This window comes from Heterodontus francisci, chromosome 19 (genome assembly GCF_036365525.1).
Source record: "Heterodontus francisci isolate sHetFra1 chromosome 19, sHetFra1.hap1, whole genome shotgun sequence".
NCBI lineage: Eukaryota > Metazoa > Chordata > Chondrichthyes > Heterodontiformes > Heterodontidae > Heterodontus > Heterodontus francisci.
The window spans coordinates 20,970,707-21,081,188 of record NC_090389.1 but is presented as its reverse complement, the minus strand read 5'-3'; the positions used below and the strand labels follow the sequence as shown (position 1 = coordinate 21,081,188).

Below are 110,482 nucleotides of genomic sequence, written 5' to 3'. Positions count from 1 at the left end.
CTGCACCCCTTCCTATGTCAGGGTTTCTACTTCTACTTTTGGAGTGTGTGTAAATCTCACTAAGGACAGCACTCCTCAGACCTTTCTCTCCAATGTTTCCCTGCATGTTAACTTTATATTCAAATACAAAAGGACAGAGAATTAGTTAGACCTGGAAAGGTAAGAAACTTGACCTGTAGTTCCCCCAATGACCCTATTGAGAGACAGACTTGCATCCTCAGCCTGTGCGGAGTGGGAGAGCAGGTTGGGTAAGGGAAGAGAGTGAAGCTTGAGGGAGGATCTTCTGTCACTACAGCCTGCCTCGTGAGTCCGTGTTTGTTTAAGTGTGGGAGAGAGGGAGAGAGGGAAGCCTGTGTTTCATGAAGTCATGTGGAGAGAGAAAAACAAAGGATGAAAGGGAAAGGAAGATGGAGAAAATGGAAATGCCAAAGGAAAAATCTGAAGTGAGACTTAGGCCCGATTGTAACTGGGGGTGTGGGGTGAGTATGGGGCTGGCGGCCCGAGTATTAGACTCTCCCCAGCTCTCTGATACAGGCCCTGGGCCATATAAACTCCCAGGCCTCATTTAAATAAGTTCACCCAATCCCAGTGTTAATGATGTCAGGCCAGGTGGGAGCATGTGAGCAGGGCAGGACTCATAGGAACCATACTCGGCATAGTTAAGTTGAAGGTGGTGGGCACTGTGTTATAATGAAGAGATCCCGGGTAGCCCAGGGCTGGGAGGCCCAAGGATTGTTTCCTGTACCTGGAGCAGCATTCCTGTCTTTATCCCCATCTCCTATATTTATATATCTTATTAACAAGAGTGTTGAAAGAAAATGAAAAAAAGAATGTTTTTGAACACGCCTGTTGTTTTTCCCTTGGTTGCTCACACCAGTGTCGAGGGGGTTAACCTTTAAGACTCCAGGACGATCCAGCAGGGCTGGCAGCCCATCTGTACTGACCAACCTCACACAAATGGACTCAGTGAGTGTGGGTTTCTGCTTGTGCCCTCACTAGCCCACGATTTTCTGACCAATTGCGGGCAACAAACTGCGGGTTTGTGAGCGCTGAAATGGAACTCCACCTCCCCAATCTAATTTCCTGGCATTTCAAAAAATTTACCTGTCGATTTTTTCAAAAAAAAATGTTGCAAAATTAGCCAGAACACAGCATTTTTAATATAAGATTTAAACGGTTTCTGGGGCATATCCTCAGGCTGGACTAGGAATCTGGGTGCCCATGTACACAGCACTTGGGGGAAGGGGGAGACTGACAAATGGGTACAATTTTAAACTTGTCCCCGATTCATACATATGAAGACAAGAACAGCCCAATATCGCTACCTGCTGATATACAAAGCATTAACAGGCCAAGTGTGGAAGAAAGAAAGGAGAACTTGCATAGAACCTTTCGTGCCCTATGGATGTCCCAAAGGCATTACAGCCAATTAAATACTTTTGAAGTGTAGTCACTATTGCAATGTACGAAACACAGCAGCTAATTGGTGCACAGCAAGGTCCCACACATAGCAATGGAATAATGACACCTGTTGAGGAATAACTATTGGCCAGGACAACAGCAAGAACGCCCCTGCTCATCTTCAAAATAGTGCCACCCAATCTTTTACACCTGCCTAGGAAGATAGGCAGGGCCTGGATTTAACATCTCATCTGAAAGACAGCTCCTCCAACAATGCAGCATTACCTCAGTTTTTTTTATATTTGTTCATGGGATGTGGGCGTTGCTGGCTAGGCGAGCATTTATTGCCCATCCCTAATTGCCCTTGAGAAGGTGGTGGTGAGCTGCCTACTTGAACCGCTGCAGTCCTTGTGAGGTAGGTACACCCATAGTGGAAGGTAGTTCCAGGATTTTGACCCAGTGACAGTGAAGGAACCGCGATATAGTTCCAAGTCAGGATGGTATGCAACTTGGAGGGGAACTTGCAGGTGGTGGTGTTCCCATACATCTGCTGCCCTTGTGCTTCTAGGTGGTAGAGGTCGCGGGTTTGGAAGGTGCTGTTGAAGGAGCCTTGGTGAGTTGCTGCAGTGCATCTTGTAGATGGTACACACTGCTGCCACTGTGCATCAGTGATGAAGGAAGTGAAGGTTGAAAGTGGTGGATTGGGTGCCAATCAAGCAGGCTGCTTTGTCCTGAATGGTGTCTAGCTTCTTGTGTTGTTGGAGCTGTACACATCCAGGCAAGTGGAAAGTATTCCTTCACACACCTGACTTGTGCCTTGTAGGTGGTGGACAGGCTCTGGGAGTCAGGAGGTGACTTACTTGCCAAAGAATTCCCAGCTCTGACCTGGTCTTGTACTACAGTATTTATGTGGCTGCTCCAGTTCAATTTCTGGTCAGTGTTCCACTGCAGTGTCAGCCTCAATTTTGTGCTCAAGTCTCTGGAGCCAGAGGTGCTGGTACTGTGGTATACAGTCGGGAGGGAGTTGCCCTGGGAGTCCTCAACATCGACTCCGGACCCCATGAAGTCTCATGACATCAGGTCAAACATGGGCAAGGAAATTTTCTGTTAATTACCAGCTACCACCCTCCCTCGGCTGATGAATCAGTGCTTTTCCATGTTGAACACCAATTGGAAGAAGCAATAAGGGTAGCAAGAGCATAGAATGTACTCTGGGTGAGAAACGGCATTGTCCATCACCAAGAGTGGTTCAGTAGCACCACTACTGACCGAGCTGGCCAAGTCCTAAAGGACATAGCTGCTAGACTGGATCTGCAACAGTTGGTGAGGGAATCAACAAGAGGGAAAAACATACTTGACCTTGTCCTCACCAATCTACCTGTTGCAGGTGCATCTGTCCATGACAGTATTGGTCGGAGTGACTCCGCACAGTCCTTGTGGAGACAAAGTCCCATCTTCACACTGAGGGTACCCACCATCATGTTGTGTGGCACTACCACCGTGCTAAATGGGGCATATTTTGAACCGATCTAGTAACTCAAAATTGGGCATCCATGAGGCACTCTGGGCCATCAGCAGCAGCAGAATTGTATTCAAACTCAATTGTAACCTCATGGCCCAGCATATCCTCCACTCTACCATTACCATCAAGCCGAGGGACCAACCGTGGTTCAATGAAGAGTGCAGGAGGGCATGCCAGGAGTAGCACCTGGCAGATCCAAAAATGAGGTGTCAGCCTGGTGAAGCTACAACACAGGACTACTTGCATGCCGAACAGTGGAAGCAACATGCAATAGACAGGGCGAAGTGATCCCACAATTATCAGATCAGATCTAAGCTCTGCAATCCTGCCACATCCAGTCGTGAATGGTAGTGAACAATTAAACAACTGACAGGAGGAGGAGGCTCCACAAATATTCTCATCCTCAACAATGGGGGAGTCCAGCACATCAGTGCAAAAGACAAGGCTGAAGCATTTGCATCTCTTCAGCTAGAAGTGCCGAGTGGATGATCCATCTCGGCCTCCCCTGAGGTCCCAGCATCACAGACGCCAGTCTTCAGACAATCTGATTCACTCCATGTGGTACCAAGAAAAGGCTGAAGGCACTGGATACTGCAAAGGCTATGGGCCCTGACAACATACCAGTAATAGTGCTGAAGACTTGTGCTCCAGCACAAACCGTACCCCTAGCCAAGCTGGTCCAGTACAGCTACAACACTGGCACCTACCCACCAATGTGGAAAATTGCCCAGATATGTCCTGTGCACAAAAAGCAGGACAAATACAACCCGGCCAATCACTGCCCTATCAGTCTACTCATGATCATCAGCAAAGAGATGGAAGGGTCGTTGAAAGTGCTATCAAGCGGCACTTGCTCAGCAATAACCTGCTCACTGACGCTCAATTTGGGTCCGCCAGGGCCACTCAGCTCCTGCTCTCATTACAGCCTTGGTCCAAACACAGACATAAGAGCTGAACACTCGAGATGAGCTGCGAGTGACTGCCCTTGACATCTAGGCAGCATTTGATCGAGTATGGCATCAAGGAGCCCTAGCAACATTGGAGTCAATGGGAATCGGGGGAAAACTCTCTGCTGTTTGGAATCATACCTAGCACAAAAGAAGATGGTTGTGGTTATTGGAGGTCAATCATCCCAGTCCAAGGACATCACTGCAGGAGTTCCTCAGGGTTGTGTCCTAGGCCCAACCATCTTCAGCTGTTTCATCAATGACCTTCCTTCAATCATAAGGTCAGAAGTGGGGATGTTCGCTGATGATTGCACAATGTTCAGCACCATTTGCGACTCCTCAGAAATTGAAGCAGCCCACATGCAGCAAAATCTGGACAACATTCAGACTTGGACTGATAAGTGGCAAATAACATTCACACCACACAAGTGCCAGGCAATGACCATCTCAAACAAAAGAGAATCTAATCATCTCCTCTTGATGTTCAATGGCATTACCATTGCTGAATCACTATCAACATCCTGGAGTTACCATTGACCAGAAACTGAACTGCACCAGCCACATAAATGCTGTGGCTCCAAGAGAAGGTCAGAGGCTGGGAATCCTGCGGCGTGTAACTCAGCTCCTGTCTCCCCAATGCTTGTCCACCATCTACAAGGCACAAGTCAGGAGTGTGATGGAATACTCTCCACTTGCCTGGATGGGTGCAGCTCCAACAAAACTCAAGAAGCCCCACACCACGCAGGACAAAGCAGCCTGCTTGATTGGAAACGCATCCACTACCTTCAACATTCATTTCCTCCACCACTGACACACTGTGGCAGCAGTGTGTATTATCTGCAAGATGCGCTGCAGCAACGCACCAAGTCTCCTTCGACCGCACCTTTCAAACCCGTGACCTCTACCACCTAGAAGGACAAGGGCGGCAAATGTATGGGAACACCACCACCTGCATGTTCCCCTCCAGGCTGCACACCATCCTGACCTGGAACTATATCACCATTCCTACACTATCGCTGGATCAAGATCCTGTAACTCTCATGCTAACAGCACTGTGGGTGTACCTACACCACACCGACTACAGCGGTTCAAGAAGGCAGCTTATCACCACCTTCTCAAGGGCAATTAGGGATGGGCAATAAATGCTGGCCTAGCCAGCAATGCCCACATCCTACAAACGAATAAAAAAAACTAAAACCTCTTGACCCTGATGGAAGAATAGTGCCTGACTTACAACCGCTATCCAGACCTCTACACAGCTCATTGTCTTCTTGGAGATGAGGCCCAAGGCCTCACCATTCAGGCACAGGGATCATTTTCTATGTTCTGTCTAAGAATGGGCATGCCAAATTTCTTGGCCATGGTGTGTCATTTACAATTTCAAGGTTTGATACAGTGAACACTAGACTTTTAACCATACAGACTGCAGATTGAAACTGCACACTGCTGTCCCCATCAAATGCTCCCAGCCATTAATATCACTCTCCACTTTAATGTTGCTGTCAGCTTTAGTTTGGTGGGTAGCACACTTGCTTTTGAGTTAGAAGGTTGTGGGTTCAAGGCTTTTTCTGAGTACAATAACCTAGGCTGATACTCCAGTGCAGTACTGAGGGAGTGCTGCAGTGTAGCATGGTGTGGTTTTCCCATTGAAATGTTAAACTGAAGCTGGGACTGCCCAGGTAAAAGATCCCATTGTGCTATTTTGAACAAGAGCAGGGGCGTTCTCTCCGGTGTCCTGGCCAACATTTATCCCTCAACCAACATCACAAAAACAGGTTAACTGTTCATTTATCACATTGCTGTTTGTGGGAGCTTGATGTGCAAAATTGGCTGCTGCGTTTCCTACTTTACAACAGTGGCTACACATTAAAAGATCTTCGTTGGCTGTTAAGCACTTTGGGACGTCCTGGGTGGTGGAAGGTGCTAGATAAATGCAAGTCTTTCTGTTTGCTCTTCCGGCCAATAGTCCCATGCTCCACACCCCATTGCCTGAGCGCTCCTGGGACCTAGGCCCTCCACCTCCCATGCTCCCACACTCAGGTTTCAATGCTCCCAAATCCAAGTTCCTCACTCCTTCCTAGGATAAAACTCCCTATCCTTGCTCTTTTGCATGCAACAGGCCAAGACCCTGTCCTCCTGATTTCTCCTTGCCCCCACCCCACTCCCAGACCCCCTCCCACTCCCCAGGCATCCCGGCCCTCCAGTCATTTCCCACTGCAGTACCTCGGGCTACCTCACCCTTCCCACTTCCAGTGCCCACCACAGATCTGCTACATCTTGGTTCCCATCTTCCTGTATACCCTGGAGACATATAGATGAGAGGAAAGACACAGCAAGAGTGAGGAAGGAGTAAAGGCAGCTGAAGACAGTGATACAAATATCACAATAGGAAAAGTGAGTAAGAGATATAGAGAGAGAAGAGTGTAAGGACAAAGGGAGGACAAAGGGAGCAGCACAGAAAGTGTTTTGCAGAGTGAAAAGGAACTGGGTAAATTTCTTCAGTTGCCTCTTTCTTATTTCTTCAGGCTTTCACTGTCCATTTTGCAGGAAGATACAATTTCAAAATAACTGGGTTTTCATTCACTGAAAACAGGTCCAGAGGCCAGTTTCCCAACCAACTGAAAATCCAAAATCATTATTCTGATCAGTCAGGTCTTTTCCCAGAGGTGCTGCCACAGACACATCAACTGGTCAATGACCCCTGGAGCCAATCACACCTGGATGAATAAACATATGGATGCCACACCACAGTAAGGGTTAATAACCTGTGTGGGTTACAGACAGTGTCAGCTGTAACACACATTGAAGGTCATGTGCGGAGCTATAAATACAATTATACTGAAATATTTCTGCCACACTATGACACTAATGTTAGACACACTAGTCCAGATAGCGGCCCATTGTTATACTGTTGACAATTCTTTTTTCCAGCAGCATTGAGTTGCAACTGCTCTTCGTACATAGGATGAAACCATGATATCATGGGGACCACATCTTGGGCAACTGCTTTGAGTGCCAGTAATGCAATAACTCCTTATAATTCATCTTCTTTATTGTTGCTGGCTTCCTAACTGGCCTGTTAGATCAGACAAGGGTCTGCCAGTCTCCACAACAGGGTGCGAAATGAGCACTGAACTCTTGTGTTTGTAGTTTCACATCCTTTACCTGGAGAACAGTGGGAAGTAATAAAAAGGATTTGCAGGTTGATAAACTGTGACATGAACACTCCTTCCCATATGGCAGGAGGCTTCCACAACCCATACAATGAGGGGAGAGGGGTCACCCACACCTACCACACATAAGTATCCCGCTAGATCTCAACCCAGAAATCAGAGCTGGAGTTTCAGTATCCAGCTACTAGGACTGTCTGGAGCAGGGTTCAAAATCCTGGACCTTCTGGCTCAGAGGTGGGAATGGTACCACTAAGCCAATGAACTGAACAGATTTAAATCACAAGATAGATAAAGATGCAGAAAGACATTCAACCCACCGAAGCTCATCCATCTAGAAAGAATCTCTTCTGCCTCCTTTGCAGAATTGAAGTCCACTATATATTAGTCTTCCTTGAATTAAGATTGCAGGAGCCCTGTGTTGAATCTGATTTCTATAGAACTTAAACCAGACTTAACAAATAAACCCTGGGAGCTGGTTCATGAGCACAATTCCTGGTTCCTAGAACTCAAACACCGAACAATATAAAAGGCCCTTAACTGTTTCTTAAATGGTTCCACGTGTTTTGATTCCATCACCGAATTCAGGAATCCATTCCAAATGTTGATCAGTCTTTGTGCGAAAATCTTCCTGACATCAGTCCTAAATTTAATTTTCACTAGCTTGAACCTACATCCCTTGTTCTTCTGCCACAGTTGATTTGGGACTACTATCCCCTCTTGGACTGGTTTAGATTGAAGTACATTCTAGATTTACCTCTTCAATGCCATTTACTATTTTTTATACCTCTTTTAATCATCTCCTACTGAGGCTGAATAACTCACGTTTTTCTACTTTACCTTTGTAACTCAGTAGTCTGATGCTAGGTCTTACACAGTCTTCAGGGCTGATGTCTTCCCCTTGTTTTCTGCTGACCAAAACATACTCACAATTTGCTCTGACAAAGACTCTGCTGTACAGTTTGCCTTCTCTTTGCCTTGTCGCAAGGACATGTTACCGTCCAGTTTACTAAAACCCGTGGCTTATTTTCAAGTTTGTCCTCAGTTAGCTCAAGACCATCAATAGATGTTTTTTTGCATTCTCGCCACTTTAGTTTGGACAGTGCATGAGTGCTGACTATGCACCAGCCATCCGCAGCTACACTGTTGTCCTTATGGCAGAATCATTGAATCTAAGGGATCCAAAGCACAGATCTTAACAATCTTAACAAGAGCCTTGAGGATAAAGAAAGGAAGAGCTTACTGTTATATATCATCTTATCACATTCTGAACAGTAATAGTAGTTTTTTTTGAAGTTCAGTTATTATTGTTAAGTAGGCGAATGCTGTAGCCAATTGCACACAGCAAGGCCTCACCGACAGCAAAAGAGCTCAATGACCGCTAATCGCTTTTGGCAGCATTGAGTGAGAAATGAATATTGGCCAGGATACTGAGAGCACTAGGAGCTTTCAATAATGAATCATGTAAGATTAGGGCTCATGGGATTGGGAATAATACATTGGCTTGGATTGAGAATTGGTTAACGAACAGAAAATAGAGTGGAGGAATAAACAGGACATTTTCGGGTTGTAACTAGTGAGGTACTGTAAGGATCTGTAAGCAAGGTTAGACTCAAACCAAAGAAGCTGCATCATTCCAAGCAGAAGGGCCGCCTGCACATCAACACTAGCAGAATTTCTTATCCACAGCTGTTACATAAGTTTCTAAATTCACTTGAAAAAGTCCTTCAAAACACTCCTACAGGGGATGCAGAGACCAAGTGGGCCCACATCAGAGATGCCATCTATGACTCAGCAATGACCACCTATGGCAACCGTGTGAAGCAGAATGCAGACTGGTTTCAATCTCACTTTGAAGAGCTAAGCGCATTGTACTGTTGAAATACAAGAAAGCCCCCAGTGAGTTAACATCCGTAGCACTTAAAGCAGCCGGAAGCGCGACACAAGGAACAGCCAGGCGCTGCGCAAATGACTACTGGCAACATCTATGCAGTCGTATTCAGCTGGCCTCCAACACTGGAAACATCAGAAGAATGTATGATGGCATTAAGAGAGCTTTTGGGCCAACCATCAAGTAGATCGCTCCCCTCAAATCTAAATCAGGGGGCACAATCACTGACCAACGCAAGCAAATGGACTGCTGGGTGGAGCACTACCTAGAACTGTACTCCAGGGAAAATGTTGTCACTGAGACCGCCCTCAATGCAGCCCAGCCTCTACCAGTCATGGATGAGCTGGACGTACAGCCAACAAAATCGGAACTCAGTGATGCCATTGATTCTCTAGCCAGCGGAAAAGCCCTTGGGAAGGACGGCATTACCCCTGAAATAATCAAGAGTGCCAAGCCTCCTATACTTTCAGCACTCTACGAACTGCTTTGCCTGAGCTGGGATGAGGAAGCAGTACCACAGGGCATGCGTGATGCCAATATCATCACCCTCTATAAGAACAAGGGTGACCGCGGTGACTGCAACAACTACCGTGGAATCTCCCTGCTCAGCATAGTGGGGAAAGTCTTCGCTCAAGTCACTTTAAACAGGCTCCAGAAGTTGGATGAGCGTATCTACCCTGAGGCACAGTGTGGCTTTCGAGCAGAGAAATCCACCATTGACATGCTGTTCTCCCTTCGCCAGCTACAGGAGAAATGCCGCGAACAACAGATGCCCCTCTGCGTTGCTTGCATTGATCTCACCAAAGCCTTTGACCTCGTCAGCAGACGTGGTCTTTTCAGACTACTAGAAAAGATTGGATGTCCACCAAAGCTACTAAGTATCATCACCTCATTCCATGACAATATGAAAGGCACAATTCAGCATAGCGGTGCCTCATCAGACCCCTTTCCTATCCTGAGTGGTGTAAAACAGGGCTATGTTCTCGCACCTACGCTGTTTGGGATCTTCTTCTCCCTGCTGCTCTCACATGCGTTCAAGTCAACAGAAGAAGGAATTTTCCTCCACACAAGATCAGGTTGCAGATTGTTCAACCTTGCCCGTCTAAGAGCGAAGACCAAAGTCCTCATCAGGGAACCCCTCTTTGCTGACGATGCTGCTTTAACATCCCACACAGAAGAGTGTCTGCAGAGACTCATCGACAGGATTGCGGCTGCCTGCAACGAATTTGGCCTAACCATCAGCCTCAAGAAAACGAACATCATGGGACAGGACGTCAGAAATGCTCCATCCATCAATATCGGCGACCACGCTCTGGAAGTGGTTCAAGAGTTCAACTACCTAGGCTCTACTATCACCAGCAACCTGTCTCTTGTTGCAGAAATCAACAAGCGCATGGGAAAGGCTTCCACTGCTATGTCCAGACTGGCCAAGAGTGTGTTGGAAAATGGCGCACTGACACGGAACACAAAAGTCCAAGTGTATCAAGCCTGTGTCCTCAGTACCTTGCTCTATGGCAGTGAGGCCTGGACAATGTATGTCAGCCAAGGGCGACGTCTCAATTCATTCCATCTTCGCTGCCTCCGGAGAATCCTTGGCATCAGGTGGCAGGACCGTATCTCCAACACAGAAGTCCTCGAGGCGGCCAACATCCCCAGCATTTCCACCCTACTGAGTCAGCGGCATTTGAGATGGCTTGGCCATGTGAGCCACATGGAAGATGGCAGGATCCCCAAGGACGCATTGTACAGCAAGCTCGTCACTGGTATCAGACCCACCAGCCGCCCATGTCTCCGTTTTAAAGACGTCTGCAAACGCGACATGAAGTCCTGTGACATTGACCACAAGTCGTGGGAGTCAGTTGCCAGTGATCGCCAGAGCTGGCGGGCAGCAATAAAGGCGGGGCTAAAGAGTGGCAAGTCGAAGAGACTTAGCAGTTGGCAGGAAAAAAGACAGAAGCGCAAGGGGAGAGCCAACTGTGTAACAGCCCCAATAACCAATTTTATCTGCAAACCTGTGGAAGGGTCTGTCACTCTAGAATTGACCTTTATAGCCACTCCAGGCGCTGCTTCACAAACCACTGACCACCTCCAGGCCCTTACCCATTGTCTCTCGAGACAAGGAGGCCAAAGAAGAAGAGAAGAACTATAAGGATCTGTGCTTGGGCCTCAGCTATTCACAATCCATTTCAATTACTTAGATGAGCGGACCGAGTGTAATGTATCCAAGTTTGCTGACGATACAAAGCTAGGTGAGACAATAAGCTGTGAGGAGGATGCAAAGAGTCTGCACACGGATATAGACAGGGTCAAATAAGTGGTTAAGAAGGTTTGAAATGGATTATAATGTGGGGAAATGTGAAATGATCCACTTTGGTGGGAAGAATAGAAAAGTAGAATATTTTTTTAAAAGTGACGGACTAGTGAATGTTGTTGGTATACAGAGGGATTTGGGTGTCCGTGTACACGAATCACAGAAAGTTAACATGCAGGTACAGCAAGCAATTAGGAAGGCAAATGTTAGCCTTTATTTCAAGGAGGTTAGAGTATTATAGTAAGCATGTCTTGTTGTAATTATATTGGGCTTTGGTGAGACCTGGAGTACAACGTATAGTTTTGGTCTCCTTACCTGAGGAAAGATATGCTTGCCCTAGAGGGGATGCAGCGAAGGTTCACTAGACTGATTCCTGGGATGAGAGGGTTGTCCTCTGAGGACAGATTGAGTAGACTAGGCCTATATTCCCTAGAATTTAGAAGAATAAGAGGTGATCTCATTGAAATGTATAAAATTCTTAGCAGGCTTGACAAGGTAGATTCTGGAAGGATGTTTCCCCTGGCTGGAGAACCTAGAACTACTGGTCAAAGACTAAGGATAAGTGGTCGGCTATTTATGACTGAGATGAGGAAAAATATTTCATTCAGAGTGTTGTGAAATTTGGAAATTCTCCACTGTAGAGGGCAGTGCATGCTCAAGCATTGAGTTACTTGATTGACTGAGATCGATAGATCTTTGGACCCTAAGACAATCAATAGATATGGGGATAAGGCGGGAAAATGGAGCTGATGTAGAAGATTAGCCATCGTCTTATTGAATGGTGGAGAAGGCTCAACGGGCTGCGTGGCCTTAACTAACAGGCGGGGTGGGAGGGTTTGGGTAAAGGGAAATTTAGCAATCCAAAGAGAGAGGTCAGGGCATCGGAGCAGGATAGTGATATGGGTAAATGCCAACAGAATGGGACAGGAAGGGACAGAGAGTTTGACAAAAATTGTACATCGGCAAATAAGGTCATTGCAGGGAATAGAGGTAAAAAAAATGAAATTGAAGTTCCTTTATCTGAATGCACAAAGCATCTGTAATAAGATAGATGAGCTACTGGCACGAATAGAGATAAATGATCTAGATCTGACTGCCATTATCGAGACATAGTTACAAGGAGTTCAAGGTTGGGAAATGAATATTCCAGGGTACACAATATTTCGGCAAGACAGACAGAATTGCAAAAGAGGAGGGGTAGCTCTGATGGTAAAGGATGACATAAGGACATGAATAAGAAGGGCACTAAAATAAAAGCAAAATACTGCGGATGCTGGAAATCTGAAATAAAAACAAGAAATGCTGGAACCAGTCAGCAGGTCTGGCAGCATCTGTGGAAAGAGAAGCAGAGTTAACGTTTCGGGTCAGTGACCCTTCTTCTTCAGCATCAAGAAGGGTCACTGACCCGAAACGTTAACTCTGCTTCTCTTTCCACAGATGCTGCCAGACCTGCTGAATGGTTCCAGCATTTCTTGTTTTTATTTTATGAATAAGAAGGGATCTGGCCTCAGGAGATCATGAAGTAGAATCTGTTTAGGTGGAAATCAGGAATAGCAGGAGTCAGAAAACACTGGTGGGAGCAGTTTACAGGCCCCCTAATAGTAGTTATATTATTGGACAGAACATTAAATGAGAAATTATTGGAGTGTAAAAAAGGTAATGAATTAATTGTGGGGGACTTCAATCTGCATAGAGACTGGGACAATCAAATTGGCAACAGTGGTCTAGAAGATGAGTTTGTAGAATGTTTTCAGGACAGTTTCTTGGAGCAATAGGTTGTAGAACCGACTAGGGAATAAAGCTATCTTCGATCTCGTATTATGTAATGAAGCAGGGTTAATAAGCAATGTCGTAGTAAAAGATCCACTGGGAAATAGTGATCATAATACCACTGAACTTCATGTTAAGTTTGAAAGTGACACATTTCAATCACAAACAAGAATCCTAAATTAAACAAAGCCAATTACAAAGGTATGAGGGGAGATTTGGTTAAGGTTAATTGGGTAAATAGACTGGAAGGTATGGTGATAAATGAACAGTGGGAAACATTATAAGAAACAATTCAAAGGATTCAACAAAAGTACATTCCGTGCAAAAACAAAAACTCGTCAAGAAAGACCCAGCCATGTCTCACTCAGGAAGTTAAGGATAGTACTAGACTAAAAGAAGAGGCTTACAATGTTGCAAAAAAATAGTACCAAGTCTGAGGATTGGGAGTTTTTTAGAAACCAGCAAAGGGCCACCAAAAAGTTGATAAAAAGGGAAAAAATAGAATATGAGAGTAAACTAGCCAGCAATATAAAAACAGATTGTAAGAGATTTTATAAGTACATGAAAAGGAAGAGAGTAGCTAAAGTAGACGTTGGTCCCTTAGAAGCAGAGGCAGGAGAAATCATCATGGGGAATAAGGAAATGGCAGAGGCATTGAAAAAATATTTTGTGTCTGTCTTCACAGTCGAAGATGCAAGTTCCATACCAGAAATAGACAGTAACCGAGGGGCTAAGGAGAGTGAGGAAATTAAGGATATTGATATCAGCAGAGAAAAAGTATTGGAGAAACTTGAGGGACTAAAATCTGACAAGTTCCCCAGGACCAGATGGCCTACACCCTAGGGTTGTAAAAGAGACAGCTGCAGAGATAGTGGCTGCGCTGGCTATGATTTTCCAGAATTCCTCAGATTCAGGAATGGTCCCGCCAGATTGGAAGTTAGCAAATGTTACGCCACTTTTCAAGAAGGAGGTAGAGGGAAAGCAGGGAACTACAGGCCAGTTAGCCTAACATCAGTTGTTGGGAAGGTGCTGGAAACTATTCTTAAAGAAGTCTTAACATTGTCCTTGGAAAAGCATAAAATGATTGGAACAAGTCCACATGGTTTTACTAAAGGGAGATCCTGTTTGACAAATTTATTAGAGTTTTTTGAGGATGTAACTAGTAGAGTAGATAAAGGGGAACCAGTAGATGTAGTATACCTGGATTTCCAAAAGGCATTCGAAAAGGTGCCATATAAAAAATTAACAGGCAAGATAAGGGCTCATGGTGTTGGGGGCAATATATTAGCACGGCTAGAGAATTGGTTAACAGACAGGAAGCAGAGAGTGGGCATAAATGGGGCATTTTCAAGTTGGCAGGTAGTGAATAGTGGGGTTTTACAAGGATCTGGGGCCTCAGCTATTTACACTGTATATTAATGACTTGGATGAAGTGACAGAGAGTATTGTATCTAAAGAGTAGTCAAAGCAAGGCTAGGGTAGATTAGGGACCAAAGTAAATGAATTTCTTGGTGGAGGCAGAGGGTATGGCTGAGGTACTAAATGAGTACCATGCATCAGCCTTCATGAAAGAAGGGGGTACTGCCAATATGCTACAGTAAAGAAGGAGAAAGAGAAATTGGATGGGATAAAAATAGCTCAACAAGGGGTACTTAAAAACTTGGCAGTTCTCAAAGACGAAAAGTGATATGGTCTGGATAGGATGCCTCCTAGGTTCCTGAGGGAAGTAAAGTGGAAATTGCAGAGGCACTGGCCATAATCTTCGAATCCTCCTTAGATACAGGAGTAGTGACAGAGGACTGGAGGATTGCAAATGTTCCACCCTTATTCAAAAAAGAGAAGGATAAACGTGGCAAATTCAGGCCAATCAGCTTAACGTCAGTGGTGGAAAACCTTTAGAGACAATAATCCAGGACAAATTAATTGGCATTTGGAAAATGGATTAAGAAATGAAAATCAGCACAGATTTGTTAAAGGCAATAAAAACAAGAAATGCTGGAAATACTCAGCAGGTCTGGCAGCATCTGTGGGGAGAGAAGGAGAGTTAACGTTTCAGGTCGGTGACCCTTCTTCGGAACGGTTACCTGCTGAGTATTTCCAGCATTTCTTATTTTTATTTCAGATTTCCAGTATCCACCGTATTTTGCTTTTATTTTTGTTAAAGGCAAATTGTGTTTGACTAACTTGATTGAATTATTTGATGAAGTATTGGAAAGGTTGATGAGTGTAGCACGGTTAATGTTATGTATGTGGATTTTCAAAAGGTGTTTAATAAAGTACCACATAATAGACCTGTTACCAAAAATGAAGCCCGTTGGATTAAAGGGCAGTGACTATATGGATATGAATTTGGCTAAAGGACAGAAAGCAGAGAGTAGAGGTGAATGGCTGTTTTTCAGACAGGAGGGCAGTGTGCAGTAATGTTCCCCAGGGGTCAGTGTTGGGACCACTGTTCATTTTGATATATATTAATCATAGAATCATAGAAAGGTTACAGCACCAGAGGAGGCCATTTGGCCCATCAAGCCCATGCTGGCTCTCTGCAAGAGCAATTTAGCTAGTCCCACTCTCCTGCCCTTTCCCCATAGCCCTGCAAATGTTTTCCCTTCAAGTGCTTATCCAATTCCCTTTTGAAAGCCCTGATTGAATCTGCCTCCACCACACTCTCAGGCAGTGCTTTCCGAATTCTAAGCACACACAGCGTAAAAAAAAATTTCCTCATGTCGCCTTTGGCTCTTTTGCTAATCACTTGAAATCAATGTCCTCTGGTTCTCAACCCTTGTTCCAATGGGAACAGTTTCTCTCTATCTACTCTGTCCAGACTCGACATAATTTTGAACACTTCTATCAAATCTCCTCTCAATCTTCTCTTCTCTAAGGAGAACTCCCCCAGCTTTTTCAATCTATCCATATAACTGAATTCCCTCGTCCATGGAGCCATTCTCGTAAATCTTTTCTGCACCTTCTTCCCTTTCTAAAGTGCAGGGCCCAGAACTGGACACCAGCTCCATGGCGACAGGCTTGCAGCCAGGGTCCAATAAAATGATGGGGGACTGCTTCGGAGCAGATCCACGATATCTTCCCACCGCCAGGCAAATTTCCCAGTGGCGGTTGGGCAGCGGGATCGGGAATGTACAGGATGGCGGCAGGCAGGGAATTGAGGCTGTTAAGCAGCCAATTGAGAACAATTTTGCAGTGCTTTCTAAATTTTCCATGGGGTGCATGGGTTCCACAGCGTGTCAATGGCTCACCTGCTCAAAGGCAAGAGCTCAGCGGCAGATGAGTGTTGGCTGGAAGTGGCAGCCATTGAGTACAGCTGCGTTGTCCAGCAGGTAGGCTGAGGTTCAGATATGCAAAGATTTGTACATTTGGAGGGATTGCAGAGTGTGAGGCCATAGCAGAGAGAAAGCATTGAGCGCAGACAGCATGAGGGGATTGAGAGGCATTGAGCTGTGAAGGCTTCAAATCTCAATGGGTGCTCTACATTCTGAGTTTGACTCCTCCACATGGAGCTGGGCTGTAGGGGCCAGAGGAGCACCAGCATCATGAAGCTGCAATGGGACGTGGACAAAGAGATAGGGGCAATAAGGCAGGCTAATGTTCGCAGAAGGCACTACCCAGCTGAAAGGATTTACAGACAAAGGCCTAGCTTTATGGAGATGACGGAGCACCAGCGTCTCCGAAGACTGTGTCTGTCCAGGCAGGTGTTAGTGGGCCTGTGTCAAATGCTGGAGGAGGGGTTCAGGCCACTGGGATGTGGTGGCCACCCATTGACTGTGGCAGTGAAGGTTACCGTGGCGCTCAAATTTTCACTTCAGGTTCTTTCCCGGGATCGACTGGAGACATCTGTGGGATCTTCCAGTCAGCAGCCCATCACTGCATCAAGCAGGTGACAGATACCATGTACCAGAGGTCAGGACAATACATCAAATACCACACTGGTCAGGCCATGCAGGCCAAGAGGACAATAGGATTCGAGGTCATTGCTGGATTCCCTCAGGTACAGGGGGTAATTAGTTGCCTGCATGTGGCCATCAAGACTCCCACCAACCAGCCAAGCACCTTCATGAACAGGAAAGGGTTTCACTCGCTGAATGTTCAAATAGTTTGTGACCACTGCAAAAGGACCCTGCAGGTGTATGCACGGTTTCTGTGAAGCTGCTATGACTTATACATCCTGAAACAGTCCCAGGTCATTCAGCTGTTCAGGCCACCCAAACACCTTTGTGGATGGATCCTGGTGACAAGGGCGTTAGACATGGCTATTTACACATCTGCAAAACCCCAGCTCAAAGCCAGAGGATGCTTACAACCACTGCCATGTGACTACAAGGCAACCATCGAATGGGCCACTGGCCTCCTGAAAATGAAATTCAGATACCTAGATAGATCTGGAGAGCCCTGCAATACACCCCATCAAGGGTCTCACATATCGTGGTGGTATGCTGCACTCTGCATAGCCTGGTACTCCAGAGGGGAGTTGCATTGGAGACAGACAAGTACAATGAGCGTAAGGAGGAGGAGGGTGAGGTGCAGTCGCTTTGAGACCAGGAGGCCAATGGAAATCCACCTGCGGGTCCGATGCCAACATCAAAGACACATGATTCACTCATCAAGGGATATGGGGATAGTACGGGAAAATGGTGCTGAGGTAGAAGATCAGCCTTGATCTAGTTGAATGGCAGAGCAGGCTCAAGGGGCCGAATGGCCTACTCCTGCTCCTATTTCCTGTGCTCCTATGTTCATATGCACGTGTTTCTCCTGGATTTCCATTAAATGCTCTTGAAAACGATTCACTCTTCTCCCTGAGGTAGTTTTGATGGTTTTTCATTCAGCACCCTTACCATCTCACTGACACCAGCATTACATAATTCCAAGGACTACGTTCACCATTGGCCCTCATTCTGTGCACACCTTTTCATATCCTCCATCTCAAGGGCTCAAAATCTGGTAATGGCCCACTGGTGCAGAAATGAACAGATGATCCATTAAAATATGCATTACAAGAACTTAAGTTGCACAAAGCTCTAATGCTGTGGCATTCATCAAATAAATATCACCCAGCGAGACCCCCAGTGCTCCTAGGTGCTTTTACGTGAATGCTGCCGGGTGCTCCTAGGTTGTGCTTTCCTAGTGCCCGCAGTTGATATGGAGCCAGGCTGCTGCCCTTTCTGCTCCAGTAGATGAGATGACTGTGGTGGACAGCCTCTGACTGTCTGAGCCGAGCCGTAGAGGGACCCGACACATTTGGGACCACCTGCATCTGTACAGGGGCCACCTCTGTCATTGGGACTGCATACAACATTCATGTCACCATTACAGGGGCCGAGGATCTGCTGTAAACATAAGGAGTACCTTGAGAAGAGCCCCCGTAGGCTGCTGCCCCTCGACCCTTTCAAAGCCAATCTGCCCTCCCCTGCTTACCTGGAGTGGTTCAGCACTGTGCAACAGGTGCATGTGTCTCAGTGCCATCTCACCTACCCATCACTCAACACAGCTCATAGATGAGGCCATACTGTAGAGGCTGGCGCACACCTCCTGTATCCACTCGGTGGTACACTGCATGTAGCTCTCCATGAGGGTCGTCACTCTCTCAATGGGGGAGGCCATGCGCTCACACACCAGAGAAATGATGCCACTCATGGCATGGATGGAGTTCACCATCATGAGTACATGGGAGTGAACAGCCTCTGGAAACTCTCACTGATGTCCACATATTTTACGCCGCTGCTCCAGCATCTGTCACTTTGTTGGTGACTCCCAGGGCTTGCCATCTGCGGCAAGTTGGACCTTTCCTCAATCCTCTGATGGGGAGTGACTGCAGCTGTCACTGCCTCCGTTACCTGCTTGTCCGTGTCTGTGTGGTGTTCACCAGCTGGTGCCACCGTTTCTAAACGCATGTTAATGCCCACCGACGTGAGACTATCTGCAGTGACGAAGGGTGCGCTGGTATGATGTGACCCTGTCTCCTCAGACCATGGATCCTCCTCTGGGGTCTAATTTGGTCCTAGAGCTGTCATCAGTCCCTCATCCGCTACTGGACCTGCGGGACAGACAAGCGTGATGTTAAAGAATTGCGATTTCAACTAACTCCTGCTGTCTGTCTTTGATCTGGAGCTTCCTGTGTTCATCAAGGCCCACACAGGTGCCATAACTAATACTTATCAGGTTTGATGCCCGTATCAATTGCTTAACTCACTCTCTATGGGCAACAAACCCACCTCGCCCTCAGCAACAGTCTGACCTGCTGCAACCCATCCTCCCTCCATTGCTTCCTCCTTCATCAGCATCACTACAGTAATAATGGACACACCACCTCCAATTCGTCTCCACTCTCTAGCATGGTGAGCGTGCTTCTCCTGCAACCACAGACATACACAATGTCATGCTTGTCTCATTGCCCATCTGTGCTTGTCAGTCTGTGCCACATTCCATATCCATCATTGCCCCACTGGGAGGCCTGCTGCACTCAGCCATTCAGCCTTGTCAATGCAGTGATCACCTCTGACTGACCATGGGCCTCTGGTGAGAGGCAATTGTGCAGCTCAATATGGACGCTGATCCCTGTTTATGCCTGATGCCTTGGTCGGCCACTTCGCCTCTCATGCCACTTATGACATGCAGGGCTGCGGGTTTGCAATTATGAATGCCACTTGCCTTGCCAGACCACACCGGGTCATTGAATGCTTCCGGCACAACACCTAAGTTTGTGCGAAAATCCGACGGCTGCTGACTTAACTTCTCATCCTCGTGTTTCAATCATGTCATGGCCTCCCCCTCCCTTTCTTTGCCCTCGTTCAACCCTACAATACTCACCCCTTGAAGTTTCTGCTCATTTGGCTTTGGCCTCGTGCAACCACCTCTCCTCCCCCCACTCTTACCCCACCTATTGGCAGCTGTGCCTGCAGTCCCTGAAGCCCTATGCTCTGGAATTCACTCTTAAACCCCTCAGCCTCTCCACTCTCCTCTCCATTTTTAAGACCCTCCTTCAATCCCATCTCTTTGATCCAAGCTTTTCGTTACCTCTCTCAATTTTTTTTATTCATTCATGGGATGTGGGCGTCGCTGGCTAGGCAAGCATTTATTGACCATCCTTAATTGCCCTTGAGCAGGTGGTGGTGAGCTGCCTTCTTGAACCACTGCAGTCCATGTGAGGTAGGTACACCCACAGTGCTGCTTGGAAGGGAGTTCCAGGACTTTGACCGAGTGACAGTGAAGGAACGGCGATATAGTTCCAAGTCTGGATGGTGTGTGGCTTGGAGGGAAACTTGCAGGTGGTGGTGTTCCCATACATTTTCTGCCCTTGCCCTTCTAGGTGATAGAGGTCACGGGTTTGCTGTCTAAGGAGCCTTGGTGCGTTGCTGCAGTGCATCTTGTAGATGGTACACACTGCTGCCACTGTGCGTCAGTGGTGGAAGGAGTGAATATTTGTACATGAGGTGCCAATGAAGCAGGCTGCTTTGTCATGGATGGTGTCAAGTTTTTTGCATGTTGTTTGAGCTGCATCCATCCAGGCAAGTGGAGAGTATTCCAACACACTCCTGACTTGTGCCTTGTAGATGGTGGACAGGCTCTCTCAATATATCTCCTTCTTTGGTGCAGTGTACATATTTTTGAGTAATCCTCTGTGAAATGCCTTGGGATGTTTTTCTACATCAAAGTCACAAAAAGATGCTGTTGTTGTTCATGCAAAGTGCCTTAATACAACATGGTGTACTTGGCTAAAAGCGGAGCTTTCATTTTAAAGACTTATTATTTGAACTGCATAATCAATTCAATTTTTACACAGGTTGGGGGCAGGCAAAGGGGATTATCAAACTAAGCATAGTTGCAGATGCTAAACATAGCAACATTACATTTTTGCAGTACTATACCAGTAAGAGAATATGTTGAGAAGTTAGAGCCCTAGAGTATTACAACTGGGCTGAAATGGAGGATAACTATATACCAAATGAGTACTTCCTCAAATTATTCAGTGGCATGTCTTCCACAATCGGAATGAACCTAAGCAGAATTCGCAACTTTAGCATAAATGAGATCGAGGTCCTGAACCAGCTACAAGAGCTCAGAACAAATAAATCCCCAGGGAGGTTTGATATTTATCCCTAAATGAGACAAGGAAAGAGATTTGTGAAGTGTCAACTTATCATGAAGAGGTTGGCGGAGGCCCTGCTAGACTGGAACCTTGCTAATGTGGAACCAATTTTCAAAAAAGATGGCAAGTCAGAGGGAGACGGCCGAGTAAAGACCACCTCTCCTTCCAATTTAACCCATATTCACCTAACTTTGTAGGTATTAGCCAAGTATACACAAACTCCAGCTCCCTACTTCTTCTGCCACCTCTTTGGATGCTGCAGCATTGCCAGATTACCCTATGCTGCAACTATGCTTCAAACGCCCTGTTGCCAGTGGGAATCCTGCTGTAAGCCTGCTCTGCATGGCTATTCATAAAGTGATAAGAGAACAGAAGGAGGCCAATTGGCCCATCGTGCCTGTGCTGACTCTTTGAAAAGAGCTGTTCAATTATCTATACTGCTACTGTCCCATTTATTCCATGGGCTCTAACTTTGCTGACAAGCCTTTTATGTGGCTCTTTATCAAATGCCTTTTGGAAGTCCATATATACCACATTAACCACATTACCCTCATCAACTCCCTCCCATTACCTCATCAGAAAATTCAAGCAAGTTAGTTAAACATGAATTTCCCTTAATAAATATGTGCTGGCTTTCCTTAACTAATCCACATTTGTCCAAATGACTATTAATTTTGCACTGAATTATCATTTCTAAAAGCTTTCCCACCAGCGAGGTTAAACTGACTGGCCTGTAGTTACTGAGCTGGTCTTTACACCCTTTTGTGAACAAGGCTGCAACATTTGCAATTCTCCAGTCCTCCGGCACCACACCTTTATCTAAGGAGGCTTGGAAGATTATGTCCAGTGCCTCTGCAATTTCCACATTTAATTCTCTAAGTATCCTTGGATGCTTCTCATCCAGTTCTTGTGACTTATCAACTTTAAGTACAGCCAGCCAATCTAATACTCCTCTTTATCAATTTTTAGCGCATCCAGTGTCTCAACTACCTCCTCTTTCACTATCTTCGGCAGCATCTTCTTCCTTGGAAAGGACAGATGAAAAGTATTTGTTTAGTACCTGAGCCATGCCCTCTGCCTCCATGCGTAAATCCCCTTTTAGGCCACTAATCGGCCCCACTCCTCCTTTTACTATTTATCTGCCTCTCTAAGATTTTTGGATTCCCTTTTATGTTAGCCGCGAGTCTCTTCTCCTACTTTCTCTTTGCTTCTCTTTATACAACTAGAATTGTATTCCCTGGAATTAGTAGATTAATGGGTGATTTGATTGTTTCAAGAGTCATAGAGTGATTAACAGTATAGAAGGAAGCCATTCAGCTCATCGAGTCCATGCTAGCTCTCCATGGAGCTATCCAGTCAGTCTCACTCCCCCGCTCTATTCCCGTAGCCCGTTCCTTCAAGTGGCCATACAGTTTCCTTTTGAAATAATTGATTGTCTCCGCTTCCACCGCCCTTGTAGGCAGTCAGTTCCAAGTCATTACCACCTACTGCATAAAAAAGTTCTTCCTCATATTCCCACTGCATCTCTTGCCCAGAACCTTCAATCTGTGGCCCCTAGTCTTTGTACCATCAGTTAATGTGAAGCTTTTCCTTGTCTAACTTATCAAAGCCTGTCATAATCTTGCACACTTCTATGAAATCTCCCCTCAATCTCCTTTGTTCCGAGGAGAACAAACCCAGCTTTTCCAACCTAACCTTGTAACAAAAATCTCCCATTCCTGGAACCATTCTGGTAAATCTCCTCTGCACCCTCTCAAGAACCCTCACATCTTTCCTAAATTGTAGTGACCAGAACTTCACAATACCCCAGTTGAGGCCTAACCAGGTCTTCATAAAGCTTTTTACTCAATGCCTCTATTTATGAAGCCCAAGATCCCATATGCTTTACTCACCACACTCTTGACATATCCTGCCACCTTCAAAGATATTAATAGGAACTGATAGGGAAGATAGAGAGAAACTATTTCTCTTAGTTGGGAGTCTAAGACTGGGGAACATGGTCTAAAAATTAGAGCCCAACCTTTCAGAAGTGGTATTAGCAAACACTTCGACATGCAACGGGTAGTTGAAGTTTGGAACTCTCTACCCTAACTGACAGTTGATGCTTGGTAAATTGTGAATTTTTAAGTCTCAGATTGATAGATTTTTGTTAAACAAAGGCTTTAAGGGATATGAGGAAAAGGCAGGTATAAGGAGTTAGGGGACAGATCAGCCATGACCTCACCGAATTGTGAAACTGGCTCAAGGAGCTAAATGGCCTACTCCTGTTCCTATGTTCCCAGTGGCACATCACTAGGATTATTTCATCACCATGATGGGTTCATAGTTCATTTGGGTTTATGGTATAATGAATTATGGGCCATTCACACACAGGAACAGCATTGATAAAGTATTTGTTTCACTATACTATACACTGTGCTATTACCAAAGCACCCATCCTGGATCATTTTTCAGTGCAGCAAGGCAGCATGTACTCCTGTACTGTGTTACATGAACTCAGTTGAGATGGTCATGAGGGGCATTATAATTCATCTCAGTGTCTCTCCGTTTCAGAGATATAGGAGAACATCAAACTTGGCCCGCACCCTTGCTCACTATCCAATGACCCCTGCTGGAAAGGGCATGTTTTTATATCTAACCCATGCTGTACCTGCCTTTGGAATGTTTGTTGAGACAGTGTATGTAATGAGAAGCTTTTTATGTTGTCTGATGCAACATAAATGAGATGCATGGAGTTCAGTTGATTGAAGCTCTCAAACTGGTTTATTAACAGCTAATAAGTATACACAGTGCAGAGCTAACTATTTACATGACTTGCCTCTAGACCTGGTTCTGTGACTCTGTACTGTCTTCCTTTAAAAAAATTCTCTGTTTTTTTTAGATTGGCTGCTTTAAGTGACAGAAGCAAGTGTTTTGCAGTGCTTGTCTGTTTATCTAGATTCTAACCTCTAGTTTGTTTGTATGCACAGCTGTGCTATAGGCATTTCAGGTGCTTTTTCCAGAGTTTGTTTGTGCAGCCATTCAATAGGCAAATCTTCACGCTTGAGTGGTTTTCATGGGTTTTTTAAAAACTCTGACTGAGTGAAAGCTCTTCAGTGTTAGAGTGATTTAATGGGTTCTTTTTATAGCTCTAGCTGCGAGCTGCGTGAATGGAGGATTCCCACGCTTTTCACTGTCGGATGCCTCCTGTAATGGCAGGGACCTGATCAGTGTGGGGGAGCCTTTGAAAACAATCGATCAGCCTGAGATAGGGAATGAGTTTTCCCTGTTTTTTCTTTTACTGAGCCTTTTAAAAAAATCAACTTTGCAATCACCTCAAAGCCTTTTTTTAACTGGGGTTCCTGTACCGACAGCACACTGACTCACCCGCCCACAGTGATTGATTTGCAGCCTGTTGTTCAGCTCAGTCCTCTACTGCTGGAGCTGAGCTTTTTTTTCTTCTTAACACTGTTTGTACCAGTGTTTCTTTTAACTTTCTCTCCTTTCGTTGTAGGTAGTTTTTAAAGCTGTTTTCTTGGATCTTGTCTTCTCATCACAGCTGCCACCATGTGATGAGAAACTTGTTATGTTGTCTGATGTAACATAAATGAGATGCATGAAGTTCAGCTGATTGAAGATCTTAAACAGGTTTATCAACAGCTAACAAGAATATACAGTGCAGAGCTAACTATTTACATGACTTGCCTCTAGGTGTTACAGTAGCACAGTGACATTGGCATGTAGTCACATGACTGCATCCTCGTACTCAGCTCATTAGCATACTAAGATCTTAAAGGGACATCACTCTTAAAGGCAATCACATAGTAGTGTAGAAGTATCTTTATTCTGTCTTCTTAAACCCCTCTCCTCTGTCTCCACCACCCTCACCTCCAAAAATAAGTGTGTGGAGCTCATGGACCTCTTTGTCACTAAGATCGAGACCATCCGATCAGCTGCCTCTGCCTCATTCCTCCTTTCCACTAGCCCACTGGACCAAACTTCATCTAAAGCTCTCCATTGCCCTAGTCCTGAACTCGCATTTTTCTCTCGTTTTTCTCCTATCTTCTCTCAGGTCCTCTCCAAGCTCCTCTTGTCCATGAGACCCACCTCCTGCTCCCTTCACCCTATTAGAACATAAGAAATAGGAGCAGGAGTAGGCCATTCAGCCCCTCAAGCCATTCAATAGATCATGGCTGATCTGTCCCAGGCCTCAACTCTCTTCCAGGCCTGCTCCGCATACCCCTCGACTCCCCAAGATTTCAAAAATCTATTTACCTCTTCCTTAAATACATTTAGTGACCTAACCTCCACAACTATCTGAGGTAGAGAATTCCAGAGATTCACCATCCTCTGAGAGAAGAAATTCTTTCGCATCTCAGTTTTAAATGTGTGCCCCCTTATTCTGTAACTATGTCCCCTAGTTTGAGATTCCCCCACCAGTGGAAACATATTCTCAACATCTACCCTGTCAAGCCCCCTTAAAATCTTACATGTTTCAATAAGATCACCTCTCATTCTTCTAAACTCCAATGAATAAAGGCCTAACCTGTTTAGCCGTTCTTGATAAGACAACTCCTTCATCCCAGGAATCAGCCTAGTGAACCTTTTCTGAACTGCCTCCAATGCTAGTATATCCTTCCTTAAATACGTGGACCAAAACTGTACACAGTACTCCAACTGTGGCCTCACCAACACCCTGTACAGTTGTAACAAGACTTACTTATTTTTAAACTCTAACCCCCTAGCAATAAAGGCAAAAATTCCATTTGCCTTCCAAATTACTTGCTGCACCTGCATGCTAACTTTTTATATTTCATGTACAAGAACACCCAGATCCCTCTGTACTGCAGTATTTTGTAGCCTTTCTCCATCTAAATAATAATCTGCTTTTTTATTCTTCCTACCAAAGTGGATTAACTCATACTTTCGCACATTGAACTCCATCTGCCATGTTTTTGCCCACTCACTTAACCTATCTATATCCCTTTGCAGATTCTTTCTGTCCTCATCACACCATGCCTTCCCACCTATTTTTGCATCGTCAGCAAATTTGGATACACTACACTCTGTCCCTTCCTCCAAGTCATTAATATAGATAATAAATAGTTGAGGCCCTAGGACCAATGCTTGTGGCACCCCACTAGTTACGGCTTTCTAACCTGAAAAAGATCCATTGATCCCGACTCCCTTCTGTGTGTTAGCCAATCCTCAATCCATGCCAACACATTACTCCCAATACCCTGAGCTCTTATTTTGTGCAATAACCTTTTATGTGATACCTTATCGAACGCCTTCTGAAAATCCAAATACACTATATCTACCAGTTCCCCTTTATCCACTCTGCTTGTTATATCCTCAAAGAACTCTAACAAATTTGTCAAATATGATTTCTGTTTCATAAAACCATGTTTGATTGCATTATGTTTTTCTAAATGTCCTGCTATTTCTTCTTTAATAATGGACTCTAGCATTTTCCCAATGACTGATGTTAAGCTAACTGGTCTATAGTTTCCTGCTTTCTGTCTCCCTCCTCCCTTGAATAGGGGTGTCACATTAGCAGTTTTCCAATCCGCTGGTACCCGACCGGAATCCAGTGAGTTTTGGTATATTATGACCAATGCCTCCACTATCTCTGCAGCTACTTCTTTTAAAACCCTTGATGCAGGCCATCAGGTCCTGGTGACTTGTCTGCCTTTAGTCCCATCAGTTTGTCCAGCACCTTTTCCCTCATGATAGAGATTGTTACAAGTTCTTCCCTCCCATTTACACCTTGCTCATCTATTATTGTCAGGACGTTTATAGTGTCCTACACCGTGAAGACCAATGCAAAATATTGGTTTAAATTATCTGCCATTTCCCTATTATTAATTCCCCAGTCTCATCCTCTAAGGGTCCCACACTTACTTTAGCTACTCTCTTCCTTTTTATATACCTGTAGAAGCTCTTACTTTTGTTTTTATATTTCTTGCCAATTTGCTCTCATAATTAATTTTATCCCTCTTTATTGGTTTTTTAGTCATCTGCTATTGGTTTCTAAAAAATTCCTAATCCTCTGGCCTACCATTAGCTTTCGTCACTTTGTGCGCCTTTGTTTTTGATTTGATACTTTCCTTAACTTCCTTTGTTATCCACAGGTGGTTCATCGTTCCCTTCGAGTCCTTCCTTCTGACCAGAATAAATGTTTGCTGAGTGTTATGAAATATCTGCTTAAAAGTCTGCCACTGCTCATCTACTGACTTTCCCTGTGGTCTATTTTCCCAGCCCGCTTTAGACAACTCTTTCTTCATACCTCTGTAATTACTCTTGTTTAAGTTGAAGACCCAAGTTTGACACCCAAGTTGCTCATCCTCAAACTGAATTTGAAATTCTACCATGTTCCCTCTTTCCTGCTGACCACTCAACTTCCCCTCCTGGTCCCTATGTTAGCCAATATTTTAAATGATTCTCTGTCTTCAGGTTTTGTCCCTCTCTCCTTTAAATCTGCCATCATCGCCCCCTCCTCAAAAAAAAAACAACCCTTAACCCAACTGTCCTTGCAAACTACCCACCCCATCTCCAACCTCCCTTTCGTCTCCAAAGCCCTTGAGCGTGTTGTCAACTCCCAAATCCATTCCCATCTTTCCCAGAACTCCATCTTTGAATCCCTCCAATCAGGTTTTTTCCCCTGCCACAGTACCAAAACAGCTTTTATCAAAGTCACTGATGACATTCCATGTGACTGTGAAAAAGATAAACCTTCACTCCTCATCCTTCTCGACCTGTAGTCTTTGACATGGTTGACCACACCATCCTCCTCCAATACCTCTCCACTATCGTCCAGCTGGGTGGGACTGCTCTCACCTGGTTCCATTCTCATCTCTCTAATCGTGTCCAGAGTTTCACTTGCAATGGCTTCTCTTCCTGCTCCTGTGTCCCCCAAGGATCTATCCTTGGCCCTCTCCTATTTCTCATCTGCATGCTGCCCTCAACAACATCATCCAAAAGTATAGGGTTAATTTTCATATGCATGCTGATGACACCCAACTCTACCTCACCACCACCTCTCACAACTCCTCCACTGTTGCTAAATTATCAGACTGCTTATCCAACATCCAGTACTGGACACAAGAACACAAGAAATAGGAGCAGGAGGAGACCATATGGCCTATTCAATACAATCATGGCTGATCTGAGGCTTCAACTCCACTTTCCCGCCCGCTCACTTGATTCCCTAAGAGACCAAAAATCTGTCTAGACCAGCCTTAAATCTATTCAACGTGAAGCATCCACAACGCTCTGGCATAAAAAATTCCAAAGATTCACAACCCTTTGAGTGAAATAATTTCTCCTCATCTCAGTTCTAAATGAGTGGCCCCTTATCCTGAGACTGTGCCCCCGTGTTTTAGATTCCCTGACCAGCGGAAACAATCTCTCAGCTTCTACCCTATCCAGCCCCTTCAGAATCTTGTATGTTTCAAAGAGATTGCCTCTCATTCTTCGAAACTACAGAGAATATAGGCCCAATTTAGTCAGCCTCTCATCATAGGACAACCCCTTATCCCAGGGACCAATTTAGTGAACCTTTGCTGTACCGCCTCCAATGCAAGTATATCCTTTCTAAAATGTGGAGACCAAAACTGCACACGGTATTCCAGATGTGGTCTCACCAAAACCCTATACAATTGTAGCAAGAATTCCTGATTCTTGTACTCCAATCCCCTTGCAACAAAGGCTAATAGGTCATGGTCCTTTCTAATAGCTTGCTGTACCAGCATGCTAATTTGCTGTGCTCCTTGTACAAGTGCACCCAAGTCTCTTTGAACATCAACTTAAACTTTTGCACCTTTTAAAAAAATTCTGCTTTTCTATTCTTACTATCAAAGTGAATAACTTCACACTTCCCTACTTTATACTCCATCTGCCATCTTGTTGCCCATTCACTTAATCTGTCTATGTCTCTTTGCAGCCTCTCTGTGTCCTCCCCACAGCTTACTTTTCCACCTACTTTTGTATCATCAGCAAACTTAGTTACATTACTCTCTGTCACTTAATCTAAATCAGCTGAGACCCCAGCACTGATCCTTGTGGCACTCCACTATTTACTACCTGCCAACTTGAAAATGCCCCATTTATGCCCACCTATTGATTCCTGTCCGTTAACCAACCCTCTATCCATGTTAATGTATCACCCCTAGTTCATGAGCTCTTATCTTGTCTATTAACCTTTTGTGTGGCACCTTATCGAATGCCTTTTGGAAATTCTGGTATACTCCATCTACTGGTTCCCCTCTATCTACCCTACTAGTTATAAATTCAAAAAACTCTAATAAATTTGTCAAACAGGGTTTCCCCTTAGTAAAACCATGTTGATTTGTTCTAATCATACTGTGCTTTTCTACGTGCATTGTTAAGACATCCTTAAAAATAGATTCCAGCAATTTCCCAATGACTGTTGCTGGGCTAACTGGCCTGTAGCTCCCTGTTTTCTCTCGCTCTCCTTTCTTGAAAATTGGTGTAACATTTGCCACCTTCCAATCTGACGGGACCATTCTCGAAGCTAAGGAATTTTGGAAAATCATAGCTAGCACATCCACTATCTCTGCGGCTATCTTTTTTTATAGCCCTAGGGTGTAGGCCAGCAGGTCCCAGGGATTTGTCAGATTTTAGTCCCTTAAGTTTCTCCAATACTGTTTCTCTGCTGATATCAATTTCCTTAATTTCCTCACTCTTTTTAGCCCCTAGGTAACTGCCAATTTCTGGTATGAAACTTGTGTCTTCTTCTTTGAAGACAGACACAAAATATTTGTTCAATGCCTCTGCCATTTCCTCATTCTCCATGATAATTTCTCCTGTCTCTGCTTCTAAGGGACCAACTTTAGCAACTCTCTTCCTTTTTATATACCTACAAAAGCTCTTGCAATCTGTTTTTAGATGACTGGCTAGTTTACTCTCATTCTATTTTTTCCTTTTTTTAAATCAACTTTTCTGGTGGCCTTTTGTTGGTTTCTAAAACGCTCCCAATCCTTAGACTTGCTACTCGTTTTTGCAACATTGTAAGCCTCGTCTTTTAATTTAAAACTATCCTTAACTTCATGATTGAGCCACAGATGGGTCTTTCTTGCTGAGTTTTTGTTTTTCAATGGCATGTATTTTTGTTGAACATTTTGAATTGTTTCTTTAAAGATATCCACTCTTCATTTACTGCCATACCTTTTTGTCTATTTACCCAATTTCCCTTAGCCAGTTCTCCCCTCATATCTACGGAATTGGCTTTGTTTAAGATTCTTGTTTGTGATTGGAGTATGTCACTTTCAAACTTAACAAGGAATTCAATGGTATTATGATCACTATTTCCCAGTGGATCTTTTACTATGATATTACTAATTAACGCGGCTTCATTACACAATACTAGGTCTAAGATAGCTTTATCCCTAGTTGGCTCCACAATATATTGCTCCAAGAAACTGTCCTGAAAACATTCTACAAACTCATCTTCTAGACTACTCTTGCCAATTTCATTGTCCCAGTCAATACGAAGATTAACGTCCCCCACAATTATTGCATTGCCTTGTTACAAGCCCCAATAATTTCTTGTTTAATGCTCTGTCCAATGGTATAACTACTGTTCGGGCATCTATAAACTACTCCCATCAGTGTTTTCTGATTCTTGCTATTCCTAATTTCCACCCATACCGATTCTACTTCACGATCTTCTGAGGCCAGATCCTTTCTCACTAATGCCCTTATGTCATCCTTTACTATCAGGACTACCCCTCTGTCTTTGCCATTCTGTCTCGCCGAAATATTGTGTGCCCCAGAATATTTATTTCCCAACCTTGATCACCTTGTAACCATGTCTCTGTAATGGCAATTAGACCAAAATCATTTACCTCTATTTGTGCCACTGATTTATCTAGCTTATTGCAGATGCTTCCTGCGTTCAGGTAAAGAACCTGTAATTTCTTTTTTTGCCTCTATTCCCTTCAATGACCTTATTCGCTGATGTACAATTTTTGTTAAACTCTCTGTACCTTCCTGTCCCATTCTGCATGTCTTTACCCACAATGCTATACTGTTTCGATGCCTCGACCTTTCTCTTTGGATTTCTAAATCACCCCTCACCCGAACCCTTCCCCCACCCCCGTTAGTTTATGACCTCTAGCCTTATCTGCTGGTGCACTCTTAAGTTTGTACGCTCTGTCCCTTCCTGCCACACTCTGAGTATCATTACCCTTATTGCTTTCTTGCTCTTGCCTTCTCCTCTCTCTTTAAATTGTCACATCTTCCCTCACTTGATCCCTTGCTCCCACCATTTAATTTAAAGGCCTCTCTACAGACCTAGTTATATGACTCACCAGAACACTGGTCCTAGCACAGTTCAGGTGAAGACCATCCTAAAGGACAGCTCCCACTTTCCCCAGTACTGGTGCCAGTGCCCATGAATCGAAACCCAATCCTCCCACACCAATCTTTGAGCAAGGCATTTAACTCTCTAATCTTATTCATCCTATGTCTGAGCAGAAATTTCTTCTAGTTAAATATTGGGAAAACTGAAGCCATTGTTTTTGGGCCCCACTCCAAACTCTGTGCCCTAGGTAATGACTGCATCCCTCTCCTTGGCAACAGTCTGAGATTAAACCAGTCTGTTTGCAAACTTGGTGTCATATTCGACCCCGAGATGCGCTTCCAACCACATATTCATGCCATCACTAAGACCTCCTATGTACACCTCCGTAACATCAATCGACTTTGTCCCTGTCTCAGCTCAACTGCTGCTGAAACACTTATTTAAGCCTTCATTCCTTCTATACTTCCTGGCTGGTCTCCCACATTCTACATTCTGTAAACTTGAGGTCATCCAAAACTCTGTTGCCCGTGTCTTAACTCGCACCAAGTCACGTTCACCTATCACCCCTGTGCTCATGGCCCTACAATGGCTTCCAGTCAAGCAACGTCTTGATATTAAAATTCTCATTCTTGTTTTCAAATCCCTCCAGGGCATTGCCCCTCCCTACCTCTGTATTTTCCTCCAGCCTCACAACCCTCTGAGATATCTGCACTCATCTTACGCTGGCCTCTTAAGCATCCCTGATTTTAATTATTTTTTATTCGTTCAGGAGATGTGGGCATCACTGGCTAGGCCAGCATTTATTACCCATCCCTAATTGCCCTTGAGAAGGTGGTGGTGAGCTGCCTTCTTGAACCACTGCAGTCTTTGGGGTGTAGGTACACCCACAGTACTGTTTGGAGGTGAGTTCCAGGATTTTGACCCAGCAACATTGAAGGAAGGACTATAGAGTTCCAAATCATGATGGTGTGTGGTTTGGAGGTGGTGGAGTTCCAGACATTCTTTGCAAACACACACTCTAGATGCAGATAGATGGCAATCTCCTCCCCACTGCAGCCTCGAGGACAGCGTGCAGTGATACTGAGATGTTGGGTGTGCATGAAGGATCTGACAGGAAGCCAAGCTATATCTTGATGCTTTTCTGAAAGTTCTGGCAATGACTGCTGAATGACATTGACAGTCTGCTCGGGGAACCAGCGAAGATGTTACATGCAGACCACTGCCTGAGTGACATGTGGTGCAATTTAATAGACAAGAGTAATCATTGTGGTGAATGAAGCTGGCTTTACTGATTCTGAGGTGGAAGTCTTGGAGCTCTCATTCTCACTTCACAAGCTTGATAAGGGTCAGTGGGGGGGGGGAGGGGGGGGGCGGGATGTGCGGTGAATGGAGGTGCAGCTCCAATTTCCACTGCAAACAACTAGAAATATGTGCGCCACATCCTCTGTATTGCATTGTAAACGTGAGTAATGTTCACACCTTTGTGCTATGTGGCTATGTGTATCAATGAGGGTCTGGGTGTGAGAATCTATGCCCACAAGCAACAGAGTGTTAGTGTCAGCAAATGAGTTGGGGCAAGATTTGCGCCAAACAAAGTCGATTTACTCAGCAAACAGTCTATTTAGAAACAGTCTCGAGGAAACAGAAGAAAAAGAACTCATGACTGAAATTACAGCAAGGTCTCCTGATAAAAGCAGAGAAATTTCTCCAGCAAAATGCAAATAATAATACATAATACAATACATACATAATACAAAAATACATGCGTAAAATCAATCGCAGTCTCTCCCAGCAGTGCAGCCTCCAGGCGTGATTGATGGGCGAATTACTCAATCGTCCCTATTCTGGCCAGAAACAGTGGTGTCACTGTATTCAGCCTTTATTTTTTTCAGTGCCCACGAGCAGTGCTGTTTGTTGTAAAATTGTTGTGGTATTGTAATGTAAACTGTACATCAGATTGCAGACTATTAGCTCACTCCTGGGTGTCCATTATTGTAAATATAAACCATTCAAAATCTCTACCTTGTTCCCAGGTATCCATGATTCTATGCATGAACTATCCGAGACCCTCAACAACTTGTATTTATATAAAAGCAAAATACTGCAGATGCTGGAAATCTGAAATAAAAACAAGAAATGCTGGAAATACTCAGCAGGTCTGGCAGCATCTGTGGAGAGAGAAGCAGAGTTAACATTTCAGGTCAGTGACCCTTCATCAGAACTCACCTTTATATAGCTTCTTTAAAGTAGAAAAATATCCCAAGGTGCTTCAGAGAGGCGTGAGGATCAAATACAAATGACAGATGTACTGCCTGATAGGATGGTGGATACAGGTTCAAAAAGAAATTGGATAAACACTTGAATGACAAAAAATAGCAGTGACCTGGGGAAAGAAGGGGTGCGGAGTGGCCTTCTAATGTGCTTTATCATTCAGTGATTCTATTATATATTAGGAAGAATGACCAAAAAGGTTGGTCAAAGAGGTGGATTTTGAGGATGATTTTAAAGGAGAGGGAAGTGAAGAGATGGAAGGGTTCAGAAAGGGAATTCCAGTGTGTGGAGTGTAACCAGCTGAAGGCATGGCTGCCAAAGGTGGGGAAAAAGGAAGACTGTTCCCTTTAAAGAAAAGAAGATTGAGAGGAGATTTGACAGAGGTGTTCAAAATCATGGTGGGTCTGGACAAAGTAGATATGGAGAAACGGTCCCTATTGCAGTAGGATCCAAAACCAGAGGACACCAATTTTATGTGATTGGCAAAAGAAGCAATGGTGACATGAGGAAAAACCTTTCTACACAGTGAGTGATTAGAATCTGGAATGCACTGCTTGAGAGTGTGGTGGAGGGAGATTCAATTGTGGCCTTCACAATGGAATTAGATAATTATCCAAACAGAAAGGATTTGCAGGGCTATGGGGAAAGGGCAGGGGAGTGGGACTAGCTGAGGACCAGAGAGCTGGCATGGACATGATGGGACAAATGCCTCCTTCTGTGCTGTAATCATTCTATGATACTATAATTCTAAGGGGGGGGTGAACAAATGTCCAATTGTAGAGCTGGAGGGATTACAGAGATGGGAGAGGTGAGGCCTTGGAGCGATTTAAACACAAAGAAGAGAATTCTAAATTGTATTTCAACCTGTAACTCACTATCGGGTATCTATTATTCTAAATATAAGCCATCCGAACACTTTGATTAGAATTCAGACCCTAACATGTTCTCAACTATTCATTATTCTCCAATAAAAAATCTGAACCCCTCAATTAGGTTATGGACTATAACTTGGCTCCGATATCCAGTATTCATTATACCCACCTTGAGGACCATCTCCAGCTGTTACCCTTTGGCCCATCGTGCCTGTGCGGACTTTTTGAAAGAGCTATCCAAATACTCCCACTCCTCTGCTCTTTGCCCATAGCCCTGCACAATTCTCCTCTTCAATTATATATCCAATTCCTTTTTGAAAGGTCTTACTGATTCTCCTTCCAACAACCTTTCAGGCACCACATTCCAGATCATAATAACTTGCTGCATAAAAAGTCTCATTTCCTTCTGGATTTTTTGCCAATTATCTTCGACCTGTGTCCTCTGGTTACTGACGATCCTGCCAGTGTAAACAATTCCTGGCCTGTCACCTTCAAAGGATTGTGTATGTGAACCCCCAGATCTCGCTGTTCAAATACACCGAAAAACATTGTACAATTTAAGTTACATGGCCTCTCCTCATTTTTCTTTCCAAAAGGTATCACTTCAGACTTCTCTGCGTTAAATTTCATCTGCCATCCCATTTCACTAGCCTATGTCCTCCTGATGTCTGTTACTATCCTCCTCACTCTTTATTACATTTGCAAGCTTTCAGTCATCTGCAAACTTTGAAATTATGCGTGTTTACCCAAGTCCAGGTAATCAATATATATCAAACAGAACAGTGGCCCTGACACCAACATCTGGGGGATATCTCTGTATACTTTCTTCCGGTCAGAAAAACAACCGTTCACTACTACTCTCTGCTTTCTATTGAGAAGCATTTAACCCTGAATATTCTGCATTTCAACATAAAATTGATGGTACAACAATTTAACCACAGAAGTGACAAAGAGCTTATTTGGTTCTGTGGTTTTCTTCCTTTTTAAAAACCCCATTATCTTCAAATCTTTCTGCCGAATACTCCGGATATTAAGTCTAATATAGATACATGTTATATTATTGAATATTAAGTAATATGTCATAAATGATCTGCTTTCCTTTTTACTTGACAGGCAGCTTGATGTTAATCCTTGATCGTGTGCAACTCAAAGGTCCCTCAGAAAGCAAATCATGTTTTTAAAACAATAGAAATAAAGTTCAGGATGAAGATCATCAGATTTTAAGTTACAGCCCAAAAGGAATATGACAGAAGCAAATTTGTTGCTGATATACATAAGGTTGTAAAAAACAAAAAGCCCTCAGCATTATTATTGCGTGCCTCCCCCTTGCATCATCGATTTGCACACATGCTTACTTTGCCTGTTTAACATCCTTAAAAATAAGATGTGGAAGAGTCACCTCAGTGGCTCTGTCAATTTATCCAACAAATAACAGCCCCTTAAATTCGCAGAACTCCCTTGCTCTTTTTCAAAATAGTGCTGTGAGATCTTTTGCACCCATCTGAGAGGGCTTCGGATTAATGTCTCAGTGTCTTGACCAATATTGATCCTTCAGCCAACACCTAAAAGAAAGCTTATCTGGTCGTTGATCTTATTGCTGTTTGTGGGAGATTGCTGCGTGCAAATTCACTGTCACACTTCCTACATTACAACAGTGACTGCACTTCGACCGGGGTACGTCATTGGCTGTATGACGCTTTGGGATGTCCTGAGATTATGAAAGGCGCTATATAAATGCCAGTTTTTTTCTTTTTTTTCAAACCAACAGCTTCAGTATTTGATCTTGTCAACAGCCCAGGCTGGTTCTGTGATGACAACCATCGACAAGCCCACAATACTCTTCACCTGAGTTTCTTCAGGTGGGGGGAGGGGGTGTGGGGTGGGGGGAAATCGGGCGTTTTTGTCACTTCTGATTGCTATCTGTTGCCTCCAGTTGGGAGAGCGATGCAGATTCCTCCGTCCCACAAAAAGACTTCAGGCAGGCGGCCTCACCATTTTCCCCTACAGGCGGGGACCTGGTCCATTGAGAAGGCAGGGCCGCATTAGTATTTGGCCTGCTGGCAGGAAGATAGGCACCCCAGGGCACAGAGCTGGCCTCCAGACTGCCAGCCTGTGTCTTGCCACAATATTGGGACAGCTTGGCCAGCCTTCAGGCTGCAAGAGGGCAAGTCTGTGGGTGGGGGTGAGGGGTTTGATCTTGGGATGAGAGGGATTGTCAACGGCTCAGGCTGGTTCTGTGGAGCCCAGAGGTCCATTCCTGTTGCTCTTGACCCCCAAAATAAACACAGGCTTACCTGTCAGCACCTCTTCAGCTGATAGTGGGTGGAATGTGCCTAGCACGGGCTCTGCCCACTGCTGTCATAAAATGGTGAACGGGGTGTTAAGTTTGCCATAGGATCCTGATTTATTTTTTAAAGGGGCCTCTCACCTGGCTCTTCCGAGCACTCCAACCACTCAGTGATGGGCCCGAGGGATGATTAGCACTGGCATGGCAACAGCAGGAACAGGGCGGTAAGTCATTACCCACCTTTCTCAGAGCGCTGGCGCCAGGCGGGTCCTCTCGGATCAATCATGATCTCACTGAATGATGTAACAAGCTCAAGGGGCTAAGTGGTCTCCTCCTGTTCATTTCAGTATCTCTGCCAGTGTGTGGAGATCTGGCGAGGGCTGGGTCAGGCGAGGTTGCAATGCCTCCTGCGTTCAAATAGCCTGCCAACATTCTGCCCACATGGGGAATGGCCACTTGGGTGAGGGCACTAAGTGGCTTTGAAGTACAAGCAAGACCATCAGTGGGTAACAGGATGGAAGAGTTGGAGTTTAACTTTGTTAATCATTAACCAGCAGGGTTTGAATACAGGGCCGGTGATGTAGGTTAATGATAAATAAAGTCACTTCCGTTGTAATAGTGCGGCTTTTATACAGGCAATACACAAGATAAATCAAGAGAGCGGATGAGCCTCCCCTGAATATTTAATTCCAATTGTGAAAGGCTGTTCAGAGAAAGGAAGGAGGGATCTAGCAAAGGACTAGTGAAGCGAGGAAACGAAACTAACTGGGAGCCTGGAGGGCAGAGTGAAACTGACCGGTGGCTTGGCACGGTGCGGACATCACTGGACACAGACAGCGACAGGCTACCAGCCAGCGAAGTCCTAAACTATGGAGAAACAAGCACTGCTCAGGTAAAAAAAATCAAATCATAAGCAGCATGAATCCTCCCCTTGTGTTAACAGAGCCATGGCTACGTGAAACATTAAACCTGGCTTCTTGTGGTTATTTTTGTTGGAAGTCTTGTCACCCACGATTGCAACTAGCAACCCGAATAAACTACGGGAGTCCGACCTTCTCCAAAGTTTATTGAGGCGGGCAGATATTACTACATTGGAGGAGCCCCGGCCTTTCCAGGGCCACATGCAACAGGTCGCAGTGGCAGTGCTTTGAAAGTCTGAACCCCTGGCGTTAGTTCGGCGACCAGCTTCTGCCACCGCCTACATCGGGTGAAGTTGGTCTGCATTGCTCTGGAATCTGCAGGAATTGAAAATCAATCTCTGGGAAACTGCTGCGAGCAACCAGGAAGGAAAAATCCTACAGCCATTAAAAAATAGTTTATTAGATTTCTTTGAGCACTCCTGCTTTATTGGTTAAAAAATGGGAGGGGGGGGGGGGTTGCTGTTTGACTGGCAGTGAAGAATTATCCAATTGGATAATGAAGTCTCTTTGCTTCCTGATTAGTGTGGGAAGGTGGGGCACTGTGAGGATCAATGTGTCCACTGACCAGGAGCGTGGGGGTGGACAGTTTTCAGGCATGAGGTCGTGTGATAAATTCACCAAGAATACCTCCAACCAGGATTGGGAACCAAAACACAGAGGCTTTTATTCTGCTTGTGTTGGTGGGGCCTCAGAAATAACATTTCAGACCAGTAGACTATGTCCCATACCATAATCATGTATGTTTCTAAATCTAATAACCTCTATCCTGTTTGCTGACTGGAACTTTTCCAGTCTTGTTATGAATAAGAATATCAGAAAATAGAGCAGGATATATGGCCCGTCAAGCCTGCTCCGCCATTTAATAGGATCATGGCTGATCTTTGGCTTCAACTTCACTTTCCCACCCACTCCCCCTATCCCTTGATTCCCTGAGAGACCAAATATCTATCTATCCCAGCCTTAAATATATTCAATGATGGAGCATCCACAATTCTCTGAGGTAGGGAATTCCAAAGATTCACAATCCTTTGAGTGAAGACAGTCCTAAATGATCGACCCCTTATCCTGAAACTGTGCCCCCATGTTCAAGATCCCCCAGCCAGGGGAAACAACCTCTCAGTGTCTACCCTGTCAAGCTACTTCAGAATCTTGTATGTATCTTGTATGTCACTCTAACACCAGAGAGTATAGACCCAATTGACTCAGTGTCTCATCATAGGACGGCCCTCTCTTCCCAGGAACCCATCTAGTGAACCTTTGCTGTATCACCTCCACAGCATGTATATCCTTCCTTAAATATGGACAGCAAAACTATGCACAGTACTGCAGTTGTGGTCTCACCAAATCCCAAAGCTGACTTCCTGATTCTTGTACTCCAATCCCCTTGCAATAAAGGCCAACATGCCATTTGCCTTCCCAATTGCTTGCTGCACCTGCATACTAACTTTCTGTGTTTCTTGTATGAGTACACCCAAGTCTCTCTGAACATCAACATTTAGCAGTTTCAGGCCTTTAAAAAAATCCACTTTTCTATTCTTACTACCAAAGTGAATAACCTCACACTTCTCCACATTATACTCCATCTGCCACCATGCTTGCCATTCACTTAACCTGCCTGCATCTCTTTGCAGCCTCTTTATGTCCTCCTCACAGCTTGCAGTCCCACCTAGCTTTGTATCGTCAGCAAAGTTGGACATATTACTCTTGGTCTCATTGTCTAAGTCAGTAATATTGATTATCAATAGCTGAGGCCCCTGATTGTTGTGGCACTCCACTAGTTACAGCCTGCCAACTTGCCCCATTTATCCCTATTCTCTGCTTCCTGTCTGTTAACCAATCCTCCATTCATGCTAATATATTTCCCCCAACTGCCTGAGTCCTTATCTTGCATATTAAACTTTTGTTTGGTACCTTATCGAATGCCTTTTGGAAATCCAGGTATACTACACCTACCGGTTCCCCTTTATCCACCTACTAGTTACCACCTCAAAAACTCTAATAAATTTGTCAAACACATTTAGTAAAACCATGTTGACTCTGTCTAATCATACTATGATTTTCTAAGTGCATTGTTAAGATTTCCTTAATAATAGATTTCAGAATTTTCCCAATGACTGATGTCAGGCTAACTGTCCTGTAGTTCCCTGTTTTCTGTCTCCCTCCTTTCTTGAATAGCAGTGTTACATTTGCTAACTTCCAATCCACTGGGACTCTTCTAGAATCTAGAGAATTTTGGAAATCATATCTAGTGCATCCACTATCTCTGCAGCTACCTTCATTAGAACCCTAGATGTAGGCCATCAGGTCCTGGAGATTTGTCAGTTTTTAGTCCCTTAAGTTTCTCCAATACATTTTCTCTGCTGATATTAAGTAATATCATGTTGACGATTGGTAGCGCTCTCACCTGAGTCAGTAGCTTGAGAGTTCAGGTTCCACTTTAGAAACTTGCGCACATATTCCAAACATACTCCAGCGCAGCACTGAGAGAGTGCTGTACTATCAGCGGTGCTGTTTATCGGGTGAGACATTAAACCATAGCTCTATCTACCTTCTATGGGGACCTATGAGATTCTGTGGCACTATCTGAAGAAGAGCAAGGAAATTTTTCCTGGTGTCCTGGCCAACATTTATGCGAAAACTGACTATCTGGTTATGCATCTCATTGTTGTTTGTGGGAGCTTGCTGCACTAAATTACAACAGTTGTTATACTTCAAGAGTTCTTCATTGCCTGTGACCCACCTTGAAACATAGAAAATTTATGGCACAGAAGAATGCCTTTCGGCCTGTCATGTACAGACATGTACATGACAGGCCGTGCCAGCCGCAAAAGAGCAATCCAGCTTAATTCCACTTTCTAGCCTTTGGGCTGTAGCCCTGTAGGTTACAACACTTCAACTGCATATCCAAGTATCTTTAAGTGTGATTAGGGTTTCTGCCTCTGCCACCCTTTCAAGGCAGTAAGTTCCAGACTCCCACCATCCTCTATCAGTGGAAATAATTCTCCTCAACTCCCTTTTACTCCTTTAGATTTTAGATTTAGAGATACAGCACTGAAACAGGCCCTTCGGCCACCGAGTCTGTGCCGACCATTAACCACCCATTTATACTAATCCTACGCTAATCCCATATTCCTATCACATCCTCACCCGTCCCTATATTCTCCTACCACCTACCTATACTCGGGGCAATTTATAATGGCCAATTTAACTATCAACCTGCAAGTCTTTTGGCTGTGGGAGGAAACCGGAGCACCCGGAGGAAACCCACGCAGACACAGGGAGAACTTACAAACTCCACACAGGCAGTGCCCAGAATTGAACCAGGGTCACTGAAAGAATTTTTCCCTTTTGGCAAAAGAGGAGAGTAAGATGTACAACAATGCAATAACATTGAGACAGGGCAAACATATGTCAAATATACAAGTACTTTTTCTTCTCTCCATAACTAGAACACAAGAATTAGAAACCAAAGGCAGATTAAAATAAATTTATTTCATCAGTAGGCTAACAATGAGCTTCCTGAGAATATAATTGGAGCACTTAAAATGATTAATGCACCATCAAAATTATAAATGAATGCAAAGATAGACAACATTAAGAAACAGAATAGAGAAGCAGGCTTGCAATTTCCCACCCAGTGAGCTCATTCTGGCCAATCGATCTAGAGCAGACCAGGTGGATGTGAGGCACTTCACCAGAAAGGACTGGAAGGGATCTTATTGAAGCATAGAAGATGCTGAGGGGGCTTGAAAGGGTAGATGCTGGGAGGGCTTAAGTAAGTGGCTGCCACTGACAAAATGCAGCCTCAGATCCTGCTGCCTCCACTAAATCCAGCCCCCAGTGACTGATGAGAGAAAGGTACTGCTAAAATGAAAACACATCAAGAATTAAGTTATCAAGGCCACAAGGTGGTGTTCAGACAAGCAAATATACATCAAAATAAATTAATCCCAAAGACACCTGTAATGGAGCACAGTACATGGAAATCAAAATCAGTCATACGGTAATAATAAAAAATAATAATTCAACTAGTATTATCTTATAATTCAATGCAAAATGAAATTTCATCTGTTGCTGTTCATTTCTATCCTTAACCACCCTTGCTTTTTTTTATTAAAATGGTTTAAAGACAGTTATATTTTCTCGGTAGGGGGCAGAACCATATTGGTGAAAATGTTACAAAAATCTGCATCGTGTTTCTGCAGATATTTACATAATCTAGTTACGTAATTATACAGCTGTTTCATAATCCAGAACAAAAGTAAAAACTGAAATTGAAGAGCCTTGGCAATGACTGTTTATTGATCTGAGATTGGCTGAAAGAGAGGTTAAAAATGCAACAGGTGGAGTAACTGTGAAATAATTCACCACGAGCTTAGATAACGTGCAACTGGTGACACAGTTCACCACAGCCGTAATACAACAGACCAAAGCGTGGCAAAGCTCATGCCTGGCATCTTCTGCCTGTTGATTTTCAGATCTCAGCCCCGCCACCATTAGGGAAGCAGCAAGCGGAAACCAGATGCTTCCTGACTCAAAGTGAACAGCAAAGAGTCACACAGGCCTCGTATCAAACAATTCAGCCTTTACACAGCAACATTAGCAGAGAGCTGTCAATTATTTTCAATCTATGTCCCCTGGTTATTGACCTCTCTGCGAACAGAAATAGGTCCTTCCTATCCACCCTATCTAGGCCCCTCACAATTTTATACACCTAAATTAAATTTTCCCTCAGCCTCCTCTGTTCCAAAGAAAACAACCCCAGCCTATCCAATCTTTCGTTACAGCTAAAATTCTCCATTCCTGGCAACATCCTCGTAAATCTTCTCTGTATCCTCTCTATTGCAATCACATCCTTCCTGTAATGTGATGATCAGGACTGTATGCAATACTCTAGCTGTGGCCTAACCTGTGTTTTATATAGTTCCAGCATAACCTCCCTGCTCTTATATTCTTTATCTTGGCTAATAAAGGAAAGTATCCCATATGCCTTCCTAACCACCTTACCGACCTGTTCTGCTAATTTTAGGGATCTGTGGCTATGCACTCCAAAGTCCCTCTGTTCCCCTACACTTCTCAGAATCCTACCATTTATTGTGTATTCCCTTGTCTTCTTTGCCCTCCCTAAATACATTACCTCACACTTCTCCAGATTGAATTCGTTTGGCCACTTTATTGCCCACCTGACGAGTCCACTGCTACAGTTTTTTTCCTCATTATAAAACACATGACCAATTTTTGTATCATCTGCAAACTTCTTAATCATGCCCCCTACATTTAAGTCTAAATCATTAACACATACCACAAACAGCAAGGGATCCAGTACTGAGCTCTGCAGAACCCCACAGGAAACAACCTTGCAGTCACAAAAACACCCGTCAACCATAACCCTGCCACTGAACTAATTTTGGATCCCATTTGCCACTTGCCCTTGGATCCTATGGGCTTTTAACTTTCTCACCAGTTTGCCATGTGGGACCTTGTCAAAAACCTTGCTGAGATCCATGTAGACCATATCAAACACACTACCCTCATCGATCCTCCTTGTTACCTCCGCAAAAAGACACAACTTTCCTTTAACAAATCCATGCTAACTGTCCTTGATTAATCCATGCTTCTCTAAATGATGATTTGCACTGTCCCTCTGAATTTTTTCAATAATTTGCCCACCACCGTGGTTAGACTGATTGGCCTGTAATTGCTTGGGCTATTCATGCTTCCCTTTTTCAATAATAGTACAGCATTAGCAGTCCTCTGGCACCAAGCCTGTCGCCAGAGAGGATTGGAAAATGATAGTCAGAGCCTCAGTTATTTCCTATCTTGTTTCTCTTTGCAGCCTGGGATACATTTCATCCAGGCCTGGTGATTTATCAACTTTCAAAGATCCTAAACGCTTTCATATTTCCTCGCTCACTATGTTTATCCCATCCAATTTTTAACACTCCTCCTCCTTAACTATAATGTCTGATCGTTCCCTCTTTTGTGAAGACAGACGCTCAGTATTCAGTAAGAACCATTCCCACGTCTTCTGCCTTCAAGCACAAGTTACCTTTTGGGTTTCTAATCAGCCCTACCCTGTCCTTAGTTGTCTTCTTGCTCTTCATTTATTTCTAAAACATCTTTGGTCTTTCTTTGATTTTACTTGCTAATATTTTTTCATGTCTTCTCTTTGCTTTCCTAATTTCCTTTTTAATTTCACCCCCGCACTTTCTACACTCCTCTAGGCTTTCTGCAGTATTAAGCTCTTGGTATCTGATGTAAGCTTCCCTTCTTTGCCTTATCCCATTCTGTGTGGTCTTTGACATCTAGTGGCGGTCCAGATTTATGAAGCCTACCTTTTTTCTCTTGGGAACCTATTTGTTCTGAACCCTCTTTAGCTCCTCCTTGAATACCTCCCCCTTCTCTGACACTGACTTCCCTTCAAGTAGCTGCTTCCAGTGCCCTTTTGCCAAATTACATCACACCTTAGTAAAACTGGCCCATCCCCAATTTAAAACTTTTACTCTTGGTCTACCTTTATCCTTTTCCATAACCACTCTAAATTTAATTGAATTATGATCACTACCACTAAAATGCTCTCCCACTGATACACCTTCCACCTGCCCAGATGCAATCCCTAAAGCTAAGTCCAGAACTGCCCCTTCTATTGTTGGGTTTGCTACGTACTGGGTAAAAAAGTCTCCTGAATGCATTTTAAAAATTCTGTTTTCTCTATACCTTTTACGTTGATTTTATCCTAATTAATATTAGAGCAGTTGAAATCCCTTACTGTTACTGCCTGATAGTTTCTGCACTGCTCAGCAATTTGCCTAAACATTGGCTCTTTTATTTTCCCTTGACTGTTTAGGGTCTATAGTCACTCACAGAAGCATGATTACCCCTTTTTGATCCTCAGTTCAATCCATATGACCTCATTTGATGATCCTTCTAGCATAGAAGTTACAAGTTAATCCCTTTTTTGTTTCGGAGGACCGGGGACTGCTGGGTAGGGGAAAACTATTTATTTGGGCAGTGGCAGTACCCGAGACACTACACGTGCAGTGTCTCCCACCCACCCTCCTCCTCTAACCAAAAAAAAAGGACTCTAGGGTGTTGATAAGGTAAGCTTTTTATTTAAAACTTCAGTCCGTCGGATTGCTAAGCGAACAAGTTTTGACTTTTTTTTTTTTTCGATTGGTTTTTCAGTAGATTTATTGGGAATCTAGAATAGTGGGAATGGAGGTAAAGGCAGTTGTATGTTCCTCCTGCAGAATGTGGGAGGTAGGGGTCGCCAAGAGTGTCCCTGCTGACTGCATCTGCGGGAAGTGCACCCAACTCCAGCTCCTCGCAGACCGCGTTAGGGAACTGGAGCTGGAGCTGGATGAACTTCGGATCATTCGGGAGGCGGAGGGGATTATTGACAGGAGTTATAGGGAGGCAGTCACACCTCAGGTAAAAGAAGTAGGTAGATGGGTTACCGTCAGGGGAAGGAAAGGGAACCAGCAGGCAGTGCAGGGATCCCCTGTGGCCGTTTCCCTCAACAACAGGTATACCGTTTTGGATACTGTTGGGGGGGACGACTTACCAGGGGTAAGCAATGGGGTGCAGGTCTCTGGCACAGAGTCTGTCCCTGTTGCTCAGAAGGGAAAAGGGAAGAGGAGCAGAGCATTAGTCATTGGGGACTCCATAGTTAGGGGAACAGATAGGAGGTTCTGTGGGAACGAGAGAGACTCACGGTTGGTGTGTTGCCTCCCAGGTGCCAGGGTACGTGATGTCTCCGATCGTGTTTTTGGGATCCTTAAGGGGGAGGGGGAGCACCCCCAAGTCGTGGTCCACATAGGCACCAACGACATAGGTAGGAAGAGAGATGGGGATTTAAGGCAGAAATTCAGGGAGCTAGGGTGGAAGCTTAGAGCGAGAACAACCAGAGTTGTTATCTCTGGGTTGTTGCCTGTGCCACGTGCTAGCGAAGAGAGGAATAGGGAGAGAGAGGAGTTGAACACGTGGCTGCAGGGATGGTGTAGGAGGGAGGGTTTTGGTTTCCTGGATAATTGGGGCTCTTTCTGGGGTAGGTGGGACCTCTACAAACAGGATGGTCTTCACCTGAACCAGAGGGGTACCAATATCCTGGGGGGGAGATTTGTTAGTGCTCTTCGGGGGGGTTTAAACTAAATCAGCAGGGGAATGGGAACCTAAATTGCAGTGCCAGTGTACAGGCTGTTGAGAGTAGTGAGGTAGGGGATAAGGTTACAGGGACGCAAGAGGGCACTGGCAAGCAAGAACTTGGTTTAAAGTGTGTCTACTTCAACGCCAGGAGCATCCGGAATAAGGTGGGTGAGCTTGCAGCATGGGTTGGTACCTGGGATCCTGATGTTGTGGCCATTTCGGAGACATGGGTAGAGCAGGGGCAGGAATGGATGTTGCAGGTTCCGGGATTTAGATGTTTCAGAAAGAACAGAGAAGAGGGTAAAAGAGGGGGGGGTGTGGCATTGTTAATCAAGGAAAGTATTACAGCGGCAGAAAGGACGTTTGAGGACTCGTCTACTGAGGTAGTATGGGCCGAGGTTAGAAACAGGAGAGGAGAGGTCACCCTGTTGGGAGTTTTCTATAGACCTCCGAATAGTTCCAGAGATGTAGAGGAAAGGATAGCGAAGATGATTCTCGACAGGAGCGAGAGTAACAGGGTAGTGGTTATGGGGGACTTTAACTTTCCAAATATTGACTGGAAATACTATAGTTCGAGTACTTTAGATGGGTCTGTTTTTGTCCAGTGTGTGCAGGAGGGTTTTCTGACACAGTATGTGGACAGGCCAACCAGGGGCGATGCCACATTGGATTTGGTACTGGGTAATGAACCCGGCCAGGTGTTCGATTTAGATGTAGGTGAGCACTTTGGCGATAGTGATCACAATTCGGTTAGGTTTACCTTAGCGATGGGCAGGGACAGGTATATACCGCAGGGCAAGAATTATAGCTGGGGGAAAGGAAATTATGACGCGATTAGGCAAGATTTAGGATGTGTAGGATGGGGAAGGAAACTGCAGGGGATGGGCACAAACGAAATGTGGAGCTTATTCAAGGAGCAGCTAATGCGTGTCCTTGATAAGTATGTACCTGTCAGGCAGGGAGGAAGTTGTCGAGCAAGGGAGCCGTGGTTTACTCAAGAAGTTGAAGCGCTTGTCAAGAGGAAGAGGGCGGCTTATGTTAGGATGAGACGTGAAGGCTCAGTTAGGGCGCTTGAGAGTTACAAGCTAGCCAGGAAGGATCTAAAGGGAGGGCTAAGAAGAGCAAGGAGAGGACACGAGAAGTCATTGGCGGATAGGATCAAAGAAAACCCTAAGGCTTTCTATAGGTATATCAGGAATAAACGAATGATAAGAGTTAGAACAGGGCCAATCAAGGATAGTAGTGGGAAGTTGTGTGCGGAATCAGAGGAGATAGGGGAAGCGTTAAATGAATATTTTTCGTCAGTATTTACAGTAGAGAAAGAAAATGTTGCCGAGGAGATTACTGAGATACAGCCTACTAGGCTAGATGGGATTGAGATTCACAAGGAGGAGGTGTTAGCAATTTTGGAAAGAGTGAAAATAGATAAGTCCCCTGGGCCAGATGGGATTTATCCTAGGATTCTCTGGGAAGCCAGGGAGGAGATTGCAGAGCCGTTGTTGTTGATCTTCAAGTCGTCATTGTCGACAGGAGTAGTGCCGGAGGACTGGAGGATAGCAAATGTTGTCCCCTTGTTCAAGAAGGGGAGTAGAGACAGCCCTGGTAATTATAGACCTGTGAGCCTTACTTCGGTTGTGGGTAAAATGTTGGAAAAGGTTATAAGAGACAGGATTTATAATCATCTTGAAAAGAATAAGTTCATTTGCGATAGTCAGCACGGTTTTGTGAAAGGTAGGTCGTGCCTCACAAACCTTATTGAGTTTTTCGAGAAGGTGACCAAACAGGTGGATGAGGGTAAAGCCGTGGATGTGGTGTATATGGATTTCAGTAAGGCGTTTGATAAGGTTCCCCACGGTAGGCTATTGCAGAAAATATGCAAGTATGGGGTTGAAGGTGATTTAGAGCTTTGGATCAGAAATTGGCTAGCTGAAAGAAGACAGAGGGTGGTGGTTGATGGCAAATGTTCATCCTGGAGTTTAGTTACTAGTGGTGTACCGCAAGGTTCTGTTTTGGGGCCACTGCTGTTTGTCATTTTTATAAACGACCTGGATGAGGGTGTAGAAGGGTGGGTTAGTAAATTTGCGGATGACACGAAGGTCGGTGGAGTTGTGGATAGTGTCGAAGGGTGTTGTAGGGTACAGAGGGACATAGATAGGCTGCAGAGCTGGGCTGAGAGATGGCAAATGGAGTTTAATGCGGAGAAGTGTGAGGTGATTCACTTTGGAAGGAGTAACAGCAATGCAGAGTACTGGGCTAATGGGAAGATTCTTGGTAGTGTAGATGAGCAGAGAGATCTTGGTATCCAGGTACATAAATCCCTGAAAGTTGCTACCCAGGTTAATAGGGCTGTTAAGAAGGCATATGGTGTGTTAGCCTTTATTAGTAGGGGGATCGAGTTTCAGAGCCACGGGGTCATGATGCAGCTGTACAAAACTCTGGTGAGGCCGCACCTGGAGTATTGCGTGCAGTTCTGGTCACCGCATTATAGGAAGGATGTCGAAGCTTTGGAAAGGGTGCAGAGGAGATTTACTAGGATGTTGCCTGGTATGGAAGGAAGGTCTTACGAGGAAAGGCTGAGGGACTTGGGGTTGTTTTCGTTAGAGAGAAGGAGGAGGAGAGGTGACTTAATAGAGACATACAAGATAATCAGAGGGTTAGATAGGGTGGATAGTGAGAGTCTTTTTCCTCGGATGAGGATGGCAAACACGAGGGGACATAGCTTTAAGTTGACGGGTGAAAGATATAGGACAGATGTCAGAGGTAGTTTCTTTACGCAGAGAGTAGTAGGGGCGTGGAACGCCCTGCCTGCAACAGTAGTAGACTCGCCAACTTTAAGGGCATTTAAGTGGTCATTGGATAGACATATGGATGTAAATGGAATAGTGTAGGTCAGATGATCGGCGCAACATCGAGGGCCGAAGGGCCTGTACTGCGCTGTAATATTCTAAATTCTAAATAGCATCCCTCCTCAAAGCTGCAATCAATATTGAGACCAATATTGCGGGTCAGTGTGTACAGATGTTTTCTCAAAGTTTTTTGAAATGCTAAATTGTCTCCATCTGTCCGTGTAAATGCTCATGTGTGTTTTGCTGACTATGTCTCTCTCATTCTGTCTTTGTTTTCTGTGTGTGTCTCTGTTTCTATGTGTGCGTGTGAGTGTGTCTTTTTCCTGTCTCTTTCTTTCTGTCTGATTTACATGCATACAGAAACTAACAACTTCCCCTGAATGCCCAAATATGACTGGTGCCAAGTGATTTAAAAAAAAAATAAACCTCACCACATGAGCAGCTGCACATCACTTTGGTAACAAATAAAGAGTAAACATTTTCGAATAGAACTATGGTGTACAGGTAGGTGAAGCACCATAAATTTTTACAGCGCAGAAGGAGGCTGTTCAGCCCATCATCCTTGTGCCTGCTCTTTGAAACAGCTTCCCAAATTAGTCCCACACCCAGCATTTTCCCCATAATCATGCAAATTAGTGCTCTTCAAGAACATGTCCAGTTGCCTTTTGAAAGTCCTTATGGAATCTGCCTCCATCATACTTTCAGGTAGTGCATTCCAGATCATAACAGCCCTCTGTATGAAAAGAAATTGTCCTCATTTCCCCTCGAGTTATTTTGCCAATTATTTAAAATTTTTGACCTTTGGCACTAACCCAATTGCCAGAGGAAAGAGTTTTTTTCATTTGTTCATGGGATGTGGGCGTCGCTGGCTAGGCCTGCATTTATTGCCCATCCTAATTGCCCCTGTGAAGGTGGTGGTAAGCTGCCTTCTTGAACTGTTGCTGTCCTTGGGGTGTAGGTACACCAACAGTGCTGTTAGGGAGGGAGTTCTAGGATTTTGACCCAGTGACAGTGAAGGAACGCGATATAGTTCGAAGTCAGGATGGTGTGTAGCTTGGGGGGGAATTTGCAGGTGGTGGTGTTCCCACGCATCTGCTGCCCTTGGCCTTCTATGTCTTAGAGGTCGTGGGTTTGGAAGGTGCTGTCGAAGGAGCCTTGGTGAGTTGCTACAGTGCATCTTGTAGATGGTACACACTGCTGCCACTGTGCGTCGCTGATGGAGGGAGTGAATGTTGAAGGTCGTGGATGGGGTGCCGATCAAGAGGGCTGCTTTGGCCCTCCTTGCTCTGTCAAAACCCTTCATAGTTTTGAATACTTCTATTAGTACTCCCCTTAACCTTCTCTGCTCTAAGGAGAACAATACCAGCTTCTGCAGTCTCTCCACATAACTGAACTCCCTCATCCCTAACATCTCTCGCGTAAGCCTCCTCTATAGCCTCTCCAAGGCCTTGGCATCCTTACTAAAGTGTGGTGCCCAGCATTATACACAATATTCCAACTGACCAGTGATTTATAAAGGTTTAGTATGATTCTTTGTTTCTGTATTCAAAGCCTCTTTTTACAAAGCCAAGCATGTGCTTTCTTAACTGCCTTATCAGCTTGCCCTGCCACTTTCAAAGATTTGTGACTCTACACCCCCAGATCCCTCTGCTGTTAAACCTCCCTCAAAATAGTACCATTTAGATTGTACTATCTGTCCCTGTTGTTCCTCCCAAAGTGCATCACTTCACATTAAACTGCATTAAACTACATCTGCCACATATCTGCCCATTTACCAGTCTCCTGGTGTCCTCCTGGTGTCTACTATTAACCTCCTCACTATTTATTACAATGCTAAATATTTAATCATATGCAAATTTCATTATTGTACTTCCTATACCCAAGTCCAGGTCATTTATATATAACAAGAATAGCAATGTCCCTGATACCGAACCCTGGGAAATCTCATTACATATTTCTCTCCAGTCAGAAAAACATCTGTTCACCACTACTTTCTGCCTCCTATCCCTTAGCCAGTTATGTAACCAAGTTACCATCATACTTTTAATGCCATGAACTTTTGTTTTCCAAATAAGTATGTTACATGGTACTTTATCAAATGCCTTTTGGAATTCTACTGCATTATGTTCAGCAGCCCTTGCTGTTACTTCATCAAAGAATCAATCAGGTTAGTCAGATACATTTGAACAAATCCAAGTTGGCTCTCCCTTATTAACACATACTTCTCCAAGTAAGAATTCATTTTGTCCTTGCAATAGTCTTTAGTAGTTTTCCCACTAACATTAGACTGACTGGCTTGTAGTTACCAGGTTTATTACACTCCCCTTTTTTGAACAGGAGTGTAACATTTGCAATCCTCTAGCCCTCTGGCAGCACTTTGATATCTAAGTAGGACTGAAAGATTGTGGTCAGAGCTTCTGCTATCTCCACCCTTGCTTCCCTCAGCGACTTAGGGTGCATTCCATCTGGACCGGGAGACTTGTTAACTTTGAGTGATGCTAATCTGTTAAGTACCTTGTTTCTATTTTTATCCTATCCAATATCTACTGCAACATTAACTTCATCCTCTTCTTTAGTGAAGACAGATGCAAAGCACTCATTCAGTACCTCAGTCATGCCTTCTGCCTCCACAAGAGGATTTCCTTTTTTGTCCCTAAATGCCCTGCCATTCCTCTAACTACCCTTTTATTTTTGTTTGTTTATAAACGACTTTTGTGTTCTCTTTTATGTTACCGCTGATCTTTTTTAATACTCTCTCTTTCCTCTTCTTATATCCCTTTTCAACTTCCCCCTGCATTCTCTGGATTCTACCTTTTTTTTACTGTATTCTGTTCCTGGTATTTGACATAAATGCCCTTTGGGTATTTTATTTTAACCTCTATTTCCAGCATTGGATGCCCTATCTTTCTTCCTTATGGGATTATGCTTGGTTTGTACTCGAAGTATCTCCCATTTTGAAGGCTTGCCATTGCTGATTTACTGGTTTCTTGGGCAATCTTTGTTTCCAGCCTACCTGTGCTAGATCCCTTCCTGAATCACTAAAATCGCCTCTTTTCCAGTTGGGTATTTTCATTTTTGATTTTTCTTTGTCCCTTTCTGTAGCGACTTTAAACTTAATTATATTATGATCACTATTGGCGGTTGTTTTCCCACTACAACATACTCCACTTGAACTACTTCATTCCCCAGAACTAAATCCAACACTGCTTGCTTCCTCATTGGGCTAGAAACATAGTAATTAAGGAAGTTCTATTGTACACATTTTAGGAATTCTTCACCCTCCTTGCCCTTTATTCTTTTCCCCCAGTCTGTTAGGATGATTGAAATCCTCTACTATTACTATTAATTTTACCTTTCTCTGAAATTTGTTTATGGATTTGCTTCTCCATCTCCTTCTCACTGCCTAAATTTCCAACTTTACTTTTGATGCTCTTAACTATAAATTGCGCTCCTTAGTACTTCCCTCTTGGCCCAACAGAAGAATTCCTGGATCCAAATTCTTCTTCGTGACAATCTTGAGACTTCCACCAAATCTCTCCTCCTCCTCTTCAGGGGGTAAAGTCCCAGGGTACCCAATTTTTCCACATAATAATTTTTTAAAAGCTACAGGTGCAGGATGTGTAGGATTTCTGGGAGGGTGAGTCCAATTACTTACCTCTCTTCTGTGGCCTTCCGCGTGCCCTGGTGACCTTGGAAAGAGAGGACGCGGTGTCCCACGGTACACTTGAAGCCTTCTGTGACCAGCAGACACCACTGGATATGGGATGTCTTATTGAAGGACAAAATAGTACTGCAATGTAATATTTCAGTTTTGTGCGGGCCAGTGTTAGTGACACTCTGCTCTCTGGCAGGGTGTGGATGCACAAAAGGCCAGAGTCAGAGGAATGGAGAATTCAGAGGAGAGGGTTGTAGGGCTGGAGCAAGTCCCAGAAGTAGTGGTGTGGGGTAGTGGGGGAGGGGAGCGGGTGAGGTCATGAAGAGGCCAGTCCTCTTTCACGCTTTTTCATTTCAAAGCTTTTTATTGTTATCTCCTATCCTCACTTCTTCTACCTAAACTTGTGACCTTACATTTATCCGCATTGAATTACATTGTCCAGGGTCTCTTTGGATTATCACACTTCTCCCCTCTCCCAGTGCCACTCCCACACTCCCAGTCCTCTGTCTCTTTCTCTTGCTCCTGATATATTTAAAGAATACCCTGTTACTGTAATTTGCATTTTCTGCCTCTCATGCTCCCTCTTTGTGCCACTTATCAATTTCTTCTTATGCTTCTGCTTCATGTTAAAGCTCTTCCTATCCTCTTCCTTCCTTGTGCATTGCCAAGTTTTATACACATTATCTTGATCTTTACTATCTCCCCATGACTTTCAATTTTATCCATGTTAGATTTGCTCTCCTGGAAATTCCTCATAAAGCATAGTACTGGGCCACACCAGGTCAGACAGGTCCCAACATATATAGGGAAAAAAGGAAATACTTGCATTTATATTGCACCATGAATGACCTCAGGACATCCTAAAGCTCTTTACAGACAATAAAGTGCTTTTGAAGTGTTTTCGCTGTTGTAATGTCGGAAACAGAGCAGCCAATTTGCACACAGCAAGCTCCCACAAACAGCAATATTATAATGACCAGGTAAACTGTCATGTTGGTTGAGGTTTAAATGTTGGCTAGGCCACTGAGGAGAACTCTCCTGCTCTTCTTTTAAAAGCATTGTGGGATCCACCTTACATATCTCATCTGAAAGACAATACCTCTGATAATGCAACACTCCCTCAGGACTTCACTGGAGTTTCAGCCTGGAATATGTGCTCAAGTCTCAGGAGTGGGACTTGAACTCATAACATTGTGGCTCAGAGCAGGGTGTGCTACCACTGAGCCACAACTGGCTTCTAAATATGGAATACAGCAAGGGTATGTTAACAGGTAAAGATCCCGACTACCATCCCATCAAACACATGCAGGTTAGATGGAGCACAGGTTAGATGCCAGGTCAAAATCCCCGCATATTGCCCTGACAATGTACATTACTCCCATGTGCAGAAGAACCTGCCCCCAGGCACATCTGAGTGACATTTCTACCTCTCACGCTAGGCACCTTCGTAACCTTCCTGAGTAAGCTTCTGCTGTATCCTCAGTGGTTGCTGTGTGCTTCCCGCATCTAAGACATTAAACCGAGGCTCCATCTGCCCTCTCAGGTGCTCACAAAAGATCCTTTGGCACTGCAGAGTACTTGCAGCAAAGAAACAGGCCACTTAGCTCAGCAGGTCCAAGTCAGTGTTTATGCTTCATATGCACCCCTCCTCCTATTCTTTAGATCATCTAATCCCATCCCTTCTATTCCTTTCTCCCTTATGTGCTCATTTAGCTTCCCCTTAAATGCAGTATTTGAAGAAGAACAAGGCAGGTTTCCCCAGTGTCCTGGCCAATATTTATCCCTCAACCAACATCACCTAAACATGGTATCTGGTCATTTATTTCATTCCTGTTCATGGGATCTTGCTGTGTGTAAATTTGCTGCTGAGTTTCCTACATTACAGCAGCAAAGCACTTTGGGACATCCCGAGGTCATAAAAGGCACTAAATAAATGCAAGTACCTTTGTCTTCTTTTAAGTTCCCTGTGACAGCAATTGTGTTTTGAGAGAATGTACTTTGCGTAAAAGGGTCTGGTTTGATTTGGGTGACCCCAGTATGTCCAAACCCAGCTGATATGCATCTGATGTGGACAAGTGCATTAATCTCTTTCGATTCACACTGATCAATTCCTGTATTTTTGTTTCAGTGATACTTGGCCTGAACAGCATTATGGATCCATGCCCCCTGATCCTTTACCGGCATCTACAGCTGCAGGTAAAGTCTAGGTCTGAGTTCAATGGAAGTATTAAAGGGCCACTGCTCCTGGCAAGTGGTGCTCACTGAAAGCACATCTGTGGAGACTGTGGGCACGCCGTGGGTAATTTCCTGTGAATGCCACTCTCTGCTGGGAATCCCTGATCATGCAATTAACCCTTAATGTGATCTTCAGGACGGGATACAAGGAAATTCACAGGAAAGGTTTAGTTATTTTAACCAGTTTAGTGTGGAACCTGATCTATTTTAAACCCATTTTTGAGGAGCATCATCTTCAAGGAATGGCCACAAAGGTGTGACAGATAAAAATGTTGCGTTCTGGGAGAATTAAGATATATTGGGGCATTATAGAGGGAGCTTTACCTAGCACCTACACTACAACAACAACTTACATTTATATAGCACCTTTAAGGCAGTAAAGCATCCCAAGGCACTTCACAGGAGCCTTATCAAACAAAATTTGACAAGAGGCCAGAGCTGGAGGAGCACAGAATTTTCACTGAGTACTAATTTCTCCATTGATGTGAGAAGAGCCATCCTATCCTCTGTTTGTACTCAAATGGAATAAGGGTTGGCAAGTGTAGCTCTCCCTAGGTTTGAGGGGGGGAGGGGAGAGAACTGGCCAGCCCTAACTCGCCTGATGGCTAACCAGTGCCCCCAGTGCATGTTGGATGACGGCTGGATCAGGCTCAGCTGTGATACCCAGACCTTCTCCCTCCCTCATGGTTGAATTGCCCAGCAAGTTCACTGATAAGTCTCAGATGTGAATAATAGCTGCTCAGAAGAGGTCCCAATGAGTCACCGGTATGGGTGAAACCTAGGAGGAGTCGATGTCTTCGGGGGAAGGGAAAGTGAGGCTAGTAAACAGTTCTGAGTTATGGTGAAGTTGTACCCTACATCGGGTGTGCCCGAATCAGCTTCACCAACACTGTTAGCTGCAAATTCTTCTCTTGACCTTTAATCACCATAAGTTTTAAGAGGTTGGATGGGGGAAAGGAATGGTTACACATGTCGCCCTGTTTAAAAGTAATCATTATCTCCGTGCTATTGGAACAGAAATGGGAATGATGGGCAGTACAGGAGGAACTTAAACAAGGCAGACTTGTAGATTTGTTTCATCAAGTTGCCCAAGTCCCTTGCACTAAAGCTAACGATTTGACAGAAATTTGCAGTTGCAATGTGCATGCAAATGAGGTGGTGATTTTCTAAAGCGCCTCTGACCTTTGGTACATAGATTTCACATAGAATAAAATACAGCAGCCTATTCGAAGCCTGCTGCTAAACCACAGTGTCTGGGCTTAAAACAATCTCGAATGCTGTGTCTAATTGACAGGTTTTGTCTGAGACGATACTTGTATGACCTCTCAGTCTTGCTTTGTGAAGTACTTTTTCTGGCTGAAGTTTGCCTTTTAAAAAGGAAGAGGAATTACTAAGATGTGGAGGGAGTCCTCTTGCTTGTTAAAGTCAGGAATAAGGAGATGAGTGTTCCTAGAGGCAAATGCTCATCAGGAATTGAAGTCTTTGGAGATAACCTACTCCCAGCTACGTGCTGGGCTTTGCAGTACATCAATGGTTTAACTCAAGCTTGTAAAAAATTGTTGTTAAATGAGAACAAAAAGAGGAACTGGTGAAGTTGCGTAAAAGGATATAGAGAAGATGAGCAGAAAGAAGAGTTTCCCTTTATTGTGGTCACATTTCTGGTACAGTCAACTGTTGAGCCGTCATGTGATGAGGAAATGCATCCCTTCGCAATCTCCTGTAGCAAACAGCTTCCATGGAAACTGTGCCCTGGATATTAAAGGGAAGGGCTAATTCCACAATCTGGCTCTCCCTTGGGGAGCCCTTGCTCCTGAGGGCCATGGGTCAGGGATAGGATATGATATATATGATATAAGGACTGACGGCTTATCCCCACGTTGTTTCCAACAATGCTCAGCGCCAGCCACTAGGAGGCAGGCATGGGTGAACGTGTGACGCCATTATATTTTTCCTTCTGCTCTCCCTAACGGGAGCTTGAGGCCTCTGCTGGGTTTTTCTTCATTCATGACAAGATTGCCATTTATTGCCCATCCCTTTGTTGGATACAACTGAGCTGCTTGTTGGGTCACTCAAGACAATTAAGAGTCCACCATGTTGAAGTGAGACTGAGTCACATAGAGGCCAGACCGGGTGAGGATAACAGATTTACTTTCCTAAAGGACATTAGTGAACCAATTGGGTTTTTACAACAATCCAACAGCATCCCAGTCACTTTTACTGATGTCAGCCCCTATTTTATTTCCAGTTTTTTTATAAGCTGGATTCAAACGGCCATGGTGGGGTTTGAACTTGCTTTCTCTGGATGAATAGTCCAGGCCTCTGGATTGTTGCCGATTGTGACTTGGGTTGAGACTTTATCAGAAGGACCACCATAGACACAATCCTACGCCTGCCATTTCAGTGTGCATTGTTGTGAGCCAGGAACTGTGCCATCTTAAATTTAAGAGTAAAGTAAAAATGTTTCAATTGTCATTCAGCCATCCAGTGCTCAGAACTACAGAGGGTCACCAGCTCAAATCCTCTGCTGTTTGGTAGCCCGCATGGGGATATAATGACACAGAGGGCTGAATTTTCCCAAGGTGTCAGGAACCCAACAGCAGGACCATTTCCAGGCCCTGAGCCTGCGCGTTTTGGTCGCACATCCGCCAGCTTAATTTTACAGGTGGCGGCCAATTAATAGGTCGCCAATGCACTTGCTGTCCAATTAGGGATGATGGGCGCACCCAGACACAGGAGGGCCAATTGGAGGGGCTGAAGGGAGGGCCGGCTGGCAGCACCCCCTGGGAAAGGTGAGCGCTGCTCAGACTGACGGAGAGGAGAAGGGACCACAAGATAGAGGTGCTCACATAAAGGTCCAAATGGCATCTTACAAATAGCAGCCAGAACCATCTCGGTGATCAGTGTGCAGGGGAAACAGCTCCAAGTACCTGCATTTGTGCTACATACAACTTTTCTGCTTCTTTATACATGAACCTGCAAGATCACATGATGACGCTCTGACCTCCCACTATGAAGCTGCCTCCAATGCGTTGCCAGGCTCCTGACACAGCGGGAGGCCCGTGTAACACTGGCAAACTTGCCTTCCTACCAGAAAATTGCTGGTAATTGAGGCTTTAACAACCTTAATTGGGTACCCGCTGTGAACATGTGGATAGCCATTGTCGCTGGGAGCCTTTCTCCAAGAAAAGGCCATAGCGGCAAGAGCACGTCAGGGAGCTGACTTGGCATGCGTCGTTCTGAATTTCCGCGTTCCCACCCCAGCCTCAGAAGCCGCTTCCACAGTGCTGGGAAAATTCCACCCAAGTCCCTGGGCCAAACAATCACATTCCAAATTAATATCAGGCCTTTGACTAGTGCAGAGAAAGTTGTGCAAAAAGCCCCTTGGGTGTTTTTAACAAGTGTAAAAGCACAGCATTGATGTTGCAAGGTCTATTAAGAGATTCCACAAGTGGGTGACTCAGACACAAGGGAAAAAGGAATATGCTGATAGGATTAGATGACGAGGGGTGGGAGGAGGCTCCTGTGGAACAGAAACATTGGCGTCGACAAGTTGGGTTGAATGACCCGTTTCTGTGCTATACATTCTACATAATTCTATGAAGCGAGTGGCGATGCTGAAAGATAATGGTAAATTTTAAAGGGCTAGAGCATCTCTTTAATGATTGGTCAAGTTTGCGTCACGAAGGCGGTAGCTACAGTGCAAGCTGTTCAATGAAGTGATTAATGAAAGCAAATGCCAACTTCTTCTTTGCAGCTTTCCCTGTAGCCCCTCAGGATGAGGAATGGGCATCAGCACCACCAGCTGATATGCTGGATGACGTGGTTGGGTATGAAGGGACCACAGCAGATGGCGGTAAGTAAGAGGGATCAGTTCAGAGAGATTGTTGGCTAAATCAGAATGTAACAGCTTACTTACCACTGCGGACATGGCCCTTTATAAACAAAGATGGTTCGAGCTAGGGAATCGCATGGCTTTGCTCAAGGTTCGGATCCCGAATCCATATTTGCACAGCAACTTTCCTGTTGGTGCTGGTTGGAAACCACCTTTTGCACTGACGCTGAGGTTGTGGATTAAATGGGCCCAGAAACTGCACAGACATCAGTGACAGGACCTGAATCAGCAATAATCAGCTGAGTAATTGATAGCAGTATTGCCCATTTGCATTGAACAGGGGAAGAAAGAAAGACTTGCATTTCTATAGTGGCTTATTTTGCACACCTGAAGATCCTACACTCAGCACTGGGAGGAATGCACAACTTGTGTGTGCTGGTGTTTGGTTAAGGGGAGAATGTTGGCCAAGACACCATGAAAGCTCCCTGCTCTTCTTCAAATAGTGCCATGGGATCTTTTATCCCCACACGAGGCAATGGAATAGGCTGACAGGACCTCTTTAGCATTGCATCTGACATACGGCATCTCTGACAATGCAGCACTCCCTTAGTACTGCACTGGAATGTCTGCCTAGGTGTGTGGCCACGCCCAGAGTGGGGCTTCTGACTCAGGCCATCAGCTGTGCCAAGCTGATATTCTGTGCCTAAATATATAATGAAATTGGGGCATCAATGTGCCTTTCACTTTAACATACAATCAAAATGGATAGAATCAAAATGGAGTAATGCTCCTTCCATTTTTCCCATCCTTCTCCTCCTCTTCTGAAGTCAGTGAGTCCTTGCTGCAGTGCTGGTGGTCCCTCCAGTACCTTGCCCAAGTGGCTATTCCTCAGGTGTGCCTGTTGCTGAGTGTCACCCCAGGCTCTTTGTCTGTGGCAAGCATCACAGCTAACCCAATCCTTTTTGTACCTAAATGTGCACATGTGCACACTTCCCAATAGGAGTAACTGGATATCGATCAGGAATGGGAACCCTGTCACCTTCTTTATATCCTCTCGGTACAGAATCCATTGAATCTAATTTTAGTGCCCCAACTGGGATGAACACAGAGTAGCAATCAAACTTGGGATTTTCCCAATCTGTGTGACTCAACACTCACTGTCTCAACCAGCTAAACTACCAGTGGGTGGTGGGGTGGCAGCAAGGCAGTGGGGGGACCTCAAGATGAATATCTGGATCCTCCAACTAACAACCTAATCCAAATGGCCTGCTTATTATTCACAGAGGGAAGCTTTGTTGTCCCGCCGAGTTCTGTAGCAGAAGGAGCATGGAGTAATGATCCTCAGCCACAGAGACCGTGGAGGTAAGATCCTAAATCCCAATAGTTACAGTCAATTTTGCAGCATTTGAATCCCATTTCTAGCCCTGCACCCTGCGATCTTGCAGGGGTTTAGAAGCCTGAAGCTCTTGGGTTAACTGATGAAAGAAAGCAGCAGCAAAATGTTGGCCCATTCACAGGGATATCAGCAAATTGAAGTCACAAGCAACTCAAACCACTGTCTGATTCACCTAGCGGGCAAGCCAGCGAATGAGAGCATGGGGAAATGCCCGTGGTTCTTATCCGTTCCATCCCTCCCGGGCTTTCATTGGCGGGCTTGTGGGCATGCTGATAAACTTCAGAATGAATTGCTTTCGTATCCTTTCTCATGTCAGAAGCAAGGTTAGAACAATGCACTGGGTCTCTGCTTTGCTAAGTGTCATCAGCAGCAGCAGGTTGGCGAGGAGTAAGAAACAATTTGCATTTACGTCGCACCTTTCATGTTCTCGGGTCATCCCACAGACACTAAATTACTTTTGAAATTTAGTCACTGTTGTTATGGAGGCAAATGCAGCAGCCAGTTTGTGCACAGTAAGCGTCCGCAAACAGGAAATGTCCAGATAATCTGTTTGTAGTCACATTGGTTGAGGGATAAATGTTGACCAGATCAGCCAGACCCTGCTCTTCTTCAAATAGTGCCATAAGATTTTTCTTTTACATCTACCTGAAAGAGTAAGTGGTGCCTCGGTTTAATAGCTCTTCCAAAAGACAGCACCGCTGACAGAGCAGCACTCCCTCTGTATTGCACGGGAGTGACAGTCTGGATTCTATGCTCCAGTCTCTGGGGTGGGATTCTGACTTGGAGGCAGTTTCTACAGTTGATTCTACAGTTACAAGCAGTTGTTTAGAGTCCTGCCGTTAAAACTTGTTTCACTTACATTTTTAACAAGTTGAGAGTGAATCCCTCAAGCCTTTTTTTAATCTTTGTTAATTCTGACTTTGGGCTTCTGGTATTATTTATTTATATTTTGCAACCTGTCTCTATTTAAATCTCTATTTAAATTTAAACACAGAAGTCAATTTGCAAACGTCAAAGTTCCACATCAGCAATGAAATAAATGACCAGATCATCTGTTTTTCGGTGTTGGTTGAGTGATAAATGTTGGCCGAGACACCAGGGAGAACTCCCCTGATCTTCTTTGAAGAACATTGTGGGAACTTTTATGTCCACCTGAGAGAGCAAACGGGCCCTCGGTTTAACAATTCAGCTGAAAGAATGCACCTCCAGCAATGCAGCACACCCTCAATACTGCACTGGAAAGACAGCCTAGATTACATGCTCTAAACTCTGGAATGGGTCTTGAATCCACAACTTTCTGATACCAAAGTGAAAGTATTAAGGCAAATACCAAACACTGAATAACAGTGCAGAAGAGATTTACTAGAATGCTTCCTGGGTTGGGGGATTTTAGTTACACAGGAACAGCTGCATTTGTTTTCCTTAGAACAATGGAGATTGAGGGGAGATTTAATAGAAGTGTACAAGATTATGACAGGCTTAGATAATTTAGACAAGGAAAAACTGTTCCCATTAACTAATGGTACAAAGACTCGGAGACACATGTTGAAAGTTTTGGGCAAAAGATGCATAAATATGAGGAAGCAATTTTTTATGCAGTGGGTAGGAATGACCTGGAACTCGCTGCCCATAAGGGTGGTGGAAGCGGAGACGATCACAGAATCATTACAGTGCAGAAGGAAGCCATTTGGCCCATCGTGTCTGCACCAGCTCTCCGAAAGAACAATTCCCTCAATTCCATTTCCCTGCCTTCTCCTGCACGTTCTTCCTTTTCATATAACTGTCTAATTCCCTTTTGAATGCTTCAATTGAACCTGCCTCCACCACGTTCCAGACATTAAACACTCATTGCGTGAGAAGGTTTTTCCTCATGTCACTTTTGCTTCTCTTACCAAATACTTTAAATCTGTGCCCTCTCATTCTCGATCCTTTCACGAGTGGGAACAGTTTCTCTCTATCTACTCTGTCCAGACCCCTCATGATTTTGAATACCTCTATCAAATCACCTCTCAGCCTTCTCTTCTCCAAGGAAACAGTCCTAACTTCTCCAGTTTATCTTCATAACTGAAATTCCTCATGCCTGGAACCATTCTCATGAATCTCTTCTGTACTCTCTCCAATGCCCTCACGTTTTTCCTAAAGTGTGGTGCCCAGAACTGGATGTAATACTCTACCTGAGGCCAAACTAGTGTCTTACACAAGTTTAACACAACTTCCTTGCTCTTGTACTCTATGCCCCTATTGATAAAGCCCAGGGTACTGTATGCTTTATTAACCACTCTCTCAACCTGTTCTGCCACCTTCAATGACTTATGCACATATACACCTAGGTACCTCTGCCCCTGCACTTTAGAATTGCACCCTTTATTCTATATTGTCTCTTCATGTTCTTCCTACCAAAATGAATCACTTCACATTTCTCTGCATTGAACTTCATCTGCCACCTGTCTGCCCATTCCACCAACTTGTCTATGTCCTTTTGAAGTTCTACACTATCCTCCTCACAGTTCACAATGTTTCCAAGTTTCGTATCATCTGCAAACTTTGAAATTGTGCCATGTACACCAATGTCTAGATTATTAATATATATCAGGAAAAGCAAGGGTCCCAAAAATGATCCCTGGGGAACTCCACTACAAACCTTCCTCCAGCCCAAAAAACATCCATTAACCACTACTCTTGGTTTCCTGTCACTCAGCCAATTTTGTATCCATGTTGCTACTGTCCCTTTTATTCCATGAGCTACAAGTTTGCTCACAAGTCTGTTGTGTGGCACTGTATCAAATGCCTTTTGAAAGTCCATGTACACCACATCAACAGCATTACCCTCATCAACCCTCTCTGTTACCTCCTCAAAAACCATCTAGTTAGTTAAACATGATTTTCCCTTAAGAAATCCATGCTGGCTTTCCTTAACTAACTCACATTTGTCCATGTGACTACTGATTTAGTCCGGAATTATTTTTTCTAAAAGTTTTCCCACCACCAAAGTTAAACTGACTGGCCTGTAGTTGCTGGGCTTATCTTTAAACCCTTTTTTGAACAAGGGTGTAACATTTGTAATTCTCCAGTCCTCTGGCACCACCCCCGAGTCTAAGGAAGACTGAAAAATTATGGCCATTGCCTCTGTGATTTCCACCTTCACTTCCCTCAGTATCTTGGGAAGCATCTCATCTGGTCCTGGTACTTTATCCACTTTAAGCACAGACAGCCTATCCAGTACTTCCTCTTTATCAATTTTAAACCCCTGTAGAGTATGACTTACCTCCTCTTTCAACATTGCCTGGGTTTGCATCTTCTTCCTTGGTAAAGGCGGATGCAAAGTATTCATTTAATACTTCAGCTATGCCCTCTGCCTCCATGTGTAAATGTGTAAATCATTGATTTCAAGAGGAAGTTGGATGGTCTCCTGAGAGAATAGACTTGCAGGGTTATGGGGATTGAGCTGGGGAGTAGGACTGACTGCATAGCTCCTTGAAGAGCTAGCATAGACTCTATGGATGGAATGGCCCTCTTCTGTACTGTAAATGACTCTATGACTCTAATTCAGCAGTGACTGTCGCTGAATTTAAAATTGGGCAACACACTTTCTTACCCTGGAAATTGACCTCAATCTTTTTGTTATAACATTGACAGTAAGTTGTGGCCCAAAGTACAGTAACTGGGCTCAGCACTAGGTCTGTGATGAGCTACGAGTTCTGACAGGAGGGAGCAAGAACAGTGCAAAGTAACAATTCAGCATTCCAAAATAAAAAGAACTGTGGACTGTGTATCTAGAGTCATAGAGTTCTACAGCACAGAAACAGGCCTTTCTGCTGAGAGGTCATGTAATACATTGGGAAGGAGCTAGGGGCTCAGTCTGGACACTTGCAGTAATCTACCCACCAAAAACTGGTGACTGGTAGGGAAGTCCCTACCTCCTCAGCAGAAAGGCCAAAAGAATGAAGAGTACACAGTTCTTTTTATTTTGGAATGCTGAATTGTTACTGTGCACTGTTCTTGCTCTAGTGCTGAGCCCAGTTACTGTACTTTGGACCATGAACTTAGTGCCAATGTTATAACAAAAAGATTCAGGTTAATTGCCAGGGTAAGAAAGTGTGTTGCCCAATTTCTGAGGAATAACAGTGCCGGAGATCCACAGATAAAAGTGTGTAATCAACAGGAGACAGAGAGAGAGAGAGCCTGTGGGGAAACAATGCCAGAAATTCATAGATAAAACCAGGAAATCAACAGGACAGAGCAAACCAGAGGGAAAACAATGCTGGAAATGTACCAATAAAAGCAGGGAATCAATGGGTGACAGAAAGGGAGAGAGAGAAGGCACAAGACTGTGGGGAAAGACTATCAGAGATTCATAGATAAAACCAGGGAATCAGCAGGAGAAAGAGAGAGCGAGCATGAGAGAAAACAATGCCAGATATTTACAGATAAAAGCAGGGAGTCAGCAGAAGACAGAGAGAGCACTGGGAGAACAAATCAGCAAAAAAAAAATCAAGGAGTGACGCCACAGGACAGCAGGTAGGTTATTGGCTGTTCAGAGAGTCTGGCAGTGAGGAGCACATAACTGAACTCCTTCAAGGACAGAGCAGCAGAGCACAGTGAGTGAGAGCGTCAAGAAACAGAGTTAAAAAATAAACAAAAAGTATCGTCAGCACGAGCGGGTTAAGTATAACAGTAAATGAATTAATAATCATGGAATTAGCACAGAGCAAGTCGAGAGCCATTAATTAAAATTAATATTTTAAACAAGGTACTAACTAGATTCTAAAAGAGGGAATAGAGATTTTTTTTAGATCATGGATGGGCAGCTGAGACCTGCTGTTTGCAATTCTTGCACCATGTGGGAACTTAGAGAAGGTTGATGAAGAGAATATGATGGATGTTGTCTATATGGATTTTAAGAAAGCGTTTGACAAAGTACCACATAAAAGGCTGGTTATCAAAATTGAGACTCATGGAATAGGAAGGTCAGTGACAGCTTAGATAAAAGATTGGCTGAAGGACAGAAAAGTGAGTTGTGGTAAATGGTTGTTTTTCAGACTGGAGGATGGTAGACAGTGGTGTTCCTCAAGATACTAGGACCACTGTTTTTTATATATATATAGATATAAATGACTTGGATATTGGAATACCGAGTAAAACTTAGAGGTGTGGCAGTGAGGATGATACCAGTCGAGTGCAACAGGACATAGATAGGCTAGCAGAATGCATAGACACAAGTGACAGATGGAATTTAATACAGAAAAACATGAGGAGGTGATGCATTTTGGCAGAAGGGATAGGGAGAGGCAATATAGACTAAAGAGCATAGTTCTAAAGGAACTGAGGGACCTGGAGGTTCATGTGTATAGATCTTTGATGGTGGCGGATCATATTGAGAGCGTAGTTAGCAAAGCATACGGGATCTTGGACTTCATACATAGAGGTATTGAGTACAAAAGCAGGGAAGTTATGCTGAACCTTTATAAAGCTCTGGTTAGGCCACAACTAGAGTTTTGTGTCCAGTTCTGGTCACCACACTTTAGGAAAGGATGTGAGGGTCCTTGAGAGGGTGCAAAGGAGATTTACCAGAATGGTTCCAGGGATAAGGGATTTTAGCTGCAAGGTTAGGTTGGAGAAGCTGGGGTTGTTCTCCTTGGAGCAAAGGAGATTGAAGGGAGAATAGATAGAGGTGTACAAGATTATGACAGGTTTGGATAAGGTAGACAAAGAAAAGCTGTTTCAGTCAGTTGATGGTACCAGGACTGGGGACGCAGAATTGAGGTTTTGGGTAAGAGATGCAGGGGGGACATTAGGATGAATGTTTTTACGCAGCGAGTGGTAATGACCTGTAACTCGCTCAAGGGCAGTGGAAGCAGGGACAATGAATGTTTTCAAAATGAAATTGGTTGGGCACTTGAGGGAAATAAACTTGCAGGCTGCAGGGAAATGGGTCTGACTAAATTGCTGTACTGAGAGGGGGTATGGACTGAATGGGCCGAATGTCCTCTTTCGCTGCTGTAATGAATCTATGACTCATTGCAAAATCATTCAGCACTGCCACAGTGAAGTGTGTTTCCACATTTTCTAATGCTCCACTATATCTGCTCCTGCTCTTATTTTTTAACTTCAAGAAATATAAAATAAATTGATGCTGGGCATAGATTTCTTTATTTAAAGGGTAAGAAATGTTTGGAATAATCAACCAAGGGAGGTAACGGCAGCATAAAACATTAGGAACAGGAGTAGGCCACTCAGTCCCTTGAGTCTGCTCTGCCATTCAATTAGATCTTGGCTGATCTGTATCTTATCTCCATCCATCTGCTTGGTTATGTAACCCATAATACCTTACCTAACAAAAATCTATCAATCTCCGTTTTGAGATTTTCAATTGTGCCTCCACCAGCCTCAACAGTTTATTTGTGGGGGAGAGCTCCAGATTTCCACAACCTTTTTTGTGAAGAAGTGCTTTCTGACATCACCTCTGAATGGCCGAGCTTTAATAATGTTATACCCCTTTGATCTAGATTCCTGCACCAGAGGAAATAGCTTCTCTTTGTCTAAGCTATCAACTCCCTTGATCATTAGACTGTTTTTGGATACTGTAATGGGAGAGTTAGGGTCCAGGAGCAATGGGTTTTTCTCATTCTTATCTTTCCTTATATTCTTCTGCTGTTTTTACTGTACTTGGCTTTGCTCTACCTATTTGTACAGTTAATGGTGTGACTTCAGTGTAAGAAGGCTCCAGTGTCTGCATTGGTAAGGACAGCACATCAAACAGGAGGGTCTGTGTTGAGTTAGTTGCCCCCAGCACTGGTAGTAGCAAGGAGAACACAGTTGGCCTCTGTGCCCAGGAGCTAGGCCATGATTTCCACTTTTGATCACCATCAGTAACCCCTAATGGGTTTGTGTGCGCATGTTTGCATGAGAGACAGGATTGGGCAGGACTAATATGCCCCTCATATTGCACTCACTGGCTGAATTTAGTGAGCCCATCACGGGTCCCTGCAGCAGACCTGGAAGTGGGCACAGTCCCCGCTAGTCATGAGTGCGGCCGGCCCACTGCAATCACACAGTGGGCGGCCACTTTACGTAATGGAGGCACGGGGCCTGGCCAATTATGCAATGGGGTGGGTTTCGAGGCGCTGAATACAGTGTCAGATGACTCCGGAGCGGGTGCTGGTACCATGTCTAAAACCCTGCCAGCCCTGCTTGCATTGCTGCCTTATACCCATTTGCAGTTTCCTGGTCTCTGCTGAAGCCATTTATAGTAACTCATGAACCCCACCCCGAGTTTAGTTTAGAGATACAGCACTGAAACAGGCCCTTCGGCCCACCGAGTCTGTGCCGACCATCAACCACCCATTTATACTAATCCTACACTAATTCCATATTCCTACCACATCCCCATCTGTCCCTATATTTCCCTACCACCTACCTATACTAGGGGCAATTGCTAATGGCCAATTTACCTATCAACCTGCAAGTCTTTGGCATGTGGGAGGAAACCGGAGCACCCGGAGGAAACCCACGCAGCCACAGGGAGAACTTGCAAACTCCACACAGGCAGTACCCAGAATTGAACCCAGGTCGCTGGAGCTGTGAGGCTGCGGTGCTAACCACTGCGCCAGTGAAGGACACTGCAGGATTGCAGAGGCAAGACACAGGATGGCTCCCTCAAGATTCTCCTCCAGGCTGGAAGGGAAGGCAGGAGTCCTGTTCCCCAGCAATGGCAAGAAGATGTCCTCCCACCTGACCAAGCAAGCCTGGATGGAGATCGCAGAGGAGGTCAGCAGCGGTGGGATCGCCACCACCCCCCACCCCACTTCCCCCAAACATGGGGACAGTGCCGCAAGAGGGTCAATGACCTAGATCAAGGTGACCGCTCCATACTTCTGTCCTTTTTAGGGATTGCAAGTGGCTACACAGGAGGAAGCAGGACATGGGGAGGAAGGCACCACAAAAGTGCTGGCAAAGGGGGTTAGGCATCACCACATCCTGACAGATGCATGGCCGCATCTCGGCCACAGGTCACCCTATTTCACAACACACCCCCATTAACTCCCCTGAGAGCAGACGGGAGGTTGAGCTATATAGGAAACCCCGGTAGGGGACGAGGGGCTGCCATTAGCAAAACTGTCATGTTGATCTGTCTGCAAAGCATGACTATCTTTGTCATAACAGCAGGGAGACATCACGGACTGACAGATGTATCCCAGACATCGGTCTCTCTTGACAGCTGAAGGGGAGGCACTGGAGAAAGCGGGGACCCAGAGCGGCTGCTCAATAGCTGATGGTGAGCCAGGAGTCTCCACACAAGAGAGTGAGCATTGTCTTCAAATGACACACAGTTCACTTCTGGAGATCCACCTCACGTAGGGTTGGCATGATGAGATCTGCACAGCCTAACCTACACAAGATTGTGTTCTGTCATGCAGATTGTTGTCCACAGGAGACTCCAGCTGAAAGGGGAGATCATTCAAACTCTGAGGAGGACCCGCAGTCAGAGGATGCACTGTCACATGACTCTCCTGCACCTTCCACCAGGGCAGATAATTTCACCTTGGTGGGTTGTTGCTCAGCTTTAGAATCAGGGTCACAAGCTGGTGAGAGCACAGCACACGTGCCCGAGCAGCTGGATGAGGCTGAGAAAGCCGAGGCCTCCGACAGTCAGAGGACTGTGGGTGGCCAGGCCCAGGCTGAGCCCCAGGCAGATGACAAGCCTCTGGTGTCAACAGCACTGGGCATGCTGGAGCTGCAGAGAGGGGTAAGGCAACATCTGTCAGAGATGCCAGAGGCAATGCACAGCCATGAATGGATGCTGGAGGAATCCATCCATGCCACGAGTGCTGCCATGTCTCAGGCATATGAGTGCAGGGCTTCATCCATCGAGAGGTAGGTGACCCTCATGGAGAGCCAGATCTTGCAGATGCGCACAGACCTGCACACCATCACCTTGGCTATGAGCTTGCGGAGCAGTGACAAGGCGAGAGAAAGACAAGGCACCTGGCGTCTTCTCCAAGTCCTCATCCTTCTCTGGTCAGCAGGGATGTTCAGGTGAGCCTTGAAAGAGAGGAGGAGAGGCTGACCTTCACAGCTGGGGCTCCCTTCAGGGTTCTCTGAGTGTAGACAGTGGCTCTTCAGCCCCTCTGCCTGTGAGCCCAGCTCCAATAGCCACGACGCTTGAAGAGAGTCTTGCACCAGTGCAGGAAACCCTCAGGCAGCCAGAGGACTGCCGTCAAAGTCATCACAGGCCAAGAGGCAGCCTGATCAGCAGCCTGCCTCCAGCCTAGCTGCTAGCATAGGAGCTCCTAGAAGCATTTGTAAATGTACAAAGAATACCACCTAGACACACTTGGGGTTTCATGGGTGTTTGACATTTGCCATTTGTTTGGTCTTATAAAGTTTTTTTGTTTTTGAAATATTTTTTCATACCTTAACTGTGATATGCTGACTTCACCCTTCTCCCTCATTGGGCTGCCAGTGTATATACGAACATATGAATGTAGGCACAGCCCTCATTTGATTAGCACCTCCCCTGGGCCACAGCACGTGGTTAAGCTGGACACTAGGCACGGAAGACAAGCAGAAAGGAGACTGAATGCACTGAGGTGAGTCTTTATTGATTTCATCTGAGAGGCAATCATGGTGGCTGGAAGCGGGTAAGTATGAGACTGTCTCTTGCCTCCTTGGCCTGTCACTGTATGTGCCTGGCTTCCAGTACAAGGCGTTCAACATCCAGTGCTCCTGCTCATCATCCTCCTCCACATCCTCCTCGACAGTTGAGGAGTGGTGGTCAATCATGTCCTCGTCATGCAAAGCCTCCTGCCTCTGCAGTGCTAGATTGTGCAGAGCACAGTAGACCACCACAATACCCCAGACCCTCGCTGGGGCATACTGCAGATCTCCACTGGATTGATCCAGGCAACGGAATCTCATCTTCAGCAGCCCAATGACCTGCTCGATGGTAACCCGGGTGGAGCTATGGCCAGTGTTGTACCTCTCCTCTGCTGCAATGCAAGGGATCCTCACAGGAGTGAGTAGCCATGTCTTCAATGGGTAGCCCTTGTCCCTGAGAATCCATCCTTGAAGGCATGCGAGGTGCACCAGGGACTCTCGAAGTACGTAGGCGTCGTGGCTGCTTCCCAGGAAACAGGCACAGACCTACAGGAAACATGTCCGGTGGTCACAGATCAACTGAACATTGATGGAATGGAAGCCCTTCCTGTTGATGAAGGTGGCTGGCTGGTTAGTTGGATCCTTAATGGCCACATGCATGCAATCTATTACACCTTGTACTTGGGAAAATCCAGCAATGGCCCCGAAGCCGATGGCCTTCTTGGCCTGACTGTCAGGGTCAGTTCGGTAGCGCACATAGTCACTGGCTCTCTTGAACCCTCTTGATGCAGCGGTGAGCTGCTGCCTGGGAGACACCACACATGTCGGCAGTGGATCTTTGAAATGATCCAGAAGCATAAAGGTTAAGTGGCACTGTGATCTTCAAGGCCACTGGCATAGGGTGACACCCATAGGTTGCAACTTGTCATGCAGCAATGCGCATAAGTCAGTGGTGGCCTCCATGGAGAGCCATAGGGGGAATTTTATGCTCTCCCCCACAGCGGGTATGGAGGTGAGGGAAGTATAAAATTGGGTGGAATGATGGCAGGGGTGGGTTTCCACCAGCATCCCACCTCTGCCAAAATTTAGTCTGGGGTGGGAAGGCCTGCAACCTGCCTTCTTTCCCCATCGCCAATTGAGGCCCTTAACTGGGCTGTTATTCTCCAATTAAAGGCCTCATCTCGCCTCCACAATTAGCCATCCAGCAGGCATCCCTGTCGCCACATGGGAAACACAGCATGAGAAACCGTGTGGGCTGCTTGTCAGCTTTGGGGGTGGTGGGGGGGTGGGGTCACTTGTTAAAAGGCACTTAGTGCCTGAACACGGGAACCGGCATCGGGAAGTAGGGGAGCCCTGCTTAGAAACTTCCCCCTGCCCTTGCTAGCGACCCCCCTCATTTCCCCCCCCCCACCACGACACCCACCCAGTGAGACCCCTCCTGCCCTGACCTGCCTGTGGCCTGGATCCAGCACCACTCCTCGGCCTTCAGTAATTTCCTCTGACAGCAGCCACTGCCTCCGTGGTGGCACTGCTTGGTGGTAGAGCTGCCAGCCTTTGGTTGGCCAGTAGCTCTCTGAGGGTGGGACTTCCGGTGACAGGGTCCTTGATCCTGTGGAAGGCCCGTTGCTGTCCAGTTAAGTGTCTGATTGGTACTAGATTTGGCGGGCCTTCCAGAGAAGAGGCAACGCAGGGTTCTCGGTGTCGCTTTTTCCAGATGTTGGGGCCACTGTCACCAGGATAAGATCCTGGCTGTAGTCTTTGCTGACAATGCCACTTGGACATTTGAAGGTAGTCAAGTTGAGTCCAGTACACTCTCTGATGCAGGTGGGCCCTTCTTAGCATGGCTGGCTGCTGCTACTCTCGTTGTGGAGCTTCATGGGCAGACATAGCTACCTCCTGGGCCTCCCTCTGTCGGAGGCGCTGCATCACACCACAGAGGTCCAAAAAGACAGGGTGTATGAGACCCATGTCAGCTAATCAGTAAGCCTCCAGAGCGCTGTCCTTGCAGAGACGATCAATTACATGTTAATGTATTAAAACTATCTATTCAGCAATTTAAATTGTACTCTTGTCACGTCAAGGCAGCAGTACTGCCTTGGTGCTTTCCCGCCACTGACTATTTCCGGAACCGACGTCATAACGCCAGATTTCCAGGTGGATTAATCTGAAGCAATTTTCTGGCCCCACCACACCTCCATTCCCACTCCAAAAGGGGTAACTATATCCAGCCCACTGTCTAGTCTTGCACTGGAGGAAAGGCCACTTGAGCAGCTGGCAGTTGTAGAGCTGTAGGGTAACTTCTTGGGCATTTTAATCGGTGCCTTACCCATTGGGAGGCCTTATTAGGAAAGAAACCGTGCAGCCTTTGATTTTTCAACTATTAATTTCCTAATATGGGCTCCTAGTGGGCTAGGTCCTACACGAGAATACGCCAAAGAGAAAACGTACCTCAGTGGCTTCAGCAAGGGCGGACAGCAGAACTGCAAGTTGCCTCCTGAGATCTTGGCATATCCGCAACTTGCAAGAAAAGCCTTGTCTTTTAATTTGCTCTCAGGGTGTGACTAAGGCTGCATTTTATTGCCGTAAAAAGATGGTGAGCCTCCTTAGCAATTGTTTTCACCATAAAACTGAGTGACTTGCTAGGCCACTTCAGTGGGTATTGAAAGTCAACCACCTAGTATGTTTTAAAGTCATGTGTAGGAGTGGTAAGGTCCTTACTCTGAAGGGCATTTGGTGAGCCTGTTGGGTTTTTAGAACAATCCAGAGTTTTCCCCTGTGCCAACCCACAAATTAATGCGTTCATCAAATTCAGTTTCACCAAGTTTCATTGTGGTATATGCGCTCTTAACCTTTGTGGTGCTAGTCTAGTGCCTTTAACCATTAGTTAACATGACCATGTTCAGATCAACGTGTGAAACTGTGTTGGTGCACATTGGAGTGACTTGAACTGGGCCCCAGGGCTTTTGAAATGTATCCTGCTCTGTGTAAATCAGCCACTGTTTTGACTGGCACAAGGTAACATGATAAAAAACTGAATGAAAAGAAGTTGGGAATGTATTTTATAAAGCTTGTGAACAATCATAACATCTTTGTGCTTTTCTCCACCCCCCTTCCCCACCCCCCCCCCCCCGCCCTCCCCCTTCTTCTTGTCCCTTCCTCCCCAGTATTCCAAATATCACTGAAGAGACAGCGAGAGACGCATTCATTCAGTTTGCAACCAGCAAATGTTGCTTCAGCACCAGTCCTGCCAAAGAGATGGTCTTTCGAGATTTAAGAGCGTGTAATACCTACAGAGTAAGTGATACTCTTTTTTAAAAAAAGGGAAAACTTGCATTAAACACAGTGTCTTATCCATCTCCAAGAACGATCCCAGAGTTTCAGATGAATTATTTTTGAAGTAAGACATTTTCCAATAGTTTTTCAATCCCAGTTCATTCCTCGTACTGATGAAAAATAGTTTCCAATATTTAATTGCTAATGATACAGACCTTAGGTTTTCTGATTGTAATGCCAACATTAATCCATTTAAAATAACTAGATTCTCATCTGCATCATGATTGGACACCCGAGGTCTTGTTACCTTCCTTAGTTTCCTTTTTGGTGACACTTATCAGTGTTTTCAATAATTGTTTATTAGATGGTTGATACTTTGATTTGCCCTTATCTGGGATGGTTAGTACTTTGATTTGCTCTTATATAGAATGGTTGGAGCCTAACTTTGGGTAACTGAATAGCCACGGGAACATTGTTACGACCTCAGTGAGACCATTAACATTAAAACACGAGATATGAACTCCCCAGACCAATTTAAAGAATTACACAATAATAAGATTTCACGTTTTAAGACTTTTTACGATAACTAAACTAAAAATCAACATTAACTAAACAGTACTTTGTTAGTAGCTAATACACTAAATTACAGAGAAAGGTATTTCCTTGTAACGTATTAAAACACTTGAAAACCCCACACCACATTTATACGTTACACAGTGTTCTCGTTGAAGTGATATCTTTGCAGTTAAAAGTCGCAAACTCCTCCCAGTTACAATGGGTTGGATCTCCCATTCCTTCTCAAAGTCAATGTCCTCTTGCTCACTTCCTCCGAGCACTTTCAACCTGGATTTCCGTAAATAACGCAATTGTTGGTGACCCCATTGTTCTTTCTTACTCCGCAAATCTCAGCTTTCAAATTAGGTTCAAGTCTTAGCAGCCTTTCGCTCTGTATCAGTGTTTTAAGAGCAGATGTTTTCTCTCTCTCTCGTCTGAGGCTGCCACTGTTGGTCTCTGTGTGTTCCGAGCTTTCTCACCAGGTCATTTTTTAAAAATTCATTCACGGGGTGTGGGCGTCGCTGGCCAGGCCAGCATTTTTGCCCATCCCTAATTGCCCTTGAGAAGGTGATGGTGAGCTGCCTTCATGAACCGCTGCAGTCCATGTGGAGTAGGTACACCCACAGTGCTGTTCGGAAGGGAGCTCCAGGATTTTGACCCAGCGACAGTGAAGGAACGGCGATATAGTGCCAAGTCAGGATGGTGTGTGACTTGGAGGGGATCTTGCAGCTGGTGGTGTACCCATGCATTTGCTGCCCTTGTCCTTCTAGTTGGTAGAGGTCGCGGGTTTGGAAGGTGCTGTCTAAGGAACCTTGGTGCGTTCCTGCAGTGCATCTTGTAGATGGTACACACTGCTGCCACTGTGCGTCGATGGTGGAGGGAGTGAATGTTTGTGGATGGGTGCCAATCAAGCGGGCTGCTTTGTCCTGGATGATGCCGAGCTTCTTGAGTGTTGCTGGAGCTCTACCCATCCAGGCAAATGGAGAGTATTCCATCACACTCCTGACTTGTGCCTTGTAGATGGTGGACAGGCTTTGGGGAGTCAGGAGGTGAGTTACTTGCCGCAGGATTCCTAGCCTCTGACCTGCTCTTCTGGCCACGGTATTTACATGGCTACTCCAGTTCAGTTTCTGGTCAATGGTAGACCCAAGGATGTTGATAGTGGGGGATTCAGCGATGGTAATGCCATTGAATGTCAAGTAGAGATGGTTAGATTCTCTCTTGTTGGAGATGGTCATTGTCTGGCACTTGTGTGGCGTGAATGTTACTTGTCTTTTATCAGCCCAAGCCTGGATATTGTCCAAGTCTTACTGCATTTCAACACGGACTGCTTCAGTATCTGAGGAGTCACGAATGGTGCTGAACATTGTGCTATCATCAGCGAACATCCCCACTTCTGACCTTATGATTGAAGGAAGGTCATTGATGAAGCAGCTGAAGATGGTTGGGCCTAGGACACTACCCTGAGGAACTCCTGCAGTGATGTCCTGGAGCTCAGATGATTGACCTCCAACAACCACAGCCAGCTTCCTTTGCGCTAGGTATGACTCCAACCAGCGGAGGGTTTTCCCCCTGATTCCCATTGACCTTAGTTTTGCTCGAGCTCCTTGATGTCAAGGGCAGTTACTCTTACCCCACCTCTGGAGTTCAGCTCTTTTGTACATGTTTGAACCAAGGCTGTAATGAGGTCAGGAGCTGAGTGGGCCTGGCGGAACTCAAACTGAGCATCACTGAGCAGGTTATTGCTAAGCAAGTGCTGCTTGATGGCACTGTTGATGACACCTTCCATCACTTTACTGATGATTGAGAGTAGACAGATGGGGCGGTAATTGGCTTATTGTGTACAGGACATACCTCGGCAATTTTCCACATTGCAGGGTAGATGCCAGTGTTGTACTGGAACAGCTTGGCTAGGGGCGCGCCAAGTTCTGGAGCACAGGTCTTCAGTACTATTGCCGGAATATTGTCAGGGCCCATAGCTTTTGCAGCATCCAGTGCCTTCAGTCATTTCTTGATGTCATGCGGAGTGAATCGAATTGGCTGAAGTCTGGCATCTGTGATGCTGGGGACTTCAGGAGGAGGCTGAGATTGATGATCAACTCGGCACTTCTGGCTGAAGATTGTTGCAAATGCTTCAGCCTTATCTTTCGCACTGATGTGCTGGGCTCCCCCATCATTGAGGATGGGGATATTTGTAGAGCCACCCCCTCCAGTTAGCTGTTAAATTGTCCACCACCAATCACGGCTGGATGTAGCAGGACTGCAGAGCTTAGATCTGATCCGTTGGTTATGGGATCGCTTAGCTCTGTCTATCGCATGCTGCTTATGCAGTTTGGCACGCAGATGTAGAAACTGTGTTGTAGCTTCACCAGGTTGACACCTCATTTTGAGGTATGCCTGGTGCTGCTCCTGGCATGCCCTCCTGCACTCTTCATTGAACCAGAGTTGGTCTCCTGGCTAGATGGTTATGGTAGAGTGGGGGATATGCCGGGCCATGAGATTACAGATTGTGGTTGAGTACAATTTTGCTGCTGCTGATGGCCCACAGCGCCTCATGGATGCCCAGTTTTGCATTGCTAGATCTGTTCGAAATCTATCCCATTTAGCACGGTGATAGTGCCACACAACACGAAGGAGGGTATCCTCAATGTGAAGGCGGGACTTTGTCTCCACAACGACTGTGTGATGGTCACTCCTACCAATGCTGTCATGGACAGATGCATCTGCGTCAGGCAGATTGGTGAGGACGAGGTCAAGTATGTTTTCCCCTCTTGTTGGTTCCCTCACCACCTGTCGCATGCCCAGTCTAACATATATGTCCTTTAGGACTCGGCCAGTTCGGTCAGTAGAGGTGCTACCGAGCCACTTTTAGTGATGGACATTGAAGTTCCCCCACCCAGAGTAAATTTTGTGCCCTTGCCACCCTCAGTGCTTCCTCCAAGTGCTGTTCAACATGGAGGAGTACTGACTCATCAGCTGAGGGAGAGCAGTAGGTGGTAATCAGCAGGAGATTTCCTTGTCCTTGTTTGACCTGATGCCATGAGACTTCATGGGGTCTGGAGTCGATGTTGCGGACTCCCAGGGCTCCCGACTGTATACCACTGTACCACCACCTCTGCTGGGTCTGTCCTGCCGGTGGGACAGGACTTACCCGGGGATGGTGATGGCAAAGTCTGGGACATTGTTTGTCAGGTATGATTCCGTGAGTATGACTATGTCAGGCTGTTGCTTGACTAGTCTGTGTGGGACAGTTCTCCCAACTTTGGCACAAGCCCCCAGATGTTCGTAAGGAGGACTTTGCAGTGTCGACAGGGCTGGGTTTGCCATTGCCGTTTCTGGTGCCTAGGTCAATGCCGGGTGGTCCGTCTGGTTTCATTCCTTTTTTTTTATTGACGTCGTAGCGGTTAGATACAACTGAGTGGCTTGCTAGGCCATTTCAGAGGGCATGTAGGAGTCAAAAACATTGCTGTGGGTCTGGAGTCACATGTAGACCAGACCAGTTAAGGACAGCAGATTTCCTTCCCTAAAGGACATTAGTGATCCAGATGGGTTTTTACAACAATTGACAATGGTTTCATGGCCATCATTGGACTAGCTGTTTTTTAATTGCAGGTTTATTAGTTGAATTCAAACTCCACCTTCTGCTGTGGTGGGATTTGAACCCATGTCCCCAGAGCAATACGCTGGGTCTCTAGGTTACTAGTCTAGTGATAATACCACTACACCACCACCTCCCCCTAACACTGGTCTTGGTTTGTTAACTGTGTTGTGGCTCGAGCGTGGAATCATCTTTATGCACTTTATGGGAGAAGGGAGGACTGAGAATAAAGTTGACGAGGCAATTTCTTTACAGACCTTTGAAGGAGGGGAGAGAGGTAGCAAAGCAGAGTGCCCTAGTTACAAAAAGCAGGGGCACAGTAAATGAGCACGAGCCTGCATGGATGGAGGGAGTGAAACAAGTGCAATAAGTCAGCTTCATTGGAACAGAAGGTGGGAAAGATAGCTCAGATAGCGCAATTTGAAAATCAACACCTTAAAATGGTGGTTGGAGTGAATGGGGCAGGAAACCAGATCTGTGGCTCCAATGTGTCAATAACCCAATACTGATAAAACCAGACTGCACTATATATTGCTGAGTCTTGCGCTAGAAATTTAACTTTTAACAAAATATTATGGACATAAAGTCTTTATAGGTCCTAAAGCATTGCTAAACAAGGTTCATTTTACTTCAGTATCGCCTAGAGAGCTTCACTGAATCCAGATCAACAGAGTGGAAGATGGTGCCTTATAAAGGTAAGCATGTAACTACAAAACAATTTGAACCTAAAGTATGTCGGACCTTCATAGGGACCCCCAATACCAATTGATACAGATTGAAGGCACACTATTGGATATATTTTTACATAGGCATAGGCCTCGATGCCACGGCAGTTGATTCTGTGGGTCAGTCAGTAGCTGATGTCGTTCACCTTTAGCAACTTCTTTGAGTTTCCAATTGGCACAAGTTTTTTAAAGTCCATTCTGCTTTCCCATGCTCCTGGCCAGCACCTAGGTCTTGTCCTCAAATGTGGCCTATGACCTACTCAGACAAGGTACCTCCCAATGCTTCTTGACCTCCGTTCTCCCACATATTTCCCTTCCAGCTACTAGCCCTTCTACTGTCAATTTCTACCCTTGAAAAGACTGCCACATCTTTGTTGTCTAGCATCCTCTCTAACCCTGACTTCCCCGCCTCCTGCAGTGATGCGTCTGTTGATCCTCTTCGTGACGAACTCACCTCCACCTTTATAAAAGCAAAATACTGCGGATGCTGGAAATCTGAAATAAAAACAAGAAATGCTGGAACCACTCAGCAGGTCTGGCAGCATCTGTGAAAAGGGAAGCAGAGTTAACGTTTCGGGTCAGTGACCCTTCTTCGGAACTGACAAATATTAGAAAAGTCACAGGTTATAAGCAAGTGAGGTGGGGTGGGGCAAGAGATAACAAAGGAGGTCTAGATTGGACCAGGCCACATAGCTGACCAAAAGGTCACGGAGCAAAGGCAAACAATATGTTAATGGTGTGTTGAAAGACAAAGCATTAGTACAGATTAGGTGTTAATACACTGAATATTGAACAACAGCAAGTGCAAACCTGAAAAAAAACAGTGGGTAAGCAAACTGAACAAACTAAGATGAAATGAAATAAATGCAAAAAAAAAAAGATGGTAAAAAATGTAAAAAAGAATGTAAAAAAAAAAGGAAGAAAAAATAACTAAAAATGAAAGTAAAATGGGGGGCTGTCATGCTCTGAAATTATTGAACTCAATGTTCAGTCCGGCAGGCTGTAGTGTGCCTAATCGGTAAATGAGATGCTGTTCCTCGAGCTTGCGTTGATGTTCACTGGAACACTGCAGCAATCCCAGGACAGAGATGTGAGCATGAGAGCAGGGGGGAGTGTTGAAATGGCAAGCAACCGGAAGCTCAGGGTCCTGCTTGCGGACTGAGCGGAGATGTTCCGCAAAGCGGTCACCCAGTCTGCGCTTGGTCTCCCCAATGCAGAGGAGACCACACTGTGAGCAGCGAATACAGTATCCTACAAATAAATCGCTGCTTCACCTGAAAGGAGTGTTTGGGGCCTGGGATAGTGAGGAGTGAGGAGGTAAATGGGCAGGTATTACACCTCCTGCGATTGCAGGGGAAGGTGCCATGGGACGGGGACGAGGTGGTGGGGGTAATGGAGGAGTGGACCAGGGTGTCGCGGAGGGAACGATCCCTTCGGAATGCTGACAGGGGAAGGGAGGGGAAGATGCGACTGGTAGTGGCATCACGCTGGAGGTGGCGGAAATGGCGGAGGATGATCCTTTGGATATGGAGGCTGATGGGGTGAAAAGTGAGGACAAGGGGAACCCTGTCACGGTTCTGGGAGGGAGGGGAAGGGGTGAGGGTAGAGGTGCGGGGAATGGGTCGGACACAGTTGAGGGCCCTGTCAACCACAGTGGGGGGAAATCCTCGGTTGAGGAAAAAGGAGGTCCTATCAGAAGCAGCGTCATGGAAGGTAGCGTTATCAGAGCAGATGCGTCGGAGACGGAGAAACTGGGAGAATGGAATGGAGTCCTTACAGGAGGTAGGGTGTGAAGAAGTGTAGTCGAGGTAGCTGTGGGAGTCGGTGGGCTTATAATGGATATTAGTAGACAACCTATCCCCAGAGATGGAGACAGAGAAGTCGAGGAAGGGAAGGGAAGTGTCAGAGATGGACCATGTAAAGGTGAGAGAAGGGTGGAAATTGGAAGCAAAGTTGATAAAGTTTTCGAGTTCGGGGCGGGAGCAGGAAACGGCACCGATACAGTCATCAATGTACCGGAAAAAGAGTTGGGGGAGGGGGCCTGAGTAGGACTGGAACAAAGAATGCTCGACATATCCCACAAAAAGACAGGCATAACTAGGACCCATGCGGGTACTCATTGCGACACCTTTTACTTGAAGGAAGTGCGTGGAGTTGAAGGAGAAGTTGTTTAATGTGAGAACAAGTTCAGCCAGGCGGAGGAGGGTGGTGGTGGATGGGGACTGGTTGGGCCTCTGTTCCGGGAAGAAGTGGAGAGCCCTCAAGCCATCCTGGTGGGGGATGGAGGTGTAGAGCGATTGGACGTCCATAGTGAAGAGGAGGCGGTTGGGACCAGGAAACTGGAAAATGTCAAAATGACGTAGGGCGTCAGAAGAGTCACGGATGTAGGTGGGAAGAGACTGGACCAGCGGAGAAAAGATAGACTCTAGATAGGAAGAAATAAGTTCAGTGGGGCAGGAGCAGGCTGACCCAATGGGTCTGCCGGGACAGTCCCGTTTGTGGATTTTGGGAAGGAGGTAGAAGCGGGCTGTCCGGGGTTGTGGGACTATGAGGTTGGAAGCTGTAGAGGGAAGATCTCCAGAGGAGATGAGGTCAGTGACAGTCCTTTGGACGGTGGCTTGATGTTCTGTGGTGGGGTCATGGTCCAGAGGGAGGCAGGAAGAAGTGTCCGTGAGTTGGCGTTGAGCTTCTGCAAGGTAGAGGTCGGTACGCCGTACGACATCAGCACCACCCTTGTCTGCAGGTTTGTGTTTTTGTTTCACCTCCACCTTTGATGTCCTCATCGCCCTCAGATAGTTTGGATTTAGTTAGCAGTATAATAATGCATTTGTCTGAATTTAGGAAAAAATACTGCAGCATTCCTAAGAGCACCTAAGGTGATATGTTCCTGGAGCTCAATCATATCCAACATTATTTGAGAGATTTAGTTCTCCTGATTTTAGTACCTGCTAATGGTTCCCGAAGGTTCTGATGGTCTCTTGCTGTTTTAGGTCAGTTCGTTGATGGCAGTGTCTATGGGATTCCTCCCCTTCCCTGGGATATAATCATTGAGAGACCTTCAATGTTTCAGGACCATGTCAGTAAAGTCCCAGTTCCACACACTTCATCTATAAAGGTAAGTCTTCACATTGGAGAAAGTTTCCTCTGTGTCAGCTGCAGTGAAACCACTTTATAAAGAATGCATTATGAATTTCACTACACCCACGGTTCTCTGTATAGAATATTGTAATTGTCTAAAAAGAAAGCCTTAAGAAATCAGCCAAATTGGATTTGATGATCATTGATGTGTTAGACTAGCATGGAGCTAATTTTGGAAGCAATATCAAATATATAAATGGCAAAAAGCTAAGTTAGAATTGGAGTTTGGAGGATAAAATCCCTCTTACTGTGTCCAGAAACTCCAACCTAGCACAGTGATGGTTATTAAAAGGCCTGGTTATCCATCATTTACACCAAGTAGAGATTCTCAAAATGTATATACTCTGAGCTCCACGTGATAAATATGCCTCATCTCCCTTGTGAAAATTCTTGATGGTTTTAGTCATCCAGGGAAATCAGGAGAGTTTGTTTCTACTTGTGTCAAATGAGTTTTTAACTGTCGGAGTATGAGTGTTTCCCAAAAGGAAGGAATAAAATGAGCCATAATCCTACTTGCTGATGTCTAATGTAGGACATAAGTTTGTAATCTTGTATCGTCGTGTAACTTTAAAGGGTGCTGACTGCACAGCAGAGTGTTTTCTAAAGCTTGTTTTTACTTAGAGAGATGTTTTTGTCACAATGATGTCACACTTACAAGCTGGTTGGCCCAGCAAGAGTTAACTGAATTTGATTGAGAAACATGACAGCCTGAAGTTGGCATCCTGCCCTGTAGATATTCTGTGCAGATCTCTGCTTTAAATAGAGCAAGAATTAATTCACTTTTAGTGGTTTGTAGATGAGCTGACAAGAACAGAACCAAAGCTAATCATGCGTAATTGCGTTTCTTTCTCAGGCGTGTAACTCATGCATGGCAATGGGCAAAATAGCATGTGTCAAATGCACTGCAACTGGAAGGGTAAGTACTGAACTTGAGAGCTTCTCATTTGGTTTTGCAGTAGGTTTGCCTGGAAGTTACTTATGAAGACCAAAGAGTAAATTCAAAGAGGCTGCTGTTCCAACTGCTCACTCGCTGGAAATGCAGGTCGCAGATTAAAAGCCTATCTGCAACCCATACTCCCATTGAACGATGTTCTGTGCTGGGATCACAGCCTTGCTGAATTTACACTTGTCCATCTCAATTCCACGACAGTTTTTCATATCATAGAAGGAGGCTATTGGACCCATTGTGCCTCTGCCAGCTTGTTGGTAGAGTTACGCAATTAGTCCCACTCCCCTGCTCTTTTCCCATAGCCCTGTAAATGTTTTCACTACTAGCATTTAGTCTGAATGTTACTACTGAATCTGCTTCCTCCACTCTTTCAGGCATTGCATTCCAAATCATGACAACTCCCCATGTTTAGAAAAAAATGCTTCCTCATGTCACTTCTGGTTCTTTTACCGATCACCTAAAATCTGTGTCCTCTGGTTACCTTACGATCCTTCTACCACTAGCAACAGTTTCTCCTTATTTACTCCATCAAAACCATTCATGATTGTGAACATCTCTACCAAATTTCCTCCTGAACCTTCTCTGCTCTAAGGAGAACAACCTCAGCTTCTCCAGTCTCTCCACATAACTGAAGTCCCTCATCTCTGAAACCATTCTAGTCAATCTCTTTGGCATCCTCTGCAAGGCCTTGACAACCTTGCTAAAGTGTGGAATCCAGAATTGAATGCAATTATATAATTATAAAGTATTTACAGCACTGAAATAGGCCATTCAGCCCAACAAGTCTATGCCAGTGTGTATGCTCCCCATGAGTCTCTTTCCCACCCTTTTTCATCTAACCCCATCAACATATTCTTTTATTCCTTTCTCCCTCATGTGTTTATCTAACTTGCCATTAAATGCATCTACGATATTCGTTTAAACCAATCCATGTGATAGTGAGTTTCATATTCTAACCAATTTCTCAGTAAAGAAGTTTCTTCTGAATTCCTTATTGGATTTATTACTGACTATCTTATATTTTTGGCCCCTAGTTCTGGCCTCTCCCACAAATGGAAACTACTTCTTCTAAGTCTACTGCTTCAGTCATTTTGAGAATTTTGAAGACCTCTATCAGGTCACCTATCAGTCTCTTTTCTGGAGAAAAGAGGTCCAGCCTGTTGTGATTTCCTAACCTTGTGTTAGCGACTACTACACACAAGGCACTGACCACTCGAGACGGGATCAGTAACACAGTAAAGTGGATTGTTTATTCAGGGATTATTCTGCATGTACACACAACTCTTCACTGTACAGGTACTTTCTTCAGACTGAACTCATATGGAAGTCATATGGTATGTTACATCACAGCTGTTACACTGCTGTGCATCATCACATGACCACACTTCTTAAAGGTGTACCATACCTCTTCAGCAAGCACCACAACACAGCCTGTTCAATCCTTCGTGATAGGTATAACCCATTAGTTCTGGTATCATTCTAGTAAATGTTTTTTGCAACTTCTCCAGTGCCTCTATATCCTTTTTATAATGTGGAGACCAGAACTGTGCACAGCGTTCCAAGTGTGGTCTAACCAAGGTTAAATACAAATTTAATATAACTGCTTTGCTTTTCAGTTCTATCCCTCTGGAAATGAATCCCAGTGCTTGGTTTGCTTTTTGATGACCTTATTAACCTGCATTGCTACTTTTAGTGATTTGTGTATCCCCACCCCAGTTCCCTTTGCTCCTCTACCCAATTTAAACACTTATTTTCCAAGGCATATGGGGCCTCCTTATTCTTCCTACTAGAATGTACCAACTCGCACCTACCTATACTGAAGGTCATTTGCCAATTACATGCCCATTCTGCAAGTTTATTAATATCTTCCTGTATTTTGTCACAGTTCCCCTCGTATCAACTACACCCCCCAATTTGGTGTCACTCACAAATTTTGCAATTGTACTTCCGATTCCCAAGTCCAAATTGTTTATGTATATGGTGAACAACTATGGTCCCAGCACTGATCCCTGTGGGACACCAAGTCCAACCTTTTTCCAGTCTGAGTAACTACCTTTAATCCCTACTCTCTGCTTTCTGTTTTGTAGCCAGCTTGCTATCTATTCTCCAGCTGAAGCCTAATCAGCATTTTATAAAGGTTTAACATAACTTCCTTGCTTTTGGACTGGTATTGTTTTAGTAATAAAGCCAAGGATTCTGGATGCTTTTTAACAGTGTTTTTCCCAATACTCCCCATATTAACTGCACCAGACCACCCGTATTTATTCTAAGGTTCTAGAATGAACAATTACCAATTTAAAGAGATCTCTTGATTAAACTAGGGGCCAGGTATATAAAAAAAATTAAGGCATGACTACAGGTTAGAAGGATTATTTTCCCTTAGGGTTGAGAATATGTGGAACAGACTACCAGCTAAAATGGATTAATTTTTTTTTAGTTGCTATGGGTTAAAAATTTGATTAAGCCCATTAGTGGGCATGGGGTTTGCAATGCACAGTTACCTGTAGTCCAGTCGAGATGAGGCAGACATTACACAAACTTCATGCTGCCTGCTCATCTCAACGATTGTGGTGTACAGCCCCTGGATGCATGCTCAGCAGGAGGCCCAGGTGCATGCATGGCTACCAAGGGTGACAGCTAACCTGCATTTCTTAAAGAAGCGGTGTGTGAGATGATACAAAAGTGGTTTGGCTGCCATTTTTTAATTTCCAGGCTTCTGTGGTGCCAATACCAACGGTGCTTCGGAGCCAAATTTTGCGACCCCTATTTTTAAAAGTGAATATCTGATTGGGAACACAGTTGAAGTTTAGGAGGCTAAATAGGAGATTCTCAAATACAAGATGGCTCCTGAATAGCTGAAACCTTCAAAGTGCCATACCAACGAGAGCTTTTATGGTTTGTCATCTGAACCTTGAGTTTAGAAAATTTGCACACTGCAGATGACTGAACAGTACTGGATGACATTGATTTTTCCAGTCCTGAGCATTAGCTGATGGGCATCCTTTCTGCACCAGTCTCCCGGATTACTGGCCTCAAGCCATTGTTTTCACTCGTGATGTCACAGAAGTGGAATTAAGTGAAATTAAGAAACTGACCTAATCAAAGTTTTCACTTACCTGACTTCTGTTACAGAAATTAAAGTACGATCCTGATTATAGCCTCGTGCTTAATCTGATTTCCTTTCAATTCTAGTAACCATTTTAAGAATATTCTGCCTTATAGTTCCTTCTATGTTTTCTTCAATGTTATGAGCAAAATCAATACAATTGACAATACCTTTCAATGTTAAACAGGGAGAGATATTTAATACAGCAGGTTTGCCAGTCAATACCGAGCAAATAGATTATTCCATCAAGCCTAAGGGTGGGTTTTTATAGTTATCATCCAAAACCTAAAAGGAGATTAAACAAACTTGTATCTTTCCTACTTCACCAAACATCTCTGCAATAGTACGTAGTCATTAATAAAGACATCCTGCTTACATAACCTGTCTAAATTCAGGACATTTTGTCCAGAACCTGCCCTGTTACGTAAATACTGGCATATTAATTCAGGGATTTCTCTCCTTTTTCTGATACTTTAGTTTTTGTATTCTTTCATGGTTACACGTAAATAAGAAATTTAGCCTACTAAATCACTCTAAATACATTATAAAATAAGCAAGCAGTAAAAAAGTACTGCACAATATCCTACAAACAGCCATGAAGTGAATGGTCAGGCAATCAGCTATTAAGTGGTATTGATTGAGGGAGGATTATTGGGTAGTCACCATTGGGACTCCTTCTTGTCTTCACATCCATCTGAGCCAGTGAGACAGGCAGACCAGGGCCTCAGTTTAACTTGCTCACCTTAAAGGCAGCATGCCCTCAGTACAGCAGTGAACTGGCTGGCCTATATTATGTGTTCAAGTTGTGGATCCAGCTGCAAATGTTACCAATCAAACCAAGCAGGCATACTGTGTAGTGGGTGCCAGTTGTATAGCTGTCCAAATTTGATGAGAATAATAACATGAGATTTAATATTGTTGTATCCTCACAGCCTGCATTACTCTTAAGAGAGATGGGGGCAATATGTTGAGGAGCCTGGCTATGGCTCAGTGGATAACACTCTTTCCTCTGTGACAAAAGGTTCTGAGTTCAAGTTTCACCCAAAGACTTAAGTACAAAAATCTAGATTGACACTCCAGTGCTGTAGTGAGGGAATGTTGCACAGTCTTTCAGATGAGACATTAAACCGAGGCTCTGTTTGCCCCCCTCAGGTGCTTATAAAAGATCCCATCATATTATTTCACAATAGAACAGGGGAGTTCTCCCTGATGTGCCAGCTAATATTGATCCCTGAATCAGCATCACAATAACAGAATATCTGGTCATTATCACATTGCTGTTTGTGGGAGCTTGCTGCGCGCAAATTGCCTGCTGCATTTCCAACCTTAGAACAGTGACTGCACTTCAAAAGTACTTTATTGGCTGTAAAGCACGTTGGGATGTCCTATGGTTGTGAAAGGTGCTATATAAATGCCAGTGTTTTATCAACCATGTAATCCTTTTCCTTGTGTAATGAACCCAGTGAAGGGTCACTTCACAGTGATAGTTGAACTGCCCTATGAGTTCCTGGCAATACCCTAGCAGCACACACTGTTGATTCAGTTGACCTGCAGAAAGCAACTTAAAAAGACAACTTTTATGCCTGCTTTATATTCAGATTTGCAAATTCCTGAGTCAGAATTTGCAAGGTAGCTATGAAGAGCATTGAAATCGGGTGACATCAGGAGGGAAGTGGTAATCCATATTCAAGGGCAGGGAAGGAAAGTGTGGAAGATAACAGCGAATAAATGTTGAGACTCTTATCTCACCTGGCCCCAAACCATTGTGGAAGTTGCTGTCCAGACCCAACTAGCTTTTAAAGTAAGAACAAAACAAAAATACTATTTCCAACAGCCATGATGCGATGCAACACTTCCAAAATTCCACAGACCCAAAGAAGAAAAGACGGCAGTGTATGTCAGGCCTGTTCTGTAAGTGGATGGATGGATGCAAATTGTCCAACCTGGACCACCATACTGACGCAGAAACTTCTGGCATCATTTCTTGATACACTGGTTATGGCGGTGGATTCCTTCGGGGCTTCTGCTGCTTCACCACTGTAACATCAGTGGAAACACCATAAATGGGATTTCTGCCAAGGTTATGGTGGAAAGAGGAAAACCCCATAGAAGTTTGCTCCCTCTGCACCCCTCCCCCCACCCGCTTCCTGGACCGTAGCCCCAAAGCACAAATCTTGAGCGAGAACAGGATGAAATCCCTAAAATAGCATATTGTAACGGGGAAGACGGACTGAAAGTAAGGGAGATTTGGAACACTAGTCTAGAAAGGAATGGTTTTCAGAAGTTTGGATCTCCTCAACTATCTTCTGTACACCTTCCAGTTCATTGTGTCTCGAGTGTTGGACTATCCTCCACCAGCCAATGGATTGCCACACATGAAATATATATAAAGATATAAAGTAACACTCTGCTGTTTTGTAAACACAGGTGAAGTGCTGGGTGTGTGAGGGCCGAGGATACCAGTTGAGCAACGAGAGATGCAGACACTGCAATGGCAATGGGCTTCAGAGGTAAGAAAGCATGATCAAGACACTATGCTGAATCCATGAGACACCAGAATGGGAAGAATGCCTGTTTGGGGACTAGGAACCTTCTTATTCCCTCACTAAGTTGTGTACTCGGCATTTAAAAGAATATCACTGATGATAGGAAGTAATTATGCTAGTTTATTTCTTGCTTTTGGGAGTTGGAAGACGGGTGTAACTTGGTTTCAGAAGTGTTAAGTTGTGAGAGCTTGTGAAGCTGAATCACATCCAGGAATCCCATTGTCTTTTAATCAAGAACATTATTCTTTCCATCATAGAATCTTACTGCACAGAACAAGGCAAATCAGCCCATCATTTCTGTGCCAGCCCTTTGAAAGAGCTATCTAATTAGTCCTATACCCCTGCTCTTTCCCCATAGCCCTGCAAAATTTTCTTTTTCAAGTATCTATCCAATTCCCTTTTGAAAGTTACTATTGAATCTGCTTCCATCATCCTTTCAGGCAATGCATTCCAAATCATACCAGCTCAATGTGTTTTTTGAAAAAATGTTCTCCTCATCTCCCCTCTGATTCTTTAGCCAATTATCTTACATCTGTGCCCTCTGGGTACTAACCCACCTGACAGGGGAAACGGCTTCTCATTATTACTCTATTCAAACCTTTCATAAAAGGTTTTAAAATTTATAAAGTGGACTGTCAGTGTTGCTGCTGCTGCTATTATAAATGAGAATGTCCTCTACTTGATTCCTGGCCTGTGATTTCATAGTTAATCTCAGCTATGGAAGTAGTTGGGGTTCTACAACTGGCCTTGGTGCCTCTGGACCAAAGAGAGGAAAATTAGCCGGGTCTCGAGTTCCTGATCAATATCCCGTGATTTCCTGTGATTGTAAAGTGCACAATATATGGATGTAGGACAAGCACATCATGAAGTCCAACTGTGATGCCCATCACCATCAGGAAAGCTGCCGACACAAATGGTCTAGGTGCACGCACAAATAAACAGCCAACTGAGTGAAGTATCAGATGTGCCTTTAGCACCTTACTCCAGAAAGGCTAAGTGCCCTCATAAGGATGGGAATCAAATTTGAAAGGAACAGTTCCCTAAGTGTTGTGGAGCGGGACCAAATGGACAAACCTCTTAGTCACAAGGGCAATGTACTAAATTGGAGTGAGCCATCTGATTTATAGAACACTATATAAGACCCATAAATCCAGGATATAAAATATCCTGGATTGGAACATTTTTTAACTATCTTTATTACAGAAAAGTTTCCATGGGATGGCATCTTCAGGTGAGATTGTGTAATGTACAGAACATATAATGCGGTGAACAACAAGCCTCATGGTAAGGTCAGTTGATTGAAAACATAATGCAGTTTATCTGACTCTGGTTTCTTATTGGTCCTCAGCTGTAATCTGTGTTCTGGTCGTGGTACAAAATCTTGTAAAACGTGCAAAGAAAGTGGACAATTAATGGTGTTCATCCAGCTGACAGTCAAATGGTAAGCTCAATGCCTTCATAGTATACTGCTCTGCTAATAGACAGCAATGTTGAGGAGTGTGGGGATTTTATATTAGAGTGCTGTTCTGAAACACTGTTTTCTCATCTCAGAGTTCCAAGTTTGAACTCAATTCAGTTAAAATCAGGACATCAAGACTTTGGAAATGTATTCCTTATCCTAATGTAAGAAAATGGCAATCTCAATGCAGTTTCCAAGGGTATGCGTCTATAAGTGTGTCTATAATATGCATCCATGACCCTTAATTGGCAAATCTCACTCTGAGATACGACAAGGATGGCTGATGAATGAAATAAGAATATTACACTTTTAGTATTCCTGAAATTGGGATTCAAGTCAAACTCCATTTAGTGCAGAAAGGCTTTGCCATGCTCCTAACAAAGGCTATTTTATTTTTTGGGGACTATCTCATGTGAACACAGGGTACTAGCAATGGGAAATGAGGCAATCAAGCAGGCAAACTCTGTTTTGGCGATTAAGGAATCGATAAGCTTTGGTGCACCTGTCATTGGAAGGCGGGAGGAGGATGTTGTAGAAGGCAGTTTGTAATGTAGAACAGGAGTTTGAGTTTTCATTTCACTCTAAAAGATTTCTGGAGTAGAAAGAGCATTTGGGTAGAGAGGAGATATTACTTATGATGGTTAAGTCAGATTTAACAGTGAACAGACCTGTACCAAGCGTATGCAGGTCTCAAACCCTTAGATTTAAGGATAGGTAGATGTACCGGTGGAATGATGGAGGCAGCAAGCCATTGCAGGAAGAATTAAGGTGTACTTGCTTGGTGCAAAGGTCTGATGAGATGAGGCCACTGAAAGCAGAAACATGGGAGTAGTTTTATAGATTCATTGAGCTGGCAATGTGGAGGACCAAGAACAGAGATCTTTGGAGTTAGGGAGCTGGGAATAATTTTCTTTCAGTGACGCTGTTGATGATTGAGGGATCAGAGGTGGTCAGGGAGGTGTGGATTATGAAGGAAATAAAATAATCAGAGATGGGATCATTGGTATTTGACCCATCCAATATGATGAAGCATTGTGTGGTGAGGGGGGTAGGGTTCAGAGGCGAAGGGGTTGAGGTTTGGATGAGGTTAAGTGAGTGTTCATTGCATATCAGTTGTGTTTAATTGTATGCAGGTAGTGGGCATTAACTGGGATTGACTTGTGCTCCTATAAATAGGAACAGACCGAAACTGTGTTTGTTTAGTTAGCAGGAGCATGTTTGTAATGTGTATCCTAGTAATTAAATATTTATGAAAGTGTATAAAGATTGGCTCCAGTTCTATCCTTCACCAACTGGCTTTCTGGAGTATAGCAGTGAGGATAAAGATGGACAATTGCGAGGGGAAAAAAGGCAGGAGGAATTAAGGTGTAATTTCTTGGTGCAAAGGTTGAGTGAGGAAATAGGAAGGACTTTTGGTGAGGAAGTCTGGAGTTCAGTAGACAGTTTGGATTTTTATGGGGAGCGGGGGATGCTATCGAGGGAACTGCTTAACTTTGTTGAAAGAGCTAGGGGAGTAAAGAGGATGGGCTCAGAAGGACCCAAATTTCTGCCATAGTGGTTGGCCTAAGCTGATCGGGATCCTTCTAAAATCACCCCATCCCCACCCAAAAACAACATTATTTCCTCTTCAGGTGTTTAGAACATAGTGCTGTTACTACGGTGTCTTGCTTATCCTGTCTGTAGTATGTGTGGCATCTTCTGTGTTCTAAGACTATGTATTATGTAAATATAAATGTTTCCAGTAAAGGGAGTATAGCTTTGGAGGTAATCTTGTGATTCATTTGGTATACAATCAAATTTAGAACATGGGGGCTGATAACAGTTCCCAGTGCAGCATCCCTGGGACAACTGCACATCAAACAGATGGTGCACCTTGGAGGCAAGGTGCTGACCTCACCCGATAAGGGGTGGTCAGTTCACTTCAGGATCCTACCTCAGATTTGGCACCCAGCACATCATGCATTGGACACTTGATCAGAACACACAATGGTCACGGACAGGGCTTGCTACACCAGCACCTCCTGAAGGCTGTGGGCTGCCGATGAAGCTGGGCCTTTATGTTGCTCAATAAATGGTTAGAAGAAGATGGCCCTTTTCACAGATCAGGAATCAGAGTACCTGCTGCTGCAGGCGGTCTTACAACAAAGTGTTGCATTATTTGGAGCAGAGGTCCACCCAACAATAGAGGATAGCATTTTTGAAAAGGACACCCTTGAAATGTCCAGTTCAAATAAATGCTATGAGTCTAACGCACTCTTCAGACAGCAGGAGGGCATGCCAGGAGCAGCACCAGGCATACCTCAAAATGAGGTGTCAACCTGGTGAAGCTACAACCCAGGACTACTTGCATGCCAAACTGCATAAGCAGCATGCAATAGACAGAGCTAAGCGATCCCGTAACCAACGGATCAGATCTAAGCTCTGCAGGCCTGCCACATCCAGTCGTGAATGGTCGTGGACAATTAAACAACTAACTGGAGGAGGTTGCTCCACAAATATCCCCATCCTCAATGATGGGGGAGCCCAGCACATCAGTGCGAAAGATGAAGCAGAAGCATTTGCAACAATCTTCAGCCAGAAGTAACAAGTTGATGATCCATCTCGGCCCCCTCCTGAAATCCCCAGCATTACAGATGCCAGACTTCAGCCAATTCGATTCACTCTGCGTGATATCAAGAAACGACTGAAGGCACTGGATACGGCAAAGGCTATGGGCCCTGACAATATTCCGGCAATAGTACTGAAGACCTGTGCTCCAGAACTTGCCACGTCCCTAGCCAAGCTGTTCCTGTACAGCTGCAACACTGGCATCTACCCGGCAATGTGGAAAATTGCCCAGGTATGTCCTCTACATAAAAAGCAGGACAAGTCCAACCCGGCCAATTACCGCCCCATCAGCCTACTCTCAATCATCAGTAAAGTGATGGAAGGTGTCATCAACAGTGCCATCAAGCAGCACTTGCTTAGCAATAACCTGCTCAGTGATGCTCAGTTGGGTTCCGCCAGGGCCACTCAGTTCCAGACCGCATTACAGTCTTGGTTCAAACATGTACAAAAAAGCTGAACTCAAGAGGTGAGGTGAGAGTGGGCTGCCCTTGACATCAAGGCAGCATTTGACCGAGTATGGCATCAAGGAGCCCTAGCAAAACTGGAGTCATAGGGAATCAGGGGGAAAACTCTCTGCTGGTTGGAGTCATACCTAGCGCAAAGGAAGATGGCTGTGGTTGTTGGAGGTCAATCATCTGAGCTCCAGGACATCACTGCAGCAGTTCCTCAGGGTAGTGTCCTAGACCCAACCATCTTCAGCTGCTTCATCAATGACCTTCCTTCAATCATAGGGTCAGAAGTGGGGATGTTCGCTGATGATCGCACAATGTTCAGCACCATTCACAACTCCTCAAATACTGAAGCAGTCCGTGTAGAAATGCAGCAAGACCTGGACAATATCCAGGCTTGGGCTGATAAGTGGCAAGTAACATTTGCGCCATACAAGTGCCAAGCAATGACCATCTCCAACAAGACAGAATCTAACCATCTCCCCTTGACATTCATTGGCATTACCATCGTTTAATCCCCCACTAACAACATCCTAGGGGCAACCATTGACCAGAAAATGAACTGGAGTAGTCATATAAATACCATGGCTACAAGAGCAGGTCAGAGGCTAGGAATCCTGAGGCGAGTAACTCACCTCCTGACTCCTCAAAGCCTGTCCACCATCTACAAGGCACAAGTCAGGAGTGTGATGGAATACTCTCCACTTGCCTGGATGGGTGTAGCTCCAACAACACTCAAGAAGCTCGACACCATCCAGAACAAAGCAGCCCACTTGATTGGCACCCCATCTACAAACATTCACGCCCTCCACCACCGACGCACAGTGGCAGCAGTGTGTACCATCTACAAGATGCACTGCAGCAACACACCAAGGCTTCTTAGACAGCACCTTCCAAACCCACGACCTCTACCACCTCGAAGGACAAGCGCAGCAGATGCATGGGAACACCACCTCCTGCAAGTTCCCATCCAAGTCACACGCCATCCTGACTTGGAACTATATCGGCGTTCCTTCACAGTCGCTGGGTCAAAATCCTGGAACTCCTTTCCCAATAGCACTGTGGGTGTACCTACCTCACATGGACTGCAGCGGTTCAAGAAGGCAGCTCATCACCACCTTCTCAAGGGCAATTATGGATGGGCAATAAATGCTGGCCTAGCCAGTGACGCCCACATCCCATGAATGAATAAAATAAAATTATGGGGTTTTACCCAAATGACCTTAAAATCTATGATGTTAGGCAGCTTTGCACAAAATGCATGTGGAGGCTCAAAGTATTGAAAATATCTCTTGGTAACTGTTACATGCACACTACATATGGGCTGCTGAGTAGACCTCAGGCCTCGATGCTAAATGCAGTCATGTTTTGACCATGTCCGATCATAATTTTGACTCCATGGTTGTTAATGTAGTGAAGTAAATAGGAATAAAGACAAATGGAGTGATCTTGTATAAGGAGGAGTTTCTGTTCACTTCTGTTCAAACTCAGTACAGACACACAACGGCACTGGCATCCTTTTACAAAGAAGAGAGCCAAAAACTTGAGACACAGCAGCAATGTCAGAGGCCCAGAAACAGCTTGACTTCCTGTCGTGTCTGCTATGGATGGTGTGCAGCACAAGAGATCAATGTTTGCAGTAATATTGCTCCATTACTATACAGACTCATTTAAGGAAGAAATACTTTACTGGGCTTCCAGCACAAAGTATGAAATGAGCTCTCTTCCAAATGGGAGAGGTGGTGGCGTAGTGGCTTTGTCACTGGACTAGTCACCCAGCGACCCAGGGTATTTCTCTGGGGACGTGGGTTCAAATCCCACCATGGTAGAGGGTGGAATTTGAATTCAATTAATAAATCTGGAATTAAAAGCTAGTCTAATGATGGCTATGAAACCATTGTTGATTGTTGTAAAAACCCATCTGGTTCACTTATGTCCTTTCGGGAAATCTGCTGTCCTTACATGTGACTCCAGACCCACAGCAATGTGGTTGACTCCTAAATGGCCAAACAAGCCACTCAGTTGTATCTAATTGCTACAAAGTCGATAAGGAATGAAAATGGATGGACCACCCAGCATCAATGTAGGCACTGACAAAGGCAAACCCTGCAAAGTCCTCCTTGCGAACGTCTTTGTCCCAAAGTTGGGAGAACAGTCCCACAGACAAGTCAAGCAACAGCCTGACATAGTCATACTCCCCGAATTATACCATACTCACCATGTCCCAAACACCGCCATCACCATCCCTGGGTATGTCCTGTCCCACTGGCAGGACAGACCCATCAGAGGTGGCAGCACAGTGATATACTGTCAGGAGGGAATTGCCCTGGGAGACCTCAACATCAGCTCCAAACCCATGAAGTCTCACGACATCAGGTCAAACATGGACAAGGAAACCTCCTGCTGGTTACCACCTACTGTGCTGCCCCATCTCAGATGATGAATCAGTACTCCTCCATGTTGAACACCACTTCGTGGAAGCACGCAGGGTGGCAAGGGTGCAGAATGTACTCTGGGTGGGGGACTTCAATGTCCATCACCAAGAAAGGCTTGGTAGCACCACTACTGGCTGAGTCCTAAAGGACATAGCTGCTAGACTGGGTCTGCAGCAGGTGGTGAGGGAACCAACAAGAGGGAAAAACATACTTGACCTCATCGTCACCAATCTGCCTGCCGCAGATACATCTGTCCATGACAGTATTGGTAGTAGTAACCACCGCACAGTCCTCGTAGAGACAAAGTTCCATCTTCACATTGAGGATACCCTCCAGCGTGTTGTGTGGCACTACCACTATGCTAAATGGGATAGATTTCGAACAGATCTAGCAATGCAAAACTGGGCATCCATGAGATGCTGTGGGCCATCAGCAGCAGCAGAATCGTACTCAACCATACATGTGGCCTGGCATATCCCCCACTCTACCATTACCATCAAGCCAGGGACCAACCATGGTTCAATGAAGAGTGCAGGAGGTCATGCCAGCAGCAGCACCAGGCAATACCTCAAAATGAGGTGTCAACCTGGTAAAGCTACAACCCAGACTACTTGCATGCCAAACAGCGTAAGCAGCATGCGATAGAGCTAGGCGATCCCACAACCAGCGGATCAGAACTAAGCTCTGCAGTCCTGACACATCCAGTCGTGAATGGTGGTGGACAATTAAACAACTAACGAGGAGGCTCCACAAATATCCCCATTCTCAATGATGAGAAAGCCCAGCACATCAGTGCAAAAGATAAGGCTGAAGCATTTGCAACAATCTTCAGCCAAAGGTGCCCAGTGTATGATCCATCTCCGCCTCCTCCTGAAGTCCCCAGCATCACAGATGCCAGTCTTCAGCCAATTTGATTCATCCGTGTGATATCATGAAAGGACTGAAGGCACTGGATACTGCAAAGGCTATGGGCCCTGACAACATTCCGGCAATAGTACTGAAGACCTGTGCTCCTGAACTTGCCATGCCCCAAGCCAAGCTGTTCCAGTACAGCTACAACACTGTCATCTCCCCAGCAATGTGGAAAATTGCTCAGGTATGTCCTGTACACAAAAAGCAGGACAAATCCAACCCGGCCAATTACCACCCCATCAGTCTACTCTTGATCATCAGTAAAGTGATGGAAGGTGTCGTCGACAATGCTATCAAGTGGCACTTGCTAAGCAATAACCTGCTCAGTGACTCTCAGTTTTGGGTTCCGCCAGGGCCACTCAGCTCCTGACCTCATTACAGCCTTGGTTCAAACATGTACAAAAGAGCTGAACTCCAGAGGTGGGGTAAGAGTGACTGCCCTTGACATCAAGGAGTCCTAGCAAAACTGGAGTCATTGGGAATCAGGGGCAAAACTCTCCAATAGTTGGAGTTATACCATGCTCAAAGGAAGATAGTTGTGGTTGTTGGAGGTCAATCATCTGAGCTCCAGGACATCACTGCAGGAGTCCCTCAGGGTAGTGTCCTAGACCCAACCATCTTCAGCTGCTTCATCAATGACCTTCCTTCAATCATAAGGTCAGAAGTGGGGATATTCGTTGATGATTGTACAATGTTCAGCACCATTCGCGACTCCTCAGATACTGAAGCAGTCCGTGTAGAAATGCAGCAGGACCTGGACAATATCCAGATTTGGGCTGACAAGTGGCAAGTAAAATTTGCGCCACACAAGAGCCAGGCAATGACCATCTTCAACAAAAGAGAATCTAACCATCTCCCCTTGACATTCAATGGCATTACCATCGCTGAATCCCCTACTATCAACATCCTGAGGGTTACCATTGACCAGTAACTGAACTGGAGTAGCCATATAAATACCGTGGCTACAAGAGCAGGTCTGAGGCTAGGAATCCCACAGCAAGTAACTCATCTCCTGACTCCCCAAAGCCTCTCCACCATCTACAAGGCATAAGTCTTGCCTGGATGGGTGCAGCTCCAACAACACTCAAGAAGCTCGTACCATCCAGGATAAACTAACCCACTTATTTGGCACCCCATATACAAGCATTCATTCTCTCCACCACTGACGCACAGTGGCAGCAGTTTGTACCATCTACAAGATGTACTGCAGCAACACACCAAGGCTTCTTAGACAGCACCTTCCAAACCCGCAACCTCTACTACCTAGGAGGACAAGGGCAGCAGATGCATGGGTATACTACCATCTGCAAGTTCCACTCCAAACCACACACCATCCTGACTTGGAACAATATCGCTGTTCCTTCATTGTCACTGGGCCAAAATACTAGAACTCCCTTCCTAACAGCATTGTAGGTGTACCTACACCCCAAGGACTGCATCGGTTCAAGAAGGCTACCACTACCTTCTCAAGGGCAATTAGGGATGGGCAATAAATGCTGGCCTAGCCAGTGACGCCCATATCCCATGAATTAATTTTTTTTTTAAATGGGCTTGCTAAGATTGACTTTCTGCTACTCTACACTGAAAGAAATTAAGTTTTCTTCTCTTCCTCAATCAGGAAAAATAACATTTTTGAAAGTATTGCTGATCAACAAAGTGGACTTCCTGTAAAACTTTATAGCAAAATTACTGGCCAGAACATCTTGACTGATCAACTATTCAGGGTAAGAAAGAGAATATTGTCTAAAAACTTTGCATAATTTAAGGCATCATCATGTGATCTTAATCCAGTTGCAAGTGGGCATGGGCCAGCATTGCTGAGTGAGATTACCAAATTAGGAGCAGAGAGACTCCAGGGATGGCTGGTATGGGAGATGGAAAAAGGACAGTGCTGCAGTAGGAATTACCCTTCCGAGACTATATCCTGCAATGCTGAACCTGACCTGGGAGTGCTTGGTACTGGAATTGGGTGCCTGAAAAGGCACGTGTTTTTTTCCCTAACACTGCTCTTGATGACCACAAAATTCACATACGAGCCTCGAAATTTGGGCAGGTCACAGGGGTCAAACCCAGTGCCTCAGTGGTAAGGTTGGAGGTGGCCTTGATATTGGGCCTCAGATCTCATTGTAATGGAGTTAGCCGGACAGCCAGCCGGCATAGATTAAAGCAACATCAGGCTGCTGCCGGTGCTGGTGTCGCACTGGCTCTCAGATAACTGGGGAGGAGTGGGGATGGGGTGGATGGTGGTGAGACAGTCTCGGGTTGGGGTTGCTGATTGGGCCAGGGATCGGGATGCCCAAAGTCATGTGTAAAGATCATGTTGAGGTCCCTGGAGTTGCGGGGATCAGGATCAAATTGGAGGGTTCGGCGTCATTGGGGCTCGGGGTGGGATTGCTTAAATCAGTTAAAAACACATCTGGAAGAAATGTCTTCACATAGACTTTGTGGAACACATCTGCCCTGGAATGCTATGGATGCAGAATCAATTGAAACATTTAAAAGAGAGATTGATAATTAATTGGGAAGGGTGAAAATTGAGGGATATGGGGAAAGGGTAGGAAATTGGGGTTAGAAGGATAATGGCTAACAAAATGGCAGCATAGGCTCAAAGGGCACAATGGCCTAATCCTGTTGCTATACATAAAGACTGAGTGTGAGGGAGATGTCAGATGCCAGTTCTGGGTTTTGGTTCAAGAAGAAGAGGGGACATAATCCCTTTAAAAAAACTAGGGGGAAACACATCCCCATCTTCCTCCCAGTGGTTGCAGATATGTTTATTCACATTATTTATGAGATAGTCATGGCTGAACAGTCAAATGGAAAAGTTAATTATGTAACTCCAGGTTAGGCTTCATGTTACTGAGCTGAATGAAGGGGAAGGTGCTGAAATATCATCAGAGGTTTCAGAACAGTTCATGGATCCATTTGTTAGCCAAAAATGGAGCATGGGCTGTACTGTGGGAGAAGGGAGAGGCGAAAAACACAGTGAAAGAAAACAACAGAAACTGTTGATAGTTTGTTAGCAGTGGTCGGCCACTGCATCCGATTTTAAAAGCTACCATCTCTATTGGGAATGGAGAGGTCTGGAGGGCAACACAAATACTGGAGCGGCAAGGTTTACATTTTAGGGAGATCTGGATAGAAACCATAGAAAAACTACGCCACAGAAGGAGGCCATTCAGCCCATCGTGTCTGCGCTGGCCGATAAAACTAGCTGTCCAATCTAATCCGACCTTCCAGCACCTGGTCCATAGCCTTGCAGGTTACAGCATGGTGCAGGTGCATGTCCAGGTACCTTTTAAATGAATTGAGGGTTTCTGCCTCCACCACCATTGCTGGTAGTGAATTCCAGACACCCACCACCCTCTGGGTGAAAAAGCTTTGGCTCACGTCTCCTCTAATCCTTCTACCAATCACCTTAAATCTGTGCCCCCTGGTAACTGACCTCTCTGCTATGGGTAACAGGTCCTTCCTGTATGCCCTGTCTAGGCCCCTCATAATTTTGTACACCTCAATTAAGTCACCCCTCAGCCTCCTCTGTTCTAGGAAAACAACCCTAGCCTATCTAGTCTTTCCCCATAGCTGCAACTTTCAAGCCCTGGCAACATTCTTGTAAATCTCCTCTATACTCTCTCCAGAGCAATTACATCCTTCCTGTTATGTGGTGACCAGAACGGTACACAATACTCCAGCTGTGGCCTAACCAGCGTTTTATACAGTTCCAGCATTACATCCCTGCTTTTGTATTCTATACCTCAGCCAATAAAGGAAAGCATTCCATATGCCTTCTTCACCACTCTATCTACCTGTCCTGCCACCTTCAGGGAACTGTGGACATGCACTCCAAGGTCTCTCACTTCTTCTACCCCTCTCAATATCCTCCCGTTTATTGTGTATTCCCTCGCTTTATTTGCCCTCCCCAAATGCAATACCTCACACTTCTCTGGATTGAATTCCATTTGCCACTTTTGCGCCCACTGAACCAAACAATTAATAACATTCTGGAGGCTACAGCTATCCTCTTCACTATCAACTACACGGCCAATTTTTGTGTCATTGGCAAATTTCCCAATCATGCCTCCCACATTTAAGTCCAAATCATTAATATATACCACAAACAGCAAGGGAACCCAACACTGAGCCCTGTGGAATGCCACTATAAACATCTTTCCATTCACAAAAACATCTGTCAACTACTACCCTTTGTTTCCTGTCACTGAGCCAATTTTGGATCCAATCTGCCACATTCCCCTATATTGCATGGGCTTTCATTATACTGACCAGTCTGCCATGCCTTGTCAAATGCCTTACTAAAATCCATGTAAACCACATCCACTGCACTACCCTCATCAATCTTCCTTGTTACTTCCTCAAAAAACTCAATTAAGTTGGTAAGACATGACCTTCCCCTAACAAATCCATGCTGACTATGCCTGATTAACCCGTGACTTTCTAAGTGGCAGTTTATTCTGTCCCTCAGAATAGATTCTAACAATTTACCCACCACTGAGGTCAGATTGACCGGCCTATAATTATTTGGCCTATCCCTCGCACCCTTTTTAAACAATGGTGCAACATTCGCAGATCTCCAATCGTCTAGCACCTCTCCTGTATCTAGTGAGGATTTGAAGATGATCCTCAGCACTATTTCCTCCCTGGCTTCCTTTAACAACCTGGGATGCAATCCATCCGGCCCTGGCGATTTATCCACTTTCAAGGATGTCAGACCGTCTAGTACTTCCTCTCTCACGATGCTTATCGTATCTAATATTTCACACTCCTCCTCTTTAACTACAATATCTGTATAAACCCCAACCTTTGTGAAGACAGAGACAAAAGACTCATTAAGAACCCTGCCCACATCTGCATCCACGCATATGTTCCCTTGTACATCTCTAATAGGCCCTACCCTTTCCTTAGTTATCCACTTGCTCTTAATGTACTGATAAAACATCTTCAGGTTTTCTTTGACTTAAAATTTTCCACGAATAGCCTAATTTCATGGGTTGGGTGGCACAGGAGCAGCCTGGCGGCAAGGAAGACCAGACTGGAGGGTGCCAATGCAAACCAGAAGTTTTGTCTGAGACCTCAAAAGAAAGTTTCTGCTCCGGTTATTATATAAAACGGGGGAGTAGTTTTAACAAAATAATTCCTTGCCCAAGAATTTTCTTCCCCTTTAACACAGTGAGTGTTAGCTATATGCTTAAAACATCAGGAAAACTTATTATTTCTTTTGTGTTTTTGGTCACGTCTTTTGATTGTGCCATATGGCTTTTGCATGTTAAAGAAAGAGCGATTTGCATTTATATAGTGGCTTTCACCACCGCAGGATGTGCCAAAGCGTTTTACAGCCAATAAAGTACTTTTTGAAGTGTAGTCACTGTTGTAATTAGATTTTAGATTAGATTAGAGATACAGCACTGAAACAGGCCCTTCGGCCCACCGAGTCTGTGCCGAACATCAACCACCCATTTATACTAATCCTACACTAATCCCATATTCCTACCAAACATCCCCACCTGTACCTATATTTCCCTACCACCTACCTATACTAGTGACAATTTATAATGGCCAATTTACCTATCAACCTGCAAGTCTTTTGGCTTGTGGGAGGAAACCGGAGCACCCGGAGAAAACCCACGCAGACACAGGGAGAACTTGCAAACTCCACACAGGCAGTACCCGGAATCGAACCCGGGTCCCTGGAGCTGTGAGGCTGCGGTGCTAACCACTGCGCCAGTAATGTAGGAGATGCAGCAGCCAATTTGTGCACAGCAAGCTCCCACAAATAGCAAAAGTGATAATGACCAGATAAACTGTTTTTGCAATGCTGGTTGAGGGATAAATATTCGCTGGGATACTGGGAAGAACTCCTCTGCTCTTCTTTGAAATAATGCTATGGGATCTTTTACATTCACCTGAGAGGGGAGACGGAGCCTCGGGTTCCCATCTTATCCAAAAGACGGATATTTAAATAACATTACTAACGATGTACTTTGCCATTCACCCAATTACAATGTTACATTATACAGCAAAATGACAGAGTTAGGCCCCACATCTGTTCAGCTTGTCATTGGTTCTGTTGCATTTTCCTATTTCCAGAAACAAACTTTCAGATCACAACTTTCACTTAAAAGGTCAAAACAATCCCTGAGCTTTCACCCATCAGAATATCTACCCTGATAAACAAATCAGTGCGCCTCTATATTCTAATATAGGATGTCATCTTATAGATAAAGGAAATCAATTGATTTGTTACCGATTATTACCTTCTGTATTTCTGTTGTGTTATGAGGTATATTAGCTTTTCTTTAAATCCCTTACCCAGCCAGGGAGCACCACATGTAAAGAGTAGAGGAGACATCAAGGGGAATCATGAATTTTGAGGGGTGCGGTGGGAGAAACAGGGAGATGTAACCCATGTCAAAGAATTGCAGGGGGAAGGACATGTCCCTGTCATTCCCTTTCCCCCAGTGCCTGTAGCTGTGGTACCGGCCAAAACTACATAGAATGTAGAAGAAACATCTGATAGGATGGAGAGGAGAGAGAGAGAGAGAAACAGTGCATGGAACACTCACTAGGAAACTAATATTGCTTCATCTCACAGTTAAGTTCTATATGCAGTTCATAAGTTGGGCAACATTTCAAAGGTAATTCATTGGCTGCAAAGCAAGTTAAGATATCCCGAGGATGTGAAAGGGTGCGATATAAATGCACATTCGTTTTTCTTTTTCTTAAAACTTTATCTGTGCTGCATTTTTGAAGAAAGAAGAAGATTGCCACTAGGGGCCTGAGCATTTTCCCAACTAGTGTTCAGCCATTTTGTACGACAGCTGCGGAATCTGTGACTGGATTGGGGGCATGGGGAGTTTTATAGTGGTTGTTGTAACTCATCAGTTGCTTGAGAAATATTAAAGCATCATTGTTGCAAACAGGTCATGATTGGTTTAGTGCCGCACCCCCCCGCCCCCCCACCCCAGAAAATATTAGTCAACCTATCTGTAGGAATTGTAAGATATAAAATTGTTTATTCCTGTCTGTATCATTAGTGGTTTAAGGGCATTGAGGAAGAATGTTTTTCTTGCTTTATTTGAGAAAAGAAGATTTCACCCTTTTCCCCCTCTACCCCCCACCCTGGATTCTGCATATTGCACAGGATGCCTGAAGGTGTGACGTGTATATTTTGCTTATAAAATAACAATCCATATTTGAGGATCTGTTGTTCTCCTCGGTACACTGCTGTGATATTTCTAGCACTTTCAGTATGATGTCTTGTAACTTAAGTATCTTCTTTCAGCCTTGGCTCAGTGGTAGCACTCTCCAGAGGCTAATTTGAGCATATCTAGGCTGACACTGCAGTCAAGTACTGAGGGAGTCGGGGGTGCCATCCTTTGGATTACTATTCCACAAAGAGAAGGGTATGTCACCTGATGTCCTGGCCAACATTTACTTCTCATCCACTGTCATTCAAGCAGATAATCTGGTCATTTATCACATTGCTGCTTGTGGGACCTTGATGTGTGCCAATTGGCTGCTGCATTTCCTTAAGTTACAACAGTGACTACACCTCAGTAATACGTTATTGGCTGGGCAGAGCTTTGGGATGTCCTGAGGAAGTGAAAGGTGCTCTACAAATGCAAGTTCTTTCCTTTGTTCATTTATTTCCTTTAACCAACATGCTGTGCTGGGGAAAAAAGAATTAGTCAAAACATTTGCCCGACCTTTGACCTCTCACACCTCTTTTGTGTCTTTCAATGTTATACTGATAACATCAGTAACTTAACAAGGGAGTTGGGTCAGCATTGGGCAAGAATATCGACTGATACAGGTAGTGAATTGTGCATTCTGATTTTGAACTATGGGCTTGACCTTCTGGGCTAAAATGGTCTTTGCGTTCCTATCCTATTGGTTTGTCACCCTAGGTCTATCCTATATTCGGATTTCCAGACAGTCAGGTCAATCAGGCCTCCCAGATCGCCATCCAAGAGCACCAGACCCAGCTAGCAAGAACCTCCCGCATAATCCAACAGGTGAGTTTCAAACTGTGTCTGGAGTCTGGAGGAACCCATTGTGAGTCTCTCTGGCACCTGTGTTCGCAGATGTGAAGATGTTTTGTGGAAATCTTAATGGACAGATTCACCTAGTTTGTGTGTAATCATTTGTGATTTGACCCTGTATTGGCTCAATATCTGGGGGCTGAAATCACTTTGGGGGAAATTTTATGCTTTCCCCCATCAGGGGTTTGGAGGCAGGGAGAGCATTGCCTCTTTTCTGGAAGGCCAAGATGGTGGCGGGGGAGGGGGAGTGTGTGTCCCCCTCTATCCCGCCTCTGCCAGTATTTAGTCCAGGGTAGGAAGGCCTATGAATGGCCTTCCCACCCCACTGCCAATTGAGGCCCTTAACTGGGTAATTAACCCCCAATTAAGGGCCTCTTTCCATCGCAGCTGCAAGTAGCCATGCCTGAACGAGTGACCTGGTATCGGGAAGGAGGGGCCCTCTGAGAGCCACCCCACCTACCCTTGCTGCCAACCCCCATCTAACCCCCCACCCCCGCAACCCCATCCCCAAGAGACCGCTCCCACCCTGACCTACCTGAGACCTGGTTCTAGCGATGCTCCTCCAGCAGCAGCCACTGCCTCAGCAGTGGCACTGCAGCTGTCGGCCTCTGATTGACCAGCACCTCTGCAAGGGCGGGACTTCCGGCGATGGGGTCCTTGATCCTGTGGAAGGCCTGCCACTGGCCATTTAAGTGCCTGATTGGCACTAGATTCAGCTGGCCTTCCAGAAAAGAGGCAATGCGGGGATCTCAGCATCGTTTTTTCCAGACGTCAAGACCCCAACCGCCAGGATAAAATTGCCCCTTTATTTCTGTTACTTTAATATATGCACTTCCCGTCGATAAATTTTCCATTTTTTTCAGGTTGCTTGCGAACCTTTTTCCATTTAGAAATTCCTATGTCCGCATTGATAATGGGAATTGCCCATGTAATTACACCCACTGGACACTGGTGGCACTGTAGCACCTCAGTTTCACATCTCCCAGCTCATCAGCCTATATGGCAGAGAAATTTATACACTTCAATCAACTCTACTTGCAGCTTCCCACATTACCCTAAGTATTGCTATTTAAGTACAAATAATAAAATCAAAGTATTGGGTTAAAAATTAGAATATTTAACTTCTAAAATGGAAACATCTGTGCACACTGGTACAATTATCCATTGCCCTCTACCCTCACCTCACCTGCAGACTACACTTGCCCCTTGATTTTTCCATTTTTTTTTTTGCAACAATACGGGAGGTTAACTAGTAAATATCATCACCCATTTTGCATACACTGATCTGTGGCTTCTCTTCCCACTCCTGCACCATTATTTCTAGAGCCCCCCAAGAATCTGTCCTTGACGTCCTCCTGCTTCTCATCTACATGCTGCCCCTCAGCGACATCATCCGAAAGCATGATGTCAGGTTCCACGTGTACGCTGATGATACCCAGCTCTATCTCACTACTATCTCTCTTCACCTCACCACTGCCTCTAAATTGTCAGACTGCTTGTCCAATATCCAGTACTGATTGAGCAGAAATGTCCTCCAACTAAACATTGGGAAGATTGAAGCCATTGTCTTTGGCTCCACCACAAGCTCCATTCCCTAGCCACTGACTTCATCCCTCTCCCTGGTAACTGTCTGAAGCTAAATTTGCAACCTTGGTGTGATGTTTGACCCCGAGAGGAGCTTCTGACCACATATCCAAACCATCACTAAGGCTGCCTACTTCCACTTTGACCCTGCATCTGCAGCTGAAACCCTCATCCATCCTTTGTTACCTCTTGACTATTCCAACACACACCTGGCCAGCCTCCCATCTTCATATTTTACCCTCCATAAGCTTAAACTTATCCAAAACTCTGCTGCCTGTATCCTAACTCACACCAAGTCCCATTCCCCATCATCCATGTGCTCGCTAACCTACATTGGCTCCCAGTTAAGCAACGCCTTGATTTTAAAATTCTCATCCTTGTTTTTAAATCCCTCCATGGCCTCACCCTTCACTCTCTGTAATTTCCACCTGCCCCAAAAGCCTCTGAGATATCTGCGCTCCTCCTGTTGTGGCCTCTTGCGAATCCCTGATTTTAATCACAGGCGGCCATGCCTTTAGCTGCCAAGGCCCTAAACTCTGGAATTCCCTCCCTAAAGCTCTCCCTGGCTCCACCTCTCTTTACTCCTTTAAAATGCTCCTTAAAACCTGACTGTTTGACCAAGCTTTTGGTTATCTGCTCTAATATCTCCTTATGTGGCTCGGTGTCAAATGTCCCTGTGGGACATTTTACTATATTAAAGGTACGATATAAATGCAAGTTGTCATTGTTGACATGCATCCATGTTGATTCAATATGTAGGTATTGAAATCACTGTCATTTCAATTTTTTTCCAAAAGTAATGCATACAGGAAATTTGGCCTCTGGTCATGTTTGAAGTAAACAATCTCAGACTCCAATCAGGAAACTCAGGAAATTTGACTAAATTGCACTTTTCTCCCTTTTTTTTGGCAGCGTCAGACAATTGAGTTCATTCCCGTCACTCAAGTGTACTACGAATGGAAAGAAAAAGAATACAATTACTTTACGTATGGTCTTGAGAATAGAGTGTATGCCCCAGACTACCCAGCAAAGTGCTGCTGCACCATTCTGTAACAGTACCTATCGGAGATTGCTGCTTCTCCCTAAAGTGAATCCTCACTACACCCGAGATGCACAACCTTGCCATTAACCTGCCTAAATCCCAGATCAAACCCAACACATTCCTGATGAGTTAAATCTGCCAAATCTAGGTCAGTTGTTCCTTGTCAACAGATTGATAACTAAGACAATGGACCAATTTTGTCAAGTCTTTCAACAATTCAGTGATTGAATGCCCCATCTGTTGAGTCCTAAACCAGGATGGCTTCTGGTTCAATCAGTGGTCTTTGCTGATCTCAGCCAGAGTAGTAGAATGGGTACCGCAATTGGGTTAAGGAGGGGAATGAAATCAGCCAAGGCTCCTGCAGTGGTCCAGTGATCTCTGCTGGGAGTGTGTGGATATCAGGTGAGGTGGAATCAGGCTTGGCTGTATAACTTCACCACGGTTTTGATGATGCTATCTAACTCAGCCCCATTTAAGTAAGATGGTGAAAGACTGGCAGCATCTGTGGATCTTTGTCCCATTGTGAGTCACTGTTTCTGGTTGAGGGGCAAGAAACTCCACTAACTAACTGCTCACTCTCATTACAGAATAGGGCTAATGTTCCAAATCTCCAACCCCAGCGTGGAACCTCATCAGACTGAAGCTTGAGTCACAGAATTGGCCCTGTACTGCTTAAATGCTAATTCCAGTCTATTGAGACTCTGCATTGGGAACTTTGTCTTGCAAGATAACCCTTTCTAAGTCACTGGAGGAAGTATAACTGATCCTAAGGAGGCTTTACATCCGGGATCAGGATTGTGTTGCCACATCATACTGCCATGGGCTGGCCCTATGAGCAGGGAAGTGTGATGAGATTGAGCTTTTGCACCGTTGACTGGTGCCTCATGGATGTGTGACATGGAGGGGGGAATTTTATACTCTAGCCCGCGGCGACTTTGGAGGTGGGGAGAGCATATAATCAAGCGGGATGGTGGCGCGGGGGACCCATCACCTACCCCCTTCACCCTAATTAAGTCCGGGGTGGGGAGGCCCATGGACTTCCCACCCTGCTGCCAATTAAGGCCCTTAAATGGCCCAATTAAGGGCCTCATCCCATCTCCGCCATTATTAGCCCAGCGGAGGGTGGGGGGAGCCTGTCACCCCACAAGGAACATGACAAGCAAACCCAAGCGGGTTGCTTGCCGGCTCTGGCGGATAGTCTCTCATTAAAAGGCACTTAGTGCCTGAACGAGGGACCTGACAGTGGGAAGGGAGGGCCTGCTGAGAGCCAACCCCTGCCCTTGCTGCCACCCCCCTGACATCCCCCTCTCCCGCAACCTCACCCTGTGAAACCACTCCCACCCTGACTCACTTGTGGCCTGGGTCCAGCACCTCCGATGAGTCCAGTACCGGCAGCAGCCACCGCCTCTGCAGTGGCACTGCTCAGTTAAAGAGCTGCCAGCCTCTGATTGGCCGGCAGCTCTCAGCAGGCAGGACTTCCGTCACCGGGGTCCTTAATCCCGGGGATGGCCCGCCGCTGTCTACTTAAGTGCCTAATTGGCATATAATGCGGAAGGCCTTCCCCAAAGGAGGTGAGGCAGCGCTCTCCCTGGCAGCCAAGACCTCCATCGCCCAAATAAAATCCCAGTCAGAGTCTCCCTCCATTTGTGCTGACATCCTGAGCGAAAGAAAATACCTCACCAAACATCACAAATAAGTCTGAAAGTAGTTCTGTGGCGGGTGAGCAAATCTGCCGTTAATTCCGTGACACGAGGAGGGAAAATCTGCTAGCAGTTGTATCTCGGAAGGGACATTTAAATTTTATAGAAGGAAGGTGATAACAGTACAGAATATATGTTCATGCAACTTTTATGAGGGTTGATACTGTAATTTGCAATTTCCACGTGTAATATTTTTTCATCATGTTGAGAAGAAAAAAATTCACAAGAAGTTCTGAAGGAAAGGGGGATGTGACACAGAAAGCCAGACACACATATGGACCAAGAGAGAAACACAGACAGAGACACACAGATCGGTTCTCTGGCGCAGTCCCACTCTGACCCCCCTGTCCTTCATTGTCTTCCAATGAAACTCAATGTAAGCTTGAGGAACAACACCTAATCTTTCAATTGGGCACTTGACAGCTTTCCAGACTCAACATTGAGTTCAACAATTTCAGATCATAACCAAGGCCCCTAGTTCGTTTTTATCACAGTACAGTTAAAAATTTGGTCTTTCCAAACTAGAGTTGTGCCTGGGAGAGAGAGTTTTGAGCTGTGCTGCATAAAATGGCTGTTGGTGACATTGAAAGTGAAGGATTTATGAAGCAGATTGGCTGAAGCCCACTTTTCCAAATAGCTTTTTGATACCAATATCCCAAAGAAGTCTAATAACAACATGTACATTATATAAATCACTTCAACTTTTGAAGCAGGATATAATTACCCTGTGCGTCCTCTAACACATTGTTGTAAATGTAAAGTTTCGAAAAGGTAGTGTGAATGGGACGAATGGACTTTACATTCTCATACCTGAAGTGTACACTATGGTGAGATTTTTAATACATATACTTGAAACACAGTTATTAGGATGCATCTTTTTTAACATCTGCCACATTTTAATTGGAATGAATCCTGATTGTGTAATCGTCTAATTTTATGTATCGGAATATAATAATGGGATCAATTTCACTCTATTAAAAAGTTTTCAGATGTTACTGTTCTTAAGTGTTTTGTACGAAAGGCATATCCGCCTCTCCCTTCAGATCATTTATTCACATCTCCAGTTTCTATAATGTATTAAATATTTTAAATGCCACACATTTCTTATTTTTGGAGAAACCATTCTGCCATAACGTTAAATGACATCTTGACTGGATTATTCATTATAGAACTACCTGTCAGATAATCACACTTGCAGCTGCACACTTCTGAGGGGGGAAGGTGATCAAGAGAGACACAGACACACACAGGACAAGAGAGAAAAGAGAGTCTCAGACAGACACACACACACACACACACAGACACAGATAGAGCCTCACAGTGAAACAGACACACAGAACAAAAGGAAGACACAGACAGAAATGGACAGAGAGAAAGTGAAAGCAAAAGGATGGAGTTGAGACTAATAGGGAAATGCTGATCTGTAGATGTTTTGAATTCAGATTATCACGAGATTCTTGTAACCCAGTTATATGTCACACAGTCTGAGTTCGCTAGATTTTTGTCACTCAAATAACTATTTGGACAATGATATGAATTCAACTTTTGCCTGTAAACACGCAGCTCATCGAGTTTCAACTAATATGTACTGTGTATTTTTAGGTTATCTTATCAATAAAAGGTATGAACATTACAGATATTTTAAGACATTTTTGCTTTTTCTCAAACAAGTACAGCTTATATTCCAGCCTATGCACTTTCACATTTTGTTTTTAAATACTAATGTGACTGGCCTGAAACCACATCCTGATCTCCATTTCCTCCATATAACACCTATTTAAATAAAACAAATTGACTGATCAGAAACCAATCAATTCAGAAATTGATGCAGTTCCAGTTTGAACCTTATATTAACAAAGAAGGGGAGGGAGGGAGGTGTTGGAGAGGGGAGGGGGGGGTGGGGTGGGTTGTTGGGCAGATGCTTCTCCTGCTGTTCCTGAGTCCGTGACTCCAGTCATGAGACAGTTTGGTGAAATACAGCCCCTTTTTCTAAAAAATAAAACTGGTATGGCAATTGGAACGAGAAACAACCTTCAGCAATGAATGAGCAAGAGATCTGGAGGCCAAATGACGACCACGATTAAATGTATTAGCGCCGAGTCAGTGAGAGATGCTTTGTTAAGTGTAGTTGATATTCTGTGAATCTGTTTACTTGTGGAGAGTATATCTAGTTAAAAAGAATTCAGTGTTGCTGCTGAAATCACACTATGTCCATTTAAGCTGTGGAAAACTCCCGGCTGTAGAGTTACAGATTTGGTCTTTCCAAACTATGGTTGTGCCTGGGAGAGAAGGTTTTGAGCTGTTCTGCACAGCAGTGGCTGTTGATGGCATTGAGAGTGAATGATTTACAAAGCAGATTGGTTAAAGCCCACTTTTCCAAATAGCTTTCTGATACCAATATCCCAAATAAACATAATAACAACACTGCACATTGTATAAATCACTTCAGCTTTTGAAGCAGGATATAATTACCCTGTGTTTCCTCTAACACATTGGCCGGGAATTCACGAGGAGGCAGTTGCCCTACACACCAACTGCAAAGCCGGGGGCAAGCCCACCTCCACCGGCCCTGGAAGTCACGACCATGTTTAACGGTCCTCAGGCAATTAATTGCCTGCAGTAGTGGCTTCTGCCTCTCAAAGGCAGGAAGTCCCACCTCCAAGAGCTGCCAGCCAATCAGAGGGACTGCAGCAGGCCCTGGACCCAGCCAGCGATGGAGGCCAGAGAATAAGGTAAGTGGAGTCGGGGCTCGCCAGGGCCAATTAAATCAGCCAGGCCCTGGCGAGGTGGCAGGGGGTGCAGGGGGTGGTGGTATCAATTGCGAGGGCAGGGGTGGGGGGTGTTCCAGTGGAGGTGGCCTGTGCTGCTATGGATGCCC

The 110,482-nt window shown here is 44.9% G+C and overlaps 1 protein-coding gene across 1 annotated transcript; it reads left to right on the top strand.

Annotated features, from left to right (window-relative positions):
* Positions 1 to 37,537: 37,537 nt before the first annotated feature.
* On the top strand, positions 37,538 to 109,243 carry ssuh2.4 (ssu-2 homolog, tandem duplicate 4). The gene is made up of 13 exons (XM_068051442.1): positions 37,538 to 37,735; positions 54,538 to 54,605; positions 58,399 to 58,497; positions 59,760 to 59,838; positions 72,634 to 72,763; positions 77,530 to 77,590; positions 80,611 to 80,735; positions 81,612 to 81,674; positions 87,241 to 87,323; positions 88,708 to 88,800; positions 96,840 to 96,945; positions 103,144 to 103,251; positions 105,775 to 109,243. Exons 1-13 carry the CDS (start codon positions 37,713 to 37,715, stop codon positions 105,913 to 105,915), a joined length of 1,179 nt encoding a protein of 392 aa, XP_067907543.1. The 5' UTR covers positions 37,538 to 37,712; the 3' UTR covers positions 105,916 to 109,243.
* The last annotated feature ends 1,239 nt before the right edge of the window (positions 109,244 to 110,482 follow it).

Bases quoted from the DNA above. Each gene is read 5' to 3' on its own strand.
- ssuh2.4 (XM_068051442.1), top strand. From the start codon at position 37,713: ATGGAGAAACAAGCACTGCTCAG. The intron at 81,675-87,240 runs GTAAGTACTGAA...TTGTAAACACAG, and splicing joins AATGCACTGCAACTGGAAGG to GTGAAGTGCTGGGTGTGTGA. The intron at 87,324-88,707 runs GTAAGAAAGCAT...ATTGGTCCTCAG, and splicing joins AATGGCAATGGGCTTCAGAG to CTGTAATCTGTGTTCTGGTC.